General features: G+C 38.6%; 1 protein-coding gene and 3 long non-coding RNA genes across 5 annotated transcripts; 1 reads left to right on the plus strand and 3 right to left on the minus strand.

The window, feature by feature from the left end:
* Nucleotides 1-13,390: 13,390 nt before the first annotated feature.
* LOC138155316 (acrosomal protein SP-10-like) lies at nt 13,391-16,569 on the minus strand. The gene is made up of 2 exons (XM_069080492.1): nt 16,482-16,569; nt 13,391-14,010 (listed from the first exon to the last, which is right to left on the minus strand). The coding sequence occupies exons 1-2, from the start codon at nt 16,567-16,569 to the stop codon at nt 13,886-13,888; spliced, it is 213 nt and encodes a 70-aa protein (XP_068936593.1). The 3' UTR covers nt 13,391-13,885.
* A 30,351-nt stretch (nt 16,570-46,920) lies between these two features.
* LOC138154955 (uncharacterized) lies at nt 46,921-110,032 on the plus strand. Of its 2 annotated transcripts, XR_011166715.1 has the most exons (4): nt 46,921-47,228; nt 47,516-47,692; nt 99,847-99,978; nt 103,625-104,732. It is a non-coding gene; the product is annotated as an uncharacterized lncRNA (long non-coding RNA). The 2 variants fall into 2 exon arrangements; XR_011166714.1 differs by lacking the exons at nt 99,847-99,978; nt 103,625-104,732 and adding an exon at nt 109,074-110,032.
* LOC138155008 (uncharacterized) lies at nt 61,262-62,731 on the minus strand. Its single transcript, XR_011166735.1, has 3 exons — nt 62,599-62,731; nt 62,146-62,307; nt 61,262-61,579 (listed from the first exon to the last, which is right to left on the minus strand). It is a non-coding gene; the product is annotated as an uncharacterized lncRNA (long non-coding RNA).
* On the minus strand, nt 84,918-93,222 carry LOC138154850 (uncharacterized). Its single transcript, XR_011166693.1, has 2 exons — nt 93,035-93,222; nt 84,918-86,320 (listed from the first exon to the last, which is right to left on the minus strand). It is a non-coding gene; the product is annotated as an uncharacterized lncRNA (long non-coding RNA).
* Nucleotides 110,033-132,882: the final 22,850 nt, after the last annotated feature.

Raw genomic sequence — 132,882 nt, forward strand, 5'->3', positions numbered from 1 at the left:
CCTGAAGAAGAGAAAACTCAGGAGAGGACATGATAATTATCTTTATTTGTCAACCTGAAATAAAAAAAGACTACCAAAGTAGCAACAACAAGGGTCTTTAATCAAGGCAAAGGAGTTGCAATTCAGGACACCAGCAGCACCAAAGTACCGGAGTGCCTGGGAGGGATAGAAGGGGTAAGGTTTAAATATACTTCAAAGGAGAGGCAATCTCATGGAAGGCACAGCCTAGAGAAGCTATTACCTAAGCTGTTTTACAAGATAATCAAAAGTCTGTAGAGAAGACTGGGGAGGCTCAGGTAGGGGTGACATCTTGTGAGAACAGAGGACTCCAGGTTCAGGAATGGGAAGTTTCTAGAGAAACCACAAGACTGGTTCCAACTGGTTCAAACCTGCTTCACCATGGGGTCAGGGTTAAGATCAGGTAGCCTGGCTGCATTCAACACAGAGAGAGTACTGAGCTGAAGTTGCAGAGGCAGTTTTAGGTTTGATGTATAGGGAAAAAGACTTCCTAAAAATTAACCAAAACAATCCAAAAATGAATTGTCTGGAAGTGATGGGCTTCTTCTGACAGGAAGTCTTCAAGCAGAGATTAAATGACTTTTTGGGGGCATTGCAGATGAGATTCTTATTCACTTATGGGATGTACTTCATGGCCTTTGAGTTTCTTTCCAACTCTAACACTCTGTGATTCAATTAAAATTCCTATTTTGTGATCTTTTTAGCCCACTCCATTATTACCTGTCAGTCAGAAAACCAATAAACATTTATTAAGCACCTATTATGTTTTAGGCACTCTGTTAAGCACTGAAGATACAAATGAAGCTGAAAGATGATTCCTGCCCTCTCAGAGCTCTCATCTAGCAGAGGAGAAACAGACAAACAAATATGTACAAACATCTTAGATACAGGATAAATAAGAAATAATCTTTAAGAGAGAGAAGGCACTAGCATTAAGAAGGATTGGAGAAGGATTTTGGTTGGGACTTCAAGGAAGTCAGGGAAATCATTAGGCAGAGATGAGGAGGGAGAGCATTCCATGAATGGAGAACAGCCAGAGAAAGTGCCCAGAGCTGAGAGATGGAGTGTCTTGTTCATGGAGCAATGAAGGTGGTCAGTGTCACTGAACTGGACTGAAGTATATTGCAGGGTGTAAGATATAAGAAGACTGGAAAGGCAGGAGGAGGATAGGCAAAGAAAGACTTTGATTGTCAAACAGGATTTTGTCTTTGATCCCAGAGATGATAGGGAACCACTGGAGTTTATTGAGCAGGGGAGGTGACATGGTAGGAACTGTGCTTTAAGAAAATCACTTTGGCAGCTAAATGGAGGATGACCTGGAGTGGGAAGAGACCTAAGGCAGGCACATCTACAAGCAGAGTATTGACCTTTCTCCTGACCTTGGAGACAGATTGTGTTGGTGTAGGGTGGTGATAAGTAAAGTATTGTTGGATCTCTTGAATTTGAGCTAGTTCATGGAGGTTAAGTTCTTGATGAGCTAAGGAGATAGATCTAGACCACTAAGATTTTTTCTTTAAAGAATATAAAATTTTCCAACCAGGTCCTGCTAGAATGAAATAAAAGTAAGCAGTGTTGTAGGAAAGGGAATGAGGATGAGTGATGTGGGAGAAAACTTTGCTAACCCTCATTATCCTCCAAATCAGAGTTTGTGGGTAATGCATTGTTCTTTTTGTTTTTGCTTTTTTTTGGGGGGGGAGGAGGTAAGGAAATTGGGGTTAAGTGGCTTGCCCAAGTCACACTGCTAGTTTTTTTTTTCTTTTTTTTGGTGTGTGTTAAATGTCTGAGGCTGCATTTGAACTCAGGTCCTCCTGACTCTAGGGCCTGTGCTCTATTCACTATGCCACCTTGCTGTCCCTAATGCATTGAGCATGATTATAGATTAGATGGAGAAGGAAAGGGGTTATTACTGGACAATGAGTCTGGCTAAGGGGGTAGATGGAGAGAAAGAACCTATGAGACAGAGGATTCTGGTAATTACCCCTATGTTCGTGTGAAGTTGGGGAGTAGGAAGGAATCTGAGTTTCTCATCTAGACCCTAGGGAACTTTAAGGGTCTTCGGTACTATCTTTATCATCCTATCTGATGGCCAGAATTCCTCCATTTTCAGTTGTATAACTGACTTCATGGAAAAGCAGGCAGTCCACAAGACAGGGAAGGTGAATGTTTGCTTCAATGGTGGCCTCTTCAGGTAGAGAAATTTTTGATTTTAACAGAAATTCTTACATTTTATTCCTCCAAAACAGCAGAGGAAAAGTCTACTGTGAAAAGGGTAATCTAAACCCTAATTAGGAAATATTGTGTCAACTTTATAATCTGAAATATTATAGATCTTGTTCATTCTTTTCAGTTTTCATTTGCTTTTCATCAACATTTCCTTTGCTTAACTCAGGTCAGATTTTCTGATTCCCCCTAGCAGAACCATTTCCCCTTAAGTAGCTTCCCTTTACAGACATCAGATGCCATTCACTGCCTCCCCCTTCCTTCTCATCTTCAATCATCACAAACAACCCCTCCCCCCCCCACTAAACAAGGAGCAATGGATATGGATTGAAGACATATAGTTAGAGTCAATGAGGAAAATTTTCCTTATGTACAAAAGTAGGATGGTTTGGTTCAGCAGGGAATCGGGTCCCTTCACTGGAGGTCTCCAAGAAAAGTCTGTATGACCACTTACTAGGGGTGTGGTAGAAAGGACTGTTCAGATATACGTTGGTTTATATGACTCAGATTCTGTGTTTTCTGTAAATAATGTTTTGTTTGTATCTAGTCTTGCTTCTATTGCACCTTTACAACAGGACTTTGCTTCTATTTTCAGAGGACTTTGAGGTCAGTCTCCACCGATGATAAGAAGAGGGTGTCATGTGTTCTACCTGGCACAATCCCAAGAAGGGAATCAGGGTTTAGGACAGGAATGTGTTAGAGATAACAATGATTTTAATGCTAATAAACTATTTAACTTCAAAGTGTCCCAAGAGAAGAGGAGACACCAACTTCAGCAGCATCCATAGCTGTTAAAAGCAGGATCAAGTTAGAGAATTCCTGGGTTTGGAGGAGAGGAGAGCAGAATAAAAGGCTCTCTGAAAGAGGTCCTTTCTAGGGTCCAGACTCCTAGGAAGGAGGGATCTTGGTCCCAAAAGGCACATTGCAGTAATTTCTGTCACGGCAGCAGAGGAGTTCATGCCTTTGTCTTCTCAAGGTTATATCCTGATGCAGACAGTTTGGCTTACATGACAGTTTTGAGTAATGATACAGAGCCAAACCTGAGGAATGAGGGAAAAAAGATTCAGAGAGGCTGCTTCCTCCCAATACTTCCCTAAGAATAGCATTTCACCCAGAACCCTTATCTTTGTAACCCAGAGATGAACCCTGTCTGATCATTATGGGTGACTCCATGAATGCTTACTCTTCAGTGAACCTAGGATACATAGGTTTATACCTATGTATATATATAGGTGTATACAAATACACATTTGTAATTCCCTCTATATGACCCTGCAGGACACTTCCAGTGCCTCTGGGGGATAGAGAATGGGATCAGTCTTGGGGGAAATGCATGATTATTTCTCCTCCCTTCCCCATTCCCCATTCCCCATATACCTGAATTTTCAATTATAAAGTAGTTCTCTGTGGCACAGTGCTGTCCATTCGATGCTGTGCAGATCCTCATGCCAGAGTAACAAAACCCAATGTGGAAAACTGAACATAAGTTGCACAACTTTTCTGAGCCTATCAGGTACAGAGAGTAGAGTTTTGAGACTACTTCCACAGAAGGCTGGTTTTAATTCTTCCCCTTCAAAACATACACTGTTCTGGATGCCTTGTGCCCAGAAAGAGGTTGTGGGCTTGGGGTAATAGTGAAGGGGGCCAAAGGAGAAAACACAGGACACTTTCAGCTTTTATCTGGGTTTCTATCCAAGGGGGTCTTTTTCTCCAAAGGTGAGGGAAACTTCTACAAGAGAGAAGAGCTGGGAGAGTTCACCCAGGGCTTTGTAGGTTTGAGGAGAAAGGTATAATGGCAAAGGAGTAAGAAGTGGTCATTTGAGAGCCTAGCTCAGTGCCTTTCAAAAAACAGGCACTTAAATGTTTATTGAACATGTAGTTCATTCTTTTCAGCTGTGTCTGATTCTTCATGACCCCATTTGGGGTTTTCTTGGCAAAGATACTGGAGTGGTTTGCCATTTCCTTCTCCATCTCATTTGACAGATGAGGAACTGAGGCAAATAGGGTTAAGTGATTTGCCCAGGTTCACACAGCTAGTAAATGTCTGAGGGTAGATTTGAACTCATGAGCATGAGCCTTCTTGGTTTCAGGTCTGGCACTCTATCCCACCTACCTAGCTGCCCTTGTTGAACAGTATGAATGGATAAATGGAAGAATGGGTTTCTCTGGTACCTCACAACTATTATTAAGCGACCCTTTCCCTTGAAGACATTGCAGATGAGGATGTTGGTATTACCTTGTCTAGATGTAAGTCCTCCTGTAGAAAAGGAGAAAAGAATATCTTTGGAACATCTCACTCTTTAACCCTTCCTTGCTGTCACAAGTACCAAGATTGGAGCCCTCAAATCTTTCTTTTTCTTGGGTACTTACCCTCAGCCAGACAAAGAAAGGTAAATAGGTTGAGTAGGAACAGCTTGTCCATCCTGGGTCTCAGTGACCAAAGCACTAGTACGTGGGAGGTTTTCATTTTGTATACTTCCTGTTGTAGTCATCTGAGGACCTATCTGCTGGTATGTAGCCCAAGCCAAGGATTGGGAGGAAACCAGCAGCAGTTCAAGGTTGAGGCAGGGCTAGACCCCAGTAGAATTATGAGTCAGGTGAATCAACAACCAATCATTTATTAAATGCCTACTATGTGTCATACCATCTATCATCCAGTGGAGCAATTCCTGTGGTGAAGGGGTCTGCAATCCTGCCACCACCAGCATCAACTGCTATGAATGGGCAGGTAAGCCCAAAAGCCCTTGAAAGTGTAATGTACCTCCTTCTTTTCCCCCATATCACAGCTTCTAGGCTACTCCTGTAGATATCACTTAGGGGAGCAGCCTTTCAGGAGATGTGACCTGGCTACTGCCCCTACCAGTGCTATAGCACCTACCTCCTCAGCAGACCTAGTTATTGAAGACCTAGAAAAGAAAATGTACTGGGGTACTATCCCATTAACAGCAGGAATGTCTATGCTTTAGAAGCAGGAGGGAAATATATTTGTCCTTTCAAAGATCTTTGGGACAGGTCTTGAAGGGTTCCAGATGACTCAGATCTGCTACTTCTTATCTATACAATCTCAGGCAAATTACACAGTCTCTCTCTCTCTCTCTCTCTCTCTCTCTCTCTCTCTCTCTCTCTCTTATCTGAATGAATGAAGTGTTTACTAAACCCTTGCTTTGTACAAAGCACTGAAGATACAAGGAAACAGGACAGTCCCTGCTCTCAAGGAGCTCACATTTTAATAGAGGAGACAACACATATAGAAGGTTTCACCTGCAAGGTAGACAGAAAGGTCTCATGGTCCTTAGAATACAGCAGCAAAGCAAATAATAATGCCTCTTCTTTTTAAAAATTTGTTTTATTCTTAACAAGGAATAAAACAAGCTTTTCCTTATATAGTAGAATAGAAAAAAAAGATGATTGCACACGAAACTGCAAATCTATTATGTACAACTTGCTATTCCTTTTAATATATATAATAAAGTGATCATGTAGCCTTTTTCTTTTCTCCCCTCATCCCCTCCACCCTGGAGATGACTACCATTAGACACAAATATGCATACATGTAAAGCCATCCTACACATACTTCTTTCTCTGGATGTAGAAAACATCTACCTTCATAAGTCCTTTTTTTTTTTGGTATTAATTAGTGTATTTATAATATCAAAATGACTTAGTCACCAAAAGTTGCCCTTAAAACAATATTGCTGTTACTATATACTGTTCAGATTTCCCTTGGTTCATTTAATGAGGACTTTTAATTTGTTCTTTTTCTAGTTTTTAAAATTGTATACCCAATTTATTGGTCTGCTCTTTCTCTATTTTATTAAGGTAAGCATTTAGAAATATAAATTTTCCTTTGATTACTGCTTTTGCATAGGTTTTGATATGTTGTCTCATTATCTCCATTATCTTTAATGATCCCTCTATTTTAAAAGTCCTTTGCAAATCTTAAAATGCTATATAAATGAAGACTATTATTATTAGTATCATCATTAGTAGTAAGTAGTAGTAGGTAGTATAAGGTGCTAGACTAGTTGTTAGATCTGTTTTCAAATTCCAGCTATGACCACATATAGCATGAGATGACCAGGGCTTTGATTCAAAGGCGCTCAAATTTAGAGGGGCTGATAGTACTCCTTCAGCAGACAGAAATTACTTGATTCAGTATCCAATAAGTGAGAATAATTATTTAAACTTGTCATACCACTTTTAACTTTTCCTGTACCATCTGGTTCCTCGGCTTTACTGAGGTTGCCAGAGTGACCCACTTTATTGACAGCTATATGTGTCACTGTTAATAAACTATTATCTTGCCTGTAAATAAATGCACTTTGCTTTCCTTGTTATTGACATTTTATGCCACATAGAGTTATTACATATTACACATTGTTCCTACCAAATTGGCCTATTGGTGTTCATATATCTTCCAAAGGTGGAAAAAAATTTGTTGTCTTCCTTGAAGAGGGTAGGCCAGATCACAAATCACACATCTATCCATATGCAGAACAAATTTTTTTTTTTTTCACAGTTATCATATCCTACTTAGAGGTGTCAAACATGATAATACACAAGCCACATACAGTTCACAGCACTCTTGAGTGTGGCCTAAACAAGATTAAAATATAATTGGGAAATAGTTAACAAAATAAGTCAAAGTACAATAAAATGCAGATAATATTATTACGTGACTTCCTAAATCATTATGCAGCCCACCAGTACCCTTATAAATGGTTTAGTGGCTCCTGTTTCTCTTTAAGTTTGACTCTACTGTGCTACACTATATTCTGAGGAGAATCAGGTTGGTAGAACCCAGGAGAGCAAGGACAGTATGCCAAAGAGTATAAACAATTTAGTAACTTAGGAAGATCTATGTAATTAAACCTTGGAGCTTGCTGGTAGAAGCAAAGTTTCTTCACTTGCTGTAAGATGCAGCATAGGTCCTTTAAAAAACCAAAGACACTTAAAAAAAGTTTCTAATTTCTATTTTTCAAGTAATAATTTTGATACATTCATTCTACCACATTCCCAAATGTCATTGAACAAATTAAAACAAACTATTGAATCTGAAAAACAAAGTTATCAATACATATTCACATTGTATAGGAAAACAAATTCCCACATTAGCCATGTCCAAAAAATTCAATTTTTTTACATTTTAAGTTTCTCACTTCTCTTTCAGGAGGTGAGTGGTATGTTTAATTTTCATTCTTTTGGACTCCTGGCTTATCATTGTGTTCATCAGAGTTCTAAAGTCTTTGAAAGTTGCTTATGTTATCTTCCTATAAATTATTCTAGTTCTGCTCACTCTATTGTGCATCAGCTCAAAAAGATTTTTCCAGCTTCCTCTGAAATTGTGCATTTTATTATTTTTTATGGGACAATAATATTTAATTACATTCATATATCACAATTTGTTTAGCCATTCTCCTGTGAGACACCCTCTTAGTTTCCAATTTTTGGCCAGCATAGAAAGAATTGCAATAAATATTTTTGTACAAATGCATCCTTTTGGTGGTGCAGTGAATAGAACACCGGCCCCGGAATCAGGAGGACCTGAGTTCAAATCCAGCCTCAGACACTTAACACAAAAACTAGCTGTGTGACCTTGGGCAAGTCACTTAACCCCAATTGCCCTCCAAAAAGCAAAACAACAACAACAACAACAAAAAACCCACCAAAAACCAAATGCATTCTTTTCCCTTTTATTCTTTGGGATATAGGCATTAGGCTCCTTTTTGACAGAAAGAGTGTGAAGGGGTAGGGTGGGAAAATAGTTACACGAAGTCTCTTAAGGCCAAAAACTAGATCTCCAGGCCTTCAGGACTCCCGTTGTGTTTATGACTATATCTAGTCCCATGCCGATCTTCAAGACCTGAATGAGGCAGGATTATATAAAGGAAATAACTCTGGTTTTGTAGTCAGAGGATCTGAGTTCAAATCCTAATTCCGTTACTTTATTACAGTGCTCCTCTTACTTTGTCTGCCATTTCTCATCTTTAGCTCCTACCCATCTCTGCAAGTCAGGAAAACTCAATTTTCTGAGTTCAAATCTAACCCCAGATACTAGCTGTTTGACCCTGGGCAAGTCATTTAACCCTGTTTGCCTCAGTTTCCTCATCTGTAAAATAAGCTGGAGTAGAAAATGGCAAATCACTCGAATATTTTTGCCAAGAAAACCCCAAAAGGGGTTGGACACAACTGAAATGAGTGAACAAGAAGAATAACATGGCTGCAAGGAGTGGGGGGAGTGTAGCCTGGTGGGGCAACAGGAAAGGAAGTAGTTGCAGGGTTCACTTTATTTGGAACTCAAGACCAGGGATAGGGACACTGGAGTATCCTATGCTTCTTGCTAGGGCTGGCTTTTGGGTCCACCCACTTTGTTCTGAAACAGGCCATTCAAACCAGGTGTGGGCAAATTCATCATGAGTTTGAGTTTGTGTCAGATCTAGAATTTCATGCCTAAGTTGAGGCAGAGATCCCAAGTCCAGGGTTTCTGAGTCTTCATTTGAAGAGTAGTCCTACTAGAAGAATGAGTTAAGCATGAAGTGTGCATTTCTTTTGCTTGCTCTCCAGGCAGGGGGCATGGAAAATTCTGACTGTATTTCCTTAAATTCTTGGGTTCAGATTGATTGTATTGAATGAATGGGGACTTAAACAGTCAAAGACAGTTCTAAGGCCACAGCTACTAGGTAAATGCTTTAATATGCAATGTTTTCTTCTTATTATATATTTTTAATTGTTTTTATTGTTCCAGTGGAATGTAATATATAAGCATATTCTCTGCTTCTGTGGAGAGTTGACTACATTTTGTCAAGATTACATAGTTAGGTTTCTAGAAAAATAACCTATGCAAAAAGGAGGTGAAGTTTGGTCAATAGGTAGGGGATCAGAGCTGACTTATGATTAGGTGAATTCACAAGTGCCCAAACCCTTATGAGTTGACACTGACCCGTAGAGAGAGCTGAGGGATAGGAGGTTTTGCATTTTCTGAAAACCATAGAAGGTTTGGTACTTCCTCTGTGAGGTAGATGTGTGTAATCACCAGGTGAGCCCAGGACCACCCAGCACTGATTGTTCCTGTTGACTGGATCAGTACAGTGGTTAGCAGTGCTACCTAATTACTATCTGTGGAAACCTGGGCGAGTTACTTTGTCTTCTTATGGTTCCCTTTCTTCACCTGCAAAATGAGGGTACCTCAAAGATCCCTTCCACCTCCAAATCCTATGACCCCTGCAACCCATCCTGTGACACACTCTTCCCACAGAATAGCAGAGAGGGTCCAGTTAGGAGCAGTTTGTCAGTCCTGCTCATGAGGTGGCTGGTGTTACAGAAGAACCAGAGAAGCCAGGGAGGAGTGGTAGGGAATGGAGAGTTGAGGCTGCTGGGGACAAAGCAAGAAATTTTGTAGAGTTGCCTCTGCCAGGCTGCTTGCTAACAAGTTTATAATCCTTTCCCTTCTCATCCCTTTTTGTTTTTTCCCAGACATTCTCCTAGACAGTAAGGAAGGTATGTGTCACTGAAAAACTTTGGTCTAGGGGCAAGGTGGAAGTCTTGTAAAGGGGGCATCTGGAGTTTTCATCACCCCTTCCCTAGGGCACTACTTCTTCTTTAGTACGTACTAAAGAGGCTCAGTCTTAATCATTTACTGAGATGTGGTTATTGGGAAGACAGGACACCTTGGCCAACTCCTGGTGTTATGTTGTGTTAACCTGAAAAGTGTGGCTAAAGGAGACAGCCAAACCAGCAATATACAGTTATTTCATTTTATTCCCTTAAAAATAGTGAACTTGTACAAGGAGTTAGAAGCTAAGCTCTAACTGTCTGGACAAAAGAATGAGAAAGCTTAAATACATTTTAGAGCCAGCCCAATTCAGGATCAAATTTATGATTACAAGAAAGGAATTTTCTTAGTAAGATAAGAGAGTTGATGAGATGTTGATTGATTTTACGACCTAGAAATCTATGTTTTCTTTATCATTAATATGCCATAACATAATATATACCCCACAAAATATTTAGATAAGAAAAGGTTCTATTATTCAAGATAGTGTCCTAGGTTCAGGGTCCCATCCTTGGCAGAAGAAAGAATGCTCTTAAGTTAGCCCCTCTGGGGTTTTTTACATAGGAAGAGATATTCTCTGAGTTTACTCAGAGAACAAAGAAGCTGTTGGGTCCGTTTGTAATTTATGATCTCTGTTTTCCTCCTGTAAGGAGTATGTCCCAAGATAGGGGAAAATCCCACTTTCAGCCTTATCTGGTCTCTAGAGTTGCTGATACAGGAAAAGGTATTTTTAAAGAAAGCAAGGCAGTCTGTATGATTAATTCAGACTTTGGCCAAAAATATGATATTTAATGATTATCAGTTGCCAGGTTGAGAAAGAAGTCCTAAAGACAGGAGTGTGGGGGCCAGGACTGAGAACAGGGCACCTCTATGTGAGGGGTGGTTAAGGAAGGTGATAGATTTTAGATGGCTAGAAGCCATTCTAGATCATAGCATTTCTTTTGTAGCTTTAAAATTTTTAAAAATTAATTTATTTTAAACTTAAATACACAATAAAAAAAGAAAAAGAAGCATATTATAAACTTAAATACAAAATAAGAAAAGAAAAAAAAGCATTGCCATGTGCATAGCAGAACATAAGAGATAATTCAAAATATAGAGCAATAAATTTCCATTTCAGGAAAGCCTATAAATATTGCTCATTATATTCTGAGCTATCCATCTTTTCTTTGCTTCCTTGTGAGTTTTCTTTTGTTCTCTGCTGTGCACTTTTTACTTTGTTCTCTCCCCCCCACGAAGACTACAACTATGTGTGGATATATATATATGTATATATATATATATACATACATGCACACACATACACATGGATACACACAGAAACATATACATGTATGCACACACACTTACATATCTATAATCACATTCATACATAGACATGCACATTCGGATGCCTGCCTGACTCCCCACGCTGTCTGCAGGGTGCCACCCTGCCGCTGGGGCTGAGGCTGCCTCCCAACCCAGCCAGCACTAAGGTTTGCTGTTTCCACAGCACTTGCCTGGAGTTGTTTTTGCTTCATTGGGGTATCCTCACCAGTTGTCCCAGGAGGACCATTGCTCTACCCCAATTCTTGTTTATTTTTATTGCTCTACATTTGCCTTGAGGTGCATTTTGTCTTATTGGTATAGGAAATCTGGAGAGCTTGGAATTTTCTGACCTACTCTGCTATTTTTCCAGAATCCTCTCCTCCTCTGTAGCTTTGAGGGATACAAAGGTAGATTGTCTTCTGAATCAGAGAGATTGTCAGATCCTGATCCCATGGTCAGAATTGACTCTGTGAATTAAGCATTTCTTTTGTTTAGGAGAAATGAATATCTACCTTATACTGATTTATATTTTACCTTGATTATCTTTTTACTTCCCACTTTGAGGGTTCCTTAGATCTGAGCCCAAACCTAAACATTAAATAGCTTTCTTCAGGGCAGTGTTGTGTGAAGTAAAAGGAACCAAAGAGTGAGAAAAGAATTCTAATCTTTCTCATTAGAGTCTAGGCTTCCCCTGGACTGAATTTTGGTTCAGGTACATGGTGCCCAGCCTTCATTGAGCCCAATAGCAGTTATACAGTGTAATAATAGTAAAATTTCTACACTGTTGACTGGGTGTGGTGGCACAGGTCTACAAATTCCTGCTGTGGGGGAGGCTGAGGCTAGTGGATTGCTTGAGTTTAGAAGTTCTAAGCTTTAGTAGGGCTAAAGTCAATCTAATATCTACACTAAGTCTGGCATCAATGTGATCAACCCCAGAGGTTGGGGGTCACAAGGCTACTTAAGAAGAAGCCAACCAGTTCTGATCAGAAAAATGGATCAGGTCAAAATCTCTATGTATCGAGATTGGGCCTGCAAGTGGCCACTGTACTTCCAACTTGGGTAAGGAAAAAAAAATAATGGTTGTACTATGGTCCTATGATGTCATCAATATGAATACTTCCTGTATTGATGAGGTTATAACACATAATAAGGAACATCTTTTAATAGGACTGAAGAAATAAAAATTGATCACTGAGTGGCTTTAAAACTATGCTACCTGTCTGGGATTTCTTCTCTTTTTGGCTCTGGTCATTTTTCCTTGTTTCATCTTAATTGCCACAACCACTCTCTGACAAAGTACATTGAGTATTATGAAAGAGTGCATTGGGTAGATTGGGTACATTGGGTAGAGAGGGAACGGATCTCAGAGTTCATCTAGTTCAAACCATACCTGAACAGGAATCTCTTCCATAATTTCCCTCACTAATAGTGGTCTGGCCTCAGTGGCTGGTGGGGCAAATTACAACAAAGAGTTTTGCCCAACAGGACATAGTGATTTCTGTATAAGAACATTAAATTCCTCGGGGAAAAAGACTATTTCACTTTTGTCTTTTTCCCCCCCAAGGCCTAGCACTATATATAAATATATACTATATTGCTATAAACACATAGTAAATACTTAATAATTACTTGTTGATTTATTTTCCCCACCTCTGTTCACACCTGACCTCCAGCTTCCCTTCCCTTCCCAGCCCCCTTGTGGTATTCTAAGGTCTTTACTGACTCATACCTTGTTAAAGGATGCCTTCAATCGTCTGGTGAAGCCTATGGACCTCTTCTCAGAATAAAGTTTTTTCAATGAATAAAATAAAATACATAGGAACAAAGGAAATTTTTTTTTGGAAGACAAGTATCAAAAATAAATTTTTTAAAAAGTTCACAGACCCAGGTTAAGAACTCTTGCTTTGTGTCTTAGAGGTATCACTCAAAAACTGAAAAAACTTAGGATAGAATTTTAGATATTGTTTCAGGACATGGAGGATGAATGTTTTTCATGGGGGAGGGGGACTTGCATTATGTAGGACCTTCTCTTCCTCCTTACAAGGCTGGCTCTGTTGGCTGGGATGGATGTTGTCCCTCCATTCCCAAGCACTCTCCTTTACTTCCTCCAATAGTACCTTTGTGTTAAGGTAACACCTGTAAAGTTATGTGATGCCATAGGAAGCTCAGGTTAGCTGTGTAGATGCAAAGAAGTCCAGAATCACTTCTATTTAGATGATGATAAATTTATTGTGGGAAAAAAAGTGCAGGTACAGGAACAAGGGAAATTGGAACTGTTTTTAGGAGAGTGTGGAAGGGAGAATCAGAAGCATATTGCAGGTTTTTTTTTTTATTTTTATTTTTTAAGCAATTGGGGTTAAGTAACTTGCTCAAGGTTACACGGCCAGGTGTTTCTGGGTGGGTGCTAAGCGACTGAGCCCGGGATTCGATCTCCAGGTCTTCTCAACACTGGAGCCGGTGCTCTTACTTGCTGTGCTACCTGGCCGCCCCCATATTGCAGGTTTTAAGGCAGAGGGATCAGCCCTAAAAGGAAATGAGCTAGAGAACAGAGATACAGAAGGTGAGACAAAGACAGGAGGATATTGGTAAGGAGGAGTTATCCAGGTAGAAATTTGTCCTTTTGTGATCTGGATGCCTAGTGTTGTCCAGGCCTGAGATGAAGAAACTGTTGGATTGGACAGAACCCAATGGGAAGTCAAGTGACTATAAATATAATTTGTGGGGGACCCTGAGACTTTGAAGATTACCTGTGGCATCAGGGCACAGCTGAGGGAAGAATCTGGAGAGCTAAGGCACATTGCAAAGTGGTTTGTCCTGGCAGCATTCAAATTGTACCTCATTATTATGAATGCTGAATAATGTGGGCCAGCAAAGAACCTCGCATCCTTGAACTATGTACTGGAGCCTTCCACCTGTGGATGGGGAGAGAAAAGTCACAGTGAGGTCCCCTATGCAGGCCGCCACCATGCCTCCCACGAATAGCAACAGAGTGAAAATGGTACGTTTCGCTTAGAGGCCAGTTAGATGGTCTGGTTTACGGTAGTCAGATGACTGAGTCTGACTTCCCTCATGGAGATTACTACGTGGCCTGCCAGACAGGGTTGGTAATCTTAGAAGACACGAGGGCAATTACTCAGAGGGTCCAAGAGGATATGACATTCAGACTTTTCTATCGGTGGCTACAGTGGCACGATAAAGTCTTAGAATCGGGAAGATCTGAATTCAAATTCTGTCTCCAACACTAACTTTGTGACCCTGGGAAAGTCACATAACCTTTCTCAGCCTCAGTTTTCTTTTCTGTGAAATGGGTATGGATAATAGTAGCATATACTTCACAGGTTGTTGTGGGGATCAAAGTGAGATAATATATGTACAGCACTCTGAAAACCTCTAAACATTATATAAATGCTAGTCATTATTATTATGAAGTTAGGAGGAGAGGGAAGATCAAAGGTCCCAAGACTCCTTCTGCCTTATCTTTAACCTGTCTTTATTTGTCAAGGTTCCAATCCTTTGAAGTTCAATTGTTTCCAGAAAATTAATCTAGCATCCTATAACCCAATGTCCCATCACCAGGGGTCCTATTATTCGATGTCCTGTTACTTGGTGTTCTCTTTTTCCATGTCTTGTGATGCAGTGCCTGAAGTCACTTAGTGTCCCTTTATATTTTTGTCCTGTTACTTAGTGTTCTTCAATTTATTTGGAATGCTGTGAACTCCATGGTTGAGAAAAGCCTGTGAGGACAGAAAGAGGAGCCTAGTAATTGACATTACATTTGCTGGCCCCCATTGGTACTTCTCGGGCAGCTAGGTGGCACAGGGGATAGAATGCTGAACCTGGAGTCAGGAAAAGCTGAGTTTGAATCTGGCCTCAGACACTTACTAGCTGTATGATCCTGAGCAAGTAGTTTAACCCTTTTTGCCTCAGTTTCCTTATCTGTAAAATGAGCTGGATGAGGGTATAGCAAATCACTTCAGTACCTTTGCCAAGAAAACCCCAAGTGGAATTACAAAGACTCAAACACAACTGAAAGTGATTGAACAACAACAAAATTCCTGCTTCTTAGCAGGTGCTTTCTTATTCTGATGCACTCTAAAAGCCTTCATAAGCATCTCTCCCTACCTTTCTAGTCTTCTTGTGCCTTGATCTGGCAATACTGGCCTCCTTCCTATTCCTTGAACAAGATATTCCATCTTCTGACTCTAGGCATTTTCACTGGCTACTCCCTTTCTTAGAATGCTCTCTTTGCCTCTTGGCTTCTGTGGCTCCTTTCTTGTCTCATCTAAAATTCCACTTTCTCCATGAAGCCTCTCCAGATCCAACTTAATTCTAGTGCCTTCCTTCTGTTGATTATTTAATTTATCACATAGTTGTTTGCATGTTGCATTCCACATTAGACTTTGAGCTTCTTTTTTTTTATTCCATAAATTAATCCATTTATTGTTGGACTATGGACTACAGATATTTGATAAAAGATTTTACTGGTCTTTCAATTCCTTCAGTCTTCTGATGGCAGATTTGACTGTGACTTCAGAGGTGGTATTGTAGGTCCATATACCACCAGATACTGTTTTCACACAGGATCCACAGTGCCAGATACCCACAGATGTCTTTTCATTTTGGTCTTGCCATAGAAGGAGCAAGATACTTGGTATGCTGCCTAATTTCAATTTTCTTCACCATTTTTCTGAGGGGATACACCATAAGGTGTTCCATATTTACCAACAATTCCAACCTTCTTGGTACGGTTAGCCATGTTAGTGGGGCAAGGGCTGGAGCTTGGAGAGGACAGACTTTGAGCTTCTTGAGAGTAGAGCCTATCTTTTTTTTTTTTAATTTTTTTTAAGCAATCAGGGTTAAGTAACTTGCTCAAGGTTACACAGACAGTTATTTCTAGGTGTGGTGCTAAGTATCTGAGCCCAGATTTGATCCCCAGTTCATCCTGACACTGGAGCCAGTGCTCTTACTTGCTGAGCCACCTGGCCTCCCCTAGAGCCTGTCTTTTAATTTTTTCTTTGCATTTCCAATGCTTAGCATAGTACCCACACATAGCAGGTTCTTGATAAATGTTCATTGACTGATTGACTGCTAAGTCATAGGCTTGGACAATGGTCTTTTTAGAACTCTGCCCTCATTTTACCAAGACCAAAACACCTCTCCAAACCTGTTCATCACTCCACTAGGAAACACATCCTTTCATACATGGAGCTGCTATGTGGATTTCCACTGGGTCCCAGTTTCCATGGGAGCATCATCGTAGCTGGTTCATTCCCCCTTCCTTATACCACTTACCCTCCAGAATCAAACATGGTTTTAAAAAATAAACTGCTCAGGCAAAATATGTCTCCTGGGAATTCTTAGCCCTAGGCTCAGTCCCACATACCTTCATAGACTTTCTTTGTCATGCAGTCTTCAGAGGGTGTGGGGAAGCAGATACCCTCACCTTTCATGCATTTCCCTTCTTTGTTCATAAGATCACATTTGAGACATTTCATTTGTACATCTGGGAAGTTAAGACAAGAGTGGTAAGATTCCCTACTGGGCAAGCTGTGTAGCCTGAGAACACAGATGACATATTTGGTGGGTGATGGAAAGGGGGAAAGGTTGTAGAGAAGGCAATGAAGCATTTATGGCTTAAATGGAGTTATTTTTTTATTACTTATAAAATGATATAATCATAGATTTAGAGCAAGAACAGACCATAGAGATCATTTAGGCCAATGCTCTCATTTCATAGATGAGGAAAACTGAGGCCAAGAGAGTTAAGGGACTTGCTTAAGGTTATACAAGTAGTAATTAAGAGAACTAGGATTCAAACCTATGCCATCTGAACTTTCCACTGTCTTTTGAGTGTGAGAAGTTGAGAGGTGGCCTATGACCCAATATTTTCCTTTTCTCTGGGCTTTCACTTAGAATCCCAAGATTTCTTCTGGTTTTCCTGGCAGAATTCATTCATCTTTACAATTTCTATTTGGATAACCACCAAATCTATGTGTCTCATCCTGATCTCTCATATAAACTCAGTTGTCAGTCTTCAATTAAACATTTCTACTTCGATATCCTACTATCACTTCAAATCTGGTTACCATATTTTTTACCCTTAAATTAAATTTTACTTTTTAAAGTCAATGAAAATCTGCCTTCTCTCTCTACTAACTCTCTCTTGCCCTGTTGAGAAAGAAAAACAAAATCTTTGTTACAAGCTAGTGCAGTCAAGGAAAACAAAGTCCCAAAACACTGACTATGTTAAAACAAACCTCCCGAATTCTGAGCCTATGATCTTCTTGTAAGAAGGTATGCAAAATGCTTTACCATGAGTCCTCAAGAATTATGGTTGGTCAGAATCTTTCAAAATTATTTGTTTTTATAAAATTACTATTGTTGTATAAATTGTAATCTTGGTTCTGTTCATTTTTTTTTTTTTGCACCAAAAGGTTTCTGAGAAACCATCCCATTCATTCATTCTTTTTATAGTTATATTGATGGGGTGGCTAGGTGGCTCGGGAATACTGCACCGACCCTGAAGTCAGGAAGACCTGAGTTTACATTCGGCCTCAGGCACTTAACACTTACTAGCCGTGTGACTTGGGCAAGTCACTTGACCCCGATTGCCCTGCCCTCCAAAAAATATAGTTATATCGATGTGTTTTGTTTTTATATCACAAATATTTACTTCTTAGTAAGAGTTGCTTGAAACAAAGTTAATTAGTGAGAGGTCTCCTGTAACAAAGAATAATAGTTAAGTAAAACTAATAGTACATGGTGAATCTTTGGGTATGTTGAAGAGAATAAAGTTAAGATTGAAATGAAGTAAGATTTTACAGCAAGGGCCATAAGAAGCTTGAGGAGGGATGAAAAGGTTTGAAATAGTTACCATGGTGAGTGAAATAGTGAATTCATTAGGGAGACATAAAGGGATTTCCTTGCTGCAGTCTAGGCTCAGTTGAGATTATGTAATATTAATTCATAGTAGACCCAGTCAACATAGTTTCATGCTTTTCTCTATCTCTATTGAGTAGCACATGAATAGGAGTGAAGTCACAGGATTGTGGGAACAATCTTGGGTCAGTTGGGTGGTGGGCCTACAGTCAAGAAGACTCATTTTCCTGACTTCAAATCTGACCTCAGACACTTACTAGCTGTGTGACTGTGGGCAAGTAATTTAATCCTGTTTGCCTCAGTTTCCTCATCTGTAAAACGAGCTGGAGAAGGAAATGACAAACCACTCTAGTATCTTTGCCAAGAAAACCCCAAATGGGTTGTGAAGAGTGAGACACGACTGAAACAACCAAACAACAACAATAGCAAAGGGAACAATTGAAGGTTGAAGTTTCAAGGCATTATTGGCAACAAATAATGCAAGGATTTGAAAGTATAGGTTAGTATAGAGTTGAACTGATTCACCAAATTGTTAAGATAGGAAAATGTAGTAGGGCAGAAGTGATGGTTTGGGACAGAACAGAGTGATATAGGGTTAGAGGTTTTAAGACAGAAGGGAAAATGGAATGATAAAATGCTATGATTAGATAAATGGATTTTGGAATTCACAAACCCAAAAGTGGAATAGTTGCAGGTGATGAAAAGATCAGGGAATGGTCATTTTTTTTGTACTGGGAGTTGGAGTGGAGGAGTAGGTCTTGACAACTGAATAGAAGGAATAAACTAGGAAGTTAAGAGTATTTGAGGGAATAACAGTATGGAAGCTGAAGTCCTCTGGTATGAGGGCAGAAATTGAGGTAGAAAGACTGTGTGATCCAAGTACTAAAATAATTGAGGAAGGAAGGAGAATGTCTTGGGGGTTCATAGATTATATCTAATTGGTATGGATATAGTAATCAGTATGGAAAGGGTGTTGTGTGGAGTCTATCTCTATTCTGCTTCATTGAAAGTGAATCTCAGGATAGGGATATTCTGGGAAAGAGGAAACACAGTGTAGAAGAAAGAAGGCTCATCTCAGTGTCTGAGACCACAGGTTTGAATCTTTGCTTTGTTAATTACTTGTGGTGAGTCACTTTAAATTCTCTGGGCTTAGTTTCCTTATTTGTAAAATGAGGGAGGTTGGATTAGATGACCTTTAAGTCTCCTCCCGCCTCTAAATCTATGATACTGTGATAAAAAAAGATTGTGTTAATCATCCTTTATTGTCAGCATCAAACATTCCTTCAGAACACTGTAGCTCATCTTTTTACCACCTTTGAACTCATCTATGACATCTCTCTTAGCTCCTTCCCTGGTATCACACTCCCAATTTCTATTGATATTCCTTAAGATTTCTTTGAGACACCCCCTACCTCAAATCCCACTATCCTGGCTACTCTTTCTAACATTTTCTTCTTCCTTTCTCTCTCCCCTTTTCTTCCTTTCTTGATTATTGAGACTAACTTCCAAGGACTGAGTCATGGGCCCTTCCAATCCACTCAACTTGGGGTTCAACTTCAACATCTTATGTGGATGGCAATGTTTTGTGGTTAAAAAAAAAACCTAGGAAGAATGATTTATATCACAATAATGCCAAGAAAATCAACACCGAAAGACTAAAGAATTTTGATCAAAATGTTGACCAAATGTAGCTTGAGAATTGGTGAGAGAGCTGATGATTCTCAAGAGAGGTATGGCTCCTAATCCTAGACATTCTTTGATATTTTCCTTGATCTTTTCTCCAAACTAGTTAAAGATCATCAACTCTGTACTTCTTGTATATTCCTTTGGTATTTATCATCCTATGGTACTTTGTTCAAAGGAGATTAAAGAATCGCAGAGAGGGTTAGTTCATTTTGCAGCCTTATTGCTTTGAAATTCTACCCTAATTTACCCAATCCTTGAAGCTTGACCCTCAGATGCTGACTTCATTCTCTCTAGCAGTGTCAAAAATCTGCCATTTTATAGAGATATGTCTTTGGGTAAGTCATTTCGCCTTTCTGGGTCTCGATTTCCTCAACTGTCAAATGAGTGTACTGGACTCTGTGACACCCAAAGTTCCTTACAGTTTTAAATCTATGATGCTGAGATTTTAGTTTATTTTTTGGTAAGAGAGGGGTAAGGAGGGTAACTGCTATGATAAGGAATAATTGGAGTTCGTATCACTCTCTTAATGGGGGAGAATGGTGGAGATGAGAGAATTTTAGTTCTACTTACTGTCTGGTACAGTGTTGATTTTATTTAGGAAATCACTTCCCCATAATTCATCAGGAATGTTTTGTCCTTGGACATCTTCTGGAAGACAAAAAAGTCAATGAATCTGTAACTAAAACACATCATAGAATGTTGGGCAAATCAAGGAACAGAAAAAACAAAAAAAAAGTAGTTGTACCCTATTGATCACTTAGCTGTCAATGGACAATCATTTATTAAGACCCTATTATATTCCAGGCACTGTGCTTGATTCTGGAGGTCCAAAGAAAGAAAAAAAAAGTCCTTGCTCTCGAGGAGCTTACAGCCTATTAAGGGCAGACATTATGATCATTGATTCAGAGTGAAAGTGACTTCTAGAGCTCAATTATATTTAAACCTTTTTCCTGACCTGAAAGAAATCTTTCCAGAAGAATCAGTCCCTGGGGAGAGACACTTTCCCATACATAAACTTTGAGGACTATCATGAGGTCCACTGATGTGGATTTTGAATGGCTTGGCTGAATATCCCTATAGTTACTGATAACCCAGGGCACATCATATTGCATATGCTGCCTTTCCTATATTTTTATTTTATTTTACTCAGAGGGAAAGGAGGAATTCCTCTGTCACACTATTGTGTGTGTGTGGGGGTGGTGGGGGTGGTTGGGAATAATTGTGAAGAGGTGGAGACAGAAGACTTGTGGGTAAAATTTCTATAAAGTGTAACTTTTTGATCTTTAAATAATGATAGACAGGGAAAGCTAACATTTATATAGTGTTTACAGTGTATTAGACATTACTAAGTACTTTTTACAAACATCTCTTTTGATTTTTTCTTTTTTCTTTTTTTTTTTTCCTTTGGAGGGCAATTAAGTTAGGTAACTTGCTCAAGGTCACACGGCTAGTATTTTTTTTGTGTGTGTGTTAAGTGTCTGAGGCTGGATCTGAACTCAGGTCCTTCGGACTCCTGGGCTGGCACTCTACTCACTGCGCCACCTAGCCGCCCCCATCTCTTTTGATTCTTACATCAGCTGTGAGAGGTAGGTGTTGTTACCCACATTTTATAGCTGAGGAAATTGAGGCAAACAGAAGTTAAATGGCTTGCCCAAGGTCACATAACTAGTAAGTGACTGAGGCTGGATCTGAACACAGGATCTTTCTGTCTCTAGGTCCAACACCTATCCACTGCACCATCTTGCAGTACATCTCTAGTGACTGCACCAGTCTCCCTTCCCAAAATGCAGCTTAGGGTATAGCTCCACCAGGTTCAAAAGATGCTTTTTCTCCAGCAGTGCCTTTGTCTCAGGATTCTGCCACCCAAACCCTTCCTAAATTATAGAAGGCACAGCAACAGAATGAATGGAAGGAAAAAGACTGAGTTAAGTGGGCAATGGGAGGGGAAGGGAAAGATGAGAATGTGTGGAGAGGAAGCATATGGTTTCATATATCCTTGCAGATAAGAAAGAGATAAAAAGTAAAAGGATAAAGTGACTATGGTCTCCATGATAGACTTGGCTGGGGGGTGATGGGGTCCATTCTAGAGAGTCCTGAAACTCTTTTTAAGCCCTAGGAACCTCTTGAGATTTCTAATGTCAGCCCATTTACTCTCCCTTTGGAGCTCATGCAGAGGACTCACCAGCTATAAGGCAAAGCAGGAAGAGGATAGAAAAGATGAACTTGCTCATCCTCCTACAGGGAGTGGAGAATCCAGGGAGAGCTAAGTAGATGATATGACTAGAGCAGCAGCCTTCATGCCATGCTCCCTGAGATCCAGTTTTGTGTATTTCAGCTGAGAGTGACGGCTAATTTAGGTTTAGGAATGTATTAGTACGTTCCACATAGCAGTCACCAAAAGGAAATGATCTCCTTGGGCCCCATGGAGCATTGGAGCAGTAAATATGTTTGACATCAGGGAGGTTTTTTTTGTAGTTTATTTATTTTTTAGTTTACATCATTCATTTCCACAAGATTTTGAGTTACAAATTTTCTTCCCATTTTTCCCCTACCCACCACCCCAAAACAGTGATCTCACTGAATATCCCCTCCCCCAATCTTCATCCCCCCTACAACTTTCCAGTAGATCATGGTGGATCTCTATGCCCCAGTGTCTGTATATCTTATTTCCAAGTTACATGTAAAATAATAATAATATATATTTTAAACATTTGATTTTTGACCTTTGAATTCCAGATTCTTTCCCTACCTCCCTCATCACCCACCCTTACTGGGAAGATAAGCAATTCAATATATGTTGTACATGTGTAGCTATGCAAAACATTTCCATGGTGGATATATTGTGAAAGACTGACAATATTTTCCTCTATCCCATCCCACCCCCCACTTGTTCTGTTCTCTACTTTGATCCTGTCCCTTTTCAAAAGTGGGTGCTTCCAACTTCCTTACCCCCCAGCCTGTCCTCCCTTCCATCATCCCCCCTCTCATCCCCTTCCCCCCTACTCTCCTGTAGGATGAGATACCCTATTTATTGTGCATATCATTCCCTCCCTAAGTCAAATTCAATGAGAATAAGGTTGACCCATTCCCTTTTGCCTTCCTGTTCTTCCCCTCCATTGTAACAATTTTCCCTTGCCTCTTCTATATGAGATAATTTACTCCATTCTGTCTCTCCCATCTCTTCTCATTATATTCCTCTCTCACCTCTTAATTTCACCTTTTAAATCATCCTTTTCTATTCAACTGGTCCTGTGCCCTCTATCTATGTATACCTGTACACATATATACACATATTCACATATGTATTCATATACCCATATACCCTCCTATATAGACCTATTATGTATGTATACATACATACATATATATATATATATATATATATATATATACACACACACACACACATACATTTCTATTCCCTTCAACTATTCTCATACTGAGAAAAGTTTCATAAGTTACAATGATTGTTTTTCCATGTAGGAATGTAAGTAGTTCAACTCTGAAAAGTTCCTTATGATTTCTTTTCCCTTTTTACCTTCTCGTGCTTCTCTTTCTTCTTGTATCTAAATGTCAAATTTTCTATTCAACTCTGTTTTTTTCATCAAGAATGCTTGAAAGTCCTCTATTGAATTGAATGACCATATTTCCCCCTGAAACATGATACTCAGTTTTGCTGGGTAGGTGATTCTTGGTTTTAATCCCAGCTCCTTCAATCCCTCAGTGTAGAAACTGCCAGATCCTGTGTTATCCTGATTGTATTTCCACAATACTTGAGTTGTTTCTTTCTGACTGCTTGTAATATTTTCTCCTTGATCTGGGAACTCTGGAACCTGGCTATAATATTCCTAGGAGTTTTCTTTTTGGGATCTTTTTTAGGAGGTGTTTGGTGGATTCTTTCAACCTCTATCTTGCCCTCTGGTTCTAAAATGTCAGAGCAATTTTCCTTGAGAATTTCTTGGAGGATGATTTCTAGGTTCTTTCTTTGATCATGGCTTTCAGGTAGTCCAATAATTTTTAAATTATCTCTCTTGGATCTATTTTCCAGTTCAGTGGTTTTTCCAATGAGATATTTCACATTGCCTTCTATTTTTTCATTTGTTTGGATCTTTTTAATCGTATCTTGATTTCTCATAAAGGCACTAGCTTCCATTTGCTCCAATCTAATTCTGAAGGAATGATTCTCTTCAGTGAGCTTTTGATATTCTTTTTCCATCTGGCAAATTCAGCTTTTTAAGGCATTCTTCTCCTCATTGGCTCTTTGAGTTTCTTTTGCCTTTTGAGTTAGTCTATTTTTTAAGATGTTATTTTCTTCAGTTAGGTTCTTGACTCTTATTTCATAATTTTCTTGCATCATTTTCATTTCTCTTCCCAATTTTTCCTCCACTTCTCTTATTAGGCTTTCAAAATCCTTCTTAAGCTCCTCTATGGCCTATAAGCAGCTTATTCTTTTCTTGGAAGCTTCTGGTACAGGAGTTCTGACTTCACTGTCTTCTTTCTGTTCCATGCTTTGATCCTTTTTGAACCCCAAAAAGGAGTCCAAAGTCGAATTACTATGCTTGCCTTGCTTCCTTTGACTGCTCATGTTGCCACTCAATTACTTGACTTTTGAGCTTTTTGCCACAGTAGAACTCTGCTACCAGAGTGGGGAGCTTTGTCCCAAATTGCAGGGGTTTTCTCAGCTGCTGGAGCTATTAGTTGGGTGCCTTCTCTGAAGCCTCCCCATGCTCTGGCAAACTGGTCATGCACCCTAGGACCTCCACACTAGACTGCAATCCAGATCCAAGCAGGTTAAAGCAAGAGCGATTACCCCTCAGACTGGTTGCTTGGTCCCCCTACAATCTGCAGGCCAGGATCTCTGAAGCAGCCATGTGGCGGGGGCTGCAATGCCGCCATGCCTCAGCTGCTTCTTGTCCTGGGAGCAAGGGCTGGCCGCACTCTGGATTTCCCAGGTCCCAAAGTCCACACTTCACTGATCTCTAACTTTGTCCTTAGCATCTATGGGTTGATAATTCTGGAAACTGCCACAGCTGCTGGTGATCTGAAGTCTCTCCAGCTGGTGGCTGGTTGTGGCTGCCCTGAGGCTAAAACCTCTGGCTCACTTGGGTCTGGGCTTGGCTCCCAGAGCACTGTGCTGGCTGCTTCCTGCCAGCCTGCCAGGCTTTCCTCAGCAGGAGGTTAGCTTCTCTGTGTCATTTTGTGGGTTCTCTAGCTCCAAAATTTGTTCAGAGTCACCTTTTACATGAATTGAAGCAGGTGGGAGCAGGAGCCCTGAGGAAGTCCTGTTTCTACTTCACCATCTTGACTCCATCCCCTACCCATCAGGGAGTTTTGATCTATGGCAAAGAGGCAGTTAGGCAATAGTGAAAGAGGCAAAAGTGAAAAGGGATCAAATTAGTAATAGGTAAGGTGAGAAAATCTAGTCACCTGGATTCTCAGAGCCCTTAACAAGTAGAATTCAGTAGTTATGAATAGATAAGGCAAAAGAAAAAGCAATCTGTCATAAGAGGGGAGATGAACAAACATGAAGATTTCACATCTAAATGTCTAAGAAGTATGGAAAAGAAGGAATGGTTCCAGTGACCTGGAAGGAATGTACCATGTTTGTGTTACTGTTTCAGACCATTAATAACTATGGATGTGATAAGCAAAACTTGGCCCCTCTTTTTATCAAATCAATTAATTTATTTTTAGTTTTTAACATTCATTTCCACAAGATTTTGAATTCCAAATTTCTCCCCATTGCTCCCCTCCCTCATGCCCCTTGATGGCTCGCATTCTGATTACCCCTTCCACCAGTCTGCTCTCCCTTCTATCATGTCCACCCCTTCTCCCCTTTCCCCTTATTTTCTTGTAGGGCAATATAGATTTCTATACCCCATTGCATGTATATCTTATATTTCCCAGGTGAATGTAAAAACCATTTTTATATTTGTTTTTTTTTGAAATTTGAGCTACAAATTCTCTTGGTTCTTCCCTCCCTACCCACCCTCATTGAGAAAGCAAGCAATTCAATATAGGTTATACATATGTAGTTATGCAAAATGCTTCCATAAACTAGTCATGTTGTGAAAGACTAACTATACTTCCCTCCATCCTATCCTGCCCCCCACTTATTCTATTTTCTCCTTTGATCCTGTTCCTTTTTAAAAGTTTTTGCTTCTGGGTAACCCCCCCCAAATCTGCCCTCTCTTCTATCATTCCCTCCCTCCTTATCCCTTCCCCCTTACTTTCCTGTAGGGTAAGATATCCCATTGTGAGTGTGTGTTATTCTCTCCTTAAGCCAAATTTGATGACATTATTGTCATAAGGTTCACTCATTCCCTCTCACCTCCCTCCTCTTCCCCTCCAGTGTGAAACCTTTTTCTTGCCCCTTTTATGTGAGATAATTTACACCATTCTATCTCTCCCTTTCTCCTCCCTATATATTCCTCTCTCACCCCTTCAACTCACCCTGTGCCATCTCTCTCTCTCTCTCTCTCTCTCTCTCTCTCTCTCTCTCTCTCTCTCTCTCTCTCTGTCTCTGTCTCTCTCTTTCTCACTCTCTGTCTCTGTTTCTCTGTCTCTGTCTCTCTTTCCCCCAACTACCCTAATATTAAGAAAGGTATCATGAGTTACAAGTATCATCTTTACATGTAAGAATGTAAATGGTTCAACTTTCAAGTCCCTTATGATTTCTCTTTCCTGTCTACCTTTTCATGCTCCTCTTAATTCTTGCATTTGAAAGTCAGATTTTCTATTCAATTCTGGTCTTTTCATCAAGAATGCTTGAAAGACCTCTATTTCATTTAATGTCCATTTTTTCCCCTGAAGTATTATACTCAGTTTTGCTGGGTAGGCGATTCTTAGTTTTAATCCTAGCTCCCCTGACCTCTAGAATATCATATTCCAACCCCTTAGATCCCTTAATGTAGAAGCTGCTAGATCCTGTATTATCCTGATTGTATTTCCACAATACTTGAATTGTTTCTTTCTGAATGCTTGCAATATTTTCTCCTTGGCCTGGGAACTCTGGAATTTAGCTACAATATTCCTATGAGATTTCCTTTTGAGATCTCTTTCAAGAGGTGATCAGTGGATTCTTTCAATTTCTATTTTACCCTCTGGTTGCAGAATATCAGGATAATTTTCCTTGATAATTTCTTAAAAGATGATGTCTAGGCTTGTTTTTTTGAGCCTGGCTTTCAGGTAGTCCAATAATTTTAAAATGATCTCTTCTGGATCTATTTTCCAGGTCAGTGGTTTTTCCAATGAGATATTTCACATTGTCTTCTATTTTTTTATTTCTTTGGTTCTGTTTTATCATTTCTTGATTTCTCATAAAGTCATTAGTTTTCATTTGCTCCATTCTTATTCTGAAGGAATTAGTTTCTTCAGTGAGCTTATGGACCTCCTTTTCCATTTGCCCAATTCTGTTTTTTAAGGCATTCTTCTCCTTATTGTTTTTTTTGGACTGCCTTTGCCATTTGGGTTACTCTATTTTTCAAGGTGTTATTTTCTTCAGTATTTTTGGGTCTCTTTTAGAAAGTTGTTGACTCATTTTTCATGATTTTTTTTTTGCATCATCCTCATTTCTCTTCTCAATTTTTCCTCTACTTCTCTTACTTGATTTAAAAAATCCTTTTTGAGCTCTTCCATAGCCTGTGACCACTTCATATTTTTCTTGGAGGCTTTTGATACAGGAGCTTTGACTTTGTTGTATTCTTCTGGTTGTATGTTTTGATCTTCTTTGTCACCAAAGTAAGATTCTATAGTCTGACATTTTTTATGCTGTTTGATCATCTTCCCAGCAAGTACTTGACTTTCTAACTCTTTGTCAGGGTAGGACTCTGCTTCCAGTGGGGGTGAATATGGGGGTGGATGTACTGTCCCAAGCTTTAGGGTATTTGTATCGGTAGCTCAATCCCCTACCATCTGTGGACCCAGAGTTCCATAAGCAGCTGCTGCTTCTGCCATCACCACCACCTCTGCTACTAGACAGCACTCCTCTTTCACTCAGGTCCCACAGAGTTTTCCCACTGACCTTCTATGCTGTCTTTGGTGTTTGTGGGTTGAGAAGCCTGGAAACTGCCACAGCTGCAGTGATTCAGTCCCTTGAGGCCTACTCTGGCCCTGTCTGTACTAGCATGGCCCACACTGGATTGCACTCCACTCTCAGCTTGCCAGTGCAATATAGTCTTCCTGTCAACCTTCCAGGTTGTCTTGGGCTGGAGATTTGCTTCACTCTGTCATTTTGTGTGTTCTTATAGCTCTAGGATTTGTTTAGAGTCTTTTTTTATAGCATCTGGAGGGGTTTGGGGGAGGTTTCAAGCAAGTTGTTGCTCTTACTCTGCCATCTTGGTTCTGTCCCCTTGGCCCCTCTTTCCCTAGGAGAAGTAGAAAGGGATTGAAGAATGGCTTCCCTTTTTCTCTAGCTTATTAGAAAGATTCACAAGTTTGTAGCTGGATGGATAAAATAGTCCAAGAAAGTAATAAGATAGAAAAAATAAACCAAGGAGATGATGGGGAATAGAGATTCCAGAGCAAGGAAAGTTATGGTCTTACTATGCTCTACCCTAGTTAGGCAACACCTGGAAAACTTTGTTCAGTTCTGGGTGCTATTGTTTATGTGGAATATTTACAAGTTGACTGAATTCAAATGTTTGCAACTAAAATGATGAAAGGACCAAAAAATTCCATCAAATGAATTTTGACTGAAAGAACTGGGGATCATTAACCTTGGAGAAGGAGAAGATATAAAAGGTATGATAGCTATCTTTAAATATTTGAAGGTTGTTAAATGAAATAAGGATTAGTTTTTTTTTTCATTTTGACTCTGGAGGGTAGAATTAGAAGCAGTGGGTAGAAGTTAAAGAGGAGTCAGATTTCAGTTCAAAGTAGAGAAAAACAGTATAACTATTAAAAATATCCAAGTAAAATATTGGGCTGATTGGTGAGGCAGTGTGTTCTTTGTCACTAGAAGTCCTTAAGTGAAAGCAATTGATCAGTCATCAAGGATGCTTTGAATAGACAACTTTTGGAATTCTATGATTTGTGATTCCATGAATCAGAACCAATGTCAAATGGTTGGTGTATATAATAGTGTAGTAAACATGCAGGTAAATCCCTTTCTCATTGTTACTTCCATTAGCAGCTTTTAATCACTGAATGGGTGTTGCCTCAGACAAACTGAGACATGGGAAAGACCTCTTAGCCTAAAGGACCAAGTTCTTCTACTGTATATGTGACCAGTTGTCCTGATCTATGTCTTGCCAGTGGACTTCAGTGACTCTGGAGGAGAGGGTGGGGCTGATGACTTTGTAAAGCTCTGCCTAACTCAAATCCAATTCTTCTGCAAATCAAGACATCACCTTCCTGATGGTCCTCTTCAGAGCCAGGACAAGCACAGTTACAGAGAATGCCTAAGGCAATATAAGAATAGCAATAATAATGTCATTGTTGCCCTTCCTATTTGAGGAAGACCAAAATGACATCACAATGATGGGGTTGATATATAGTGTGTCTGACTATGGTAGAGATAGGGAGGCTCGACCATAGGTTAGGCAGTCTTTTATGAGCATTTGGGATAGATATGTCTTTAGATTTGTGCTTCTTACATTTCTTTTGAGCTATTGCAATTCTGCTTTGCTCATGGAGCACAGTGCTTCTTTAATGCAGGAATACCTTGCTGAATGGTCTGTCTCCCATGTCTCGAAATCAGTATCAAAGCTCTTCACAGAGACCTTGAGACTGTCCTTGTACTGTTTCTTCTGACCTCCATGTAAGTGCTTGCCTTATGTGAGTTCCCTGTAAAATAATCTTTTAGGCAAAGGTATGTTTGACATTTGAACAATGTGACCAACCCATCAGTTTGAATGCCTGGAAGTCTAGCTTGAGAAAGAGCCTCAGTTTCTGGTACCTTATCTTTCCAGGTGATCTTCAGAATCTTCCCAAGACGATTCAAATGAAAGTGGTTCACTTTTCTGGCATGGCACTAGTAGAATGTTCAGGTTTCACAGGCAAATAACATTGAGTTCAGAACAATGGCTCTGTATACCATCAGTTTGGTAGGCAGCCTAATATCTGTTCTTTCCCATACTTTCCTTTAGAGCCTCCCAAAAACTGAGTTAGCTCTGGCATTGCATATATCAACCTCATCATCTATGTGTACATCCCTGGGAAGAATGCTGCCGAGGTACTCTTCCCAGGGATGCACACATGGATGAAGTGAATTTATCCATGGTGTTCAAAATTTCTCCATTTGCTTTAACTGATGGTTCCACATATGGATGGTGTGGTACTGGCTAGTATAGAACCTGTGTTTTCTTAGTACTAATTGTCAGGCCAAAATTAGCACAAGCAGCAGGGAATTGATCCAAACTTTGTTTCACACCAGCCTCAGAGGCTGCATTGAGTGCATCTACAAACAAAAAATTGTGCATTAAGTCTCCCTCTACTTTAGTCTTGGCTTGTAGCCTTTTCAAGTTAAATAATTTGCCATCACTGTGGTAGCTGACCTTGATGCTATTTTTGTCCTTGTTAAAGGTATCTGACAACATTGCTGAAAACATGAAGCTAAAAAGCATGGGAACAAACTCACAGCCCTGCTTCACTCCACTGGTAACTGGGAAAGTATGAGAGAATAGTACATTATCCAGAGCCTGTGCAAACATGCCATCATGAAACTGATATATAATATTGATGAACTTCTCAGGGCAACCAAATTTTGCCAGTACTTTCTACAAGCATGCATGACTGACAGTATCAAAGACCTTGATAACATCGATGAACACTGTGTACAGAACACTGTTCTGTTTTGGGCGTTTCACTTGGAGTTGTTGGGCAGCAAACACCATATCGACCATTCCTCAGGCCTTTCTGAAGCCACACTGGCTCTTAGGCAGATAACCATCCTCCAGGTAAAGGATCAGTTGATTAAATAGAACTCTGGCCAGAATCCTGCTGGCAATAACTAAACGTCCACCCCTGCCATGGTCGTCACAGGACAACCTTCCATTTATACAGATAGACAATGGAGGCAACCTTGATCTCCTGGGGGATAACCTCCTCTTGCCATATAAACTAGAAGATTTCCATCAGCTTTTGAATATGCAAGGAACCCCCACCTTGTAAGTCTCAGCTGGAATGCAATCAACACTAGACCCTTTGCTACATGAGAGGAACATTCAAAGTCTCTTCAGTTGGAATTCCAGCTAGAGAGGTAAATGGTCCGTGGTTTCAAGCATTGGTTGATGATGGTCTGCTGAGACCACAACAGAAGTGTTCAGCCCATCTCTCCAGAATCACCCTTATCTCTGATCAGTATGGCTCCATCACAGTAGTTGAGATACATTAAAGGTCTTTGGCCCATAAATAGACTTCAGGGTATTGTAGATGCACTTTAGATTGTTGTTACTCTCAGAGTAAAACAGAATCTTACCTGACTTCTTACTGAGCCAAGAACTGTGGAGATCTCCTTTTTCATGTAGTAGCTTCTGAAATTTCCCCATCATTTTCATGAAACTAAGCCTGATGTTTACAAGTGTTCTGGCCCATATAAGTAAATGTAGTGCCATACATTAAATCTCTGAAAGCTACCCTCTTCTTTTTTGTTTCACTGTTGCCAACTGTGTGTTGGCTCAACTTCTCCTCCAAGTCAACAACAAACAGTTCACCCAGGAAGGTGTGTTCTAATCTGTCGATGTTGGGTCTTCTTATAGTCATCATGCTTTGGGACCTCGGTTTTCATTGAATGAGATTGTTTAACTTGGAGAGGATAAGCCTATACTTAACTGATCTAAGTCTGTGCAATCTGACCAAGCACTCTGAATCACACATTGCCTTTATCCCTCACACATTCTGTCTCTTCTCCTTACAATGACATAGTGTATTAAATGCCAATGTTTGCTATGAGGGTGCATCCTTGACATTTTCTTGTGTTTAGGTAAATGAATAACAAGGGTCATGAGATGTTTAAGTCTTCAGTAATAAATTACTGTGGTTGTTTCTGACTCCATTCCTTCCAAGGACTCCCTGCCATGTCTGATAGTCTGTTCATACGCTGGTGTTAAAGTGATCTAGAATTACAAGCTTGTCCTCTTTTGGTACATTGATGATGAGTGTCTCCAGGTCTTTGTGACATTTTTCTTGGACCTTATCAAGGATCATCATGGTGGGAGCATATGCACTGATGATGGTGGCATGGTACTTCTTATAAGTAGCAGTCTCTTTGTCATGAACTTGTCATTTACTCCTTTTTGAAGGTATACAAGCTGGCTGACTAGATAAGATTTGATTTTGAAGCCTATGACAGCTTCATGGCATCCCTTATCATAGTACCACTCCAGAAAAATGTGTATCTAGCTCCAATTTCAGTAAGTAAGTTGACTTTCATTTGTCAGCCTTACCTCACACAAGGCTGCTATTTGGATTGGTACCTGCTGAATTTTGTTAAAACAAGAGGTGTTTGTCTTTCAGGCCTACTAGATTTCATGTTGTCCATGAGTGTGCACACATTCCATGTATCAATGGTGAGTGGAATCATCTTTGCAGATTTTTTTGGGAACATTTTTGTGTGTTTCAACTCCAGAGTAAGGTCCCTGCCTGAATCGGTAAGCAGGCCGGTGTTGGATGAAGCAGATAATTTTTAAAGTACCTTTTCTAGCCCCTTCCTCTTGCTAGGAGGTGAGCAGAGTTGTCCTTAAAAAGTTACTCAGATCTCCAGGGTGCTACCTAATCCCACTGCTGCTTCAGTTCAGTGAGATGATGACCCTATGGCCTGGGCCTCCTGTGTGCAGGGTTGTGACTACAACACCGTGGTGGATCCACGCTTGATACTTCTTCATTTGCCTGTCACCATAGGACTCCAAGGTAGGTAAAATAGTAAATTAGTTAAATAGTAAAACTATAAAATAGTGAAATAGAATAGCAAAATGGTGTGGGTGATATTTTTTGAATTGTATGTAAATTGGATTAAGTAAATTGGAGTTGTGTGAAGTTATTAACTTCCTGCTCTCTTCCAGATTCATTGGAGTCCAATGGCAAGACTAAAGTCTAGACAGCTGGTGATGGCTCCGGATGCAATGGATGATCCTGATGTCTTCTATATCTAAGCGAGTCACAGTACCTTCTTTCATGCCTTCGTGGCCCATTGGAACAAATTGTTCTCATCTGCCTATGTTTGTTTGGAGTAGATGCTGCCCTCCCCTCCATTCACCTGTGGGTTTGAGGCTGATTGGTTACCTTCTACCTGGTATAGCCTGCCTGCTGAGATGGTTTTACTGGGGTGTAGCGCATGCTACAGCTTCTTGGAGTCACAGGTGAGAGTTGGGTGGTAGGTAAACACCAAAGGTGGTTGAGAAGCCCTGGAAAGGGCCCTAATACCAGAGGTGCTGGTCCTCCCTGAACACCCCATACTCCTCACAATAATAGCAATAATAGTAATAACTAGCATTTGCATAGGGTTCTGAGGTTTACAAAGTACTTTACAAATAGTATCTCCTTTGATTCTTGCAACAACCCCAAGAGGTAAATGCATAATTACCCCTATTTATCAGATAAAGAAACTGAGACAGAGTTGAAGTGATCCTAAATTCACACAGCTAGCAAGAGTCTGAGACTAGTTCTGAAATGTGGAAATGTGAATGTTTCTTGAGGAGCCAGCAATCTCAAAAGTTCATTCAAAGATTCAAAATGTGATCATTGAAGTACATAGAAAATCTTTAAGGAATCATGGTGCATTAGAAAGTTGATTAGTCTTAAATAGTCTTAGTCATAGATAGGCAAATATTCTTCCAGTTTTAAAAATGGAATTTTTTAGATTTATGAACTGATTTATGAACTGATGACCTTGATGTAGAATCTTTAGTAAAATTCTAAAATGAATTATTTAATTTAAAATGTTTATTTATCTCTTTTTATATCAACTCATTTTCCAATATATCCCTCCCTTCTTCCTCTATGTAGAGACCTCTCTCTTTATGAAGAAAATAATAAAAAAGAAAGAGGGAAAGAAAGCATTTCAACAAAACTTTCCAATGTATTGTAAGACCAGCATATATGCATGGTTCAACAACCAAAGTCTCCTACCTCTGAAAAGAAGGAGAGTGCATTCTCATCTCTCTTCTTTGGATCCAGTGTTTTCATGTGAGAATTCCTTCTCAGAATTTTAAAAGAAATTTATGTTTTTTTTTTTAAATCTTAAATCTCAAGAAAAATCATTGAGAGATTGGGAAAGAGTCTTATAGTTTTGTGAAAATTAAAGGTTAACAGTCAACACAGAGACATTACTGGTTTGAAGGAATCCACTGGCATCAAATCAAAATGAAGAGTAGGGAAAGGTTAAGCTCCCTATTTCTGGGAAACAGGACAGGAACACAAAAGAGAGAAGTGGTAACAATCTAATCAATCAATTTTGCTTGTAATTATTGTCATTCAACAATTGTTGTCATGCTGTATTCATGGCTGTCTACCACTAATGGTGAGTCATTCTTGTAAGTAAAATAGAAATTAATAAGTTTATATGCCTTGTATTCTTTATACAAATCCTATAAGTGGTTTTCTAAGGAATAGCAAATTTTAAAAACAAAATGAGTCTTTAGACTGATAATTTTGATGTGTGGTTCTGTGTAATTCTGTTAACCTTTTTAGGAGATCTTAATATTACATTATTTGAATATTACTCAATAATGTTTGTTGCCTATTCCCAATGTTTGAAAATTCTCTATAGTTTACAGTTCTTTGCAAATACTATGAAACTTAATATTTCTTATGCAATTTTTAAATAGACTTCATAATTAGTAAGAAGTATAAGGAATATTGGAAATATTTTAAGAAAGATTAAGAAAATCAGTCAGCTTATTGCTAGATATATTTAAGTCATCATCAGACTATATTGGTTCAGATTAATAATAATTTTTTTGTCTTTATTAATTTGTTTGTTTACTTTTGGTTTACAAGATTTAGTTCCACAATCCCTTGAGTCTCAAATTTTCTCCCCCTCCTTCTCCTCTTCCCCCACCCCTTACCATGGTGGCATGCAATCAAGTATAGGATCTGCAAATACTTTCACATTAGACATTAGTTAGGTTGTAAAGAAGGATTGTAACCAATGGAATGAACAATAGGAAAGAGGAAACAAAACCGAACAAGAAAAAGAAAGAGAGCAGGTAGTTTGTTTCAATCTGCATTCAGACTCTGTTCTTTCTAGTTCTTTCTTTGAATGTAGACATCTCCTTCCATCGCGAGTCTTTTGGAGTTGTCTTATAACCTTGCATTGCTGAGAAGAGTCCAGTCTATCAAAGTTGGTTGTCACCCTTATGCTGTGTCTGTAATTGTGTACAAATTTCTCCTGGTTCTGCTCTTCCTACTCAGCATCAGTTTGTATAAGTCTCTCCAGGTAAATATGAAGTTTGTCTGCTCCTCATTTCTTATAGCACAATAGTATTCCATTACATTCATATACCACACCTTTAGCCATTCCCCAATTGATGGGCATCCCCTTAATTTCCAATTCTTTGCCACCACAAAAAGAGCTGCAATAAATATTTTTGTACATAGGGGTCTTCCTCCCACTTCTATGATCTCTTTGGGATATAACCCTATAAGTAGTATTATTGGGTCAAAGGGTATGCAATTATTTATAGCTCTTTGGACATTGTTCCAGATGACTCTCCAGAATGATTGAATCAGTTCACAACTCCACCAACAATGCATTAGTGTTCCAATTTTTCCACATCCTCTCCAGCATTTGTCATTTTCCTGTTTTGTCATCTTAGGCAATCTGACCAGTGAGATGTGGTACCTCAGAGTTGCTTTGATTTGCATTTCTCTAATCAATAGTGATTTAGAGCATTTTTTCATATGTTTATAGATATCTTTAATTTTTACCTCTGAAAATTGCCTGTTCATATCCTTTGGGGATAATTGGGGAATAATTTATTATTGTATGCTTTTTAACAGAAAACTTCTTTAAAATTTTGCTGTAACATTCTCCCAGAAAAGTGATTCACTGTTTATAATTATAGCAATTCATTATAATTTAAAAACATGTAAGTAAAATATCATTAGAAATATAAAATTGCATGATTTGTGGAATTTCTAAAAATTTTATTTTCTCATTCCCAGATCCTGAAGATTAATGTCTATTAGGAATTGGAAATACTATTTGGAGCTAAGCTTGGTCATTATTATTGTGTAGCATTGGTTTGGGGGCAAGTAGGTGGTACAATGGATAGAATTCTGGGACTGGAGTCTTCCTGACTTCAAATCTGGTCTCAGACATTTACTAGTTGTGTGACCTGGGCAAATCACTCAACTTTGTTTGCCTTAGTTTCTTCATCTGAAAAATGAGCTGGAAATGGCAAACCATTACAGTATGTTTGTCAAGAGAACCCCAAAAGGGGTCACAAAGAATTGGAAATGACTGAAAACAACTGAATAAAAGCCTTGTTTTGATTCTTTTTAAAAAATGTACATTTTTTAGTTACTAAACATATTTTTTTTGGTTCTGCTTACTTCACTTTCTATCAGGCATTATCAGTTTCCCATGCCTCCCTGTTTTTATATTCATCATTTTTTACTGTGTAATAATATTCCATTTTTGTTCACATACAACATTAATCATACCCCAATTGGTGGGCATCTTTTTATTTTTATTCTTTGCTACTTCCAAAAGTGCTGGCATCATCATTTTGGTTAATGTTAATTGTTTGTTTAATTTGATTAACTCCTTGGCAGGGGCATGGGTGGGGAGGGATATTACTAGAAGTGCGATCTCTGATTTAAAAGGTATGGATTTTCTTAACATGATTTCAAATTGTTTTCCACGATGGTGGAAATTTACATCTTCACTAACAGTATATTAGTACATCTGACTTTCCACACCCTCCCAACACTGGTTGTTCTAGAATGGATTGTTTGGAAAAATTTATGAAATTCAGAGTAGTAGTAACTTTGAGCTTGTAGAGATTCATGAAGAGTGAATATAGGGAATGGAAGGTGAATAGCATGATGTTAATCAGATGAAACCAAAGGTAGAAAACGGAGAATGAATACACAAGATTGATGTCATTCTTTAAGACTAGTGTTAAGATACTGAAGGTCAGAATAGTATGAGTCTTGTGATGGATGAATGGTACAAACACCAAAAGGGCTGTTTAGAAAGAGCAAAGCAAACAAATAAAAAAACAACCCACAAAAAACTATGTTGAGGGCAAGGAAAGAAGAGAAACTTGGAGTAGGTGTAATGATGAGTGCTAACAAAGTTTAACTTCTCAACTCTCATTTTGCTTGTCTCCTCTATCAAGGAAAATATTCATTGCACTGAGAAGAATAGATCAAAAATGGTTAACTGTGAGTTAAAACCCCAGCTAAATGAGATGCTAAGAGAGCATCAAACTACTATTAGTCAGTCAGTCAACAAGCATTTATTAAGATCTTACTATGTCCCAGACACTGTGCTAAGTATTGAGGTTATAAAGAAAGGCAAAAACACTGTTCTTGCCCTCAAGGAACTCACATTTAAATGGAAGAGACAATGTGTAAATAACAGTGTGTATTAATACATGCAGAGTGATGGAAGGTAATCTTAGAGCAAATGGCACTGTAGAAGTGGGGGAGTGAGAAACTGGGAACACCCTACAGACAGTGGGATGTGAGCTGAGTCTTGAAGGAAACCAGGGAAATGAAGAGGTGCAAGTGGGGAGAAAGAGTATACAGAACATGGGGGGATCGCCCTTCTATACCATTGGTTTTGTGAGGCTTTTGAATGCCAGACAGGATTGTATATTTGATCCTGGAGAAAATGGGGAGCCACTGGTGTTCATTGAATAGGGAGTTGACCTGGTTAGACTTTTGCTTTAGGAATATTACTTTGGTAGCTTGTGTGCAGGGAAGAAAGATTGGAGTGGGGGAGAGACAAGGTAGGGACACCTGTTAGAAGACTATTGCAATAGTTATATAGAAATATGGAGGGATTTAAGGAGTGGAGATTATAATGAGAGCAGAGGAGGCTTAGGAGGAGATAATGGGAAAGGTAGACAAACAAGACTGTGATTAGAGAGAATTTTTTTTACTGCAATCAGGGTTAAGTGACTTGTTTAGGGTCAAACAGCTAGTAAGTAAGTATCTGAGGCCATATTTGAACCTGGAGTCAGGTCCTTCTAACTCCATGGCTGGTGTTCTATCCATTGTGCTACCTGCCACCCCCTTTTTTGAGAGAGAAAGGAATTTTAAAATTCTTTTGAAGTAGAACAGTTTTGACTAATAGTGAGGTATAATGTGTGACCATTTCTGTTAAATGGCTGGGGTCAAGTGGAGATAAATATCTTGAGAATTAATGAAGGTCACTGAACTGGGCAAAGAAGATTAACTGGAAATACTTGTTTATTTCAACATCAATCTTGGTTAACCCTTTTATTTTCTATATTCATATATAGCTTCTGATGAATATTTTTTTAATGCACCCTGCTACAACAGGACCTCTTCTCCCCTTCCACGTCCAAGATGTAGATTATTTTACATGTACTCTAGTAAGATAGAATAGTAATCAATTTATTGTGTAGACATAATTAGCATTCCTAATACTCTGGAGTGATTTCTCCATAATATCTCTTCTTCTGCCTCATCTATTCCCACTCCTTCCACCCTAACTTAGATTCCCAGTGTCTTAGGTCTAAATTGTTATAATAACCTCCTGAATTATCTTTCTATTTCCAATCTCTCCCCTCTCTAAACCATACTTCTTTCTCACAGCTGTCAAAATAATCTTCATGGTGTATAGATGTGACCATATAACTTGCATGCCTAATAACCTTCATTGGTTACCTGGCCTTTGAGATAAGAGTAAACTCTTGAGTTAGCATTTAAGCTCCCTCAGCATCTGAACACAACTTACCCTTCCAGTGTAATTCCTCATTTCACACAATGTCCCTCTTTACACTCTACATATAAGTCAAATTGTACTACTGGTCAGTCAATGATCATTAATTAAGAACTTACTAATGCCAGGCACTGTGCTAGGAGCTTATACAAAGAAGGGCAAAAATATTGACCCTGATCTCAAGGAGTTCCCATTCCAATATGGGAGACAACATGGCATAGCTATACACATGTAGCAACAACTCTGGACTCATTCTTCCCTGAGCAAAGCCAGCTACACCTCCTTCTCAAGGTTCTAGCAGAAACCACTGAAGGGTTGGTAGATGTGTTTCTCTAATGCTGTTTGCTCAGGCTCCATTCAAGTAGGTTCTCACTGTTTACTATCAGGGTTTATTGCCCAAGTTCCATTTAATTAATTAACATCAATTAGTTTTTACAAAGGGATTTTTATTTAAAAGACATAGCAAGAAAGTGAGTGTTACAGACATTTCTTACCAGCTCCTGCAAGTGCACACTCCCTTATTCCAGCTTGGTCTCCAGAAGTGCAAATGGATTAGGCAGAAGATGAGATATTGTGGAGCTATCTCTCCAGAGTGCCAGGAACGCCCATATACTTTAGGAAGGATAAATAACTTGAGACTTCAGAGCCAGAACATCTCAAGAGGTTGGAGGGAGGTACAGTTAAAAAGTGACCTTTTCCAGCAAGTGTTCACATTTTATTTGTCCCTGGGAATAGAACTGTGGGCTATGAGCCAGGGGGAGATCCCTCTCCCACTCCCCATCCTCAGGAGACTACCTTTCTTGTAGGAAGAGCATTGGATCCAGTCAAATCTCAGACGTTTGCTACTTCTAAAATCTTTTGCTTCCTTCAATTCTTCCTTTTACGTGAAGGCTTTCTGATTCCCACACCACCCCATCACTGGTGTCCTTTCCTCCTCACCAGGAACAAAAGAAACAAGCATTTATAAAACACCTACTATGTGTCAGACACTGGGCTAAGGTCCTTTACAAATATTCTCTCATTTGATCCCTGCAACAACTCTGAGAAATAGGTGCTGTTATTATCCCAATTTTACAATTGAGGAAACTGAGGCAGAGGTTGGAATTTTCCCAGGGTCACACAACTAGAGAGTATTTGGAGCCAGATTTAACTTCCTGATTCCATGTCCACTGATTGATTCACTGAGCCTACCAGACCTTTCTATTTATTTTGTCTTATTTTATGTATATGTAGTTATTTTCTTTGCTGTTGAATGTAAGTTTTCTGAGAACAGGAATGATTTCATTTTTAAAATCCATATATCTTCTGTACCTAGCACAATGTCTGACACATAGTAGCCACTTAATAAAGACTCGTTGAATGATTGTGTGGCCCCAGGCAAGTCATTTAACCTTTATGAACCTAAATTTTTGATTGGTATGTCACCAAGTCCCAGGTTTCCCCCAAAGACTCTGGGCTCCCATGGACTCAGCTCTGATTCTAGAGCCTGATTCCTCAAGGAGATAATTTTCTTTCTCTTTGGTTCACCATAAACTCACAACTTTGCTCTGAAGAAATATCCACAATAAAACTTAGATATAGCTTATGTGTAATTTTATTAAATGCAGGTAATGTACTATACTATACTATAATACTATATATGTATATACATATATATATATAGTAGTAATGTAATATACTATACGTGTGTAAGACTGGTTTGCTATCACTTATACTACCTAGTACAATGGAAACACTAATTAGACTCATACTTCTCAATGCTAGCAATCAAACTTTATTAATCAAATTCATGCAAACAGTTTATATTATCTATCAGACAATATAAATATTAACCTTACTAGGAATAAACTATCAATCTGATTTTCTAGTGCTTTTCAGTAAGTATATCTTATGCTGTTACTCGATGACATGGTTCCCCCTCTGCCCAGTCGGAGGCAGTGTATCTTCCTCTAAGGTGATTGCCTGATAAGTCAGTAAATCTCTGTCATTCAATGAATGTTACCTTCAAGCCAGCATGAGGATGCTTGAATCTTAAGTGGGTGTGGGGAGAGAACAGGAACCAGCCTCAGTAGCAACTTAAGGTCAGGCTAAAGACCAAGGGTTTCTGGTGGTTTTCTTTTATTTTTACCTATTAGTGTTAGCCAAGTTATTATTTATTATCTATTTTTAACAGAAAACTATCAAAGCGAACATCATTAAGAAATATTTGTCAGTTATTTCCACCACCCCCTACCAGATTTGGGGGATAGATCATTAGTAGTTCACCAAATTTGGAGACACACTATTAGTAGTTGTTTTCTAAATTTGGGAGACACATATGTTTACACCAACTTAATAACACTGAGGTCTTTATGTTATTACAGGGAAAAAAAAACTATGTAACTTAATCAATCACAAAATGGAGACTTAAAACATAGTCAAGGAAGCAAACTTATTCTCACTATACTGGATTGTATGTGGATAGTGGGTATGAGACATCTTTATTTCAGCTACCACAGAAAATGTGTGAGGATGAACAATGGCAGACATAAAGCCCTTAAATAGCTCATTAGAATCCCTTACTTTTCCTACTCCCACCCCTACCCCAGGTATAGACACTTTCATGAATTATTGAACAGGGAAAGATAGGGATTGTAGAACCAGGCCCCTGGGATTCTTTAGAAAGAGGGAACCCGAAGAGATGATCCAGTATTCTAGAAAGAGAAGGTCCTCTTGCCTAATTGACTCTACCCTCTTTTCTCTGGAGTGACCTAGTTGGGGAAAGAAGATGGTTAATGTCTAGATGCCAAGTATGTGTATATGTGTGTGTGTATGAGAACTATGCTTTGTGAAGGTGAAAGGAGGAGTGAAGTGTTCAGGGCTGACTATGTGGCAATGACAAAGTCTTATTTGTATCCTCTGGCAACACTGCCAAGTTCACTGAACCACAGTAACTGTGAGTATGAAGAGTCCTTTTTTTGCACAGGGAAACAAACTGTTTTCCAAAATTCACGCATGTTCTAACATCTCACAAAGGAAGGAAGGAAGGAGAAAACCTGCTTGTTGAAAATAGTACTGGGGTGCTGTGGTTTGGTTCTATTGGTTAAGAAGCACACCTAATTACTACATCTCAGGAAAGAGGTCATTGCAATGGGATAGAAGCTCTGTGGGGGCTGCTTCATCTACTCATTGGGAGGACTTCCCTAGATGGGTTGCTTCAGCAGGACTGGATGGGGCAACTACTATTCTCTATTACAGCATTCTTTTCTTAACCTCCCAGGTTAGCAATGCTTCAAGTGGAATAGGATCAATTCTGATGGATTGTGTGTTAGTCGGTCAGTTAACAAAAACTCACTAAATGTCTGCTATGTGCCAGGCACTATGCTAAAGGCTGGGGGTATTAAAAGAGGCGAAAGACGGCCCCTGCCCTCAAGGAGCTCACAATCTAATGGGGGAGACAACAAGAAAATAAATATGCAAAAACCAGCTAGACACTGGCTAGATAGGAAACAACTAAGAATTAAGGGGGTTAAGGAAAGCTTCCTACAAAAGATGAGATTTTACCTGGGACTTAAAAGAAGCCAGAAAAACCAGGAGGAAGCAAAGAGGAGGAAGAGAAATCCAGTCTCTGGGTACTGCCAGAGAATGCTCGGAGCAGAAAAGAGTGTCTTATGGGTGGAACAGCCAGGAAATCGAGGCAGGTGGAGTGAGGAGCACCTTTCAGGGAGTAAGGTATAAGGAGACTGAAAGGGTAAGAGAGAGCTATGTTGTGAAGGGCTTTGAATGACCAAAAGTGGATTTTGTATTTGATCCAAGAGGTAATAGGGAGCCACTGGAGTTTATTGAGTAGGGAGGTGACATGGTCAGACCTGTGCTTTAGGAAAATCACTTTGCTGGCCGAATAGAGGATGGATTGGAACAGGAAGAGACTTGAGGCAGGCAGACCTACCAGCAGGCTACTGCAGTTGTTCAGGTGTGAGTTGATGTGGGCTTGCGCCAGAGTGGTGGCAGAGTCCAAAGAGAGAAGAGGACATATTTGAGAGATATGTGAGTAATAAGGGCTTCTGTAATATTACTGGCTGCCTGAAGTGTTTTCTAAAGGTCTATGGAAATAAGTGAGTGCTGACAAGTCTTATCAGGCAACACCAGACACCAGAACTGACACTATGCCACTGTTTGGGGTGAACCTGTGTGAGTAATGCCCTCAAAGGGCCTGAATTCTCAAAGGCAATTCCCACAACTGAAGGTTTAAGACTGGGAAATAACTCCCTGAGAAGAGGTGGGAGAGTAAGAGAAACCTGATTCCTTTTGGAAGCAGGGGCAAGGTCTTTGCTTCTAGTGGAGGTGGGAGGGAGGAGAAGCATCTTGATTTTTATCAGAAGGGCCTATGATAGGGGCCTAGGAGGGACCCTGGGCCTCTTTCTGGACTCAGAGACCTTCCTGGGTTGGAATCCACTGGGGGGGTAAGGTAACTATTGACATTACTGGGTGCATCTACTAAAGAGGCCAGTACTTCTGGGGAGGGTTGGTAGAGCTTCTGAGAACTGGGTATATCAGTGGAGGGCAGGGTTAGGATTGGTGGAGAGTAACCTTGGTAGGCTAAAGCCCTCTGATCATCCTCATCCACTGCATAGTTGTGAGAGGTCCATATTAAGTGGTAGAGTCTAAGTGAATCTATCTTTGGACCAGAGACTGAGGGCAGGGCTCACTTTTCCAAGATATAAGGTTTCCATATTTCATCCTCCCATCTTTCTCTGTTCCATTTAATTCCCAGTCTCAGATCCTCTGTTAAAAAAACATAGCATGAAATAGGGGCTTACAATGTCTGGGGACAACTGGATTGTTTGTGGAATAGGATATAACAGATGGGAAGTTTTAGAAGGTAGATGTGATGGAGAGGATAGCAGGAAATATGGGCATCAGTTATTCCATTTATCTGCTTTGAACCCATTTCTTTATCTGTAAAATGGAAAAATAATATTCTACCTACTTCACAGGGTATTCTACCTGCCTTCAAGGAGCTTTTAGTCTAAGGGGTATGACAACATTCAAACATCCATGTACAAACAAGATGTATACAGGATAAATTGGAGCTAATCTCAGAGGGGAGGTACTAACATTAAGGGGGATAGGGAAAGGCTTTTTACAAAATGTAAGAGTTCAGGTATGACTCAAAGGAAGCCAAGAAATCCAGCCAGACAGGATTTTATTTAATCTTGGAGGTAATAGGGAGCCAGTGGAGTTAGTTTACTGAATGGGTTGGGGGGTAGTGACATGATAACGTGTGCTTTAGAAAGGTCCCTTAGATAGCTGGGTAGAGGATGAACTATAGTCAAGAGAGTCTTCTGGTTGGAAGACAAACTAGGAAGTTACTGCAATAGTCCAGGTGTGAGATAATAAGGGCTGGCACCAGGGTGATGGCACTGTCAGAGCAGAGAAGAAGGCATATTCAAAATATTTTCAGAGGCTGAATGCATAAGACTTGGCAACTGATTAGGGGCAGGAAGGTGAGAGAGAGTGAGGGGTTGAAAGTCTTTGCAGACTTCAAAGAGCCCTTTAAATGTATCTGTTGTTTCTCAAGTATCATTTCATCTTTATGAGGACATAAGGGACCAAAAAGTTTCACTGAATGAAGCAATTTTGTGAGACAAGGAAACTGTACTGTCCTGACTGTGATCTGTGAAAGGAATACAAGAGATAGAATCAGGGTACATGATATTTTTACACTAGTTTCTCAACTTATCTGTCTATTTCTCCTCCCTCCACCCTTTTGGCTACTGTTAAGTATTATCAGGCTTCTTGGACTTGCTGATTACCACGTAGGCACATGTGTTTAGAGAACTGCCCCAACCACATTGAGGAACCAGGAGGGCATGTAGCAATAAGCTTGGAGAGATGACTAGAAGCAGGTCATGACTCCACGAACACAACTTTTTTTCCTTCCATTTTCATTATGTTTAGTAATAACAATGGTCAAAGAAGGTTGACTTTTCTGTGAATGTGGGTATAGTGACCAGGGACAGGAAAGCCTAGATATAGAGTGGTGCTTCTAGAGCAATAGTTCTGAAAGTGTTGTCCAAGGAACCATGGGGGTCCCTTAACCCATTTCAGAGGATCTTCAAGGTCAGAATTGTACTAATAATGATACCAAGATGTTATTTGGCTATTAGAGTACTCTTCCTTTTTCCAGCTACATATCTGTTTGAGACCTATTTTTCTTTAGATGCTTCACCCAAAACAACGTCATAATGCAACAAATACAAAAGCAGATAGGAGAAGCTAGCTCTCTTTTATTAAGCTGAACATCCAAGAAATTTGCAGAAATATTACACTAATTTTTTTTGTTTTGGAAAATGTTTCTTATGCTAAGTAATAGGTATATTATTTTAAGTGAATCAATAAATAATCTTTTAAAATAGATCAATTTTAATTTTTAAATCTCTAGAATATGTAAATATCAATAGATATGAGCCATATCAACAAGAACTCTTTGGGGTCTTCAATAACTTTTAAGAGTGTAAAAGGGCATACCCTGTAAATTGTCAATGATGACAAAATATGGAAATAGTCAGTGTTGGAGGAGCTGTACTGTTGGGAGAGCTGCAATTTAGTACAGCCATTTTGGAAAGCAATTTTAAATTATGCAAACAAAATTGCTAAAATGTCCATAACTTTTGACACAGATTCCAGTATTAGGCTTATATCCCTAAGAGACTATTGATGAACATGAAGTCCCTACATACTCCAAAATATTTATAACAGCACTTTTTGTGACAGCAAAGAATTGGAAACAAAATAGATGTTTATCACTGGGGGGGTGGCTAAAAAAATTATGATACATGAATGTAATGAAATACTGTTGCTGTTGAGTCATTTTAGTTGTGTCCAATTCTATGTGACCCCATTTGCAGTTTTCTTGGCAAAGAAAAGTGAATTTCTATTTCCTTCTCCAGATCATTTTAAAGATGAAGAAACTGTCACGAAGCAGATTAAGTGACTTGCCCAGGGTCACACAGCTAGTAAATGTCTGAGGCTATATTTGAACTCAGAAAGACGAGTCTTCCTGACTGCAGGTCTGGCACTCTATCCACTGTGCTACCTATCTGTGTTGTAAGAAATGACAAAAGTGGTGAATAGAGAAAAGCATAGAAAGATGAACAGATGAAGAGTGAAGTAAGCAGAACCAAGAAAACAATATGCACAATGACTACAATAAAGTAAACATAAAGAACAATTAAAAATTAAACGTGAAAGTTCCAAAATCATAAAGAATAAACCTGGCTTTAGAGAAGAGATATAAGAATACACTCTTTCCCCTCTGAGATATGTTGTACATTGTCTTGTATACTGTAATAATGTACTCCCTCCTTGAATAATTAAAATAACGACACTCTACTTTTCTGTAGCCTTAAAGAAACAGACACATGACATAATGAATTTACATTGCTGAGATTGATGAGTGCCCTCATTGTAGGGCCTTGAATGTCACATTAGGGAACACAGGCCATATTCAATAAGATGTGCTTTTGGGGAATGTCTTAAAGAATGTAAACAGCAGTTAATGGTGATGGTAGAGAGGCAGAAGGGGGAAGAACATTTCACTGTGGTTGGTAGGGGTAGGGGTGGTGCCCAGGAGGCAGGTCATGTCCTTTGACCCTTTTAAGATCATTGCTCTTATCCCCAGAAAGCTCCAGTGAAGGACTGATTTTTAGGCGTCTTAGGCTAGCCTGTTATTTTATTTGAAGGAATTCCAGTTAGAAGGATATTCTTTAGGGTCCTTGCTGGTGGGGGAGGGTGGGGCGGGAAGGGAGACAGAAAGCAGTGGTAGTCCCTGTTTTGTTCCCTGCTATAGGACATGGAAGCAAATAAAGAACTCATCATCTTCCATAGGTTTTTTGTTTGTTATTTTTTTTAGAGAGGGGAAGGCAGGTATTTGAGGTTAAAGTGACTTGCCCAAGGTCACACAACTAGTAAGTGTGTCAAGTGTCTGGGTTGGATTTGAATTCAGGTCCTCCTGACTCCAGGACCAGTGCACTATTCACTGTGCCACCTAGCTGCTCCCTCCATAGGTTTCTGATGAAAAGCAAAAATTCTATTTTTGGCATCCCTACAGAACTGTACTAGGCTAGGTATTTTTTGTAGACTTTAGTTTTCTGGGAAAACAAATCTTTTGTGAAACTGACCCAGGGAACACAGCCCTTGGTCCAGGGTTTACTTTTATTCCTAAGATTCACTGATCTTGAAGTTCTGGTTCAGAGTATTGAGTCAGTTGACTTTTTGGTCATTGAGTTGGCTAGACTTTTAGGGTTCAGAACTCTGCAACTTGACCTTAATTATCCATTTACTTTTTTCTACAGATGGCACTACTACCTAGTGACTTCTCTTCTTACATTTCTACTTATACACCTGTAATGTTCATGGGAGTTGAAGATCTCCATCCATTAACAGGCCTCAGGTGGAGCCCAACAAGAGAGACTTGATTAGGGGAGGTTTGTTTTTCAGGAAGGCCCACACCTTTTGTTACTTTGTAATTAGACAGTGGGTCAAGAGGGTTGTGATGTCCTCTGACCCCGAAGAAGGGTATATATACATATATTCTGAGGTTAGTACTTTGCTTTGGGGCTTATTCATCAGAGGAGTGTTCATGTGATGTAGCCAGATGAAACTTTTAAGGAGCCCCTCGGTTTTGAAAACCCAGATGTTGGTGCTTCTCTCTCTGGTAACTATGTATGTATGTAATGTAATCTGTCTGTTGATCTGTGATGTATGTATTATTTGGTCAGACAGAAGCCCTGTTGATCTTTATACCACTATTTCTGTTTGTAATTTCTGTTTGTATTTTCTCTGAAGTTCAGGGTGCTGACTTTTCCCTGAACTAAGTAAATGAGATATATGTTTGATTAAAGTAATACTGTTGACCCCTTTTGAGCTGCTTTCCTTTAGAAAAGCAGATCAAAGAACTTGTGCTAGCAGCCCTCCTGTGTACTGGTATTATTGGTCTTATACCTCCACAGCAGCTGCATGTTGTTACAACACCATCAATCAAGCATTTATATCAACAAGCATCATCCAACTATGGAGATACAAAGAAAAAGCAAAAACAGTCAAAGCCATCAAGAAGCTTATATTCTAAATGATGAGACAACATATTTAGATCAGAACAAATAAGACAACTACAGAGCAGATGGAAGGTAATCTTTAAAAAAATTTTTTTATTGATTTCACTGTTTTCTAATCGCGTGTAAAATTTTTTAACATTCTTTTTAAAAATTCTGAGTTCTAAATTTTCTTCCTCTTTCCTACTTCTCCCCCACCTCTTGAGAAGGCAAGAAATATGATTTTGATTATACTTGTGAAGTCATATAAAACATATTTCCATAATAGCCATGTTGTAAAAGAAAATACACACACAATCAAGAAAAGTAAAGAAAGTAAGAAAAAATATGATTCAATCTGTGCTCACAGCTCATCAATTCTTTCTCTGGAAGTAGACAGCATTTTTCATCATGGGTCCTTTAGAACTGTCTTGCGTCACTGTCTTGATTAGAGTAACTAAGCTTTTCACAGCTGAGTATAAAAAAATGATTCAATCAACCTGGTTTTAGGATTTTAAGTGATTAGCTTCTCCTGGGGCAGCCATGATGTTATGATATTCCATGGAGTTGAAATTAAGTAGAGCTACAGATGGAAAATGGAGAGTTACTCCAGTCAGTAGACCTGGGTTTGAATTATGGCTTTGCTACTTACTGCCATATACCATATGTATACCTTAGACAAGTCATTAAATCTCTTTAGGCTTCAGTTCCTTCATTTAGAAAATGAAGTGGTTGGACTGAATGGCCTTTATGGTCTCAGCATAAAATCTATGACCCTCTCAGACTCAGAAGCACATTAGATCAGCAATGTACTTAATACTTATTCTTCCTTTTATTTCAATTTTATAGCTTGAGGGTGTGTTCTCAATTAGTCTTGGACCCTCTAGTTAAGAAAAAACAAGTCTTTGAAATCAGGATCTTATTAGTATCCAAGTAAATACATGTGGTACAGAGCTACAGTGGAAAGAACACTGGATTTGGAGCCAGAAAACCTAAGCATATAGCGCAGAGTCATGAAAAGAAATGCCTTTGGAGTCCAAGGATCTTAGTTCAAATTTCACTTTTGATGCTTTCTATCTATATCATTTAACCTCCTTGAAACTCAGTTTTCTCATCCATAAAATGAAGGGGTTAGAATAGTTGGCTTCTGAGTTCCCTTCGGGTCTTAAATCTAAGATTCTTAGGTCATAGATTGGATTATGTTCTATTGGAGTGTGCTGGAGTCCCAAATTGACCACCAATGAATGCTCTGTGATCTTGAACAAGTTGCTTTAGTTCTCTGGGTCTCAGTTTCTTCATCCATAAAATAAAAAGCAATCTCTAAAATCCCTTCCAGATCAAATATAAGATGGACATGATTTCATCAAGAGGACATTTTAGGCAAAAGGAATGAAGTAAGTAAATGAAGTGAGTAAATATACTTATAAATTAGGAAGCAGGAGATGTATGGAGATGTAAAGGGTAGTGCAATTTATCTGGAGACCTGAATATACAAATGGAGTAGGATAAGGTAAGGCTAGTGAGAATGAGCAGCCCTTGGGTACTTTCTGGATTACTGCTAACAGGGGTTCTGTCTCCTTAGGGTCAGTGGAATAGGGGTGATCAAGCTGGTAAAAGGATTGAGAGGACACTGAGAAAGGTTAGAAAAGACTAGGTTGGAGTCAGATGATGGAGGGCCTTGAATTCTCTCCAAAGAGGTTTAAATTCTTTTTGATTTATCAATTCAAATATTTCATATTTGTAGTTGCTGGATCATTTTCATGACATTAGGCCCTGAATACCATAAGCTTATACTTTCTGCTCTTTGGGTAGAGGAGAAACCATCAAAATAGCCCACACCTTCTCGACTTCCTCTCAGACCTTTTTTAAATTCAATCACTGCTTCCCCCTCCTCTCCCCCTCCCCAAGCCTGAAGAGCTGGATCTACTTTTAGTAGTAATCCATAACTCCTACCCGCTCCTCCAGTCCTGCTCATAGCCTCACTTTTACCTACGAACAAAATCTTTCTTGATATAAGAAGTTAAACACTAAGGTCATTATAATGAAATCAGCAAGCATTTATCAAGTGCCTACTGTATCCCAGGAAGTGTGCTACTGTAAGTGCTGGACAAAGACAAGCTGAAACAATCCCTGTACTCAAGAAGTCTACATTCTACTGGGAGTATATGACATTCACGTTGATAAAACTTGCTCTAGAAAAACCAAGGATGGAGAATAGGCTCCTTCTATTCAGATGTAAGAGCTGGGGGGTGGAGTGATAGTATACTAGTCAATCAGTGAATAAATCACCCTAATTCACATAATCTTATCAGTTGAACATACTTCTATTGAATCAGTCCTGCAAAGGTATTAAACCTTTATTTACCTGTAATACCCATTGGAATTTCTACATAATATCAAACTAGTTCAGAATCTCGCTAATTCAAGAGTATTGAAGAGCAATTTGAATTAAACTCCTGAGAAGGAATCACTTGTAGCAGGAAAGGGGGACTCCACCTCTCTCTATCCACTTGACTAGAGGAGAACCTTAGTAATGTTCTGAAGGTGAGAAGATTTGGACCTTTTTTTGGAACCCTAATGGTGTCCCCAAGACAGCGGCGGTTGGTGGCAAGTGTCTGTATATGTGAAGCCAGCAGCAGGTGGGGCATTCCATGGAGGAGTTGAAATGAAATGTGGGCTAGGCGAGCCAGTGGAAACTGAGCCAATTTCATTCATCTGAGGGTCCAGTATATATAGTGAAAAACCGAGCAGTGATCATGAGCCACTTTCTTGGGACACTTCCCGGTTCCCTAGTTCTCATCCACCTCATACGTGGCTGCCTTGTTCTCTAGTGCCAAGCAGGATGTTCCAAACCTCCCTAGCATAGAAGGATGCTAGGAAGAGGACAGAGAGCCAACATCCTAAGATAATAAGCTCTGGTGGTGGGAACAAGGTCAAGGGAGACCTTGGCCTAGATTCATGTCCCTTTGGGGAACTCCTTAGAACTGGTCCTTGATATTTCCCCCTACACATATGGAGCTCAGAACAAATAGACATACTGAGGAAAGGAAGTTTCAAGACTCTACGAGTACTACATCAGAAGCCACAGCATACCCAAGAAGAATATCATTAGGAATTCAAGAAAGGGAGAATAGTATTTTTAGGAATTGTTATCCCCTTTATCTAATGTACTCTAAGCTTGGGCCTGCTTTACTCTGGATTCTGTATGTGTCCAATCATGTTCTCAGTTTGGTGGGATATTTGTACCAACTATTCTAACTATATCACCTTGGTAAATATCAACTTCTAAAAGCTAATTAAATTTGGCTAGCTAATCGATATCAATTGATAAACTTTGGGAGAAGCACACTGCAATAGGGCTCAGGAGCTGCAGTATCAGAAAACCAATTTTCCCAGCCTCTCAAAGTCCCATAGAATCCAAAAGAGAAATATAAAGGCTGCCCTCTTAGGACCTGGCTTGCAAGTACAAGTGGGAATTGGGAAGGTAGTCCCAGAGGTTAATATGTACAAAGATGGTGCATCATTTTTGTTGATCCCGTTTACAACTAATTGATTTTGTCTGCTAACTACCTAAGTCATGATCCATTGTCTCTCAACTTAGTTTAGAAATTCAGCAGGCCTACAATGAGTTAAATTTAGATATAGAGTTCTCTTGGTAATTACTGTTCTATTCTTGTCTCAAAGAAGTGTGATATCCTTGTAGGATATGGGTAAACACCAGGGAGTCTGGTCTAGTATTTTTTTGGGGGGAGGGCAGTTGGGGTTAAGTGACTTTCCCAAGGTCCCACGGCTAGTTTTTGTGTTAAGTGTCTGAGGCCAGATTTGAACTCAGGTCCTCCTGACTCCAGGGCCGGTGCTCTATTTACTGCGCCACCTAGCCGCCCCTGGTCTAGTATTTTTACACCACCAAACTGTCCTTCAAGAATGTCTGGTTTTCTATCCAAAGACTGGTTCACTATATCTAACCTTACAGGTGGACTCAAACAATGAATATTTCTTAGTCACAAGAAGGAAGGAAATAGTTTCTAGCCCCTCATTCCCAATTTCCAACCAATCATATTGTCTCCCATGCTTCAACTTTGAAACCAACAATATTGACTTCATTATTCATGATATTGAGCTCTTGTAACCAATCATAACTTTTTCCCTGCTTACAAAGTCTAATTCTTTGTTCTCTACTGCCCCAAAATTATTTAAGGGAGCTGTCCCCCTCATTTGGGGTCTTAGCTTTGCTGAGGAAGCTGAAATACTATTTACTGGTAAATTTCTGTTTTATTAATAAGTTGATTATGCTCAGAACTTTGTGCCTCAGTCTACCTTAAATTTTTTTAATTTAGTTTTTATTTTTTTTATTTTATGATTCATTTTTCAAATGCTTTATTAACTTCTGATTTACATCATTAATTTCTACCAGATTTTGAGTTATAAATTTTCTCCCCATTTTCCCCCTACCTACTACCCCAAAATAGCAATCCCACAGGATATCCCCTCTTCCAATCTGCTCTCTCCCATATCTTCTCCCATATCCCCTTAGACTTTTCCAGTAGGGCATGGTGGATCTCTATGCCCCAGTGCCTATATATCTTATTTCCCAATTACGTGTAAAATAGTATTAATAATAGTTTATCTATATATATGTATATGTATATAATTTTAAACATTTGATTTTAAAACTTTGAATTCCAGATTCATTCCCTTCCTCCCTTGTCACCCACCCTTACTGGGAAGATAAACAGTTCAGTATAGGTTGTACATGTGTAGCTAATGCAACATAGTAGATATATTGTAAAAGACTGACTATATTTCCCTCCCTCCTATAGGGTGAGATACCCTATTTAGTGTGTATTTCATTCCCTCCCCAAGCCAAATTCAATGGGAATAGGGTTTACCCATTCCCTTTTGCCTTCCTATTCTTCCCCTCCATTGTAACCATTTTCCCTTGCCTCTTCTATATGAGTTACTTTACCCCATTCTGTCTCTCTCCATTTCATCTCATTATATTCCTCTCTCACCTCTTAATTTCACTTTTTAAGTATCATCCCTTCCTGTTAAATTGGTCCTGTGACCTCTATCTATGTATACTTGCAATTATATATACACACATTCACATATGTATTCATATGCTATATACCCTCTGATATAGACATGTGTGTGTGTATATATATTTCTATTCCTTTCAACTATTTTCATACTGAGAAAAGTTTCATCAGTTACAATTATTGTTTTTCCAGGTAGGAATGTATATAGTTCAACTTCGGTAAATTCCTTATGATTTCTTTTCCCTGTTTAGCTTCTCATGCTTCTCTTGCTTCTTGTATCTGAATGTCAAATTTTCTATTCAACTCTGGTTTTTTCATTAAGAATGCTTGAAAGTCTTCTATTCCACTGAATGACCATATTTTCCCCTGAAACATGATACTCAATTTTGCTGGGTAGGTGATTCTTGGTTTTAATCCCAGCTCTTCTGCCCTCCAGAATATCCTATTCCAGGTCCTTCGATCCCTCAGTGTAGAAGCTGCCAGATCCTGGGTTATCCTGATTGTGTTTCCACAATATTCAAATTGTTTCTTCCTGGCTGCTCGTAATATTCTCTCCTTGATCTGGGAATTCCGGAACCTGGCTATAATATTCCTAGGAGTTTTCTTTCTGGGATGTTTTTCAGGAGGTGATCGGTGGATTCTTTCAACCTCTATTTTGCCTTCTGGTTCTAAAACATCAGAGCAGTTTTCCTTGAGGATTTCTTGGAAGATGATTTCTAGGTTCTTTCTTTGATTGTGGCTTTCAGGTAGTCCAATAATTTTTAAATTATCTCTCCTGGATCTGTTTTCCAGGTCAGTGGTTTTTTCAGTGAGATATTTCACATTACCTTCTATTCTTTCATTTGTTTGGATCTGTTTAACATCATCTTGATTTCTCATAAAGTCACTAGCTTCCCTTTGTTCCATTCTAAATCTGAGGGAATGATTCTCCTCATTGAGCTTTTGAGATTCTTTTTCCATCTGGCAAATTCAGCTTTTTAAGGCATTCCTCTCCTTATCGCCTTTTTGAGCCTCTTTTGCCAATTGAGTTAGTCTGTTTTTTAAGGTATGATTTTCCTCAGTCAGGCTGTTGACTCTCATTTCGTAATTTTCTTGCATCATTCTCATTTCTCTTCCCAATTTTTCCTCTACTTCTTTTATCTGCTTCTTAAGGTCCTCTATGGCCTGTAACAAGGTCATATTTTCCTTTGAAGCTTTTGGTGCAGGAGTTCTGACTTCACTGTCTTCCCCCTGTTCCATGCTTTACTCTTTTTTGTCCCCAAAATAGGAGTTTAATATTGGGTTCTTCTGTTTGCTTTGCTTCCTTTGCCTGGTCATGTCACCCCTCAGTCATTTGACCCCTGGGCTTTTTGCCACAGTAGGACTCTGCCACCAGACAGGGGAGCTTTCGTCCCAAACCCTGGGGTTTTCTCAGCTGCTGGAGGTATTAGTTGGGTGCCCTCTCTGAGGCCTCTACACGTTCTTGCAAGCTGGTCACATACCCTAGGACCTCCACTATAGACTGCAATCCAGATCCAAGCAGGTTAAAGCAAGAGCGATTACCTCTCAGACTGGTTACTTGGTCCCCCTACACTCTGCAGACCAGGAGCTGAAGCTGCCACGTGGCAGGGGATGTGCCAGCATCTCAGTGGCTTCTTGCCCAGGGGCAAAAGCCAATGCTCTCCCAACTACTGGTCCCAAAGTCCATACTGCACTGACTTCTCACTTTGTCTTTCACATCTATGTGTTCATAAATCTGGAAACAGCCATAGAGGCTGGTGATCTGGAGTCCCTCTAGCCAGCATCTGGTCAGGCCTGCCCTGGGGCTAAAGCCTCGGCCTGTGGCTGGGCTCAGCTCCCAGAGCGCTGCACTGGCCGATTCCTGCTGGCCTGCCGGGCTGTCCTCAGCGAGAGGTTAGCTTCTCTGTGTCCTTTTGTGGGTTCTGCAGCTCCAAAGTTTGTTCAGAGTCCCCTTTAACTTGGATTGGGGAAGGTGGAAGCCATGTGGAGAACCTGCTTCTACTCTGCCATCTTGGCTCTGTCCCACTGATCTGTCTCCCTTAATTTTAACTGTACTATGGCATCAGAAAGAATGTATGGGTGGTGATATTCTAATGGACCAGTTCCCTTCAGGTGGGTCACAAAAGAGACATTATCTGAATTCTGGGTAGTTAAGGATAGAGAAGATATTGTCTTGTCCTAAAATCCCTAAGGGACAATAGGATCAGAGGAATTACCTGAAGAATTTGGGAAGGTACTATTGAATGCAGCCATCAGAGGTTGGAGCAGATTCAAACCAGCTGGAGCCAATCTCGTGGTTTATCTGGAAACTCCCTATTTATGTACCTGGAGCCCACTGTTCTGCTAAGATGTTACCATTCTGCAAGCTTCCCCAGCCTTCTCTATGAACATCCAGCTATTTGCAAAAAAACTTATATAGCAGCTTTTTGAGACTGTGCCTTCATGAGACTCCCTGTCCCTGCCCCCTTTTGCCCCTCCTAGGCACTTCCATACTGTGGTGCTACATGGTGTCCAGAATTGCAATTCCCTTGCCTCTATTAAAGACACTTGTTGTTGCTACTTTGGTAGTTCCTCTATTTCAGGTTGACAGTGCCAAGAAGGCACACAACTCAAGTCAAGAAGCATTTTAAAACGTTTATTATGTGCCAAGCAATGGGCTAAGCACTGGGAATACACATACAAACAAAAAGAAAGACAGTCCTCCTTCCCTCAAGGAGCTTATGTTCTAATGAAAAAGAAAATACATAAAGGAAACTGAAAGATTGCAGTGGGGAGACAGTACCTGAAGCAGGCATGTAAGAAAGTCAAGAGTAGTACAGACTAGTGGGAAATGGAGAGATAGATGACTTGGGCCCCCTCCTTAAGGCTAGGTTCTTGGGAGAGCCTTTTACCTTCCAATCAGAAGGAGGGGCCCAACGAACAGAAGGTTCTTTGGTGATATGGATCCCAAGGTTGAAATGAATTTTTAAGATGAAGAGCTTTCTGGGCCACAGTGGAGAAGTTCAGAAGAGTGTAGCCTGGTGGGAAAACCAAGCATCTCAATACAAAGTTTTCCCATGTGTAATTTGTCTCTCTTGTCAGATGTCACTGAATGTCCCCCCTTATGGGAAGACCAACTGAAGCATGGGTCAGGGATGTTTCCCTATTTGTTCCGCTGCAGGTCAATAATGCAGCAGGGAATGGAGAGTTGGAAATCTGTCTTGAAGATTCAGGCCCACACGCCATTCTTCTCTTTAGTTCATCTATAGTGAAGACAGAGCTATGAAAACATTGCTTATCTCCCTTATGGAAAGGTTTAGGAAGTCCATTCTCTATCAACAGTCCAGAGGAGGGTTCAGATTGATAGAAATGCTACTTTCCCAATAAATAATAACATATTTATAGAGTGCTTTAGGATTTGTAAAGCATCTTTTTAACATCAACTTTTTGAGGTAGTTAATGTAAATATCATCTTTCCTCGTTGTTCAGGGAAGTCTAAAATTCATGCTGTTCAGAGTAAACATTTAAAGCAGGGAAATAAGTGAATCTCACTCAAAATATTTGAAGCAGGAAATTTATAAATCTGGAGGCTCTACCATGAATGTGAACTCCCTCCCCTCAGTCAGTAAACTCTACACTCACAAGACACAGACATTCAACATACCATGGTGTCAGAATTTATTTGGCATAGCAAAAATAAAAGGAAAAAAAATGTTAAGGCTCCTGGGTTGAATCCCAACCATCTTACAGATCTCATAAAATATTTTATCACACCCATAGATCACGGGCATGATTAAAGGAAGGGGTCCCAAGACCCCACCCCTGAGTTTTAGAACTAGATATATTAAAAGGTAACTGAGGCAGCATGGGGGAAAGGGAATGATTTTTCCTATTGCCCTACCAACAAATGAGATTTTTAGTAGTCCCTTCCCACTCCAGAACTACCTCATCCATGCTGATCTCCACCATCTACATCTCTGGGATCTGTGAAAATGGGGAAGACTTCTCTTGGTTCTTTCTCCTATGGACCCTTTCACTGGCAGAGTCTTGGGCTTTGACCACAAATGATAATCAGTGGTCACCAGGGCCTAACAGAATGTAATCCCCAAAGTCATAGGATATTTACAGCTGCAAGGAACCTTAAAGGGTATCAAGTCCAATTCCTTCCTTTCATAGATGAGAAAACTGAGGCAAACAGAGATTAAGAGACTTGCCTAAGGTCACACAGCTTGTAAATGTTTGAGGCAAGATTTGAATTCAGATCTTCCTGACTCCAAGCTCAGCATTCAATCCGCTGCACCATACAACTAACTATACAAACTTTGTCTTAACCTGATTACAGTGGCTCCTCTTTTCCTATTACATGGTTTTCTTTACATTGCAAGGGGGTTCTACTTTGCACTCCAGGGAAGGAAAAATGGTGAAAGTGACAAGCCAGGAGAAAGGGAGAGGGATAAGATATGAGCAAGTGAAAGGAATGAAGAGAGGAGTCATTTAGACTGACCTTTTCCTTTCCACTCTCCTCCATATACCTTAAATGGCCATTGTCCACAATGCAGGGGTCTCTTTATGATTGCTTTACCGTAATCATAGTACCAGTGTTTGCCCAAATAAATGTCTCCTTGAGATGCACCGGCTCCTTTGCCTGGAGCCATGAAGGTGTGAAAATGGACAAACTGCTTCTACTCAGTTTTCCTCTACTTCACCCTTCAAGGGAGTGAATAAAAAAGATGGATATTCTCTGCTTCCCTCTGGAACTTAGCCATGGGACATCAGGCCAGTGAGAATAGAGAGGTCAGTGCCCTTATCACTCAGGTCTCTTCCCCTGGAAATTATTGGATTTCCCCTTTAACTCAGATCAGAATTCCTTGGGCTCTGAGACTATTTCTCTGGTCTCCTCTGGGCTTCTGTCCTACCATATTTTTCATCTTTTATATAATAAAGATTAATAAAACAATTGAGACTACTACATACAGGGCCTTGTGTTAGACAATGAAGGGGCTCAGAGGTGAATTAGCAGCAAACCTTCTTTTGTAAAGAAGATTTATACCCTCAACTGAGGCACTCCGGTTGAATTAGCCTGCTCCTCAATGTGCATATAGTCTAGTAATAGAGATGAAAAGGATAGACCAATACTTACTACACAGAGGCATTGCATGCTAGGTGTCTTAGAGGAGCTATGTCAAACTCAGGTAAGCTGCAGCATATGGCCCCGCTTTCCAGTGTGGGGAGAGCAGATTAAAATGTAATCGGGAAATGTTGAACAAAATAAATAAAACTACAAAACAACTTGCATAATGTCAATTTGTGGTTTTCTAAGTCAACATGCAGCCCTCAGGGATCCCTTTCTCTTTGAGTTTGACATTGCTACCTTTGAGAATGAGCCTTATGGAGAACTGTGTAGTTTAAGGACTGGAGAGACTTCTGTGAGAACATAATTTGGAAATTGGTGAAGACTGTGCTCTTTTCCAAAGCCTATCTCAGATGGAGGGGAATAATAGAGAAGGAAGGAGAGTCAGGCCAGCTACTCTGACTGGCCTGAAGTTTTCTCTCTGTTTGAATGGCTCATTTTTGCTTTTGGGTCTGCCCTGGGTGACTGGGAGAACTTTCTGATTAGGGGCTAGGATCCTGATGTGTAGCATCTCAAGGAGATTGGAGGTGATAGAGAGAATTCTAGAGGCTGACACATAGTGGAAAAAGTATTGTGGCCCCTTGCAACGTCCAGTCCAGTTTGTAAGGTTTTATGACAGCATTAGAAAGCTTGTTAAGTTTTTACAATGGAGCAGGTGATTTCAATGCTGTGACCATCTGAGGTCTTGCTACCCTAGACTATGAACTGCAGTCCTTTGGCTATTTTTTCCTTAGAACAATGGTGCAGGTTTATCTACTGAGGCTTTGGGAAGCTTGGTTTGGGTAAAGATGGGGGCTTTCAGTGGGTATTGCTGTCATTTTGGCCCTGATTATGGGTCTGTTGTAGGTGAGAAGTCCTTTCCAAAGGAAGAGTTCTTTCCAAGGACAAAGGACATCACCCTGAGCTCTTGAGGAGCTCCTGTAACAGAGCCTCTGGGCTGGAGCCTCTCTGTTCCTGTCTTTCTCACTCCCTAGAGAGCATCCAGGGATAAGTCAGTCTTATCGCTAGACCTATATAGGTATTAAATATAGGGATGTAGACAGGCAGGTGAATAACCATAACCTTGTTTCATGGGCTTGACTTTATTTTCTTCCCTTCCCCACTTGTTGCAAGGGAGACCAAAAGAGCCTTAGGGTTGAGAAATTAGGGGATTCCAGACTTCGAGTCTTTGACAGCAGGTTGGAAGAGTGGTCTGTAAATTGATGTCAACTGGGTAGAAGTTAGTGATTGGACATTAAGAAGAGAGGTGCAATGAATTTCCAACCCAAAGTCAGAGTGAGTTTTTTTAAAAAGAGAATTGGCCTTAAGTGACCAGTACATTAAAATTAAAAGGTAGATTGAAGTCTGAAAATTTTGATCTCAGATGCATCTTCTACCTAGAGTGTGGAACATCGTCCTGGAGAGGAAATGCCTATTTTATCCAAAGCTCAGAGAAACACATAGACTTTCTACAGATTCTGTCTGGCTTTTGGGATAAAAAGCTCTTATGCATTATTTGTTTCTATTCTGATGACTAGGGGTGCCAGGATTTTGTGGATTTTTTTTTCTCCTAAAAAAGCCTTTGTCCTTTAGGAAAAAGCTTTTGTCTTTTAAGGTAAGAGTAGGGGCAGCATCCCTTCTTTTGTAGAGAAGATTTATATCCTTAATTGAGGCACTCCAGCTGAAACCTGAAGTAGCAAGTAGAGAAAAGTTTCACTCTTTTGTGCTCAGGGGAGCCATACTTGGCAGTGACTACAGAACCAGTAATATCTGTCAAGCAGAGCTTACATGACTTTGCCATGGTCACAGATCTGGTGGAGACTTAGACACACAATAGAGACTGAATGCCTGGTGAGATCAGTGGAGAGTGGACCCAGGAAGACCAGTCCAATAATATCAACAGAAAGCACCAGTGGCCTTGCACGAATTGCTCCTCTGCCCTTGTGTGCTGAGCACATGTGTACACAGCTGTGTATTCCTTCATCGCCTGAACACTGAGAATATGTGTATGTATCCCTATGTGTATGTTACTCTGCACATTTCCACTGTGTGTTCACTCATTCTACCAATATTGTGTGTCCTTGTAGGAGTATGCTTCTGGTTGATAAAGAAAATCATTTCTCTCCACTTTCTTACTTTGCTATTTCATTAAATTCCTTCAAGCTAATTATACCCTTTGAATGAATAGAAAGGTAAGCACATTGGTGGTGGTTCATGAGCAATGATTTTGAATAGATGTGGATCTACAGAGTACCTTATAAGTGTAGTAGGTTCATCCTGGGGACTCTTGATGATCCAAGGGGAGTCTTGATGATGGGGAGTCTTGATGACTCCAAGTGCTTTTTTGGAAAGAAAATTGATAATGTGGAAAGTGGCAAGAAGAGGGTAACCAGATTGGTGAAGGATCTCAATTTCATTCTATATGAGAATGAAGAAACTGGAGAAGAGAAGGCTCAAGGAGCACAATATAAATATCTTTAAGTACTTAAATGGGTGGAAATTATGAAGAGATAAATGTAGGCTTGTTATTAGAAAATACTCTGTTCAAAAGTAGAATAGGTTGCCTTAAGAAATCAGACTTGACCTGTTGACCATTTATTGGGTGTATTATATTGGGGAATCGTTTTTTGGGTAAGGTTTGGTCTCAGTTACTGCTAGGCTCTTTGTAATGTTGCAATTCTGATTGCAAGGGGAAATGGGTTTAGACTGGATTACTTCTATGATCATTTTAACCTCACATATTTTATGATTTATGGCAGGAGTAGGGTGAAGGCAGCTCTAATGGCTTGTGAAAGTCAATTGCTGAATGTTCAGTGTGAGCACTTACAACTCAGAAATCTGCACTACAAAATTAGGGCTTGATTCATTGTTTTGTTGACTTCTAGGCTAATTTTAGTATCATCAGCGACCTCATGGTTGCTATATTCTCTTCTATAAAACCTGTACACAGTACCAAACCCTGTGGGGTAGAATTGTTCACAAGTACATCATCTGCCTTCAACATCTATAAGCCTACACTTCAACTCCATACTGTACTGGCTACCTCCCAGACTGCTAAGCAGCTTATATCTGATTAGTGTCCTGAGCTTCCTGAAAGAATAGCATGCTATTGTCATACTTGGTGACTAGTACAGTTATCCATTCCTACCCCCAACTCTGCAACATCCTGCAACATATGTATAGCTTAATCCATGATATGGGTGGTGTTAGTGGGAGCAGGTACTAGTCAACGAGTTAGAATGACATACATAATTTTCTTAGAGTCCTATCTCCTGTCCTGTTCTACAGATTGGTCAAGGTCTTCTAATCAAATGGATCACATACAGGAAATGGGCAAGCAGTCACAACCCAGTCCCAGGCTCAGTCCCACCTGGAGTCATGCTTTCCTTTGTAAGAGGCCTTCACCCAGATCTCCTTGGTAACCCCTCTATCCTTTCATGCCAACAGAACCTGCCTGGGCCCTGGGGAATCCTGATGATCCTTAGCTTTCCTGGCCTAGGAATGATTTTTACCTTTATTCAACTGAAACAAGGTAGGCTTTAAAAACATTTTACTTGGAAATTAAGGGAGAGGGTAACATGAACAAGGTGTAAAAACTTCACATGTTCAATGCTCTTCTTCCCTTTAGCTAGGGAGGTCTGTGTGGTGGAGAAAGATAGGGATAGGTGTGTGTGGATGAAGGTGGAAGAGGAAGATGGATCAAGGAGCATCCCCACTTCTACTGAATAAATGAAAGTTTTTTGTTGCATAAAGGTTTGTCACAGCAGATGATCAACTCATACATCAAAGAACTTTTGATTACAGGGCGACTGCAGTCGTCAGAACATCCAAGTTTAGCATAAGAATAGGTCCATCCTAGGAAGAGAGAAGTGTTCACCTCTTAAGAGCCCCCCTCCCAACCCCCCCCCCCAATGCCATGAACTGCAGAGAGGAAATTCAATTCTATTACATGACTCCTTATACTTGAAGCCTATAGACAGAGAGAGGAGAGATCCCAGTGTATCTTGTTTTAATGTCTTCTCTCCTCCCTCTATTCAACAGTCTTTACCAGGGCTAGGAAGTCTAGATTCCCATGGTCCCTGTTGGTGTGTTGATGGAAAGTTCAGTGGGCTTGGATGCAGAAGAGTTGGATTCAGTCCCTTGCTCTGTCATGGACTAATCTTTTTCAGTTTCAGTTTCCTTTCCTATAAAATGAGGATAATAATACCTACCTTCCAGGATTGTTTCGAGAAGTCCCAAAACTCTATATAAAGGTAAGCTGTTATGAGTGTTCTCGTCCTCAGGTGAGAACTTTCCCACCCCCAGGAGAGCCAAAGGCCTCAAGGAGCTAACTCATACATGGGGATCTCCCACCCCCCTGGGGAAACTGTTCTGGTCAGGGGATCAGGGGTAGCAGAGAACTGGTGCACTGATTTCCTCACCATTATCAGCAAACATATAGAATAACTGGCTTCTGCATCCTCTTTGTGACTTTGTAAAACAGGTACTCTCACCGCTCAGACAGATGCCTTTACTAAACATTTTGCAGACAGAACACTGGAGTCTTCGCTTTCCCCCAAAGTTTAAGAATTCCGCATCTCCATCTTAAGAGATAACACAGAATGTGTTACAATATCTCCTACAGACCACTCAGTTTCATAAAACCCCACTTTTTTTTTTTTTGTTGTTGGTCTCAGTCTACAATAGGGATAATGACCTGGTCAGAACTGGGAGAAGTAGCCTAATGCCCCCCAGTGGAAGGGAAGGGACCTGAGGAAAAAGGTAGAGTATTTTCTATTTTGTCACCCTCTCATCTGAAATGATAGAACTGGACTTGGAGAAGAGATGGGAGAGACCCCAGGGCAGCGTTCCCAACCCATTATCCTGGAACTCACCCCCTAAGAAGCAGAGAAGAAAGAGACCCAGCAGGAACAGCTTGATCATCTTATCCGTTGTCAGATTTCTGGTAGGTGAGCCAGTGCAGTTTATTGATACAGTGACTAGAGGGTGGGGCAGATGATCTGAGCACTGACTGCTACTGACCTACTTCCCACGGGTTCTTCTTGGGGCAGGAGTAGGAAATACAATCTAAGTACTTGCTGGCTGGCTCTTCCTTGTGCTCCCTTCTCATGTATCCACCTCCCAGGTTATCTAGTTGTTTTCTGGGGGTACCTAACTCTCCTAAGTGGATGAAAATGAATAAATGTTCAGTTAAATCCATTAACTATTTAGTGACTCTCCCCTATGTACTCAGGACTGTCCTAAATTCTATAACAGGTACAGGCAAGAGGCCTTCCCTTAAAAAAGCTTCCATTCTAGCTAAGTAGACAGCACATGGAACATCAGAGGTGTCTACGGATTTATAGAATCCCGCAGTCCTAGAATCTTCAGATATAGATGTAAAGGACATTAGAGATCCTCTCATGTAGTCCTTTTATTGTGTAGAGGAGGAAACCAAAGGGAGAGACATTTGTGTGACTTGGCTGTCTTGCTAATGTCAGAGTTAGGACAAAAGTCAGGTTTCCCAATGCATTTTCCATCACCACAATAGGAAAAATCACTCTGGGGGCAAGTAGAGTTCATGGCGGGGGGGGGGGGAAGTGGAGGGGCTTTGGCTGGAACTTGAAGAATTGTGGGAATGTGAATAGGTAGAGACAAGACTGCAAGCATTCTAAGCAGGAGTACCAGGCTCTGTTTAGGACTTTAGAGAAGTTGAGTATTTGTTGAATGGGCTATAATTGTAGTTATTGTGTCATACTCTTCACTGTTGTGGAAATCAGCTTGTGGCAGGTCAAGGAGTGTTATCTAAGGTTAATGGAGCTGGAAGACAAGTCTCCTGGGTTCCCCTTCTGGCTCCATTTCAGACTTCCTATGGTTCAGTTGGAGAAATTCTGTATGTCTCATGACATTTAGGGAAAAAGAGAAGGGATGGCATGTGGAGTGTTCCCTAGAGATATCCTTGTCCTTCTTGGGATCTTCTCAATTGATTCAGATAACTATGTTGTTTTTTTTTTGTTTTTCATATCCCCATCGTATTAGTGTGTTAATCATTCCATAACCCCTCCAACATTGACTTTTGGCATTTTTTTGTCATCTTTTCCCCAGTTTGCAAGATGTGAGATGAAACCACAGGGTTATTTTGGCTTGCATTTCTCTTACTATTAAGTGATCTAGAGCATTCTTTCATATGATTGTGAATACAAATCTTTTGAGTACTATTTGCTCTCATTCATTGACCACTTATTTACTAGAGGAATGGCTATTAATCTAATAATGGCTTTTACATGTATGTATTAATTGTTTTAATATCTCGGATATCAAAGCCTTATCTAAGAACTTTGATATAAGGAATTTTCCCCCTTTTTCACCATTTCCCTTCTTATTCTAGGTGAATTAATTTTGTCTATGCAGAAACTTTTTCGTTTCATGTAACCAAAGCTACCTATTTGGCCTTTTGCAATTACCTCTATCATTTGTTTGGTTAAGAATATATCTTTTGGGCATATCAGTGAAAGATATATAATCTGTTTCTCTTCTCCTTTTTAATAGTATGATCTTTGATATTAAAGTTGTATAACCATTTAGAATTTATTGTGGAATATGGTGTAAAGTTTTGGTTTAAACCTAATTTTTACTAGACAGCTTTCCATTTTCCCCAGAAGTTTTTAATCAAATAAGGAGTTTTTTTCCTGGGCAATTTATATTTTCCACTTTATCAAAGTGGATTATTGAGTTCCATTGTTTCTAACTCTACTTTGTCTAGTCTGCTGCATTACTCTATCTCTATTATTTATCAAATACAAGATGGTTTTGATAACTGCTGCTTAATAAAATGGTTTGAGTTCTTTAAGTGCTATTCACCCTTCATCCCTACTTCTTTTGATTATTTTCTTTGATATTCTAGATGTTTTGTTTTTCCAAATGAATTTTGTTCTATAAAGTTCTATAAAGTATCTGTTTGGTAATTTTATTAGAAGTGTTAAAAGTATAAATTAAATTTGTAAGTAAGTATTGTCATTTTTATTATATAGATATGGTCTAGTTTTGAGCACTGAATATTCCTCCAGTTATTTAAGTTGTTTTTTTTTTAAGGAATACTTTGTAATTGAATCAATACAAGTATTTTGCATACTCTGGTGGTTGATCCCTAGATATTTTATGTATTGTGTAGTTATTTGGAATAGGATTTCTTTTTCTAATTTTTGCTTATTGTGTTTTGTTATTATTATGTAGAAATACTGCTGATTTGTGAGGGTTTATTTTGTAGCCTTCAACTTTGCTGAGACTATTAATTGTATCAATTAGTATTTTTGCTTATTCCCTAGGATTCCCTATTCTATAGGATTTTGTAATTATACCAACATATCAGCAAACAGGGATAGTTTTATTTCCACTTTACTTATCTTTATGAGTTTAATTTTTCTGGTCTCATCTTATTGCTGTAGTTAGCATTTCCAAAACTTTATTGAATAATAGCGGGGAGAGTGAGCATCCTTGCTTCACCCCGGCGTTTATTGGAAAAGGTTCTAGTGTGTTCTCATGGCATATGATATTTACTTTTGACTTTAGATAGATTCTACACACATACACACACATTCACATATATTTAAAAATCCTTCTGTGCCTATACTTTGTAGTATATAAATACATATATGCCTATACTTATATAGTGTATATATAGTATACTTTTATTTTTTTTTTAGCTTAAAAGATTTTGTCAAAGGTCTTTTCTGTGTTTATTGAGATAATCACGTAGTTTTGGATGTTTTGGTTTTTAACATGATTAATAATTTGGATTGTTTTCTGATGTTGAACTGTCCTTTGATAAAAAAATAAATATCACATTTTTGGCCAAAGTCTGAATTAAGCATATAGACTGCCTTGCTTTGCTTTAAAAAACACCTTTTCCTATGTCAGCAACTCCAGAGATCAGATAAGGCTGGAAATGGGATTTCCCCTTATCTTGGGACATACTCCATATGGGAGGAAAACAGAGACATCCTGAGACATAAATTCCAAATGGATCCTGCTCGGTCCATTGTCTTGTCAATTTGTATTTACAACCAAGAAACTTCCTTTCTCATGATATGGATAGTAAATATATGGAGATCATAAAATTGTGTGACACAGCCACCCTGAATTGGGATGGTTTTAAAAGGTATTTAAGCTTTCTCATTCTTTTGTTCAGGAGTTAAAACTTAGCTTCTAACTTCTTGTACGTACCAAGTTCACTAGTTTTAAGGGAATAAAATGAAATAACTGTATATTGCTAGTTCGTTTGTCTCCTTTAACCAAAATTCTCAGATTAACACCTTGCATCTCTGTTATAAATCACACTTGGTCATAATGAATGATTTCTTGCACAAGTTGCTGTAGTCTGACAAGATTTTGTTTAAAAATTTTGAGTCATTATTCATTAATGATTTTGGCTTACGGTTTTCCTTCTGTTTTATCTTTCACTGGTTTAGGGATTAGAATTAGAATTATATAATAAAAAGATACTAGTAGGATGCTTTCTTAATTTTTGAGAATAAGTAATGAAGTATGGGTACTAATTGTTCTTCAAAAGTCTGATAGAATCTTGCCAGACCCAGGATTTAATGTTGTTGTTCCTTTACAACTACATCTATTTCCATTCCTGAGATTAGGCAATATAAGATCGCTATCTAATCTTCTGATAGATTAAGTATTTAATATTTTTGAAGATATTCCTCTATTTCTTTTTGTCTTGTCAGTTTTGCTAGCATATAACTGCAAAATATGTTCTGATTTTTCTTTTTATTTCTTCTGGTTTTATTGTTATTCACTTTGCTCATCTGATATTTTATTGATTTGGCTTTATGCTCTTTTCTTTTTAATCAGATTAGCTTGATAAAGGTTTATTAATTTTAATAGTCTCTTTGAAGAATCAGTTTTTAGTTTTATTTATAATTTCTGTGTTTTTTTTTGTTTCCAATTTATCTATTTCCCCCTACTTTTTAATGCCTCCTTTTGGTGATTGTTTTAGGGTTTTTTTGCTTCCTAATTTTTAAAATGCACATTCAGTTCATTAATCCTCTTTTTTCTCTATTTAGTTAATGAATATTTATACAGACATAATTGTCCCCCCGGATATTTTAGCTGCATCCCAGAAATTTTTGGATGTTGTTTATCATCATAATTTTATTTTTACATAGATATTAATTGTTTCTATGATTTCTTTTTTGACCTACTCATTATTTCAGATTTCATCGTTAAGTTTCTATTTGGGCCTGTGTCTTTTGTTGGTGGTCCCTGAACTAGTTTCATTGCGTTGTGGTCTGAAAAGGATATATTAACTATTTCTGCCTTTTTTATATTTGTTTGCAATATCTCTGTGCTAATACATGGTCAGTTTTTGTAAAAGTTCCATATAATGCTGAGAAATATCTGTATTCTTTTTTTAGTCCCATTTAGAAGATGCCCTGAGTCTTTTAACCTTTTTCTCCAGCAATTTGTTCATTTATGTATTTTCCCTTTAGTTCATCTTCTGTTAGACTTATCCAAAACTGAGAGAGGGGTGTTGAAGTCTCCTGTCACTACTATGGTATTCTTTTTGTCTTCCTATAGCTCAAATGTTTCCTTTATGAATTTGGATGCTAAGACATTTGGATTTTCTAAGTTTATTGCTCACATTGGTTTGTTTTCTATGATTCTTTTCAACATACTGTAGGTCTCCTGTTTGCCCCTTTTTATTTATTGAGTATGATATTTTAATTTTTTACAGTGGTATTGCAATTGCTGCTCTTTTAAAAAATTCATTTAATGCACAGATTTATTTCTAAAATTTCATTTACTTATTTATTTATTTTATTTATTTATAGAAATTTATTTATTTATCAAAACACATTTAATGCACACACATCCTCTCAGTTTTAATTTGTATTTGTCTTTGCTTTTCAAATGTGTTTCTTGTAAGTAACAAATCATATGGCTTTGCTTTCTTATCCAAACTGTCCCTTTTTTTCATTTTAATGGATCACAAATTAACATTTAAAGTTTTTGGATTAGGTTTCTATTTCCCTATATTTGTTTCTAATATTGTTTTTTAAGTTATGTTTTTCCATCTTCTGCACAAAATTCTATATTCTTTCAGTTAATTTAGCTCAATCTTTTTAAAGGTGGCCCCATTCCCACTGACTTTCCTCTCCTCACTCTATACCTGTCCCTTTTGTTTGTTACTCTTTTTTCTTAGTTTCTCCTTTCCTCTACTCGCTTCAACCAGTCTTATTTGGTAGTTTTTGGAATTTCATTTTTTAGTTACTTTTCAGAAAATATTTCTCCCATTCTCTTTATTATTTATCCTCCCTTTCTATATACTCTAGATGGGGGCCACAATGGATCCGAGACCCAGTAGTGATTGACAGAGCTGCCAGCTGGCATCTGTTCCTGCTCATTGCACAAAGTCAATGCTCCTTTCTCACTCCTGCTGTATTTAGGAATTCTTGCCCTGGTGCACTATCATGGATTTTTTTTAACTAGTTGAGTTTGGGGAACGATGTTCAATGCAGCTATTCCTGGCTAGATCCCTTTCTCTGTGTTTTCATATGCCAACCTTTGCTGAAAATAGAACTCACTGGGATATTTTCATTTGGATTTCCCAAGTAAGGAACTTGTTCTGGTGCATTTTCTAGATCTTTGTGGAGTAGTTGTGAGGGAGTGCTCAGCTGTACTTCTTCCTGCTACTCTACCATCTTGGCTCTTCTGAGCCCCTTCGTTTTATAGATGAGGAAACTGTAGCTCAGGCAGTTTAAGTGATGTGTCTAAGGTTCCATAGGTGGCAGGTTCCAGATTTAGATCCAGGTCCTCTGAATCTGTCCCTAGTGTTTGTTATATTGCACTAGGCTGTATCTCTTTGGGCAATGGAGAGATTAACTAGATTAGTTCTTCCCTTCCCACTCTCCCCCCATCTTGTAATTGATAACTTCAAAAAACTAAGTGCTATCAAGCAGAAGTCCTTATTTTTTTATTTGTAGTAGTCACTGTGCCAGTGTTTGCTTCTTAAAAGGGTTGCCTTAAGCTACACTGGCTCCTTTGCTAGAATTAGTGAGATGAGAAGATGAACAATGTACTCTTCTCTGCCACTCAAGGAGGTGAATTAGGGAATGGATATTTTCTGCTTCTCTCTTCTACCCAGCCACGGTATATCAGGTCAGTGTTGCTGGAGGACAGAGCCCTCTCTTGTCAATGTTCTCTTAGGAACCTTTGGACTTTCTCTCTGTGTTAACTCTAACTCTGCTTAGTGGGGACTAAGCCTCAGTTCCCATTATTTCCTTTGGGTTTCTGTCTTCCCATTCCCCCATTCCTTCATTTAAAAAAGATTTATTGAGCAACTGAAATGACTACGTGCAAAGCATCATGATGGGGGAGTGGTACAGAATGAACAATGTGGTCCCTAGACCATAAACTTAAGGAGCTTCTAGTCTAGTAAGGGTGAATTGTACATTGAAAACCATGTGATTGAGTGCAGAGCCATGAACTCCAAAACCCCCATTTAAGGAAGGGTCTCAGCATAGACATTTCTCATTTCCCACCTGACTGCAACACATTGGGACTTCTCTGATTTCTCCACCAAGTCCCCTCATCAAGTATCTTTCTCAACTTGACCCTGTCCTTTTTCAGCTTCCTTTTATGTGTTGTCTTCCCCCATTAGAATGTAACCTCCTTGAGGGTAGTGACTATCTTTCTTTTTTCATAATTTGTATTGCCAATGCTTATTAAATTTTTAATAAATCTTTACTACAAATTTACCACAAACATAGATGTTTACTAGAAATACCTATGTAGCACAGGTTATTAGAGTAACTCCTGATTTGCTGAATTAGGGTACCTCCCATGGAGCTGACTGTATGCTCTGACTTCTTAGTAGGAGCACATAGCTGACTGGGATGACTGAGTAGCTCCTGATTATTGGAAACTTGCAGTGAAGATGGTTGGTGCACTGACTGTCAGGGGCACAGACTCTTGTGGAGGAACATGCTGACCTAGATGGTTAATAGGAGTTGTAGAAATTCTGGATCCTTTTTGAGTGGACCATGTCTTGGGTATTCTACCATCACTTTTTGGTTTATGGATTCCCAAGAAGGGAGTGGTTCTCTCTCTCTCTCTCTCTCTCTCTCTCTCTCTCTCTCTCTCTCTCTCTCTCTCTCTCTCTCTCTCTCTCAGTGACAGTGAGAGTCATGGATGAAAGCAAATGGCAGCAGAGAATGTGTTTTCCTAGGTGAGTCTTTGCTTGGACCTCATGCTTCTAGATATCTTCTACATTTCTGTTTCCTTCCCTGTTCTTAGGTGAGTAGCTAGTGACCCTGAAAAATGGTCAGCTCAGGTAGCTACCTTATATGGTGAGAATTTGAGAGTTCCTGAGTATAGTGCTATATAGTCCCTGTAGTTACTTTTTGAGTCTTTTGTGTTTTAAACTTTTTCTGTGGTGGAACTTCAGTGTCCCTTGGAAAGGAGTCCCTAATATTCAAGAGATAATCTGTAAATGTGACTTAGGAGAAGATCTAATGGCATAAAGAAGGATATTTGGGTACAGTTTTGAACACCTTAACTCCTAAGTTGAAGGACGTTGGGGAAGATGAGTTAGTAATATCTGAGCTATTGGAATAGTTTAGCCCTTCTGAGCCCTGTATATTGAGATCTTGTGGTCAGTAGGGGAGACATAGGGCTTATGGATGATTTTTCAATCTTTTACTTGTCTCTTCCTGAGGCACGTTGAGGGTCTCAGTTTACTTTATGAAGATTTACACTAGTATTTTAAGGGATCAGGCTTACTAAGTAGACAAAGGGAGAGTAAACAAACTTCTTGCCAAGTTAGCCAGAGAAGGATCTGGTATGGGGAGTACTGAATTTAGTGGGGGGAGGTTTAGACATAGATGTTTTACAGATCTGGGAATTTCCAAGTTGCAGTCCTCCTTAATGGGTCCAAGCAACTGTTTTGCAAAATAAGCATGAGTTAAAATTATTACATTTTCCTTCCCTTCCAGATTCATGTAGGCTGTAGGCATGGAATTCAATGCTAGGCCTCATCTTCCTTTTTCTACTTTTATTGGATCCTGGTGCTTATATGATGCTCATAGTCTCAAAGAAAAAGCCTTTCTTAGGTGTCATTATTATTATTATTTTTTTAAAAATCCCCATCTTCCACCTTTAGGTATCAAATTTACTTATTTGGACAAGAGTAACTAACTTAGTACTCTCAGGTAGATCTTGTCACATCTAGAGGGAGCAGGCAGGAAGAGTCAAGGCCATAGTCCTTAAACTTCTTCTATACCTCACTTGAGAAAATGAATCAACTTTCTTCATCATGACATATGAGGTCATTATTGCAGGAAACAGGATTCAAACTCCAGTGGGTCTCAAAAATTCATTAACATATATTTTTTAACTGAAGTTTACTTTTAGAGAGCAAGGCACTGACAATGTATCATAGGGTCAGTAGAACCAGGGTGAGAGGGATTACTTATGTTCTGTTTTCTACAGACAACCCCATCTAGGTTGTCTTAGAACTCCTCTTCTCCGGGACTTTCCCTAATGCATCCTCACCCAATACCTAGTGCTTTGTACTGTAATAGAATAATGACACTTCCCAGGAAGATATGTGCTCTCATTTTCTCTGGGGCGGAGGATATGGAGTAGGATGATTTTACCTGAAAAGGCAATGAGACTGAAGTTGAGACCAGACAGTCAGAAAGGTGTCCTGGGAGAAGATGGGGATGGGGCTTAGATCCTTACAAGCCCACCTTACTAGGTTCTTGTTAGAGCTCCTTGTTGTTTAATTTGTTTTCAGTCATGCCTAACTCTTCATGACCCCATTTGGGGCTTTCTTTGCAGAGATCTTGGAGTGGTTTGCTATTTCCTTCTCCAAATCATTTTACAGATGAGGAAACTGAGGCAAACAGGGTTAAGTGACCTGCCCAGGGTCACACAACTAGGAAGTGTTTGAGGCAGTTTTGAATTCAGGAAAATGAGTGTTCCTGATTCCAAGCTCAGTGCCCTATTCATTGTGCCACCTAGCTTGTTAGAACTCAAAGATCTCTAATACAGATTCCAACTAGAGGGAACAAGTTGCTGCAATTTGGATGTTACTCCAAATTTGCAAGCACCTGAGCTTTTAGGTGATATCTTGTGTCTCCTAGAATATTAATATTGTTAATATCAGTTCCTTGACCTTCCATTGTCATCACTTGTTATGACTAGACTGACAGCTAGGGATACTAACTAGATGCTAGTCTCCTAAGATAATGCATGGATAAAAACTCCATACCTGATCAAGTTGACCAAAGCCTTTGTAGAGCTACCAAAATACCTGTCATAGTGGGAACTCTTGGTTCTTCAATACCACCAGTATCTATTGTCAACCTAAGCTCAAAACCACTTGGATTCATGCTCTGCTGCTGCAGTTACAATAGACTAATTTTTGGCATAACCAGTAAGTTCCTGGCTCATGAAATGTTCTTCTATATCATTTATACATTCCAGCCCTATGGAGGTGAAATCTTCAAGTGCATCACCAACTGTCAGCCTGTGTGAGCTTGTACACACCCTTCCCATGCTGTACTGGCTACCATCCTAACTTCTAGGTTGCTGATAATCTGATTAGTGTCCTGGGGCTTTTGCTGGAGCAGTTCATTACTACACCACTGAGTGTATTGCCTCCTGTTGGGTGTTTAGACTGCTAAATGTCATTTATACTTTGAAATCTGCCACATCTTACCATTGGTTTAATTTATGAAGTTTTGGTGGTATTGGTGTGGATGGTAGCACTGAGCAAAGGGGAAAAGGATCTCAGTAATGGCACAGAGGACTGGAGAATGTCAGAGGTTACAGCAACAAGGAGTTTTCTTCTAGTTCCTATACCTTTCCAAATCCTTAATTTTCTAGAATCTCTTAGAAATCCATCTCTCATTCTCCTTTTCTATAGAAATGTCAAGGACTTATAATAAATTGCCTACCCACAAGAAATGCACAAGCAGTTACAGACTGAGTCTCTCCTGAGGTGTGCTTTCTTTTGTTAGAGATCCTTACCCCAGATATATTTGATGAACCCTCTGAATTTTAAGCCACTGGTCCTTTCCTAGCCCCCAAAGTATCCTGATGATCCTTGGGTCTCCTGAGCCAAGCAAGAATGAAAATGATTTTTGCATTTATTCAATTGAATCACAAATAGGTTTAAAGAAAACTTTACTTGAAAATTAAGGGAAAGAGTAACATAAGACAAAGTGAAGAATTTATCATGGCCAAGTTTCAGAGTGGAATAGATGGTGTTCCCTTTAGCTCCATCTGTGTGTGTTCAGTATCTAAATCATGGAATCCAGTGTGTGTGTGTGTGTGTGTGTGTGTGTGTGTGAAACAAAAGTGTGATTTCAGTGAGATGCAGCAGGAAGCACCCCCTCGCTTCTATTGAACAATCATTGAAATGGTATTACTTTATTGCAGTAGTTTTCTCTGCAGCAAAAATTCACCACTTGAGTCCAATTTGAGAGGGTTATAGATTCTTTGCACTTTTTAGCACATTCCAGGTTGGCAAATGAAAACTTCCACTCTAGGAAATGAGAAGTATTATTTTCATGAGTTTTCCCCAACCCTAGTTCATAAGCTGGGGATGGGGAACCACCATAGGATCTTGCCCCTTATTATTCAACCCCAGTGACTTAGAGTAGAAGTGTTTCTAGGCATATCTCACTTAACATATACCAATTATGTGACTTTGAACAAATGCCTTAGTCTTCTTGAATAGCAGTTGTTTCCTTTATAAAATGAGCTTAACATTTCAATTGTACTGACTGCCTCTCAGGGATGCTGCAAAAAATCCCAAAATATTTAAGGACATCTGTTCATATTGTTTTCACCCAAGGGTATTTCCTGCCCCCACCCCCCTGGGAACTACCTCAGGAATGATAATCCCAACCCATGGGTTGAATTGCCAAGAACTGGGCCCAAAGTAGTTTCTGTCCTGATTTCCTCACCATGAACATCATTGGAGTAGCTATAGTAGGAGAGGCTTCTGCATCCATTCTTTGCTGTCGTAGTACAGGTACCCTCATTCTTCATACAGCCACCTTTTTTATATATTTGGCAGACAGTACACACAACTTCTCTTCTCATGTTCCATCCAGGAAGGAGACTTGGATCCCCATCTTGAAGGTAACAGAATATATTGTATTATCTCCTTCTGGTCACTCAGTACTGTCAAATCCCAGTTGTTGCTGGTCTCAGTCTTCAATAGGGATATGGACCTGGTAAGAGCTTGAAGAAGAAGCCTAAGTATCCCTAAGGGAAAGGAAGAGGACTGAGGGGAAAAGGGGGGTATTTTCTATTTTGTATTCCTTCATTTGATAGTCAGACCTGGTCTTGATATGGATATGAGAGAGACCCCAGGGAAGCATCTCCAGCACTCTACCTTGGGACTCACCCCCCAAGAGGAAGAGAAGAGAGAGCCCCAGAAGACACAGCTTGTTCATCTTATCCCTTGTGGGGTTCCTGGCAGTTGAACCAGTGGTGATATAGTGACAGTTGTGATATAGTGACCAGCAGGTGGGGCAAACACTCCTAGCACTGACTGGAAAGTGGCCAAAAGGCAATTAGGGGCATGAGAGAAAACAGAAGAGGGAAGGATATCCAATGCTCACTGACTGGTTCTTTGTGAACCCCTCTCACATATCCATCCTACCCATCTCCCTTCCTAAGGACTCCTTACCTTCAGAGGTATATGTTATCCCAACTCTTTGTTTTCTAGGAAACCTAAATCTAAGGTATGCATTGATGAACATGGACAGACATCCAGTTAAACAGTTTAGCAGCAGGTATTGAAGGAGTATTTCAGAAAGCACTGGGTACCCAGCACTGTGCTAAGTGCTCTGTGAGATACAAATATATAAGACATGGGTCCTCAAGTTAAGAGCTCCCACTCTAGCTAGGAAAGCAACAGGTGTCATAGGGATTTATAGAACCATGCAGTCATAAAATCTTAAAATGTTAGAGCTGGAAGAGCTCTTGGAGTTCATCTTGTCCAATCCTATGATTTTGCAGAAAAGAAAACTGAGGCAAGAGGCTTATAAATGACTTGATCAAAGTCATATGCCTACCAGTACATCACTTACTGTCAGCCTCTAGGAGCTTGTATATCCTCTCCCATGCTATACTGGCTGCCTTCCTGACTGCTAGGTTGCTGATGATCTGATTACTGTCCTGGGGCTTCTGAAGGAGCAATTCATTACTGTATTGCCAGGTATACTGCCTCCTACAAAGTAATTTAGACTATGTCATTCCTATTTTGGATACCTTATCTTACCATTGGTTTTATTATGAAGTATGAGTGCTGTTGGTGGGGGGAAATAACTCTCAGTCAAGCAGAATGTAATCTTAGGAATGTCCTAGAGAGGACTGGGGAATGCCAAAGGTCACAGTGACAAGTAGTTTACTTCTAGTTCTTACATCTTTCCAGAATCTCTATTTTTCCAGCATCTTTCAGAACCCCATTTCATTTTCCTGTTTTACAGAGGCCAAGGTCTTTTAGTGAACTGACCACACTCAAGAACACAAGCAGACACTGACTCTTTTCTAAGGTCTGCTTTCATCTGATCACATCGGATCTCCTTGATAAGTCCTCTGCCTTTTATGCCATCAGATCCCAATAATCACCAGCTCCGATGGCCTAGGCCTGAATGGAAATGATGTTTGTCTTTATTTAATTAAGTAGGTTTAAAGAAAATTTTACTTGGAAATTAAGAGAAAGGGTAACACAAGGCAAGGAGCAAAAATTTAACATGGTCAAGTTCCAGAGCAGTATATGTATTCTTCCATTCAATCGAATCCAGTCTTTAATTACCGAGCCAATCAAGGGCTTAAGAAGTAATTAGACTAGGAGGGGTAATTAAACTAGGAGGAGTAATTAGACTAGACAGAGAGGTCTATGGGGTGGGAATGAGTGTGTGTGTGTGTAAGTAAAACAAAGCAGCTATTGCATTGGAATGGAACATGGACCATCTTCCCCCTCCCTGCTTCTATTGAACAATCACATAAATGTAATTTCTTTGTTAGAGTTGCTTTCTCTGCAAGAGGTGTTCACCACATGCAGTGTATCCATGGTGCACGAAAGTTCTTCAATACATTCCAGTAAGCAAAAATAAATTTCCACACTAGGAAAAGAGAAGCATCTATTGTAGATTAATCCTTCCCAGTCCCAGATCATAAGCTGGAAATGAGGAATTCATTCCAGGATCTCATTCATTAATCTTCAACCCTATGGACATTGAGTAGAAGTATTTCCAGGCATATCTCATCTTAAGATCTGCCAATGACATGACTCTGAATAGAAGCCTTAATCTTCTTGATGCTTAGTTTCTTCTACATAATAAGCTTAATATTACTTGTACTTCCTACCTCCTAGATATTTTGGGCGAAATCTCAAAATATTGTATAAAGGAAATCTACTAATACTCTTACCACCCAAGGATACTCTGAGCTCCCACCTTCCTGGACCTAATTCAGGGATTATGTCAGCAACCCATGGGCTGAGCTGGCTAGATCAGGTCCAGAAGGTGTGACTCTCCTGGTTGACTCACCATGAATATCTTTGGAGTACCTAGAGTAGGACCAGCTTTCACATCCATTCTTTGCTGTTATAGTATAGGTGCTGTCACCCTTTAAACTACCAACTTTTAAACATCTTGCAAAGAGCACAAACGTTTTCTTTTTTTTCCTTACAATAAGCAAACCTGTTTTCCCATTTGAGAGGTGACAAAATATGTTACATTATTTCCTTGAGGTTACTCAGTCCTGCAAAACCCCATTTGTTGTTGGCTTCAATCTCCAATGGATCTGGTGAGAGCTTAGGGAGAAAGTCTAATGACCCTCAGGGCAAAGGAAAGGACCTGAGGAAAAAGAAGGAGTATTTTCTACCTCTCATTTAATATTCAGACTTGGGCTTGGTGCCAATATAAGACAGACCCCAGGGAAGCATCCCCAACATTCCATCCCTAGTCTTACCTGTGAAGGTGGAGAGAGAGAGAGAGAGAGAGAGAGAGAGAGAGAGAGAGAGAGAGAGACAGAGAGAGAGAGATATAGAGAGAGAGAGAGAGAGAGAGAGAGAGAGAGAGAGAGAGAGAGAGAGAGAGAGAGAGAGTGAGAGTGAGAGTACTCCTAGCACTAATTGCTACTGTCCTATCTCCCAGGAGCTCCTGCTTTATAATGCCATGGAATGTGGCCAAAAAAAAATTGGGGCATGGGAGAAAACAAGAAAAGAAAAGGAAACCTAAATGCTTACCAATTGGTTCTTCTTTATGCACCCCTCTCATTTATCTAACTTGCCTATCTCCATTTCCAAGGATGCTTTCCCATCAACAGTATAGGCTATGTCTAAACTTTATCTTCTAGGTACCTATTTCTCCTATCTTACTCACAGATGAACATGATCATTCAGTTAAACAATCTATCACCAAGAATTTAGTATTTCCAATGTGATTGGTCTTGTGGTAAGCATTATAAGGAATATAGATGTATAAAGTGGCCCTGTATTCAAGAAGGTTCCACTCTAGCTAGGGCATCAATATATGGAAAATAACAGGTGAAGTAGGGATTTATAGAATTATTCAGCCATAAGCTCTTAAAGTGATAGATCTGGAAGAAACCTTTGAGATTGTCTAATCCAATCTTTTGATTCTACAGAGGAGAAAACGGAGACAAGAGACATCTAAAGTGACTTGGTCAAGGTTAGTTGTTAGTGGAAGATCTTGGAATAGAACCACACTTTCCTGAATTCTCATGCTATTTTAATCACTCTGATGCCTTCAAGTGAGAGATCATTGTGGATGCAAGTAGTCCAAGATAGTTTCATGAGGGGCAGAGCCAAGATCGTGGAGAGAAGCCAGGAAGTTGCCTGAGCCCTCCCTAGTTTCCCTCAAGACAAAAATTAAATCAAGCCTCTAAAAGAATTCTGGAGTGACAGAATTCACAAAAAGACAGAGTGAAGCAACTTTCCAGTCCAATAAATTAGAAAGACTTTAGGAAAGGTCTGTCTCACTAGGATAAAAAGCGAGCAGGGTCCAGTGCAGGCAGTGTCTGGGCAAGCCAGCAGGAGACTCTTAGCCCCAGCATAGATCAATACCAGAAGCTCTGAGATCCTGGCTCAGCAAGTCAGTGGTACAGCAGGCCAGCAGTGAGGCCTCTGGTCCCAGTGTAGCAAGCAAACTTCCAGCAGCTCTTTATGTGGTAGCAAAGAATTGGAAATTGAGGGGATGCCCATCAATTGTATAATTGTGGTATATGAATGTAATGGAGTACTATTGTGCTGTAATGAGCAGGGAGATTCCCAAAAAAATCTGTACTTACTATTTGAAGCTCGGTAAAAGTGAGTAAAGTGAGCAGAACCAGGAGAACATTGTACAGAGTAATAGCAGCATTGTGATGATCAACTTTTATTAACTTAGTTCTTCTTAGCACACAGTGAGCCAAGACAATTCCAAGAGAAAATTCCAAAATTTTGTGATGGAAAATGCTATCCACATCTAGAGAAAGAACTATGGAGTCTGAATGCAGATCAAAGCATGCTATTTTAATTTTATTTGTTTTTTGAAGCTTTTCCCTTCGGTTCTATTTTTTCTTTCACAACATGACTAACCTGGAAATATGTTTACACAATTGCACATGTATAACCTATATAAAATTGTTTGCTGTCTTGGTGTGGGGCGATGGGAGGAAGGGAAGGAGAAAAAATTTGAAACTCAAAATTTTATAAAAAGCGATTGTTGAAAACTATGCATATTTGGAAAAAAATAAAATACTATTTACAGAGGGGGAGAGAGACAGACAGACAGAAAGACAGATAGACAATGCTTCCTGAGTCAGGCTGGCACTTGAAAAATTGTGAGGATGGACACAGATAAAGTACAGAATGAGGACATTCCATCTGGGAGGACCACCTCTGACTCTTCAATGGAGTTGGAATCCTTGCTGACTGGGCCAGACTTTCCACTTACTGTTGGGTAGATATGCCTGTCATGGGGGAAAGGATAAGGTTTGAAGTTACTGGGATTGGGAACTTTATCTCCTGATTTCCACTCTTGAGTCCATTTTAGACTAATTATTCAGTTGCAGAAATTCCTGTTCCCTTACTGGCTTATTCTTCAAAGAGAGAATGGAGTTATAGTGTCTACTTGGGAAAAGACAAGGGATGACATGGGCATATTCTCTAGTGGCAATTAATTTGTGTTCCTTGGATTTTCCTAATTAATTGGATAAGTGATTTGTCATTCTCTCATTTGTGAATATGTTAGCATGCCCAGATATTAGTCTTTAAAAAATATTCTGTTGATATACTTTGTTTTGATACAGTAGGCACATTCCAATAGACAAATAAAAGTCCTTCAGAATGAATTATCTTAAAATAGTTTATTAAATTTGCCTAAAAGAATGGTTGCAAAAGACATACCCAGGGCCTGTGGTGGAATGGTGAGAATTCCTTAAGCTTTAGTTGAGAACTGACTAGTGATCTGAAACCAGAAAATAGACTTGTCTCCTGGGTGGTAAAGTCTACACTTTGACATAGGGCCCCAGGGATCGCATGATCTGTTTAGTCTCTACCCTCATCTCCAGAATTGGTAACCATGGAGACACTGTCAAGGCCTTTTAGTCTGAGGGGTGGCAGCAACCTTAGGCAGTGGTGAAATGGCACAAGTTTTTGGACATTGAGTCTGTGAATCTAAACATATAGAGGCATTGGCAGAAATCTTAGTCCCCAGAGATAGCAGCCATGGGAAGGGGCATGATTGGACTCCAGGAAAGAAGGCAACTGTGTGACCCGAGAGGTGGTAGTAGTTAGTTTTTACTGGCAGAGTGATGAGAGTCCCTTAATCTCAGTTTTCTGGAACAGTGCCAAGCAAGAATTCCTAGACCAGCCTTTTAGAAAGAGAATAGACTATACCTGGATGTCATCTCCTTGTAAAAAGGGAATAATTTCCTGTACAGTGTCAGAGCATCAGAGAGAAGAGTAGCAGCCATGTGTCCATGGAGATGTGTTAAACAAAGGACTGCAGCACAATAAGAAGGAATTAACCCATTCCTCTTCTACTGACTAGAGTTATTTGAATGGTCCAGGTGAGTTGGGGATAGGGGGACTTTTCTTTTCAGTTACTCCAGGTTCAAAGTTATTTTTCAAAGGAACCTTTAGGTCAGTCCATAAATCAGGAGCATGGCGTTGGTTTCTGTGAGATATAGGGGTCTAATTGTAATATAAGTCATGGATTATTTAGCAGCCCAATTTTTTTTTCTATTTGAGGCAGGATCTAAACTCTTAGGGAAAGTACTATAGACCTGTAGGACTGAACAGATCCCCAAGTGGAAGGTGGGATTCACAGAGAAGGAAAGAAAATTGCATTGACTGTCATTGGATTACTAAGACAAAGACTTACTCATACTTACTCAAAGACTTACGCATCCTGATTAGTGCAACTATTGAATCCTTTGAAGTGGTGACATTAAAACTGTCATTGTGTGTTTCCAGTGGGCTAGAACCAAGTATCATATTTTATATAATCATAACTTCAAATAGTACAAATTTGAATATATTAGACCATTTCAGGGGATTTATTATTCTCACTGATCAAGACCTGTCTCTGTGTTGGTTATTTGAATGTTAGCACGTCTTTTAAAAAATATCCATCCTTCTTAAGATCTAACCATGAATCCCATTCTTGTAATTCTAGGCCATAGACACAAATAATTAAAATGGAAATTAGTTTATGGTGAGTGCATAAGAGCATTTAAAATGCTTTGAGACAATATATGACAGAAAGATCAAATCCAATTGGGAGGCCTTTCCTGATTTCCCCAATTGTTTGTGCCCTTCCCCCCTTCAGTACACACACCCACACACACACCCACACACACACCCACACCCACACACCCACACACACATTTTCATGTCCTGTATTTGTTCTTTCATGACATGCATCCCCCCTATTAAATGTAAGATTTTTGATGTCAGTGACTATGTTTTCAATTCGTAACATATTGCTTAGCACAAAGGAGGTGATTAACAAATTTTTATTCATTAACTGGCTGAATGAGCTTTCCTAGGGGAAATTCTATGGGGGAAGTAACTAAAGATCTGATTTGTGAGGAATTCTACAAGATCAAACCTGATTTCATTTACACATCGTATTTTGTTCAACCATTTCCCACTTGGTGGGAACATTTATTTAAATATGAATATAACACCTTTAAATTGAGTAAAATTGAATGTTGGGAAGGCATAAAAATTGGTAGCCTGAAGTGCAAAGGATAAGCCCCTTCAGATATAAAAGAAACTTTCCACCGTTAAGAAAAGGTCTGATGCCTAGCAGAACTAGCAGAAACAATGAATTTGTCCACAGGACATAGACCAACTTTGTGCACAGTCACTCATCTGCATACGACAGGAATCAAAGAAGTGTGTAATCACTGATCTTTAAAAGTAATGTAGAATGTTGTTGTTCATCCTTCATTCTCAAAGAGGACCAATGACATCAGAAGGTTGATGTCTTGACTTGCAAGTGAATTGGATTTGTGAGGCAGAGCTGTGCAAAGTCATCAGGCTGACTCTCTCCTCCAGAGTCAGTTGAGTTTGGCATCAAGACATAGGTCAGACTAGTGATGGCCCCTAATGGTAGAATTAAGGAACTTGCTCTGGACCAGGAATAATTGTCAGATGGGAGAAGCAACACATCTCTCACCTCCTGCTCAGTCACAGCAAACCTTAGAGCTAAGGCTCTAAGGACTGACTCAAAGAGGAAAGGTTTTTGCCACTCTCTGACGAAGGATCTCCATCACTGCTGAAAGGTCACAATAACACTTCAGTCGAAAGGGACATCCAGCTAAAGAGAATGCAGTAACATTCATCTGAGCCAGAGAGTGAAGGCAGCTTCCCATCAAAGAGCTTCACATTGATCCCTCCAGAAGAAACCCTGTTAAGAGCCCAGTGGCTCTTTTGTCTGTTTGTCTGGTTCAGTTGCAGTCCAGTCACTGTGTCTAATGTCCGTTTCAGTGGCTAACGAACCTGCCTGGTGCAACCCAGCAGTAGCAGAGCCTGGGGAGAAGCCAGTCTTATCACTGAGTGACCTTTTTGACCTAACCTAGCAGTTACTGTAGAGCTGAGATGTCAGACCCTCTCAGGAGTCAACTCAGTTGAGCAGCAGACAGACTCATCTATCACAGACACCATATACTGAAGCCATGAGTGTCTTAAAGTGAAAGACAGGAAACTGAGGCCCTACTTTTCTGGACTTCTACCCTACTTCCTCTCCTTCCCCATTGAGAGACAAGCAATTTAATAAAGATTATGCATGTGCAGTCACACAAAATATTTCAATATCAGTCATGTTGTAAAAAAAAACACATACAAAAAAACTCCAAGAAAAATAAAGTTTAAAAATAGTATACTTTGATCTGCATTCAGATTTTATCAGTTCTCTCTCTGGAAGTGGATAGATTTTTTTTTTATCACAGATACTTCACAATTGTCTTGATTCTTTCTACTGCTTAAAATAACTGTCATTGTACAATATTACTGTTACTGTGTACATTGTTTTTCTGGTTATACTCACTTCACATCAGTTCATGTAAGTCCAGGTTTTTCTAAAAGCATCCTGTTCATCATTTCTTATACCACAATAGTATTCCATCACAATCATATACCACAATTTTTTTAATCATTCTACAATTGATGGACCTTTCTTCAATACCCAAATCTTTGACACCACAAAAAAACTTGCTATAAATATTTTTGTACATATAACTTCTTTCTTTCCTTCTTTCTTAGTTTCTTTGTTCATTCCTTCTTTCCTTCCTTCCTTTCTTTCTTTGTTTCTTTCCTCTTTGGGATATAGATCTAGAAGTGGCATTACTGGGTCAAAGAGTATATGCCCTTTGGGCATAGTTCCAAATTGTTCTCCAAAATGGTTGGATCAGTTCACAACAGTGCATTAGTATCCCAATTTTCCCACATCTCCTCCAACATTTGTCATTTTTCTTTTCTCTCATATTAGCCAATCTGATAGGTGTGAGGTGGTACCTTAGAATTGTTTTAATTTTCATTTCTCCAATCGATAGTGATTCAGAGCATTTTTATATGACTATAGATAGCTTTGGATTCTCCTTCTGAAAACTTCCTGTTCATATTCTTTGATCATTTATCAATGGTCAATGACCCGCATTCTTAGAAATTTGACTCAGTTCTCTATATATTTGAGAAATAAAGCTTTTATCAGAGAAATTTGCTGTAAAATCCCCCCCCCTCCTCAGTTTTCTACTTTTCCTCTAATCTTGGTTGTATTGGTTTTGTTTGTGCAAAATCTTTTTAATTTAATGTAATGAAAATGATCCATTTTACATCTTGTAATTCTCTCTATATCTTTTTTGGTCTTAAATTCTTCCCTTATCCATAGATCTGACAGGTAAACTATTCCATGCTCCCCTAATTTACTTAGGGTATCATCTTTTATGTTTAAATCATGTACCCATTTTGACCATATCTTGGTATATGGTGAGAGATGTTGGTATATACTTAGTGTCTGCCAAACTGCTTTTCAGTTTTTTCAGCAGTTTTTGTCAAATAGTGAGTTCCTGTTCCAGGATTTTGGATCTTTGCATTTATCTTTGCATTTATGAGATCACTGTGGTCATTTCCTACTGTGTATTGTGCACTTTATCTATTCTACTGATCCACCACTCTCTTATCCAGTATCAGATTGTTTTTTTTTTCCATTAATTCCTTTGATATTCTTGACCTTCTGTTCTTCCAGGTGACATTTATTATTTTTTTTTAGCTCTGTAAAATATTTTTTGATAGCTTGATTGGTACGGCATTTATTAAATATATTAATTTAGGCAGAATTGTCATTTTTGTTATATTGACTCAGTCTACCCATGAGTGATGAACTTTTCCCAATTATTTGGATTAGGCTTTATTTGTGTGAAAAGTGTTTTGTAATTATATTCATATAGTTACTGGGTTTGTCCTGGCAGGTAGAGTCCCAAGTGTTTACTATTGTATGCAGTTATTATTTCTATCTCTTCTTGATGGGTTTTGTTGGTAATATAGAGAAATGCTGATGATTTATGTGAGTTTATTTTGCATCCTATGACTTGCTAAAGTTGTTAATTGTTTCAACTAGTTTTTTTAGTTGATTCTTTGGAATAGTATATCATCATACTATCTGCAGAGTGATAGTTTTGTTTCCTCATTACCTGTTCTAATTCCTTTGATTTCTTTTTCTTCTCTTACTATTATAGCTAACATTTTTAGTATTATATATATATATATATATATATATTTAAAAATCTATTCTTATTTTATTTTTTTGCTTTTTTGGAGGGGGGAAGGCAGGGCAGCTGGGGTTAAGTGACTTGTCCAAGGTCACCCAGCTAGTAAGTGTTAAGTGCTTGAGGTCAGATTTGAACTCAGGTCCTCCTGACTCCAGGGCAAGTGCTCTATTCACTGTGCCACCTTACTGCCCCTACAATATTGAATAATAGTGGTGATAATAGGCATCCTTGCTTTACTCTTTGATCTTACTGGGAAGACTTTTGGTTTCCAGATAATAATTGCTCTTGGGGAAAATTCCACTTATTACTATGTTTTCTAGAGTTTGTTTTTAAAAATAGGAATGAGGAATCATTTTAAAAATAGGAATCATATTTTGTCAAAATCTTTTTCTGCTCTGTTGAGATAATCATATTTTTTTTGGTTTTGTTATTAATATCATCAATTATGCTGATACTTTCCCTAACATTGAACTAGCCCTGTATTCCTGGTGTAAATCACATCTGATCAATCCCTGTGATATATTCCTGTGATCTTCTTGTTAGTATTTTGTTTAAAAAATTTTTTGCATCAATATTCATTAGGGAAATTGGTCTATAATTTTCTTTCTCTGTTTTGGCTCTTACTGGTGTAAATATTGATACCATATTTGTATCAGGAAAGGAATTTGGTAGTACTCCTTTGCCTATTTTTCCAAATAGTTTATATAATGTTGAAATTAGTTGTTCTTCAAATATTTGGTAGAATTAACTTGTGAATCCACCTGGCTCTGGGATTTTTTTTTTCTTAGTGATTTCTTTGATGGCTTGCTTAATTTCTTCTTCTGAAATGGGGTAAAGTATTCTATTTCCTCTTCAGTTAATCTGTGCATCTTATATTTTTGTAAATATTCATTCATTTCACTTAGATTGTCAGATTTATTGACATGCAATTGGGTAAAATAGCCCTTAATAACTGCTTTAATTTCCCCTGTATTGGTGATGAATTCACACTTTTCATTTTTGATATCATAACACAATAGTATACCATTACATTCATATTCTATAACTTATTTAGCTATTCCCCAATTGATTGGCATCCCCTGTTTCCAATTCTTTGCCTTTACAAAAAGAACTGATATAAATATTTTTGTATGTGTAGGTATTTTCCCTCTTTCTTCAGGGCTGTTTTCCCTCCTTGGGATATAGGGCTAGCAGAAGAATTGTTGGGTCACTGGATATACACAGTTTAATAGTTTTTTGGGGGGCAAAGTTCCAAATTGCTTTCCAGAATGGTTAGACTAGTTTCCAGCTCCCTCCATGGTTCATTGGTATACCAGTTTTTTCCACATCCCCTTCAACTTTTGCCATTTTTCTTTTCCATCATCTTAGCCAATTTGGTGACTATAAGCTGGTATCTCAGTGTTGTTTTAATTCGCATTTCTTTAAGTATTAGTGATTTAGAGCAGCATGTGTTAGGGAACTCCCAGCATAGGAAGTTCTCAAATGAAACGGTAGCTAACTACAACCATTACGAACAAATGATGAACAATGATTATGAACAAAATCATGAATAAGAGGAGAAATACAAATGAAAACAACTCCATTGTTCTACCTCAAATTCATCAGATTGACAAAGATGACCATGCAGGAAAAGAGTAATTGCTCAAGAGACCGTGGGAGGACAAGCCCACTGATGAACTTTTAGTGGATCTGTATTGGTCCAGTTGTTAAAGTCAATAAGTGAACAGCCTTTAAAAGTTATGAATATCTTCTTCCTAATTTGTACAATGGGTAAAATCCATAAAACGAGGCTGCATCTCCCTATCAAGATTTAAGGAGTAGCCATGAAAAGTTCTCTACTGTTATTGGCCTGAGCCATCATTCTAGTAAATACTCCCCCATATCAATTACCTGTGATGAGTATGCTAGTATCATTTAACCAAATAACATTACTTATATTTTACAAAGGGCCATTTACTACAAAGACATAGTAAGAACAGAAGTTACAAAGTGTTTCACCTCCCCCATATTCCAACTAGAGGCAGAGCATAAAAATCTCCTCTTCTATCAATTTCTTTAGTCCCTGGGTTCACACAATGTATTTGCCCCACCAAGTTCATTTCCAAATGTGGCATAGCCTATGGAGATGAGTCTAAGTCTCCTGACCACTGAAGTTGGTCAAGCAGGTCTTTGTTCAGGGTTCATACTTCTGTTTCCTCTGTGCTTGACCTCTTGCAAATCCTGGCTGTACTTCCAGCTCCTAGACATCTAAGACCAACAATTCTGACTAGGTCACAGTGCTCTCCAATATGTCTCTACCTAAAAGTAAAGAATAGTGCATTCAACAGAGATAAAACCAGCAACATGTCTTGTGCTCATGGGTCACATGGAAGCAGACCAGATTGAAAGATGAAGGCCTGTGGTCTTTCTTCCATTGAGGGCTCAGAGTAATTCTGGCCCCCTCATTTGAATACATCCAGGTTGCATTTTCAGTGTACCACCCAGTCCTTCATTCGCTTCAGGTTCAGCAGTCACTCAAAATGACAGTCACTATCTCTCTGCCATGTGGTTAGTAGACTGGAACGAGTTACAGAATGCCTAAATGTTAAAGTTATAGAATGCTCTAAAGCAAGGAACAAGTCTCTTCATCATACATCATACCACCTTTCTGGAAACAGGGTTCCCAACCTCATCTATGTGGGCTGGCAGCAGGAAGAAAATGCTCTGAGGAAGTGGTTTCACTAGCCAAGGCCCTGTTACATGTGTGCAAACCCTGTGATCCAGCACTAAGATTGTTAGTCTTATATACCAAGGAGGAAAAAGAGAGAAGTAAAGGACCTGTATATACTAAAATATTGTGTAGCGCTTTTTATTCTAGAAAAGATATAAAAACAAATGGCTGCCTGTCAGGGAATGGATGAACAAATTGTGGTAAATAAATGTAATAGAACATTATTTCACACAATGTATTTGATTCCCATGAGTTTTAGTTTTCTCTTCTAAATAATAAAGAAATCAGACATGGATCTTTATGGTTCCTGCTAGCTCCAGTATTTATGATTATGTGTTCCCCAATCCCTTAAAGCACCATCTAGCTCCTACTGCCCCCAGACTCTGTACATACTTTTATATGGTTTTGAAGGAAAAGTAAAGTGGGTCGGCTCTCAGAAAGCATTAAGGGAAGGAGAGAGAGTTGTGTCTTCAATGAGGTAAATACTCTTGCGATTCTCTTTTCTGATGACACGTTCTAGGAAGATGAGAAAAATGAGGTCTATGAGGAACAATTGCTACATGATAAACAAAATCTTCTTCCTTTTAGCACATATAAGGAATACCGTGTGTGTGTGTTGTATGTTGTATGTATGCATGTAAATGTGAATGTTGTAGTAGGGTGTGTGGAAACTCTTAATAGGGTCCTGATAATCCTTTCAAGGTTATGGAACAAGGTAAGTTCAGTTATTACACAGTGTTCTTATTGCATTGATGTCCCTCTGGAGGACAAACATTGATCTCCAGTACTCAGAAGAGGGCAGATCTTAAAGGCATCTAAAAGTATAATAGTAGGGGCGGCCAGGTAGCACAGCGAGTAAGAGCACCAGCTCCAGTGTTGAGAACACCTGGAGATCGAATCCCGGGCTCAGACACTTAGCACCCACCCAGAAACACCTGGCCGTGTAACCTTGAGCAAGTTACTTAACCCCAATTGCTTAGGGGTGGCCAGGTGGCTCAGCGAGTAAGAGCACCGGCTCCAGTGTCAGGATGACCTGGATCAAATCCGGGCTCAGATACTCAGCACCACACCCAGAAATAATAACTGGCCATGTAACCTTGAGCAAGTTACTTAACCCCAATTGCTTTAAAAAAAAAAAGTATAATAGTAGGATGTATATGTATGTTGAATTTCTTCAGTTCTAAATGTGGGGTTAGAAAGGATAACCAAGCAGTAATGAGCTTTGAAGATGGGTTAGCCTTAGACTTTGAACCCTGTGTATTGAGATCTGCTAGTCAAGAGGAAGGTCAAGAGGCTTTTGGATGATCTCTCTCTCTATCATTGACTTGTTCCCTGCTGAGGAGCCTTGAGAGTCTCAACTCACTTTATGATGTTTTTCATCTGGATTTTTAGGGGGCAGGCTTCCTAAGTGGACACAATGGAGCAAGTCATTCTGGTGTTGCACTTTTTCAGCAATAATGCCCCTGTATGGACTGTGATTCTTGGAAAGTTCGTTTTCTGTGTCTGTTTTAGAAAAATGATAGATATCTAGGAAGGTCTGAGCATGCTCATTATGGTTCACTTTTATTCTGGAATCTAATGATTTCTCATTTCAGGTAAGCATTCTGTTTAAGGGAAGAGTACTTTCAAAGGCCATGGAGAATGTTAGGTCTTGGGAAGGTGATCTTATGAACTGCTTTTCTAGTTAGGGTGCTCTCAGTTCCTGTTTCTATTTCTCCTCATAGAGGAAATATTAATGTATCCAGATGTAGGACAGACTTTTTGCTGGTCACATATGGATATTATAGTAAATAATGAAGCTATTCAGACTGGGGAAAAATGACTTTGTCCTGTGGGATTGGCCTTATTCCTGGGCCATTTCCCCCTCTTATTAATTTCCAAGGGAGACTAAAAGATTCTTGTAGTGAGAAACTAGGATGTTCAGACTCAGAGAGTCTTTGGAGTTTGACAGAAGTGTATTTTCTAAACCTATATTTACTGGCTAAAATTAAAAATTGGAAATTAATCATGGAGATCTGAGGAATGTCTAACCTTAAATCAGACTGAGGATATTGGCAATATCTATGCCCTTACCATGCAACCAAGGTATATTGTATCCTAAAGGCACAAGTTAGTTGTGTTTTCCAAAGAGTTTGTCTCCTGAATTGAGGAATATTGTTTTGGAATTGAAATGACAATTTTGCCAAAGGGATAAAGAAATATATAGCTCTACTTTAGCACTCTTTTTAGTGTCCCCATCACTTTATGTTTCCACCCTTTTTGTGTTTTTCCCCCTTGTCTGATGCCTGGAGATGACAGAACTTTGTTTTTCTAAAAGAACCGGACTTTATAAAGTAAAAGAGTGATGCCATAGTCAATTCTCTTTTTTAGGGAGAAGACATTGCACCTTAACTGAGAATTTCAGTTAAAGTCTGAAGCTCCACACATTCATTGCCATATCTGGGAACGACTTTAGGGTCAGTGGAGTACTGTCCATTGGTAGCCATGTGAGACTGTCACAGAACAATAACCTGACAAAGTGAGATGCCTGTAAATCTTACAAAGGCTATATATCCAGTTGAGACGACATACCAGAAAATAACAATGTGAATCAGTTTGATGATATCAGAGATTGGTGGGCTTGTAGCACTAGAGGCATGCTCCATGATTGTGTACTGGAACACATATGTTCTCTATGTTGATGCCTTTCCCTGCATAATGCCCAGGAGTGTTCATTCTTCCCACTGATGTTGTATTACCCCAGCATATGAGGGAAATGTTTTATTGTCATTTTTATTACTATACCATTGCATTTATTTTGAGTTAATTCTGCCTTCTGATTAAATATAAACATAAACACATTTAGTGATGACAATGATTTATGGTTTTAAGTGGATGAACAATCCTATGGTACCTTAAATCCTTGTTGCAGGGACTCACTGTATAAGTTGGGGGGATGCTTCCAGGTGCTATGTTGAAAGGACATTAATAAGAGAAGGTCAACTAAAATGGTGAAGAGTCTCAATTCCCTACCATATGAATATCACTAAAAGGATATCAGGATGTTTACTTTGAAGAAGAGAGGGCTCAGAGAATTCAAGATAACCATCTTCAAGTACTTGAAAGGCTGTCATGTAGATGAGGAATTGTAGTTATTGTTGTTCATTCATAAACAACATTTGGGGTTTTCTTGGCAGAGATACTGGAGTGATTTGCCATTTCCTTCACCAGTTCATTTTACAGTTGAGAAAAATGAGGCAAACAAGGTCAAGTGACTTGCCCAGGGTCACACAACTAATGAGTGTCTGAGGCTAAATTCATAAAGATGAGTCTTCCTGATTCTAAAACCAGTGCAGTATCCATGGCGTCACCTAGCCAGAGAGGAAAGGACTGGGAGGAATATTTGGAAGCTCTAAGGAGGCAAATTTTGGCTTGCTATTAAGAAATTTCCTCAGAATTAAAGCTGTGCAAAAGTGGAACAGCCTTAATAGCTTGTTTGTTCCCCTCACAGGCATCTTCAAAAAATGGCTACATGTCAATTTAATGACTTGTTGGGCATGTTGTATTGAGGATTCTTTTTGGGTGCCAATTGGTTGATGTGGCTTCTAAGTGCCCTTCCAACTCTGAAATTTTGATTCTATGAGAGGGTATGAGTGGGTCAAAATCAATTTTTCCTATGATTTCTTCTCTCTCTCATATTCTGTCATCTAGGGTCCATGTGACCCATAAAAATGGGACAGAATCTTTCTGTTATCCTTGAACTTGACAGAAAAGTAGATGACCAGAGATAAAGAAAAGTTACCTTCCTTGTAAGTCTCTAGAAGAGATAAAAATAGTTCTGTTAGGCCTGGATAAATCAAATAATGGTCTGGTTTAGGTTATACTGATTTTGGGGGATCTAGATATTGTGGTTTCTGGATATGAGAATCTCTAAGTAAGACATTTCCTTAATAGGTCAAGGCTAGGCTTTGCAATAATCTGCTACACATAATCTATTATTATTACATTTCCCTTTTCATCCAGTAGGCTGAAGGCATGAAAACTAGTGCTTATTCTTATACTTTCACTCTTATTTTGACTGCTATTTAATTACTACACCTCCAAAGTAAGAATCTCTGCTATGTTCTCTCTCCTGAAAAAATTCCTATCCTCAAACTCTACATGCTTATTTTATTTGGGACTTCTTGGATCAAGTTCACCAATCTAGGCTAGTTGAATAAAGTCTTCCTATAACAGGATCTGTGAATGAAGAGTTATAGTGTGCCAATTTCAGTATCAAAAGTAGCTGGTTCTCTTTTTAAAAAACCTGTACATAATTCCCTCCTTTTATGGGTAGAATTGTGTACAAGAGCATTCTCCTCCTGTCATCCCACTGTGAACCCAAATCATCCTGCATCACTGACTGCTAAGTTGCTGATAGATGATCAGTAGTCCAGGGCTTTTAAAGGAGCATTACTTTTTAAAAGACACATTACTGTGTCACTGGGGGCACTGCCTCCTGTAGGGTGGCCTGGCCTGTGGGTTATCCCCTTTAACTCCCAACTCTGAACATTACAAGCCATGGTTTAATCCATGAAATGTGGGTGGGATTGATGTTCAGTCAGGCATAACACTGTAACTCCTGTCTCAAAGCTCATGGAACTCTTTCCATACTGGTAGAGATGAAGACCCTGCCCTGCAGTCCCATACAAATGGGCTTTGGGAGAGGGGTTAGAATGGCATTTAGAAGTGACCCATAGGGGACTGGAGGATACCAGGGGTCCCAGTGACAGAGATTTCCTTTAGTTTCCATGCTTCTCTGTAATCCCTTGTTTTCTAGCATTTCTTAGAGCGTCACCTCCATCTGTTCTGTAGATTGACCAAAGCCTTGAAATGAAATGAACCACATTAGGAGAGGAAAATAGTCATAGCCCAATCCCAGATTCAGGCCCATATGAGGTGCCTTGGTAAGAAACCTTTACCCCGGATTTAATTAGCGACCTCAGTCTCTACCTGACCCTCCCCAATCTCCCAAGGGTATTCTGGTGATCCCCAGCTCTCCTGGCCTAGGCATGAATGAAAATGATTTTTGCCTTTAATCAACTGAAGCAAAGAAAATTTTACTTGGAAGTGAAGGGAAAGGGTAACATAAGACAAGTTTCAGAGCAGTACATAGGCTCTTCCATCTGTGTGTATGTGACCCCTAATCACAGAGCCAGTCTTGGCCCTAAAGGGGAACAGGACTAGGGAATTCTGTGGGGTGAGGGAGGTGGGGAGGGGATAGGTGTGGGTGGGTGGGGAAAGCTATTATTTCAGAGGGATTGAGCAGGTCGCACCACACCCCACTTCTGTTGAAAAATCATGCTAGTGCATATCCTACATTGCATAGATTTTTATCTGAACAGCAAATGTTCACCAAACGAAACCAAGCCAGGAAGACTACAGGCTCTCCGCAAGACTCAACACATTCCAGTTGAGAATGAGTATAGGACCACCCTAGGAAGGGAGAAGCATTCACCTTTGAATAGGCTCCCTCAGCCCCAGATCATAAGCTGCTAGAGAAGTTCTACCCCAGAATCTGCCACCCTACATTTGAAACATAGACAGAAGTGGAACATTCCCAGGCATATTTTGACTATGCTACTTTGATCAAGTGCCTTAATCTTCCTGAGTTTCATTTTCCTCACCTATAAAATGTGGATAATAATATTTGTAGTATCTACCTCTCACTAATGATGTCAGGAAGCTCACAGTTATATATAAAGATAAGCTATTACTCCTCCCCTTCCCTCTTGGTAGCTATACATCCCCAGGACTTCATTCAGTAATCGGGACCCCAGCCACCCACCAATGGGTTAAACTGTCCAAACAAGCAAGGGCAGCAGAGTCTAATGTACTTGCTTCCTCACCTTTAGAATCGTCATAGTATGAATAGACAGACTGGCTTCTGCATCCTTTCTTTACCTTCGAAATACAGGTACCTTCACCTTGCAAACAGGTGCCTTTTTTAAATTTTTCACAGGTAGCACACACAATTTCCTTCCCCCTTGTAGCGAACTTTGGCTCCCCACCTTGGAGGCAACATAGAATGTGTTATATTACCTTCAGATCACTGACACTTGTCCAACCACACTTGGTGTGTCTCTCCATTCACAGTCGACATATGGACCTAGGGAAAGCTAAGTGAAGAAGCCCACAAGCCCAAAGGAAGGGAAGAGTTTGAGGAAAAGTATGGAGTCTTTTCTAATATCTCACCCCTTATCTGACATCAAGACTTGGGCTTGGAGCAGATATGGGAGAAACTCCCTGGGGTAAAAACCCCAGCACAACATCCCATGACTCACCTGGCAAAAGGCAGAATAGAGAGAGACCCAGCAAGAACATCTTGTCCATCTTATCCTTTGTCTGTGTAGACTTTATGTGTGGGTCCTATCTAAATATAAGAATGACTAGGCTCATGTGTTTCACGAAGAGATATATAATCTGGAATCTGGCCCGCCTCTCTGTAAGTGAGACTGTGATTTACACCTTTGTGGGAGACAGGAAGAGAACGGTGACTGGCTCCTTTATTTTCCACAGGGTATTGGTTTAGAAATGAATCTATCTACCACATTTCTAATATTTATAGTCTAGTGGCATAATAATTTTGGGGCCCCAGAATAAATATTTAATCAACAAGCATTTATTGAATTTACTATATGCCAGGCTAAGTGCTGGGGATACCTTTAAATAAAGGTTAAAACAATCTGTGCCCTCAAGAATCTCATTTTATAGTGGGAGTGGTGGTGGATATAGCAATTAAATAACTATGTACAAACAAGGTATATTTAGGAAAAATTGGCAATCATCTCAGAGAGAAGGCACTAAAATTAAATGATAGGATTTTATGTTAGACCTTAATGAAACCAGAGGGTGGAGAAGAGGAGGAAGAACATCTCAGGAATGGTAAACAACCAGTAAAAATGCATAGAATGAGGGAATAGAGTGTTTTTGTGGGAACCAAGAAGCATGCCAATGTCACTGGGTGGTAAAATATTGGGAGGGGAAAAAATGTAAGGAGAGTGTAAAGGTAAAAAAAAAAAAGGATCAGGTTATGAAGGGCTCTCAAATCCAAAGAGCAGATTTTATATTTGATCCTAGAGGTAATAGGAAGCCAGTGGAATTGATTTAACTGGGAAGGAGTAACATTGTCAGACCTTCATTTAAGGAAGAAAATTTTGCCAGCTGAGTGGAGAGTGGACTGAAGTGCAGAGACTTAAGTCAGGGAAACCAACCAAAAGGCAATATTATAGCCAAAGCATGATGTGATGAGGGCCTGCACCAGGGTGACAGCAATGTAAGAAGAGAGAAGGAGGTAGATGCAAGAAATGCTTTGAAGGTAACAGGACTCGGCGACAGATTCAATATGAGGGATGAAAGAGAATAAAGAGAACATGTAGATTGTGAGCATGGATGTGGCTCTTGACAATAAAAGAAGAATTCAGAAGAGGGGAGGTTGGAGGGAGGAGGAAGATGACAGGCTCAAGTTTGGACATGTTGAGATAAAAATGATTATGGGACACCCAGTTCAAGATATGCAGCAGACAGAGATGTGAGACTGGAGATCAGGAGAGCAATTAGGGCTGGATCAATAGTCTGGAGAATCACCAGCATAGAGTAATAATTTAATCCTTGGGAGATGATGAGATAACCAAGCAAAATAGCATATGGAGAGATGAGAAGAGGGCCTAAGACAAAGCCTTGGTGTACACCCATGGTTATCAGACACAATCTGTATGAAGATCAAATAAGGGAGAGTGAGAAGGAATGATCAGACATGCAGGAGGAGAACAGTGAGAGATCAGTGTCACAAAAAGCTGGAGAAAAGAGTATCAAGGAAAAGAGGGTGATGGACAGAGTCAAAGACTGCAAAAAGGACAAGAAGGATGAGGACTAAAAAATCCCCATTGGATTTGACCATTAACAAGTTATTGGTAACTTTGGAGAGAGTGGTTTCAGTTGAATGATGAAGTCAGAAGCCAGATTGCAGAGACTTGAGAAGAGATTGGATAGAAAGGAATTGGAGGCACTGATTGTAGATGGCTTTCTCAAGGAGTTCAGTTGCCAAAGGGAAGAGATATATGGGGCAATAGGTAAGAGGAACTGATGAATCAAGTAAGAGTTTTTCAAGAATTGGGGGGTGATGACACAGGAACGTTTCTAGGCAGTAGGGAAGCAGTCAACAGCCAGGGGAAGACTGAAGAAAACTGAGAAAGTGGGCAAGATAGAGGGGACCAGGTGCTGAAGGAGATAGAATAGAATGGGACCAGTTGTGCATGTGGAGAGGTTTGCTTTGGCAAGGAGAAGGACCACATCTTTAAGTGAGATGGGGGTTGAGCATTCTTTAGTCAGAGAAGGCATCTTGAGTTATGTGAAATAAGGAGAGGAAAAAAGAGCTCTTGGGAAATCATCTCAATTATTTTAGTGAACTATGAAGCAAGTTTTTCATTTGAGGGGGTGGGGGTAGGGAGAGCCATTAGAGGTTTGAAGAGGGATGAAAAATTTGGAAAAGTTGCTCTGGTAAATGGGATAGCAAATTGATTAATGAGTTATATAGAAACTGCTTTGCTGAAGGGAGAGCCCATTTGAGATTATGTAACATAAATTTGTAGTGGACCCAGTTGGCAAGATTTCATAATTTTGTACAGTTTCATTTAGTAGCACATGAATAGCATTCAAGCACTTCTCTGATCACATACCTTATTCCTTCCTTCCCCTGCTGTGCACAGCTTGTCCCCTGAGGGAAGCCAGCAAGGAGTTGGACATCTTCCATTAGCTCCAAAGCACATCCCCCTGTCCCAAAGCAATGACTTCTATCTGTGCCAGCACTACGCAGCTTCTACCTCCTGCTGCCAGCCCAGTCTCCCACTTGGGATGTAGAAAACCTCCAATGCAAAGAGCAGCTTACCCTTTGACTTCGGGCTTTCAATCTCTTGCTGTGACTGGTCTTTGAAGGAAGAGGAAAGTTGGTGGGGAATGGATCTTCTTTCTGATGCTGGGTAGATTTGACCTGCATCTCTCACTGTTCCCTTTTCCTGGCTAATTTCCTCCCTTTGGAAGGAAGAGGAGTATTGAAGCAGGGCCTCCCATCTGATTATATGACCATGTCTATCCTCTCTTATGCTTAACTTATCTTCAGTCCAATCTTCAATTTTGTTGGGAAGAGTGATACCCTCCACTCAGTGATGAACATTCTTAGAACAATCATACCCTTCACACCCTAGTGATTCTGAACCCCTGTAGCTCATCTTCCAAACCTCATTCCCCACCCCAGTTCCCTGATTCCTTACTTCCACCCCCCCAATCCCAAAGTTTCAACCAAATACCACTCAGCCCTTCCACTGTTAAAGTACACAAATACAATAGTAACACAAATAAGCTGTTCAGAGATATTGGTTACTAATATACAGGTTGATACAGATATTCTAACTATACTTCCTGCAGGTAATGTTGGGGAGTTAAATATCCTGGAAAGACAAGAACTGTCCACACCAAACAGAATTCTAGAAATTTGCATTTGAATGCACTTTTAAAAGATACTCTATCAATTTCAGGTCCCAGATATAGGGAGGAAGAAAGACTTCCTTTGACATGTCTTTCTGGCATTATATCAGAAACTATAGATATTTACAAAGAAAACACACTTTAGTGTAGGATTTAGTTAATTATAACATGCCTAAAGAATTAAAACCTAACTCATTAAGACATTTAGTTACATACACAACCTCCCCCCACCCCAGACATCAACACTTTGAATTATCTTATTATGCTCCCCAAACTCAGGTCCTCCAACTCTGTGAAGTAAACACTCCCCCAAAGCTCATATAGCAACCAAATTAGGGTTCTGAAAAATCAGTTATTGGGATTAAATGGAACAACTGCTGGTGATAAAACTGAAAGCAACTGATTGAACATTGCAGCATCAATGTAAAAAATTAGATGTCTTTGTGAATAAATATTCCAATTCTAGGAAACTGGGGATGACAGGGAAGGGAGATTATAGAATAAAGGATGGAAGTAAGGATTGGTATAGCTTAACTTCCAAACAGGATAGACTTTCCAACATGCTTATTAGAAATATAAAAACACATAATACACACACATGTATGTAAGTGTGTTTATACCTTAATTCTCAAGACAGACAAAAGCTCACATTTATTTTGCTTGAGGAAAAATTTGGTATCATTCTGGTTCAGTGTTTCTGTGAGTGCTGCATTAACAATAACAAACATAATTTTATGAAAAGTTACCAAGAGCAGATCTTTGAGAGTCTCTAGAGGAAAAAGACACAGTATATGAAGGCCATTTGTGTTCTAGTAGGATTTGAAGCTGCTCTGCATTTCTTTGTCTTCAGTTCACATGTGTGAACAGGGCTACAAAAAAAACTTGCCCCATAAATGCATGATCATAAACTTTTTTGAGATATTAAGATTTTAAACACAGGTTGTTAAGCATGTATTTCTTGGCATTTCCAAGGATTCCCTTTAATCTGTTCAGCCCTTGGGAGTAAACATTGGCATCAAATGATGGTGGAACAGTTACTCTCTTTTGAGCACACAGGTGTTACTACAAATTAAGTACCAATCTTCATCAGTAGCATTTACTGTCCATTTTAATTTCCCCCAATTCAAAGGCAATTGGGTAAGCAACATCATTGAAATCACCATACAGAACTCTAAAGCCTCTCAATTACAATTATCTCACAAGGAAACCTGAAAGTAGATAATTTTACTATATCAGGATAGTTGGCAAGGAGTAAGGTGTAAGAATGATAGCAAGGCAGGAGGAGGCTAGGATATAAAGGCCTTTGAACACCAAATGGTGGATTTTGTATTTAACCCTACAGATGATAGGGAGCCACTTGATTTTATTAAGAAGGGAGGTAACATAGATGTGCGATTGAGGAAAATAACTTTTTTGGTGAATAGTGAGTGGATTGAAGTTGAGAGAGAAACGAAGCAGGCAGATCTACCAGCAGGCTATTGCAATGGTACAATCATGAGGTAATGAGGGCTTGCACCAGAGGGATGGCAGTATCAGAGGAGAGAAGAACGTATGTTTGAGAGACAGTGCAAAATTGGAATCAGAAGGTCTTAGAAACAAATTGGACATGGAGGATGAGAGATAGTGAGGAGCTGAGGAAGGCTTCATTTTTCACCTCACTACAATACTCTGGGACATTTCTGACTTTGCCATTATGCCCCAGTAAACTCATTATTGGGAAAACCTTAGTATCCTGCAAGCTCCTATCAGCTTTATTAATGCACTTAAGGAGAGAATTCAGTTTAGAACTTGTTATTTATCACAAGTCAGCACTACTCTGGGACCTCTCTGACTTCTCCATCATGCCCCTGCCTTTTTGAGACCTCTCCCCCTACCATTTTTGTTTTTCCTTCCTTCCTTCCTTCCTTCCTTCCTTCCTTCCTTCCTGCCTTCTTTGCTTCCTTCCATCCTTCCTTCCTTCCTTCCTTCCTTCCTTCCTTCCTTCCTTCCTTCCTTCCTTCCTTCCTTCCTTCCTTTCTTCTTCTTTCCTTTTTTTCATTTTATATTTGTATCCCTCAACCTGGTTTATCCAAGGATGAGGGTAAGTGATGGGTCACAAATCCATCAACCATGTGAAGGCTCTCCCTGGTGAAATGGGCAGGTGAGAACAATGTGTTCCAATGGCCATTAAAGTGACTGAAGCAGGCTCTGTGGAGTGCTTAGAGCTTGGTCAGATGACGAAGATGCTAAAGTTATCCACTGCATCCCAGGGCATCAGCAGTCATCCTTACTTTTCTTTTGCCACTGTACTTTTATGACTCTGAAACAGAGAATGAGGTTGATGACTGTGCAACTCTGCCTCATTCGAATTCAATTCACACACTAGTGAGGACATCACCCCCTGATTTCATTGGTCCTTTTGAAAATGAAGGACAAACCACCACAAAAATTATATGTTAGGCATTGAACTAAGTATGAGAAATATAAAGAGAGACCATATATTGATCTGGAGGAGTTCACATTCTACTGGGGGAAGACAATATGCAAACAATTTTGTATAAACAAGCTATATACAGAATAGACAGGAAATAACCAACAGAGAAAAGGCACAAGCATTAAGAAGAATTGGAAAAGGTTTCCTTCAGAAGGTGGGATTTTAGTTGGGCTTTAAAGGAAGTCAGGAGGCAGAGATGAGAATGGGCAGCATTGCAGGTATGGAGGACAACTGGGGAAAATGCCCAGTGTAATAAATGTTAGACAGATTAATCAGGCATGCCTCCATCCTGGGAAAATGTAAGGATTTGTTGAGGCAGAAGCTCAGTCAGATGACAACCATATTCTGATGGAATGAATGGGATCAGGAGATGTATCTAGGAAGTAAGTCTCAGAATCCAACTCCCTGATCATTCAGAAACAGATCAATTAATTAATTAATTAAGGGATTAGGGCAGTAAGTGGTTAATTATGGAAATTGAGTGACCCATAATGACTCCATCTTGTGACTCAATTCTGAAGCTAGATTAGTTTCTATTCACTTATAGTTTAGTCCAATTTCTGTCTTGTGAGAAAACTCCATTCAACTATGGGAACTGGGAGAAACCCTTATTGAAGTGTTTGAATCTAGCCTTGTATAGCTGGGAAACTGGACTACTTCTCCCTGCTACTTAGAGACCCTTAATCAAGGACCAAAGTTGTACTGACCAGAAACCTGGTCAGATTCAAAGATTGATGCAATGAGTTTTCTCACAATTGTGCATTTCAAACAATCCAGATGTCTTATCTGAAAATTGGCCCCATACTGATCACTTACTGTTTCCATGTTCCTTTGATAGTTCATGGACCCTTGAGAGAGTGGGACACCTCTTTTTCTGATTTCACTCTCTCCCTTCCAACTTGGAAAGTCCCTAATATTTCCTTCAATTAGAAATCAGATTACCTAATGATGTATTGTTTCCTTTTAATTAATTGACCTTATCTGATCGTTTTTAATGTAGTCCATCTCTCCCTGTATTTAGGGACTAGCCCTAAGCCGAGGTCAGGTCCTGGTTTGTTAGACAATTGACATGCACTACTTAATAAATTAACATGCTCAGAAGATGGAGTTTTTCTCAGTCATTTGTCTTTTGCTTTCCAGTTTTTGGTGGTGCCAGCTAGATTGAGTTATAACTCCAACCTCCTGACTGATAGCCTTCTAGAAAAAAACTCCCTAGAATACTTTAGTTAATCTTTCGAGAAGGAACTTTTTTGAGGACGGCTGCTTCTAGAGGTAGGACTTTTGCTCCATCCCTTTTTCTTCTCAACTTGGGTAAGTTTTATGGTGTAGTTTGCTTTTCAGGTTTTGAGGCTTGATAATTTGCTCCAGGAATTGGGGAAGTTTAGATTTAGGTTAAGTTTGGGCCCACTTCAGGGAATGGGGAAGTTTAGATTTGGAACAAGTTTTCTCGGAAAGTTTTGGTTTGCCCCAAGGGTTTAGGGAAGTTTAAGTTTGTCCTAGGAATTGAGGTGGTTTATGATAGGATTAAGTTTGGTTTTTAGATTAATTTTTCCTTTAGGGATGATGAAAGAAGATGGGTTCCAGAAGTAGTAAGATACTTGTTAGTTCCCCCTGGATAGACTTTTGAGAGCACGAGACCAAGGGATGCTCCCGTTAATTACAGAAATGACTAAATAGCTCACTATTGAACTATGTGACATCTGGCATAAAAGTGTAATAGATTCAGCTGATAATTTGTTTTAGGTAATTTGGTACTTATCTATTGCAAATTAATGAAATTAAGACTAGTTATTGAAAAACCTTATTCTTATCAGATGAACTGCTAGTTTTGCCAGTCATCTTTAAGTGATGATTTCTGTCCACTTTTTCCTAAAAGGATTTCTTCTTAAAAATTGTCCATGTATCTGTCTCATCATTTTTTCTGTGTTTTTGTGTCTTCGTAAAATGAAGGATGTTTAAAGGGAAAATGTAGCCAGACAGAAAAACTGCTAAAAGACTGCAACCAAAGAGTTTAGTATGCTGGGAAAGATTAAGGAAGTTTCATACTTGAAGTAGCTGTCCCAGTGTAAGCAGGACTAACTTCCACTTTAAGCTTTCAGTGGGAGATTAGGTTATAAGAAAAGAGAAAAAACCTGTGCAAAATACTTTTGTTCTACCATTTCAGCATTAGCTATATTGGAATTATGGAAATAAAGTTAGATAATCATAGAAAGGAAAATTTTCCTGCTTTTTAAAACTACTAAAAAAATGTTAGTAGATTTTGGAGGTTTGGAGATTAATCATTTACACTTAGTAACATATACTAAAATATCTCAGTGAACTTTGGGATTGTTGTTGTTATAGTTTGTCCTTTGTTTTCTAAGAGGACCAATGACAATATGAAGGCAATGTCTTGACTTGCATATGAATTGGATTTAAGTGAGGCAGAACTGTGTAAAGTCATCAGCCTCACTCTCTCATCCAGAGTCATTGTAATAATCCAGTGGCAAGACAAAAGGCAGGATGATTGGTGATGACCCAAGATGCAGTGGCTGACCTTGACCTTTTTAAATTAAGGTTCTTCCTCAGTTTGTCTGAGGCTACACCCATTAAATGACTAAGGACTAGATAAAAATTGAGGCGAAAGATGACCCAATTTACCATCACAAAGGTATCCATCTGGGAAGGGAAGATCCTCAAGAATTTTTGGCCAGAACCTAGAGAATTTGTTTTAAGGAAAAATAAGAATTAAATTCTGTGAAAATTTCAGGAGTAAACAGAACTTAGATAATTTTCTCCCCTAAAGATTGATTGCTCTATTGTTTTAGAAAAGAAAAAAGGTATCGGATTTGCATTTTAAAAATTTATCTGAAACTTAAATAGCTGCCTCTTGTTAACCCTTCCTTGACCATGAAAAGAGAAAAGACTGTTTAAATTAGAGACCCTCTGAGTCCCTTTCACCAAAGCTCAGATAACTCCTGTGACTCCCCCAGTTCAGAGACCCTCCACCTCTGACCCTTCTAAGATTTCTCAGATCAGGTTCCCAAATAAAGGTGCTGGGAATATACTGAAAAAATGCAGGGAAATCTGTTACATTCTGTTCACAGATATTTATTTAGCAATGTGATCTTAGGGAAGCTATCTTATCTCTGTTTGCCTCAGTTTCCTGATCTGTAAAGAAGATAAAAATGGTACCCACCTCCCAGGGTTGTTGTGAGGATAAAATAATATAGTAATTGTAAAGTGCTTAATGCAGTGGTAAGCATACATTTGGTAAGCACTGTATAAATGTTGCCCATTATTCTTTATTATTTCTTTAATTGAATGTAATTGCATGCCAGATTTTAAATGTGATTGGTATAAAATGATAAAAGTGATAAGATTAATGATTTTATATGAGATAATTTAGAAATATGTTTGGCTTAACTGATATTATTTGACTGGTAATAAGTTTTGTTTCCTGTTTTAAATACCTAGTATTGAGTATTTTATTTGGATGTTGTTTGGTTATGAATTGAGTTTTTAAAAGAATGCAAAAAAATAAATATTTGAAAACTGTTAAATCTTTAATGGAGATATATTTTATTTACTATAATAGTGTTTACTATAGTAAAGGGTGATTTTTCATTTGAAAATGTTTGACTATCACTTATAAAAATGAGGAAGGTAAAGAGTCCTTTAAAAATTTAACTTCATTATAGCACTATGAGTCAATTATCAGGTAGTTGTTGCATATTTGAATCCCCAGAATGTGGTTAGTTTGAATTTATAAGTAAAGGATAAGTTAAATGTAATTGTGAGGGAAACATGAGAAAATTAATAGTTTTGAAGTCCTAAGTTATGATTAATGAAAATTTGCTACTTGAGGTAAAAATTCTTAGGACTATAATTTACTATTGTTTTGAGTTTGGATTATAGGGATGGTTGTCTGAATTGTAAAGCCAATAGAAGAAAATGGCTTGTGCTATAGTCTGAGAATTGTGACAGCTGGATATTTGTCCCTGGAAAAGTGGAGGGGATGACCTTGGCATGGATTAAAGTAAAATCCTCTTGATTCAATTTCCCCATTGTGCTATTTCCTTTCTGAACAGAAAATTTTCTAACCTGTTAATCCTGACCTTGCTTTTGATATCTGATTGGCTATCAGATAGGATTCATGCCTGGAATCAAACAGAGCTAAGGGAGTTTTCTCCCTGATATGGTAGTAGATCAGGTCAGCCTGTTCCCCTGAGGGGAAAACATCCTTGCTGTTGTTATAACTATGTCCCACCTTTACCTTTCATAGAAAATTTATGTAACCAGAGCAGATGAACAGTAGAAGTTTTATAAATACAATACTAAATTTGCTGATTAATAAATTGATACTAGAAAATCTCTGAGTTACTAAAATAGGATGCAAGTATGAAAAATTTTGCAACTTTTATCTGTATTTGTGCTCAAATTATAATATAGGGATGCTATCCTTTAAAAGGGGGAATTAGACAAAATAATAAGATAAAAATGTAAGGCAAAAGTTTTCTAAGTAAATGCAATAGCAAATTTTGAGAAAGCAACAGAATTACTGTTTTCTCTTATGCATATGCATATGTATATGATTATAGCCAAATATATGTTATATGGATTGCAGACTTTGAATCTGTTTTAGCAATAAGTTCTCAAAGTTGAATTAAAGGTTTATATATAAAATTGTATTAATAATTATAAAGAAAATGAAATCATTTCTCCATTTAAAAATATCTTGTCTGATAATTTTAAGATAGAAGAGTTCATTTTACGGTTACAACTTTAAGAATTTTTTTAAATAAAGATTCTCATATCAGGTTTAGGAAAAGATAAAAACCAGAAGTGGTATATAAAAAAACAACTGAAATTCTTTGAATTTTCAGGATTGGAGAACCAAATTTAAGAGATTGCACTAAATTGCCTTGTATAATTACAGGCAGAGTTTATCAGAAGTACCTAAGAACCTTTGCAAGTGATTTGGAACCAGAGAAGCAGAGCCAATTTCATAGTTGTCCTGAGAATTAGGCCTATTCCAAATTATTCAAGAAAAGATTTCAGGGATCAGAAGACTACTACATGGGACATCCAGGACTCAAAATGTGCTGTTGAAATGGACGTTGGGAGTAGGTTACAAGGAGACTTGATGTTATTTAATATTGATGATGATTATTGTATTGTTTCGACTATGTGTTTCATGATGTGTATGTTTAAGTGTAAGTTTTCTTGGTTACCTTGGTGACATGTAAATTTTTCTTCTCAAATGTAGTTCATTGTGAGCACTCTAAGTAGTTTGATCTGTAACCTAACTTACATAATTATGATGATGAATCTATGAAAAACCTTATAGATTTGGCTTATAGATAAGTGATTCATGGGGGTGATGGGATGCCCACTACCTTATAAATCAAAAGAGGAAAGAATGAAATAATTAAGGGGATTATTACAGCAAGTGGTTAATTGTAGGAATTGAGTGAACCACACTGACTTCAACTTGTGACTCAATTCTGGAGCTAGCTTAGTACCTATTCAGTTATGACCTAGTCCATTTTCTGTCTTGTGAGAACACTTCCTTCAACTATGGGAATTGGGAGAAAATTTATTGCATTGTTTGAACTGAGCTTTGTCTGTCTGGGAAGCTGACCCACCTCTCCCTGCTGTTTAGAGTTCCTTAACCAAGGACCTAAGTTATGCTGACCAGAAACTTGGTCAAATCCAAAGACTGATGCAAGGAGTTTTCTCACAATTGTACATCTCAAGCAACCTAAATGTCTTATCTGAAAGCTGGCCCCCTATTGATAAATCATTTTTTGTTTCCATGTTCCTTTAATTCTTCACACACCCTTGGGGGAGTGGGACACCTCTTTTTCTGATTTCAGGGAATTTCACCTGTTCAGTCTCTCCCTCTCAACTCAGAAAGCCCCTAAACTTTTCTGCAATTAGAAATCATATTACCTAATGTTGTATTGTTTCCTTTTTATTATTTTGACCCATCTAATTAATTGTTTTTAATGTATAAATATCTGTGTATCTCTACACTCAGGGTCCAGTCCTAAGCTGAGGAGGTCTGACCCTGATTTGTTAGTCATTTGGCATCCATTGCTAAATAAATTGATTTGCTTGAAGCTCAAACCTTTGTTTTCCTCAGTCATTCTTATAAGGTCCCTTAATCTGTGATGGGAGACCTCAGAAACAACATTTTAGAACTCCTGATCAATGGCATCATCACACAGTCCAGAAGTCTGCCTCACCTCCAGTAGTGGTGCAACAGAAGAACAGAAAGATTTACACTTGCTACTGGGGAGTGTAGTGTATAGAACCCTGGGCCTGGAGTCAGGAAGACCTGAGTTCAAATGTGACCTCAAATACTTCCTAGCAATGTGATCCTCAGCAAGTTATAACCTCTGTTTGACTCAGTTTTCTTATCTGTAAAAGGGAGATAATAATAGTTCCTACCTGCTATTGTGAGGATCAAATGAGTTATCTGTAGAGCTCTTAGCATAATACTTGGTACAGAGTAAGCACTTTTCAAATATTCTTATTATTCAGTTATTATTAAAACTGAACTTTGAGCAACAAAATCAAAATAAAATCTGTGCACTATATTAAGGGTTTAAGATACCCGGGGCTGTCTACTAGTGGTTCTTAGGTTTGAATTTATGCAGTTGATTCAATCATATTCCTATAGCTAAAGAAGACAAGGACAAAACTGCTTTTATATAGCCTTCTGAATTTTTGCCATTTTGAGCGTGTAACATAAGGCATGTTGGTGGGAAAAACTAGCCACTTTCAAATGTTTGATGGAGAAAGTAACAGTAGACATTAATTAGCTGGAAATGTTATCTAGGTCACTTCATTGTCTTTGGAAAGACACACTTTCTTCCCTTCTTTTGTATTGATCTCTTTATTTGCCTGTTTCATCAATTGTAAAATGAGGATTATAAAATACTTAGCCATTTGAAAATACAACAGCTGGTAGGGAAAACAATAAGAGACGTGAATTATCTGGAAATGTTGGTATATCTAGATGATGTCAATGTCTAGTGGAAAGTTACTACCCACTAGAAGAACATGAGAGACTGACAAAGTGTTTGATCATGTAGAAAAACCTGGTCTAAATCTGTCACTTGAAAGTACTATGTTTGTAGCTTCTGTTAAGAATGTAGGTCACATTGTATCTCAGCAAGACTGGAACTTTCACGCAGAGAAGATAGAAATGCTCCTGAATTGACCATATTTACAGAATCTTCAAAAATCTATGGACTTTTCTTATACAGGTATTATTATCTCAAACTTCTTAAGAACTATGCTGCTATTGCTAAATTATTTTTGTGGCAGGTGAAAAATGAAATGACTGAGAAAATACTAATATTACCTAGTCTTCAGACTTTTGTAAACTCCAAAGAAAGAGGATAAGAATACTATGTTGCTGCTTGGAATCTCTCCCCATCTTTTGCCTTGGGTTTAAAACTGAAAAGCCTGGGAAGAGGGAGAGGCTAGGCTGTGATCAAGAAAGAAATTAATTTGGTTCTCTAAATATGTTCTACTAATTATGATATCAAATGAACATTTTTAAAAAATGTTTATTTAAACATTATTATTTAAAAATGAAAAATTTTTTAAATGCTGGAAAAATTCAGAGAAACCTAAGTTATACTCTGGTCTCAGAAATTTACCAGCTGAATAATCTTAAGTAGGTTATCTTAGCTCTATTTATCTAAGTTTCCAAATGTGTGAAGAGAAAAATACTAATGCGGTTCACTTCCTCTGATTGTCATAAGGATCAAAATATTATAACTGTGAAGTGCTTTACACAATGACTAATGTGTGATAAGTATTATATAAATGTTGATTATTATTATTTCTTTGACTGAATGTTAATTGCAGACTAGATTTTTAGATGTAATTAGTAGAAAATGCCCAAAGTAATAAAATTAATGATTTTTTATTTAAGATAATTTTGAAATGCATTCACCTGAACTCACATCATCTGACTGGCATAAGTTTTGTTTCATGTTTTAAATACACAATATTGTGTATGTTATTTTGTTTCTAAATTCTTTCATATTGTGAAATGTGGGGAATCATATCAGAAATGCTGTTAGACAAATATCTTCTCTTTTTAATTAGGTGCTATTAGATTATGAATTAAGCTTTTAAAAGAATGTGATAAAATAGATATTTAAAAACTATTAAATATATAATAACTCTCCTGGATCACTGCCTTGTCATGGTGGAGGTGCTTGCATAGCTCAATGAAACTATATTCAGGTTTACCCAAGATGGACAGATCACAGTGGAGAGTTCTGACAAAAGGTGATCCACCAAGACAGACCATTTCAGTCTCTTTGCAAAGAAAACCCCATGGACAGTGTAAAATGATAAAAGATATGACACTTAATGTAGAAGCTACTAGGTCTTGTGTTATCCTGATTGTGTTTCCACAATACTCAAAATGTTTCTTCCTGACTGCTTGCAGTATTTTCTCTTTGACCTGGGAACTCTGGAATTTGGCTATAATATTCCTAGGAATTTTCTTTTGGGGATCTTTTTCAAGAGGTTATGGGGGAATTCTTTCAATTTCTATTTTTCCCTCTGGTTCTAGAATATCACTGAGATTTTGCTTGATAATTTCTTTTTCTTGTTTTGCCTTTTTTTGGAGGGCAATTGGGGTTAAGTGACTTGCCCAAGGTCACATAGCTAGTTTTTGTGTTGTGTCTCAGGCCAGATTTGAACTCAGGTTCTCCTGACTCCAGGGCTGATGCTCTATTCATTGTACTTCCTAGTCTCCCCATGCTTGATAATTTCTTGAAAAATGGTGTCTAGGCTCTGTTTTTGATTGTGGCTTTCAGGTAGACCAATAATTTTTAAATTATCTCTCCTGGATCTATTTTCCAGGTCAGTGGTTTTTCCAATGAGATATTTCACATTGCCTTCTATTTTTTTCATTTGTTTGGATCTGTTTTATAGTGTCTTGATTTCATAAAGTCAATCGTTTCCATTTGCTCCAGTCTAATTTTGAAGGAGTTATTCTCTTCAGCGAGTTTTTGAAATTCCTTTTCCATCTGGCAAGTTTGGCTTTTTAAGGCATTCTCCTCAAAGGCTTTTTGGGCCTCTTTTGCCATTTGAGTTAGTCTATTTTTAAGGTGTTATTTTCTTCGCTGTATTTTTGGTTCTCCTTTAGTAGGCTTGCTTTTCATGATGTTCTTGCATTGTTCTCATTTCTCTTCTCAATTTTTCCTCTACTTCTCTTACTTGATTTTCAAAATCCTTCTTGAGCTCCTCCATGTCCTTTAACCATTTCATATTTTTCTTGGAGGTGTTTGATGCAGGAGTTCTGACTTCAGTGTTTTCCTCCTGCTCCATGCCTGATCCTTTTTGTCCCCCAAAAAGGATTCTGTAGTCTGTTTGTGCTTCCGTTGCTTGTTCATATTGGCAGCCCATTACTTGACTTTTGAGCTCTTTGCCACGGTAGAACTCTTCTTCTAGGATGGAGAGAGCTTTGTCCCAAATCACTGGGGTTTTCACAGCTGCTGGAGCTATTGGGAAGGTGCCTTTTCTACAGCTCCCACAAGCTCTGGCTCACTGGCCACATGCCCCAGGACCACCACCCAAGACACTGATCCAGATCCAAGCAGGTTAAAGCAAGTGCAATTACCCTCTGAATGGTTGCTTGGTCCCCCTATGATCTGTAAGCCAGGAGCTCCTGAGGCAGCCACCATGCCTCTGCTGCTTCTAGCCCTGGGGTCAGGGCCAGACCACGCTCTTCCATCCCTCCCTATTCCAAGAGAGTTCCAAGAGAGTTTTGGGTTGAGAAGTCTGGAAACCACCACAGCTGCTGGTGATTCACTCTCCTGAAGTCTGCTCTGGCTACCGCTGGTCGGCGCCACCCTGGGGCCAGAACCTTGCAGCTCACTGGGGACTGTGCTCAGTTCCCAGCCGCAGTGTGATAATCCGTTCCTGTCAGCCTTCCAGGCTCACTTCACCAGGAAACGTGTTTCTTTCTGTCATTTTGTGGGTTCTATAGCTTTAAAGTTTGTTTAGCGTATTTTTTTTTACATGCATTGGAAGCGATTGGAGCAGGCGCTCACGCCAAGGTTGTGCTTCTACTTTGCCATCTGGGCTTCACCCCCCAACCAGTTATTGTTTTCATATTCCTTTGATTGAATATAGATACTTGTGAGGAGTGGGACATCTTTTTTCTTTAATTTCATGAAATTGGACCGATTTGCTCTCTCCCTCCCGACTTGGAAAGTCCCCAACCTTTCACCCAATTAGAAACCAGATTACTTAATTTTGTATCCTAGTTCATTGTTTTCTTTTAACTAATAAGTTTTATTTGATTAATTGTTTTTAATACATGAAAATCTGTTTCCCCCTTTATTCAGAGTCCAGGACCAAAACTGAGGAAGACCACTATTCCTGATTCGTCATGCAGTTGGCATGCATTGCTTAGTGAGTCAGTATGCTCAGAAGCTCCAACCTTTGTTTCTTCTTTCATCTTTCATCCACCGCAACTCAATAACCATACTTGTGCATATGATTGAAGATACTCAGATGTGAAAGGCAAGCAATGGCTAATTGCTCTGAAACCCCCAAAGCTTTTTGAAAATCCATGGATGTACCGATGTGAACAACTTTTCAAAGTGGGTCAACTGCCTTACTCATGTACCAGTGCTGACCTATGCAGATCTAAGAAAACCTTTTCTGTCCCTCCTGTGCAAAGAATCCTTCCAGGAGCACTTGAGAGCCATCCTTTATTGAGGGAATGATGATCTCCAGAAATCAGCTACATCTGTCAGCAGAGGACTAATTAATAAAGAGACTCAATACTTTATTCATAAGCTGGTGTTCTTGGTTTTGAAGTAGGATATCACTGAAAACTCTGTAGAGAAAAATTCCAAGTGTAGACTATCTATCCATCTACTGCCAGCTCTTGACCCATGCCAAATTGAATGCTACATGAGATAAATAAATAATAATGCCAGACAATGATTAATTTCACGTACATTACAGGGCCAAAGGAGACTCTGACCTGAAGGCCACATGACTCAGAAATATTGTGATAGCAAAAGAAGGTATGAAATCTCTATGTGAAACCCAAAGAGCAGACTAAAATCCAGGTGCAACAGTAGCTGAGAGCTTGGTATTTTCATTAGCAGTTTCCATTAAATGCACTTATTTGAGCCAACCTTCTTTGTTTCAGTTGTATGTACATAATTGGTAGTGAGAGTAAATATGTCCTGATGAAGGACTGAGAAAATTGATACAGGTGAAGATGCAGGGAAGTGATGCCAAAAAACTTAAGTTTCAGTCATTTGAAGGCACTTAGTTGTTGAGATGAATGCAGAAGTAAGAAATATGCAGCAGAATCTTATTTCTGATAATAACTGTACCTAGAGCAGGGGTGGAGAACCTGCCACCTGGAGGCTACATGTGGTCCTCTAGGTCCTAAGTGTGTTCTCTAGGTGGCAGGTTCTCCACCCCGATCTAGAGCATAGTGTACTTTGATTCCCAAAGCCATAGAGGATGACTTTGGATATGAGGGTCAAGAGGGAACCCTGAAAATACTAAGAAACAGACTTTACTATAGGTATCACTAAGAAGTGTGGAACCTGTGCCCAGGAGGTGAGAAGAAATTTGTGCTGCATTTTTGGTGAATATAAATAAAAGCAAAACTTTAGAAGTTATCTGCATTGACTTTGTATCTTTGGAAGGAGATCATATAAACATGTCATTTCTTAGAGGTGACAGATCACTTTACCAGGCATTCACAAGTATACCCAACCATTAAAGAGAAAGCAAACATAGTTGCTAAAGTATCATTGGAGAAGTTTCTCAGCACGTGAATTTTGCCAGCATGCATTCTGACAATGGCGGGGACTCAAGGAAATGCTGGCTTTGTCAGGCATCAAGAAGCTAACAACTACATCTTACTATTCACAAGGAGACCCACAGCTTGAGCATTTCAATTAAACTCTATTCAACATATTAGGAACTCTGAGATCTGAACAAAAATCTCAATGGTGTCAACATGAGGTACTTCTAGCACATGTGTACAACTCCACCAGGAATGATCATACAAGCTTTATATCAAATATGCTTATATTAAGGAAGAACCATCCCTACATATTGAATTCTGCTTTGGAATTTCAGAGGTTAAAAATGATACAAAAATTCACAGCCACTTAATCTAGGAGAGAGAGACACTGAAAGAAGTCGGTCAATTAGTCACAACTTTTGCTCAGAAGAACTCTGACAAAAGCAAGTGATTCCCCATTTTTTTTGTCAAGATCTCCAACAACAAGATGATGCTCAGTTGAGAAACCTTATTGTTAAAGGCACACACAATTTACCAGACTAGTGGAAGGCTAACCCATATAAGGTAGTTGAGGAACTAAAACACTTGATATTTATAGGATAAGCCTAGAGAGTAAAGTGGGCCCTAGAAAGACAACTCAACACAACTTATCACTCATAGGGGAGTTAGGTGGACTTATTTATGAGCAGGTGTAGAGGAAAGATATTTACTTTAGTGGACTTTGAATCCACCATATTACCCCATTTCAAATGCAAATTTATTATAAATGGAAGAATATATAAATACATGCCATAAGATACAAACTCTTTGGTTTAACAGATAAGACCAGAGGAGGATTACCATCACAATTAGAGTTGTTGCTGTTGTTTAAGACTCTTTGTGACCCCATTTGGGGTTTTCTTGGCAAGGATACTGGAGTGGTTTGCCATTTCCTTCTCCAGTTCTTTTTTTTTTTAAACAGATGAAAAACTGAAACAAACAGGGTTGAAGTGACTTGCCCAGGATCACACAGCTAGTAAGTCTATCTGAGGTCAGAGTTGAGGTCAGGAAAATGAGCCTTCCTGACTCCAGGCCCTGGCACTGTATCCATTATGCCATCTAATTTTTTTTCCAGTGATGTCTGACTCTTTGTGACCCCATTTGGGCTTTTCTTGGCAAAGAAACTGGAGCTGTTTGCAATTCCTTGTCTAGCTCATTTTACAGATGAAGAAACTGAGGCAAACAGGTTTAAGTGATTTGCCCAGAATCACACAGATAGTAAGTATTCGACATCACATTTGAACTCAGATCTTCCTGACTCTAGGCCTAGAACTCTGTCCTCTGCACCACTTAGCTGCTCCTTAGTTAAACTCCACTTGACTAGCTCTTCATTGGGTGACATTGAGGAATCTCAGGGCTCACCAGTGAGTCCTCTTCTCAATTATACTATCTCTAACAATTTTTACGTAAACAAATAACTGCAATGCAATGAAATATGATAAGTAAATATAAGGAACCAAGGTGCTTTTAGAGCAGTTGAGGGAGAAATTGCATATAGTTGCAAGAATCTAGGAAGTCTTCAAGGGACTTTTTCTGATTCTACCAGTTGATAACCCTTCCCTCCCATCAATTTATTTTTATTTTGTATGTATTCTCTTATCTGTGAAAATTTTCTTATCTTGTATCGCCTAACACTTTGTAAACTTTTATCCTTCTTCTAGGACAGTGCCTGGCATAGAGATAATACTTAATAAATTCTTATTGATTGATTGATTGAGAATCACAAGGAGAAACTCTGACTGGAAGTACTGGCCAAAGAAAATGTTTGAGATTGAATCTGATCTGTGTAAAAACCCGGTGCTAGAGGAGATAGGACATGGATTACATTCATAGGCTATAATATTTCCAATAGTTTCTCAACTGCTGAGCACATGCTTTGTTTTTAGCTTTTTGTTATAAATTGTACTGCTATGATTTTTGTACATATTGGTATTTTCTTGGTGTCAAGATGGGGCATAAACTCAATAGCAGGATGGCTTAGTTAAATATTTCTTTATTCTTAAATGTTCTCCAGAGTAGAATGATAGGATTTAGAACTAGATTTAGAATTCAAAAGAACTTTAGAGATCATCCAGCCCAATATCCCCATTACAGAGGGAGAATCTGAGATCAATAAATAGTGATTTGCTTGAGGTCACAAGGATATTTGAACAGAGGTCCTCTGACTCTGAAACTAGTGCTTCTTTAATAGTACCATTCTTCCTCTACTTTGATTTGTTCATAATTCCATGTGCAAAGAATTAATATTTCAGTTTTTCCCATAACACTTTTAATATCTCTCTGTCTCTTTGTCTCTATCTCTCTGTCTCTGTCTGTCTGTTGGAGTAATACATTGAAATTGCCCTAAATTACATTTCTTTGATTGTTATGATTTTGAACATTTTTTCAGACAATAGTTCATAGATTATGATAATAGGTCATATTCCACTTAACAGTTTCTGTTTATTCCTTTTCAAACTTTATATAATTTGGTCATTTTCTACTGGGAAGTGGCCCTTTATCTCTGGATTTGTATCAATATTTACAGATTTTGAAGATCAAACTTCACCAGAATTGGTTAAGCAAAGACTATTTTACCCTATCAACATCTTTTCTTTGCATTCTGGCTGGCTTGATTTTGTTTGTTCACAAACCTTTTCATGTAATGAAACTTATGCATTTTTTGTTATGTTCACCATTACCCCTTATATGTTTAACAATTCTCATTAGTCAAAACTATAAAAGTTACCTCCTTCCACTTTCCTCTAGTGTGTGTGTGTGTGTGTGTGTGTGTGTGTGTGTGTGATGTAGCCTTTTACATATAAACCATTTATTCATTTGGAAATTATTTTGAGATATGGTGTAAGGTATTTATCTGAATTTTTTGAAGAAGAATGTCAGACTATTAACAATTATATGAAAGTTTGTTCCAAAACACAAATAATAGGAGCTTAATAATAGAAATGCTAATGAAATAGATTTCATGTCACACCTAGGAAATTGTGAAAGGAGACAAAAGATTGAAATAATCAATGTTAGAGAAACTGTCAAAGGAGGCACTAGTATTAGTATGCTTCTATGGCTAATATTGAGGGAAAGAGAAAGACATTTTGTAAAAAAAATATTAATGGACAAAGACAGTTTTATCACTTTAAAGACAGAGGTCAGCTCCCCAAAAGTACATGTAAATAAGCACCATGCTTATATTTAAGTGGGAGCAAAGCAGGAGTGTTGTGAGAATCAAATGAGATAATGGATGTAAAGTATATTGCAAACCTTAAAGGCCATAAAAGTGCCAGTATTATCATTATTATTAGCATATGTGTTAATATGTGTAAATGATAATATACGTTAATCAGTGTGTATGTGCATATGTCTATACATATATATATATATGTATGCCTATGCAAATGTATATGCATGTATGTGTGTGTCACACACAGATACAAATATATTAACGGTAAAAAAGAGAACCTAGGACACAGCTCTATTCACCATTAGAGAACTGTCACCTTGCACACATTTATATTGTTCATCTTTCTCAGGCCTTACCCCGCTCACAGAGTGCTTGGGGCCAAACTCTATTGCTTCCAAGGTTTGGAGTGATTTAGTAGATGGAATGAATATTGTTCAAATGTGAAAAATATACAATCTATGTCTCTGAGGAATTGATCCACCAAATTTTGTTCACATCTCACTTTTTTGCATGCAACTTCAAAATATATATACTTATTTATAAATTATATACATGTACTTTATGAGATGATGAAATATACAATATTTTTAAATTTTTTTAAATTTCTTTTAAAAAATTAGTCTTATTGATTATCATGCATTTCTTCACTCCACCTCTACTTTCTCCACTGAAAAGAAAAAGAAGTTCTTGTAACAAATAAACAGAGTAACACAAAACAAATTCCCATATTGACCATGTCTCATTTTTTAGATTTACTTTATACATTCTTTGTCAGGAGATGGACAGCATTTTTCATCTTCTGTTCTTTGCAATCATGATTGGTCATTGTGTGGATCATAGATCTCATTCTATTTCTTAATGGTACAAAAAACTTTAGTTCTGAAAAACTATAATAAATTGCTACATTGTAAATTAATTTTGATAATATTTTGCTAGCAACACGATGCAATATACTTCATCATTTTAGAAAATATGTGTTTACTATTTGATGATCAGCAATTTGTATTTCTGAACTATTAAAGTTCAGTTTATTTCAATACTTGGTTTTAGTGACTGTCGGTTTAAAAAGATACCTTGTAAAGAAAGATATTTGCTCTACTAGTTGTGTGACCTTGGGCAAGTCACTTAACCCCAGTTGCCTTGCCAAAAAAAAAAGATATATGTGTACCCTTTGAGCGATCAATACCCCTACTAGGTCTATATCTCCAAAAGATAAAAAAAAAAAACAAAGGAAAAGGACCCATATGTGCAAAAATATTTATAGCAGTTCTTTTAGTGGTGGCAAGAATTAGAAATTGAGGAGATATCCATTAAGTTGTTGTCATTTCTTATAGCACAATAGTATTCCATCACAATAATATACAAGTAGGATGACTTAAGTAAAACCTGTAAAGACTTACATGAACTGATGCACAGTGAAATGAACAGAACCAAGAGAACATTATATACAGTAACAACAATATTGTATGACATTCTCCTGTGAATAACTTAGTTATTCTTAGAAATACAATAATCTAAGACAATTCTGAAGGATTTTTAGTGAAAGTTTTTTTCTCCAGAGAAAAAACAGGTGGTGCCTGAATGCAGATCAGACATTTTTTCTTTACTTTTTAATTTATCTTGGTTTTGTTTCTTTTGGTCTGTGTTTTCTTTCACAAAATGACTTACATGGAAATGTGTTTAGCATGACTACACATGTATAACCTATTTCAAATTTCTTGCCTTCTCAATGAGGGAGAGAGAAGGAGGGAGAGAATTTGGAACTCAAAATTTAAAAAAAGGTTAAATTGTTTTTACATGTAATTTGAACAAAAACCATTTTTTAAAAAAGAAAGATATGTACTAGAGATCCAACTGGAAGAATTCTATCATTAGCAATGCTTACTCATCTTTCAACACTATCCATCAATGAAAATGGAAAGATTTTGATTTAGTAAACTGATTATCATCTTCCCTGATATTAGTTATTATTTTTGACATACATTTTTATCATCTTTTGTTTTTACATAGTTTGATTTTATATGCAATATTGCACCTGGGTAATCCCCAAAGTCTGCAAAGAAGTGAAAAGAGACATCTTCTATCATTTTTTTTGGAACTTAATTGGGTCATAATAATTTTGCAATATTTGTTTCCTATTGTTTTGTTGTTACTGTAGCATTCTTTTTGTTTTCTTGATTTAGCTTGCTTCACTTTGCATCATTTCCTTTAAGTCTTTCCATGATACTTTGTATTTGTCATGTTTATTATTTCTTACCTCACAGTAAATGTGATATAATGATTCATAACATTTACGTAGCACAAATGTTTAGCCATTATCAGCAGATGAGCAGCTACTTTATTTACAATTCTTTGCTTTCACAATATGTGTTGCTTTAAATATTTTGGTGCATGTTTGGGGGTCTTTCTTTTTGTCATTAATTTTCTTGGGATATATACTACCTTCAGAGTATGGGTATTTTAGTGACTTTCTTGTTATTGTTCAGTCATTTCAGTGGTGTCTGACTCTTTGTGATCCCATCTGGGTTTTTCTTGGCAAAGATACTGGAGTGGTTTGCCATTTCCTTTCCCAGATCTTTTTTGTTTTTCCAAATGAGGAAACAAAAGCAAAAAGGGTTAAGTGCTTTGCCTAGGGTCACACAACTAGTAAGTGTCTGAGGCCAGAATTTAACTCATAAAGTTGAGTCTTCCTATATCCAGGCCTGGTGCTCTATCTACTGTGCCACCTAGATGCCCTAGTGACTCTCTTAGTGCAGTTCTAAACTCTTTTCCTAAACAGTTTCATCAATTTATAGTCCCTTCAACAAAGCATTCATGTTCTGTTTCCACAATTCCTCCAAAATGGACTGTTCTCATCTTCTGTTATCTTTGTCAATTTTTTGGGCTCGAGGTGAAACCTTGATTTTTCTTATTTGTTAGGGATCAATTAGAAGCTTCCCTTTCATATGCCAATAGTTTGCAATTCTTTTGAAAAGTTTGTTGATATCCTTTGACAAATTATGTATGAGGAATGACATTTGTTCTTACATATTTCTGTAAGTTGTTTATACATCTTGGATATATTTTAAAGAGATTTGGGGAGATATTTTTCTGCTTTTAAGTCACCTAGATTTTACTTTGTATTCTTCTTCCTGCCACCAGAGGGCCATCCCTTATAACAAATAAATTTTTTTAATGCCAAAAAAGGTAGAGAAAAAAATTCAGCAAAACTGATAAATGTATCAGAAAAAAAATCTGATCTTACATTAAATATCTCACACTAATTGACCTTGACCTCTAGGAGCAGGAGAAGGTATCTTCTCATATCTCTTCTGCAGGGCCAAGCTTGGTGATTATAATTTGCAACATGCTCTTGGCAATGTGAAATATAGAGAATCAGGAGAACATTGTACACAGTAACAACAATATTATAACGATGATCAGTTGTGAAATACTTACTACTCTGAACTAGACAATGATCCAAGACAATTCTAAAATGATTAAAAATGCCATCCACCTCCATCAAGAGAACTCTAAAGTACAGATTGAAGCATAATGTGACCTTTGGGAGACAGCAGCTATATCCACATTAAACTTCCTAGGTTGGAATGTATTATCTGGATACCAACTTCATAGTTGGTTAGTGCTGCTACATTGTCTCTGGAAGCATCTAATTTAGCACTAATGAAAATAGGAAGGTAGATTTTTGTCATTCCATACATGAAATTAAATTCTCCATATTCTTCAAACTTTTCAATGACCATCCATGGATGCGGCTAGGTAGAGCAGTGAATGGGGCATTAGACCTGGAGTCAGGAAAACTGAGTTCAGATTCCACCTTCGACACTTATTAGCTGTGTGACCATAGGCAAGTCACTTAACCTTTATCTTTCTCAATTTCCTCAACTATAAAATGAGAATCAGGCAGCTCGATGGCTCAATGGATAGAGTGCTGGGCCTAGAGAGAGGAAGCCTCAACTTCATGAGTTAAAATCTGACCTCAGACACTTAACAAGCTCTATGACCCTGGGCAAGTTACTTGACCCTGTTTGTCTTGGTTCCTCGTTTGTAAAGTGAGCCAATGGTCAGGTAGGCCTCTGGGAACCTCACCATGACAGGGGATCAGGGCTGGGGCCTGAAGTGCAGGGACTGGGGGAGAATTGAACTGGAACCGGCACTGAAGCATCTTCTTAGTTTCCTTGGCTTGGATCCTCAAAGGTCATGACTTACATGTATATAAGGCAGTTGAACAAGTTTCTGAAATCTTTTTTTATCTCAGGGTTTAGAGCAAATTGCCCTTCTTTTACCCTGCTTTTTGTTTGGTTGTTTCTCTTCAATCATACATATATGAATGAGACCACTCATTGCTTTAACAACAGTAGCACAATTCTTTATAACATTGTAGTGATTGTTGAGAAATCTTGGAAAGTCATGGGATCTTGAAGGTTCTTGTGGATGTGGTCTCTTAAGGAGTGTTTCAATCTTCTGTAATTTCTTATTTGGGTCTTGTTGCAATACTATGTGAACTACATATTTAACAAAAGCTCTGCAAAATTGTCCATTGATCATTTGACCAATTTGATCAGCTCTGCAAAATTGACCAATTGAGCATTTTTCCACTGACAACTTCAGACCTGTCTCCTCTAGCTGATCCTAAACATTTATCAATTTCTTCTCATGTTCATCTACTGTCATTCCAAAGATAGTAAGGTTATCTCAGCACAGCAATATTTCCAGGTAATTCATGTTTCTAACCACTTTCTCTGTCAGTCATTGGAAAGTGGCAAGTATCTCTGAGATAGCTTTTTACATATGTTCAAACTGGTAAGATCAGGTTGGGCAGATAAAAACTGACTTCCCCTTGTTTTCCTTTGCCACAGGAATCTGAACATATCGACATATAAATCTGAGAACCACTGCCTGCCAACAGAAGTGTTAGAATAGTGCATTAATCCATATTTGTTCATTCGTTCCAAGTCTAGCAGTCGATGCATACATACTACTGCTCCAGTTGATGCATGTGAATTACTGGATACAATGATCATGCATTAGCCAACAATTCCTTTGAATGCTTTCTGAGATCTTTCATCACATTTAAGGAAATCTTGTATTATTATAGAGTGGCAAGGAGTCAGCTAGATTTTTGGAGTTGGTCTTGGACATAACCCACATTCTACTCATGCAAAGAAAATGTTTTTATTCTCCTGCTGAGTTTTTCCCTCAATCAATCCTTTCATTCTTCTGATAATTGACTACTCTTAACACTATAGCTCATGGGTTTCCACTAGTGTGCTTCATATTAACAATCAGCCAGTAGGCTCAACTAGTACTTAGAAGAGGCATTTTACTCAAGTATGTAAAAAATAGTAGTTACAAAGCACTTCCTCCCTCCCACTCCAAAACAAACAAACTGGTGATTGCTTTCTCATAAATACACATAGATTCTGGGGTTGGAGAGAGTGAACATAAACTTAAACATATGCATATAACACATCTGGCCAAGAAAACTCACAATTCTGAAACAACAGGTGTTTGATGTCCTTTCTCTTTCTGGAGAGTCATTGAAGTTTATTGTGGGATGGAGTATTAATGATGGATGAGTAGCTATGTTTCTCAGCTGGGATTGCTCCTAGAAGGGCGTGGAATTTCTGCTAAATGGGCCCAAACACACATAGCTCCACAAGCTCTCTGAGGGATGGCTGAAATCTCTAGCACCTCCAGCTTCAAGCTTGGCTAGGTATTATGTGCTCTTTCAGATGAGTGCTATAGTGCTTTGTTCTCTTAGAGCTTCAGTTCTGAGGTTTGTTGCCTCCCAGACCTATCTTATTTGACAATTTTTCCTGCTTCTCAATTGAGTTCCTTTCTCTTTGGGTCTATGCAAATAAATGGCTGAGGCACTCTGTGCCCTTGGGACAATTGTATTGTTTTTGTGACTGGTTCATGCAATTGAATTACATTCAAATGCAGTTGTGTCTACCTAAGTATAGGTATGAGACGCTTCATGCTTACATTTTATTTTCTCTGCCCCTTCTCACCAACTTGGTACATCCTTGCAATGGGATTTTAAGATTATAGATACAAAGCCAGAAGGGACTTCAGGAATCATCTAGTTCAGCCCCATCATTTTACAGATGAGGAAACTGAGGCTGAGAGAGGTTAAGTGACTTGCCCAAGCTGCACAGTTTGTAACTGATAGAAGTGAAATTTCACCTATTACTTAGGATCTCTATCTATGTTTGAGCAGTCAGCATTATCTTGATTTTGCTTGCCACACTTCTATTCTGTGCCAGGATACATAAGCAATAAAAATTTTGCAGTTGAGGAAATCAAAACAAAGGTTAGTTGACTTAACCAGTGTCACACAGCCGGTAAGTGTCTGAGACTGGATTCAAACTCAGGTCTTCCTGACTCCAGGCACAGGGCTCTATTCACCACACCACCTAGCTGCCTATTAGGGCATATTAGGGAAATTTTTCCTTAATTGTTTTTTCAGTACAACTGAATGTTGTGCTTTGTCAAAGACTTGCCCCCCCCCCCCAATTTATTGAAATAATCCTTTGATTTTAGATTTTTTAAAAACATGACTAATGATGTTGATAATTTTCCCAATGTTGAATCACTCTTGAATTACTGATATAAATCCAGTTTCATCATAGTCATTTTTTGCATAATGTATTTTAGTCTATTAGACATGATTTTATTCAAAATTTTTGAATCAATATGCATTAATAAATTTTTATAGTTCACTCTTGTTTAGACATTAAGATTATCTTTGTCTCATAAAAAGAATTCTATAGGATTTCTTTCTCAATTTTTGATAACTTCTATAGAATTTTATATTAATTATTCTTTGACATTTGATAGAATTCTATAAACTCATAAGGGTTAGGAGTTGATTTTCCTACCAGTTTGGTAGATGCTGTATAGCTTGTCCTATTCCTTTTTCTGATTGGAATATTTGAAATCTATTAAGGAGATCTTTACTTTCATTCTGTTAGACTGGGTATTTTTGCATTCTCATTTTTGTTGGCAAATAGCTATAATAGTTTGTGGTAATTCTTTTATTCCTTCTGATATTGTTGCGATTTTACCTTGTTTATTTGTTATTTTGTGGATTTGATTTTTAGCTTTAGGTTTATCAACTTTTTTAGCCTTTTCAAATAATCAGCTTTTAGTTTTGTTACTCTGTTCTATAGCTTTTTTATTTCAATTTAACCATTTCCCTCTAATTTTCAAAATCTCCTCTTTTGTGCTTATTTTGGATTTTTCTATTTGTTGGCTTCCTAATTAAAAAATCCATATTGAATTAATTAATCCTCTCCTTTTCTATTTTGTTAATTATAGTGATATTGAACCAAACCTGTTTGATCCAAGCTAGTCATAATGTGTAATCTTTTTAAATGTATTAATGCAAACTATTTGCAAAATTCTATTTAAAAATTTATTTCAAATATTAATTAGGGCTCTTAGCATTCTTTCTCACATCTGTCTCTTCCTAGTTTAAGTATTAATATAATATTTGTATTATATAAGGAATTAGGTAGAAGCCCTTCTTTTCCTATTTTTGAATGCAGTTTATATAATATTGAAATAAGTTGTTCTTTTTTTTTCCTTTGGGGGGGGGGGAGGCAAGGCAATTGGGGTTAAGTGACTTGCCCAAGGAAAGCTACTAAGTATCAAGTGCCTGATTTGAACCCAGGTCCTCCTGACTTCAGGACCAGTGCTCTGTTCATTGCACCACCTAGCTGCCACACTAAAATGCTCTTTAAAAGTTTGATAGAATTCATTTTAAGTTCATTTAGTCCTGGAGTTTTTCCTTTGGGAATTCATTTATGGTTTATTTAATTTCATTTTTTGAGTTTGAGTTAAATTGTCTATATCTTGTTCTGTTAATCTCAGCATCCCTGTTTTTGTAACTATTGGTTTGTATATAGGTTATCAATGTTATTGCCACATTAGTTGGACAAAATTGTTTCTAATAATTTCCTTTATTTTTCCTGATTTCTTGTAGATTATCCTTTTAATTTTTTTTTACTGGTAATTAAGATTTCCCACTTTATTAAAAAAAATTAGCCAATGGTTTATCTAGTTTCATTTTGTTCCTCCAAAAAATTAGCCCCTCATCTTATTTGTCAATGAAATAGGCTTTTTGCTTTTAATTTTGTTAATCTCTTCTTTCATTTTCAGAATTTCTATTTTGGTTTTTAATCAGAGTTTTAAAATTTGTTAGTTTTGTTTTAAAAAATTTGAATGCCCAATTTATTGACCTATTCTTTCTTTTGTTGATGAAAGTATTTAAAGATGTACATTTTCCCTCTAAGAACTATTTTGCATGTTGCTGTCATTATCTTTAATAAAATATCTGTTTAATATTTAATAAAATTATCTATCTTTTCTGTTATTTTTTTCTTTGATCCACTAATTCTTTAGGATTAAATTATTTTGTTTCCAATTAAATTCTAATCCTTATTTCAATAACCTTTAGAAAATTTTATTTTATAGCAATGTAGTTAGTAAAAAGGCAGCTAGGTGGCACAGTGCATAAAGTACTGAGCCTGGAGTCAGGAAAACTAATATTCCTAAATTTAAATCTGGCCTCAGACACTTGTTAGTTGTATGACCCTGGGCAAGTTGCTTAACCCTGTATTTCTTAGATTCCTTATCTGTAAAATGAGCTGGAAAAAGAAATGGCAAACCACACCTGTATTTTTGCCAAGAAAACTCCAAATGGGGTCACAAAGAGTTGGATACACTGAAACGATTGATCAACAGCAACACCATCCTTTATGGCAATAGGATTCTTAGGGGATTGTTTCTTCACCATTTAGATTAGATGGAAACAGTGCATCTTTTTATAGTACCTTTCAATTGATCAAATATCTCTGCCTTTTAAATTTTATATTCTTTTTATTTTTAGTGAAATTTATTGTACATCAGTAAATTTTGTCAAAGAAAACAAAAGCAAGAAACATTTCTGCTCATTGTTAGATGTCTCTCAAAAATATTTCTTAAGGGGCACTCTAAAGCCATTTTGTGGATAACCCTGGTAACTATCTTACACAATAATCATGCTCAGAAGATTAGTTTATATCCCTAGAATTCCAGACTACTTTTTGATAATCCATTTTGTGTGGGTCAGAGACCACCAACTTAAATAAAATAGGGAGCCTTCTCAAGGTAAAACAAAAAGGAGTTTTATTATGATCTCATGAGGAAGGGTATCCCTGCTCCTACCAGGTGTCAGGCAAGAGATGTGAGAGGCAAAAAGCAAGCACGCGGTTATATACCCACACCACGGAAACCCCCAGCCCCCTCCAACTGTCCTTTACTCCCATTGGTGGGGAGGTGGGTTCACAATCTAAGTACTGGAATCCACCTGGGAGACAAAGAACATGGAATCATCTAGGTGTCCAATGTAAAGCCAGGAAAGCAGTTTGGTCCTTATTTGGCATATCTTGTGCTGAGGTGGCACTGAGGAGGGGGATGACTTGTAAATCATGTGATTTCCGGTAAAGGGGACTCAGGCTTGTTCCCACAAGAAACCTTACTAGATTTTAGGGTATAGTCTGAGAAGTTTTCACCTCTCTCACTCAATGTTTTTGTGAATTTACTTAAATCTAGACTTCACTTTTGAAAGAAAACACTTTAATTTACAGATATTAAATTAAACTACATGATTTTAAATTATGTGAACAACTTTAACAGCTAACCACCAATCTCCCCTTAAATCAGTACATTTTAATAAGCTACGTTTGAATTATTTTCCATTGACGATTTAATAGAGGTTTACAAAAAGTTTACCTAAATGTGGATTATCTGGAAAAGGGCCAAACATAATGTAAATACCAAGGAAAAGGAACTTCATAAAAATAAAAAAAAAAAACATAAGTAAACCTAGATTTCTTGAAAAGTTTATAAAAATATAACTTGTAAAAATGTAGAAATATTTTATGGGGGGGCAGATATCAAGCTCCAATAGAAATGGTAGCTACTAACTTTTACATAAGGATTCCTGTGGGCTACATATTGACTCAGAAAATCACATATTAACATTATCTATGTTCTACTATTTTTTTTGTTAAATATTTTCTGTTGTTGTCCAGTTGTTTTTTTAGTTATATCCAACTCTGTAACCCCATTTGGGGTTTTCTTGGCAAATATATTGGAATAGCTTGTCATTTCCTTCTCCAGCTCATTTTACAGATGAGGAAATTGAGGCAAAATGAGGAAAGTGAAGTTAAGTGACTTGCCTGGGGTTACACCTTTGAATCTAGTTTAGACCACCTTGGGGAGTGTTTGTCATGTGTTTGACACATCTGCTTTATATTACTTTGGGACTACATTAGGAAAACTCAATTGACTTAAAACATGAGAAACAGAAAATCTCGCTGATTTAGAGATGTATAATTTTGAATTTTTCTAAAAGCAGAAAAATTACACAAGCTTTTGTTCTCATAGATAACCAGGTCTTACTCTGCCCTTTGAATATCTGAACCTTAACCACTCTATGGCTAGAATTTATTTAGTCAATTTATAATGTTACATTGATCCTTCGTAGAAAATTTGGCACCTGCTAGCTAATATGGAGGGTTCATTGATCAAATTTGAACTTGACTATGTTAGTCATTATTTTCTCTTTGGCTTCTTAATACCCCATCTGCCCTTTAAAATAAAAAAAAGCTCTTCCTCTTTCTTTCTTGTTTTTCAATAAGTTTCCACTTTTTTTTTTTTTTGTTTCCACTTCTTTCCACAGTTGTTCTTTGGGCATGCATGGAGATCTCTTCCAAGTCAAATGTCCTGGCTTTCTTTCCAAAGCTCATGCAACTGATGGTGAAGGAAGCTGTGGATCACCTCTGGAAACATTGATAATAGTGCCATTGTTAGATTAAAAAAGGATTGGCTAGCTCCAAGCAATCAGGACAAACCACATCTTTATCATTTTATTTTTCTCTTGAATCCTGTCTTCTACTCAGCTCTGGTCTTTTCCTCAGAAATACTTGGAGGCCCTTTATTTCATTAAATATCCATTCCCCCCCTTGTCCCTTATGTAGAACTATATTTTGCTGGGTAAATTATTCTTTATATAAGGCTCTGTATTTTTAGTTTTTGTATATCATATTCCATCATAACTGAAACCCAAAACAAAGTGTCATCTATCCACGCCCACCTCTACCTGAATAAGGATATTCTTTCCATCAGTGGTTTGCCCTGCCCAAGCCTCTAAATGAAACTGGGTGTCACTCCAATGTACACATTGACAATCTTCTGGTATGATAGTAACCTGAATGCCAATATCTAACACATCAACATCTATTTACACACACACACACGTATGTCTATATTGTTGAAAATTATGTTTTTTTCTACCGATTTTTCCTAGCCCTGCTTATCAATTAGTGTTGGAGGAGGTTCAGGTGGCACTAAGGAGACACCAAGTCTGCAGTTTTTTGTATCACCTGCTCATCGTCACTTACTCCTATCTGCAAATTGTCACCTTCTTGCTATCTTAGGGAGGAACTGAGATGCAAGGGTGCAACCACTTTTGCTGAGGTGGACCTCTCTGGATTGTCTTAAAGTTACCTTTAAACTTGTCTCCACCTTGAGGCCATTGCTGGTCTTCAGGGATCAGCCTGTGAACCTATTGCTCCTTTGATATACTTAGAATTATGTACTTTTAATTCTCTTTGTCCTGAGTTTTTCCTTGTTTATCAGGGTGAAAGCTTAAAATGAAGAATTTTCCTTTCATATATGTATGTATGTATGTGTATATATTTATGTATGTATATGTACATATATATGTCTACATAGTCTCTATATAAATAGATATATAAAATCTCCACCCCCAAGCAATAGTTCCTTGGTCACATGACCTCCAGTATCCCTTGTTTCTGCAGTTAAAGTGCTGAACCTAGAGGGGCTTCAGCCATTCCCCTAGGATGACTCATTCCAATAGTCCCTCAAATATATTTGGGGTATATATATATATGCTTCCTCCTTACAAAATTCTACATCTTATGAATGATTTGCATCTAATACAATTAGAAAATGCTTTTTGAGCATTATATATATAATGCTATCTAATATATATATAGATAGATATATATCTATATATATCTAGATATATTAGATAGCTTCTGGGTACCCCAATTTTTTTGGGTGTCTCTGAGCTACCAGGTTGGGTAGAGTGTGGTGAAATGTGGTGGTAGAATGACAAGATAAGATGGAAAAATGATTAGCAACATTTTCAGGAATGTCCTAAAATTATGGTAGATTAGACTGTCCCTTACTATCCAGGGGATGTTTGGATACAGTTTAATTAACAATCCCTGACTGATCATGTATCAGATTTTTGTCCATTCCATGCTTTAAAAGTCAAATCCAAATCTCCTTATGGGAGAGTGTCATTACACTCTGATTACCTAACATGGTCACAGACATTGTGTGTCCTCCCATTGTGTCTCCTCCCATCATTCCCCAGTTCACCTCTTTGTGTGAGTACTCCTATTTTCCAGATAGCTTCTGGGTGCCCCAACTTTTCTCTCAAACTTTATCAATTGATAAGTCTTGTATAATTGTCTGAAATTAAAGGTCCTGAGATAAGGTCTGACTCCATTTAGGTAGAGTACCTGCTCAAAAAGCATTTTCTAATTGTATCAGATGCAAATCATTCATAAGAAGTAGAAGATTGTAAGGAGGAAGCATAAATACAATCCACCAAACCCAGTTGTTTAAAAGATATCATACCCCCTTGCTGTCTTGCTTTGGGAAAATGACTATTGATAATCATTAAATATCATATTTTGCCCAAAGTCTGAATTAATCAAACATACTGCTTTGCCTCATTTTAAAAAGGCTCTTTTTCTGTGTCAGCAAACGGAGAGACCAGATAAGGCTGAAAATAGGATTTAAAACAGGCATCCTGAGATCACAAGTTCCAAACAGACCTAGCTTTGTCTTTGCTCTTGGAGAACACCTCTCCTTATGTCAACAAACCAGATGAGGCTACATTATGGTCCTAAGGATGAGACCCTAAACTCAAGGCATTAACTTGAGTAATGGGATTTTTTCTTATCTTAATCTTTTCTGGACATATAACATATTATGGAATGTTAACGGTAAAGAAAACACAGGTATTCTGGATCATAATTTCAATGGACACTTTGTCAACTCTCTTGTTTTATTGTATTTACCATTTATTCAATTAAGAAAATTCCTTTCTCATAGAATGATTAAACATTTATGGGAATCATAAATTTGTGTGACTCAGTCACCCTGAATTGGGATGGTCCTAAAATGTACTTAAGCTCTCTCATCTTTTGTTCATCAGTTAGGATGTAGCCCTCTTAACTCCTTGTACAAGTATGCTAGCTTTGAGGGAATAAATGTTGTAATTTTATATTACTATTTGTCTGTCTCCTTTAACCAAACTTTTTAGAAGGTCAACACTATAGAGAGAATTAATCTCTTCCTATAGTGCCCCTTTATAGGAGCCTCAAAATCTCAACCATCTTTTCATTTGCCACCAGCTGCTCTGCTTGTTTTCAGCCCCACCATTGTTATCATCATCATGTCCCACCCTCCACCTTGTATTGCTACCCCCCACTCATTTTTTCAGCTTCTTTTTTTGTCTATAGTCTTCCCCCATTAGATTGTAACTGCCTTAAGGTCTGTGCCTAGCATTGCTCCCTGCACATAAGCACTTAATACATGTTTAGCATATCATATCATCTTTTATGCATCTAAATTATTCATTTTATCATTTCAAAAGAGATAAAGAACATCTCTGTCTGGAGGATCCAATTGATGATTTGTGTAAGTTCTCCCAGTTGATGAAATTGTGCAATTGACAAAAACTCCAGTTGTAGTCCAGTAGATTTTTCAGTCGTGTCTGACTCTGAGACCCTATTTGGAGTTTTCTTTGCAAAGATACAAAAGCAATTTGCCATTTTCTTCTCCAGTTCATATCAATCATTTCACTATAGGTTTCTGACCTGTCTAAAGTACAGAAAGACAGTAGATGGGACTCTGAGAAATACTAGAAAACAAAGAATTCCGGAGCTGCATGGGTAGTAAAGGGAAAGTTCTTTGTCATTCTGACCTCTGACGTTCCCAACTCCCCCCACCCCCAGCATTACTATCATGCCATTCTATTTACAAGGGAGTGGATGAAGAGGAGAAGGGAAAGACTGAAAGAAGAAAGGAAGGAGACCTTACTTTGGACATAATAAGGAAGGGATTCCACTGATGAATGTTTGTAGAGGTGAAAGAAAATAAAGACTTTACAAAGCTGGATGAGGTCTGGGGGTTTTAATTCCTGAAAAATCTACTTGTCCTGTGTTAGGGGGGAGTCAGAACTTCTGGGGGCAACTGGCACTTGGAGGAGTGAGGAGAGTATGGACACAGGGGGATTTCTATGTAAATGTAGGAGAGAAAAAAGTCGACAAGAGAGGTTATAGATTGGGGGGGGAAGGGTTCTCTACCACAGGGCAGTGTCCTTTCTGGCATTGTTCTGAAAATGAAGCACAATGGAATAAGATATTCCATATCATGAGCCCTAAAAGGCAGAGACAGAAAGCACATAGAGGATAGAACCCAGAATGAATACTTTGGAAGCTTTGATTATTTGAGGAATACAGAGAAAAGAGACAGATCAGATGATGATAGGGATCATGAATTAGAGAATATTTAGAGTAAATAGAAAAAGAAGATGGATAGGAAAGAGTGAAAGAAATCCTTTTTTCAAAAGGGGCACAAAAAATGAAAATTTAAAAAACTGATGAACAAAACTAGCTAAAGGGGAAGAAATGAAAGAGGAATATACCTGAGAGGAAAAAAGAGGGGGTAGAAAATATAAGCATATCAAAGCAAGTGAGAGGAATTAATAAAACTTTAAAGGGAAAAAGGGTAATAAACAAGAAGAAGGGATCAGGGGCGAGAGGAAGAGAGACAGGATGAACAGAGCCACCTTAGAAAAAGATTAAAGTAACCGAAGGAATATAATATCGTATTTATAGCAAAAGAGGGGAAAAATCATAACTTCAGTAAAACCCAATTTTATAGGTAGATAGAGTGATAAAGAAGTCTTGCCTACTGGAATGCTCATGTACTCTTTCACAAAGGGCAGACTCTTGACCTAGAATTGGCATAATACTCTTGTCTTTCTGATTCATAAGGGTCTTAACTTTGTCATTTCCCAGAGGGAAAGTCAGAGATGTATAGTCTCTTTTTAAAGCTAGTTTCCCCATGTGAGGGAACTCACTTTGACTCATGGTAACTTTCCAGTTATATTTCTCAGATTCCTTTTGGTCGTTATGCAAATGACTGACTGGAAACAAAGGTAATGAAGCAATCTGTGTTTTGGGGGTGATAATCATTTAGTATCATATTTTGGCCAAAGTCTGAATTAATCAAACAGCCTGCTCTGACTCATTTGAAAAAAAAAAAGGCTCTCTTTCTATGCCATCCACTCCAGAGACTAGAGAAGGCTGGGAATAGGGTTTAAAACAGGCACCCTGAGATCATAAATTCCAAACAGACCCAGCTTTGTCTCACTCCCGGAGAACCCTTCTCCTTATGTTAACAAAGCAGAAGAGGCCTACTTTATGGTCCTTCAGAATGAGACCCTCAACTTGAATAGTGGGACTTTTTCTTGTCTTAAGATTTTTTGGGCATATACCATGTTATGGAATGTTAATGGTAAAGAAAACACAGATATTCTGGATCATAATTTCAATTGACACTTTGTCATGTCTCTTGTTTTATGGTATTTACCAGTTATCCAATTAAGAAAATTCCTTTCTCATACAGTGATTGTGGGGATCATTGTGGGGATCATAAATTTGTGTGACTCAGCCACCCTGTATTGGGATGGCTCTCTCATCTTTTGTTCACCAGTCAGGACTCTAGTCCTGTACTCCATGTACAAGTAATAAAGCTATCCTTAAGGGAATAACAAATAAATGTTATAATTTTATATTACTATTTGTTTGTCTCCTTTAACCAAACCTTTCAAACAGGTTGACAGGAGCAAGTTCTTGTTTCTGTTGACTGTTTTATGTATAATTGAACTATTAGGTCCCAGACTCTTTCTGGGATGTCAGTGTTTTGTTCCTTCTGGCCTTCCAGTTTGCTGAAGTCTGAATTCGGCACACCTTTATGGACACATGGTTCTGGACCCTGTGGAGTAAAAACTGCCTCCAAGAACGCAGTCTCCTGTCAGCCTCTGTGAACACCACCCCTTGCTGCTGTGGCTGCCTCCTTGATTGCTAGGCTAGTGACTTCTGAAGGGTGTTCTGGGGCTTTTGAAGAAGCCCATTGCTGTGTCCCTGAGGACACTGCCTCTTGGGAGTTGTCAGACCAGTGGGTTATCTAATCTTACACCACTCTTTGCCACTTCTCATACAGGAATTAATACAGTAAATACAGAGGACATCAGGAGCAACCAGGCAGAAAGGCATGAGAGCAATGCCCTGAGTGGGAGGAAGTCAGGGAATGTGCCTTCCTTTACTCCCCATGTAACCTCAGAATTATTTGTTTTCTAGTATTTCTCAAAGCCCCATCTACTGTCTTTCTCTTCAGACAGGTCACTACCTATAATGAAATGACTGATAAACAAGAATGTTTCAATGCTCACAGAAGATTCTTCAATTCTCAAACCTCAGATTCAGTACTGCCTGAGGTATACTTTACTTTCTATGTGTCTCAAACCCGGGATTTGCTTAGTATTACATTTGTCATGAGTGCCCCCAATACCTTGTGGTTCCTAGGATATCCAGATCAGTTAGCAAGTCAAACATTTATTAATCACGTACTGCATACCAGGCATTGTGTTAAGTGCTAGGAATACAAAGAAAAACAACAGACAGTTCCTGGCCTTAGGGACCTCACAATCCTTTCCAGCTCTCTTGGCTCAGATATAATGAAATCATATTTACTTTATTTGACTAGAATAAGGTAGAAATTGCAAACAAGATTGGAAAACTTTTCCATGTGAATATGGGGAAAAGCTAACACACAGCTAGGCACAACAATTTGGTTAAATTTACATGAATATACAGGTATTCTTATGCATTATCTCCTCAGTCTACCTCTATTCTTCAGTCTCAAGAGCTGGGCAGGGTGGGGGGCAATGAAAGGGATGAAAGAGAAGGGGAACCTAGTTATTATTACAGAGGGATGGGTCTGGGAGCATCCCAACTTCTATCCAGCTTTTAGGTATGTATAGGGAAGGTTGCAATTATTTTCTTCACAGCATAAGGTCCACGATGGCTGTTCATCATTTAGGGCTCTTTTTTCTTTACAATCCTTAAAACAATCCAGCTCACTGTGAGAATATTCATTTCCTGAAAAAGGATCAATAGAATAATAAATTTAGAATTGTAATAGGGTAATCAAGGTCACTAGTTTCATTCATTTTAGTTATGGGAGTTGTGGGAGTTATACATAGGGTAAAGTGTTAGGAAGAAGTGAGCTCAAATCCAGCTTCTAGCAGTGTGACCCTGGGCAAGTCACTTAACCTATTTGCCTCAGTTTCCTCATCTGTAAAATGGGGATAATAATAGCAACTACCTCATAGGGTTGTTGTGAGGATCAAATGAGATATTTGTAAAATGCTTAGCACAGAGCATGGCACATAACAGGAGCTTAATAAATGTTTGTTCCCTTCCCTTCCTATTTCCACTGCACCATACCTAATATCTGACCCTCTATTCCTTTAAATTTGAAGATATGCCAAAAGATTATTCCCTAGACACATTATGTTTTAATATCTTACATCCTCTCCTCCCTCTCTAGTTTCCAGCCAGGTCTACATGATGGGGTAGGAAGTATAGTTTATGATGATCATAAGTGGAATATAATGGAAAGAGTTGTGGACCTGGAGTAAGAATGCTTGAGTCCACATCCATTTCTGCAATATCCAAGTTGTCTGACCTTGGACAAGTGCCTTAATCTTTCTAAGTCTCAGTTTTATCACATAAAAATGGTGATAATACTATTTGAACTTAACCTACAATATCAGGGATGTTGGGAGAAGGCCTCAAATGATATGTGAAGGTAAGATGTTATGGGGGAGTTAAAGGCTTCACAAGAATTCACTCATACATGGAGATTCCCCACCCTCATCCAATGTTTGAGTTGACCAGGTCAGGGGGCAAGGCTGGTACCCTGGCTTCCTTACCATTCCCAGTCTTCTTATAGAACACTTGGCTTCTGCATCCATTTTTCTTCTCTATAGAACAGGTCTTCAAACCACCTCTACAGACACCATGCTGAAAAAATTTGCAGTAGTTGCATACAACTAGCTGTGCTTTCTGTGAATTTCGATGTCCATAGCCAGGTACTGCATCTTGGAGACAAGAAGAAGAGTGTGTATTTTTCTTTTAAATTTCCTTTAGTTTTCTCATTTCTCTCATACCTCTACTTGGTGGACTTAATCCAAACAGGGGTATACTGGTCAGAGTTGGGGGATGAAGCCTAGGGGAACTCATTCAAAGAGAAGAGAGCAAAGGAAAAAAATGAATGATCCAAAGGATTTAAGGCTGGAAGGTACTTTAGTGGCCAGATGTTTTCTACTATATCACCCCTTAACTGAGATTATAGATCTGTGATTGGAATAGATACAGAAGAGACCCCAGGCAGTATCCCCCAGTATGCTATAACTCACCCCGCAAGAAGCAGAGCAGACAGAATCCCAGAAGGAACAGCTTGGCCATATTATCCCTTGTTGAGTTTCTGACTGTTGAGCCAGTGGAACTCACTGATACAGTAACCAGAGGGTGGGGCAGATTCTGGAGCATTTAACATTACCTGGTTACCTCCCAGGGGCACCTACCTACCATATAACATTCTGAACTGTGGCCAGAAACTAATTGGGACAGTAGGAAGAGAGTATGAAGGGGGGAAAGAGTGTTTGGTGTTTCCCAACCCACTTTCACCTGAGTCCTCTCCCATGCAGTAAGATCACCCATCTCTCTGAGTGTGAACTCTCACTCTCAGAGATATAGGATGTCTTCTGGGGGCACCCAAATCTTCTAATAGGGATGGCAATGAAGATTTTCAGTTAATCAATCCGTCAACAAGTATTTAGTGAATGCTTCTTTGTCCCTAGTCACTGTGTTAAATTTGTGAGGGATGTAAGAAAGATAAGACATGGTCCTAGTGTGCTCTCTCTCTCTCTCTCTCT

This window comes from Petaurus breviceps, unplaced genomic scaffold, assembly GCF_028583685.1.
Source record: "Petaurus breviceps papuanus isolate PSGF00001 unplaced genomic scaffold, PetGlider_PUasm1.0 91133, whole genome shotgun sequence".
Classification (NCBI taxonomy): domain Eukaryota; kingdom Metazoa; phylum Chordata; class Mammalia; order Diprotodontia; family Petauridae; genus Petaurus; species Petaurus breviceps.

Excerpts from the sequence above, each read along its gene's own strand:
- LOC138155316 (XM_069080492.1), bottom strand. The coding sequence starts at position 16,569 with ATGAACAAAGAAGGGAAATGCATGAAAGGTGAGGGTATCTGCTTCCCC. Across the intron at positions 14,011-16,481 it reads GACAAAGAAAGTCTATGAAG|GTGGAAGGCTCCAGTACATA; the intron begins GTATGTGGGACT and ends CCCCATCCACAG.